The 138,425-nt window shown below is 60.4% G+C and overlaps 3 protein-coding genes across 3 annotated transcripts; 2 read left to right on the forward strand and 1 right to left on the reverse strand.

The window, feature by feature from the left end:
• The first annotated feature begins 31,525 nt into the window (after positions 1-31,525).
• LOC118640929 (cell migration inducing hyaluronidase 1) lies at positions 31,526-76,166 on the forward strand. Its single transcript, XM_036278007.1, has 28 exons — positions 31,526-31,616; positions 32,245-32,391; positions 32,799-32,937; positions 33,853-34,089; positions 36,000-36,179; positions 38,552-38,622; positions 39,604-39,699; positions 40,479-40,600; positions 43,684-43,816; positions 44,565-44,756; positions 52,330-52,505; positions 53,537-53,746; positions 55,591-55,796; positions 56,113-56,182; positions 56,808-56,936; positions 58,449-58,534; positions 59,382-59,513; positions 61,140-61,175; positions 61,254-61,409; positions 63,896-64,076; positions 65,220-65,435; positions 66,548-66,759; positions 67,490-67,675; positions 70,992-71,196; positions 71,372-71,458; positions 72,758-72,915; positions 74,747-74,847; positions 75,702-76,166. Exons 1-28 carry the CDS (start codon positions 31,526-31,528, stop codon positions 75,827-75,829), a joined length of 4,083 nt encoding a protein of 1,360 aa, XP_036133900.1. The 3' UTR covers positions 75,830-76,166.
• Positions 76,167-81,147: 4,981 nt separating this feature from the next.
• On the reverse strand, positions 81,148-87,148 carry MESD (mesoderm development LRP chaperone). The gene is made up of 3 exons (XM_036277958.1): positions 86,948-87,148; positions 83,525-83,757; positions 81,148-82,473 (listed from the first exon to the last, which is right to left on the reverse strand). The coding sequence occupies exons 1-3, from the start codon at positions 87,146-87,148 to the stop codon at positions 82,215-82,217; spliced, it is 693 nt and encodes a 230-aa protein (XP_036133851.1). The 3' UTR covers positions 81,148-82,214.
• An 8,189-nt stretch (positions 87,149-95,337) lies between these two features.
• Positions 95,338-97,203, forward strand: TLNRD1 (talin rod domain containing 1). Its single transcript, XM_036278005.1, has one exon. The coding sequence runs from the start codon at positions 95,487-95,489 to the stop codon at positions 96,567-96,569; it is 1,083 nt and encodes a 360-aa protein (XP_036133898.1). The 5' UTR covers positions 95,338-95,486; the 3' UTR covers positions 96,570-97,203.
• Positions 97,204-138,425: the final 41,222 nt, after the last annotated feature.

Genomic DNA, 138,425 nt, shown 5'->3' on the forward strand with positions numbered 1-138,425 from the left:
AGTCGGGGTTCAGAGGCAAGCGTGGACCCCCGGCCTGCTCCACGTGGCCTGAGCATGGGACGGAAGGCATCCCAGACTGCCCGGCGCGATGGGCGGGGAGAGGGAGGCTCCGGGAAGCCGTGTCCTGCGCCGTCAACCCCTGCCATGCGGAGCCCAGCACTCTGGAGCTGGGCAGAGGCCTGCCCTTCTTCCTCTCTCCCTGACTCCCCGTATTTCATCTGCAGTCTGTTGGGCAGCGGATTTCCAGACGGGTCAGAGAAAAGCAGGCAGCCTGTGCCTCATAAATACCATGAGCCACATGTCCACCCCGCTGCCAGCAATGTTGACGCAGAGCCCAGGTCCTTCCTTGGCCTGCGCGCGTTTTCACAGACAGACAGAACAGCGAGTCCTCTGTATGCAGAGTCCCAGGCCCTTGTGGGGCTTCCTGTCTTTGGAACCTGGTTTTTGATGAGTCAAGGTTCTTGCCTTAGCCCCCTGGAACCACGGTTTCGATCATCAGATAAAGGGAGAGGGGGACCAAGCGGCCTGGCGTCGGGAGGGCCGGCGAGGCCACCTGCCAGCTCTGTGGCCCTGAGCACCTCCCTGCATTTCCTGAGCCTCCGTTTCCACATCTGTGCGATGGGGTGGTGGCAGTCCCCCCAAGCACGGGCTGTAGAAGCCCATGTGCCTGGGTCTGTTCCCAGGGACTGGACCGCTAGGTGACTTTGGGCAAGGCCCCTTCTCTCTCGCTAACGCGGTCTCCTCGCCGCCAGAACGAGGTTGCAGTCGTCGCTAACCCCTTGGTGGCCGTGCACAGTGAAGGAATGAAAACGCAGGACCGCGTAAGGCGATCCGGGGCAGGTGCCGAGTGCTCAGTCAGTTCGGGTATTTCCATCACCGTGTTATTGTTGTCTCGCCCGCAAGGCTGCGTGAGGTCCAAACAAACGCGTAACGTGGATGTGTCTGGTGCGGGGTTTGCGGCAGCCTGGGCGCTTCGGATGGTTCCGCCGGGTCTTCAGCTCAGGGCGCAGCCCCTTCGGGGACACTGCCATTAGCGAGGAACGGTCACCGAAGAGTTCTGTTTGGCCGACACCTGCTGGACACCCAGCGTGCCCCAGGCTCTGCCGGTCTCAGAACTGGGAGCTGAACCAAATCCACCCCCCTCGGGGCCCCGCCCCCACCCTCAGAGCACACGCTCGCGGGGAAGCAGCCACCCCCGCTGCGACGTGAGGATGGAGATGGCTGAGGGCAACGGGGGAGCCTGGAGCACAGAAGACCCTGCCCTCTGGCTCATTGTGCTCAGAGAGTTTGCTTACCTACCGGCGCTGAGCGACAGGGAAGGTGAGCAGAGGCCCAGGTGTGCAGGCTCATGCCCAGGCCTGTGGCCCACAAGCCGCTGGGAGCCATGGGCAGAGTCTGAGTGGGAAAGGCGGGCACGTCTGCACCTCAGATGCTGCTGGCAGCCACGTGGGCTGGCGGAGCAGGTCGATAAGCGTCCGGAGACCCGCGGGGAGGTCTCCCTGTCACCCCAGTGACAATAGCAGGGACCACAGGGGACAGGTTCCAGAGGTCTGGAAGAGCTGAAGTAGACAGACTGGCAGGGCTGCCACCCAGTCCGGGGTGGCGTGGGGAGTGGGCGTGAAGACAGGTCTTCCAGCGAGAAGAGCTCCTACAGCCCCGGGTCTCCCCTCCCTGCGCGGTTTCTTATGGGCAGCCTGGACCTCCCACGCTCCCGGGCTGCCGTGGGGGCTGAGAGGAGACAGCGGACTTTCTCAGGGTGCAGCTGTGGGTGCAGGTCCTTGAAGGGGCCCTACGGGAAGCCCTCAGGTGTGCCTTCGTGACGCACATGGGATGAGAAGGGATGCAGATGGGAGCTCGTGGGGGCCGTTCTCGATGTTCCAGGCCACGCGCTGGAAGCTCAGTGCCGTTTGCCACTGAGCACGGGAAGAGCCACCGGCCAGTCCCCTCCCCTCTGGGTGTGGCCTCCTGAGACTCGGTGCAGTGCTCGGACGTGCCTGACCCCAGGCCGAGGCTACGTGAGAGCCTGCCGACTTGTCCGCATCTCACCTGTCCGACCTCTGGTGGGTGTGCGGGTCCCTGAGGAAGCGCTGGCGCAGCCAGGTGCCCCCAGGCAGGACTGAAACCTTGACACTCCCCATGACGCTCTCTGGCTGCAAGGGGGTCCCTCGTGCACGTGCCCCATCAGTCCGTCCCAGCGCGAACCCGGGGCTGGCTCCCTGCAAAAGCAAGTGTGGTTGCTGGCTGAGTGCAGGCGCCTTCCTGCTGCGGGCCCCTGGGGCCGCCACCTCCGAGGCCTTGCAGGAAGTAGGGGTGACTGATGTGAAGGCCTTTGCTGTGCGGGCACAGCTCTGTCCCTCTCCACGCCAAGCCCCACCTGTGCCAGGCATCAGGTCTCTGAGCAGGGAGCCAGGTCCCCCTTGGCATGGGGATGGAGAGCCCCCCTTTGAAGCTCCCGCCGCGGTTCTCGCGGGGAATGTTTGCACCAGCCTCTGTCTCCCTTCTCGGTTTTCCACGGGAAGGACAGAGGGGTGGTGGACCAGCCCGGAGCGGACAGCTCTGACCCGACATGAGTACCAGCGTCGACACCAGGGCAAAGCTTGCTCAGTGGTGACGGACGCTACAGGCTCAGTGTCTGTGAGAAGCAACTACAGCTGCTTGGCTAACTGTCTGGCTTTGTTTCCTCCTTCCTTGTTTGTGGCACAAAATGAGGGCACTCCAGTTTAGAGAGCCCCCCCGCCCCACCCCGCCGTTTGGTTTCACCGCCTTGATTGACTTCCATCTGCCACCACACAGGGCACCGCTCTCTCCAGCTTCGCAAACAGATGGTCAGCAGCGGGAGCCAAGCTAGGGAAGTCGTCCGACGCAGGGAGAGCGTGGCGCTGGGGGTCAGGGGCCAGAGTGCGGCCTTGTCCGAGCTGCGGCAGGGCTGTGTGTCTGGGCCAACGTCCCCCTCGCTGGGCCTCAGCTGCCTTGCACGTTGAAACAGCGGGCCGCGAGCCTTCTCCTGCGCAGGTTTGGATGCGCGAGCACGGGGTTTGGGAACTGTGGAGAGCAGTCTGAGGTCCCCGTTGAAGTGTGCCTGTGTTTACTCCCACCGGGAGTGGGCCGAGTGGTTTTCCAGATGTTTGTGGGTGTTCACTCTCGCTAAGGAGAAGTCATTCCATTGCTGGTGGACGGCTCAGACACACGTGGAGTCCCCAGAGGGTCGGCCAGGAGCAAAGCGTCCACCCGTGTGAGGGCCTGAGGAGAGGACAGCGTCACCCGGGTGACCAGGACTGGCACCCCAGGGCCAGAGTTACTCAGGATCCCACTGCCCCCCGCCCCCCGAGGCTCCTGACGTGGCCCCTGAAGGACTGACTCTCCACGGGGCCCCTTCCTCCCTGGGCCCTGGAGACTCACCCTGTCTCCTCTCTCAGCCTCGCACACCCACGCACCCCTCGGGCTCCCGTTCCGAGATGGAGATGGGAAGGAGCTATTTCGCCACCTCGGCGCTCACCGGATGGCCCTGCCAGGCCACGTCTCGTGAACCTTAGTGGCTGGCCGATGTTTCAGAGCGAGAGGGAGATAGGCAGCTCAGTGAGCTGTGTATTTGGACCGAGGTCAAGGTGAGGCGCCTCCAGAGGGTGAGATGATGGACGCAGACCCCTGACCTTCCTGAGCACCCCCATGCGCACAGCAGCAGGCCAGGTGCAGGGGTGCTCACGTTCACCATGGCTGCCCGGTCTCACCGACGGTCAGCTGCAGAGGTGACCCCCAGTGACCTGGGCTTATCAACTAAGGCAGGCGGATGGGGAAGGCACTTTTGGGGTCCCTGAGAAGGGAAGTGGGGGGTGTCGGCTTTCCCCTTGGCTGACTCTGCTCTCACGTCCCAGCAGCCCCGGCCACACCCCTGGCTCAGCCAGCCTCCCCCTGTGGTTTCTCCACGTGCCCCCCTTCACTTGCCCTCAGTCTTTTCTTGCTTGGGCCTCAGATCCCATTTCTTAGGCCTCCCGTCGAAACTGCCCCCAGGCAGGCCACCTCTGTCAGAGTCTCAGCTGCACCCCTGGGTCTGCCCTCCTGAATGCTGTCCTTTCCTCCTGTGACCCAAGTGGGGTCACAGCATCCTCTGCTCCAGACCCTCCGCCTCCCGCCCCGCCCATGGCCGCTCGGCGCTGCCTGCGTCGCTGGCCCCTGCACTGTGACCCGCCACGCCCGAAACGTCTGGCTCTGTTCTGTTGGGGGCGTAGAGGTGTCTGCACCCCACACCGACAGCAGAGGCCTGGCCCAGCTTCCTGGACGGGCCGCAGCCCCTCGTGCTGTCTCACTGCTGATCCGACTCGTTGAGACTTTGGAGGGGCATGAACACGTAGGAAGGACCCGCTGCCTTTTATCGTTGACCCTTCGACCTCTGAGCAGGGGAGGGGGCATTTCAACGCGTGCGGTAAGCAGGTCAGTAGGAGCAGATCCCATCAGCCTCATTAAAGAAGCGACCGGCCGCCTCGGCCCTGTGGAAGGCGCAGGCTGGTCTACCTGTGGGCTGCGCTGGCATCAGGCTGGGTTGGGACAACGGGTGTTCTGGGACATTCTTCCGCTAGCCGTTACCGGGCCGCCTGAGCACAGTGTGTTTCGTTCTCCACTTGGGTTTTCGTGAATAATTCCCCATCAGCAGAGGAGGCAGGAGGAGGAGCTGTCAGCTCCCCCAGACCGCTCCTATCTCATCCTTGGGCCGTCAGAGCAAACCTGGATACAGGCGCGAGCGAGCCCGGCCCCCCATTTATAGACGAGGACAGATGCTGAGCGCCCCCTGTGCACGAGGCAGGCAGTGTGTCCCATGGTGTGTGTGTGCCTGTGTGTGTGAGAGAGTGTGTGTGTGCATGGGTGTGTGGAGAGAGGTCTCATCCAGTGACTCTCACTCAAGCCTATGCTGTGCACGAGGCAGGCACTGTGTCCCATACCACGTGTGTGTGTGTGCGTGTGCATGTGTGTGCATGTGTGCGTGCGTGTGCGTGTGTGTGTGTGTGTGTGTGCGTGTGGAGAGAGGTCTCACCCAGTGACTCACGGGAGCCGATGCCGGCATTCCCTTCAGTTCACAGACGAGGAAACAGGCTCCCGGGTTTTAGCGACGTGTCCAAGGACCCCCTGGGGTAGCAGGAACCAGGGTCAGCACGTTGCACCCCACTCCAGGCCGTCTCCCCCGCCCCCCCGGCCCTCAGAAGCAGGCATCCCTTCCCCCCCTCTCTGGAGATGTCAGTGAGAAGTTCCAGGACGGGCTGGCGGGCGGCCTCTGTCTGACCGGCTCTTCCCCCTCTCCCGCGCTGGGAGGCGGCCAGGCTGCAGGACAACAGCCGGGTCTGCACCAGCCCCTTCACTGGGGCCAAGCCACGGGCACGGGTGGCCCGGCCCGGGTGTCTCAGGAGTCACTCAGGTTGGAGGAGCGGCTGGGCGCAGGGAAGACGCCTTGGGCTCTAAGAATGCTCCCCTCCCCCCAACTAAGGGCCTGCAGACGCCCCCCCCCAAGCTTCCCCTTCACTCGCGGGCCCATTCATTCGGGCCTGTCACTGTCCGGGCAGCTAAACTGAGAGAAAACGGTCACTGCCCCCTGGGCCTCTCCCGCTTGTGTGACACGCAGACCCCCCTCTGACTCTCCTGCCTCCATCATCTCCCCACCAGGGGCTGCACCCCGCACCTCCTCCCTGCTTCGCAGAGCGTCTTCCAGTCGCCCTCACTCCGCTATTGCCAACCGGGTGGTACCGGCGCTCGGCTGCCTGAGGCGCGGCTGGGAGTCCGGAGCGCACACAGCCCGCGGCCCAGGACCTGCACCCCGTGTGCTGTGCGCGTCCTGCACCCGCGGCCCGCGGCGCTTTAGTCTCCAGCTCGTCCTGCACCCGCGGCCTGCAGCGCTTTAGTCACCAGCTCGTCCTGCACCCGCGGCCTGCGGCGCTTTAGTCACCAGCTCGTTTGCTGTCAGGCTTTGGTTGGCCCCTGGACCGTCTCCTGGGGCGACCTCAGCGTGTGGCTCTGGGCTCTCCCCGCCCCATTCCTTCTGGTGCCTAGTTACCCGCAGTGGCCTGGATTCGGGGTGCTTCCAGGCCTTGGCTCAGCTTGAGCAGCGGGCCACTGAGCACCACTGAGCACCCCGTGGTGACCGCGAGGGCACTTGCAGCTGCTCTGTGGCCGGCTCACTGCCTGCTCGGCGCGGGGCTGGGCGAGGTCTAAGACTGACCCCGCGTGGTGGTCTCTCGGCTTCTGAAGGACGCAGGCCTCCTGTCAGAGCGCCCGCCTGTGCTAATCTTACGGAAGACGGTGCACGCCGTTCACAGGTACAGCTTGGCCCACAGAAGAGCTGCCCTGGGCCTCTGCTGTCGGGCGCGAACCTGTCCGCGTGGCCTTCCATCGGGGCCCGCGGGCCACAGGCTCCACCAGGCCGCATCGCTCCTCTCCCTTCTCGTTCTCGCCCACCCTCCCCACGTGGGCTTGCGTTGCCACCTCCTGTCAGCGTTCTCGCTGAACCTACGATGCCTCGACGGAGATCATCCTGCAGAGGAGGAACCGGGGCTCACCTGGAGGCCCTGTAACTTCCAGAGTCCCACGGGGAGGAGCAGGGCTGAGGGGGAGGGCCGAGTCTTCCAGTGCGCCCCACGTCCACACACCCCTGAGACACCTTGTTACTCTTGCTGTCGCGGGCCAGGTCTGACCTGGGCACGGGGAGGGGGGAGACATGGCCCCAGAGATGGCTGTTAGTGTCTGTCTGTGTGTCTGTGTGTGTGTGTCTGTGTGTGTGTCTGTGTATGTCTGTGTGTGTCTGTGTCTGTGTGTGTGTCTGTGTGTGTTTGTGTGTATATGTCTGTGTGTGTGTCTGTGTATGTCTGTGTGTGTGTCTGTGTGAGTGTGTCTGTGTGTATATCTGTGTCTGTGTGTGTTTGTGTGTATATGTCTGTGTGTGTGTGTCTGTGTATGTCTGTGTGTGTGTGTCTGTGTATGTCTGTGTGTGTGTGTGTCTGTGTGTGTCTGTGTGTGTTTGTGTGTATATGTCTGTCTGTGTGTGTGTGTGTCTGTGTATGTGTGTGTCTGTGTGTGTGTGCACATCCTTCCACTAGGCAGCCAGGCCCCGAGGTCCAGGCCATCCCTGACCGGTTAGAGTTCTCGGGTCTGGGCAGCTCTGCACAGGAGACTTGGCATTGCAGCCCCACACGGGCCGGGTTTTCTGGTTCGGGCTTGAGGCTGTTACACATGCCCATAAACTTTCTTTGTCCAGCATTCCTGCCTGCCACTCACTGAGCACTTGTGGTTTAGCTTCTTTCATGGTCATCTGCGGGCAGCAGGTCCCACTTCACCCTCCTGCCGCAGTTACTGTCGTGAGCCATGCAGGCTCCTGCAATAGCCGCTCTGTTTTCGTCCCTGGTCTTGTTGGACGGAGCCCAGCAGGGAGCAGGAGGCAGGCCTGGGACATCCCTGGCTGCCCTCCGGGGTCTGGAGCCGTAACTTCTCCGACCTCCTGTTCTGCCCACAGCCATAGCTGGTCCTGGGCCCTAGGGGATTCCCCACAGTTCACATCTTCTGTCTTTGGAGGTCTTGTAAACCGGAAACAAAAACACCTTTATTTTTTAGTGTTGTTATCTAATCGGGACTGATGGGCTGAGTCATATTACTGCAGAGCAAGGTGTGATGGATGCAGGTGACCTGGTCCCAGCCGTGGGCGTGTGACTAGGTTCTTCTGTCGTCTCTGAGGCTGAGTTTCCTCACCTTTACAACAGGGCCCTATGTCTGCCTTGGGCACAGTGCGTCATTCAACACGTGTGAGTGTTACACTTTCCTGTGCGAAGCCCGGGACTGGCCTCCCAGGACGTTCACGTCCACAGTCACAGCACAGGGCGACGGTGTGCAGTGTCCAGGTGCCAACAGAGCGTGGTGGGCTCGGTTGGCCACACCATTTCCCACACTGCAGTCCCACTGGGCTCCCGGGGGCACAGGTGTGTGGGTGAGGGCTCAGCGGGGGAGGATGTGTGGGGTGTGTGTTTGGTGTGTGTGTGTGTTTGTGTGGTGTGTGTTTGGTGTGTGTGTGTGTGGTGTGTGTGGTGTGTGTGGTGTGTGGTGTGTGTGTGGTGTGTGTGTGTGTTTGGTGTATGTGTGTGTGGTGTGTGTGGTGTGTGTGTGGCTTGTAGTAATAAAGTGTTGTTATTTTTCAAAATAAGGATCTCTCTGCATTTTGAAAGCTTACGTTTCTTGCACTGAGCAGAACTGGGGTCCTCACTGCAGTGAGGGGCAACCACCTCCCCAGCTTGAGGTCCCTGCACTGAGCAGGCGGCCCCGCCCTTCCCCCCCGCCCTCCCTGACCCCAGCTGTGTCTCCCTGTGGGAAGCTCCTCCGAGCCCCCCAGTTGGCCCTGCCTGTGCCCCGCTGTTCCCCCGGCCTGGAATGTCCTTTGCCCCGGCCACCGCTCGTACTTCGAGGCCCAGACCAAGTGCTGCTTGAGCTCCCGTCCCCTAGCGGGGTGTCTTCTCCTGTCCCCCGGCACTCTCGCACGTCATTGATCCCCGCATCTGTCTCTCTGTGTGGGGGTGGTCACGCTCGTCTGTCTCCTGCAGGAGAGTGTGGGGTGGGACCATGTCGACAGATCCGCTCACTCACTCGGTCATGCATTCACTCATCCGTCGTATCCGGGGGTCCCCGTAGCTGCCGGCCACCGTGCTGGATCCTGGGCTACAGGAAGACTGGACCGTGCACCCACCCCGAGAGCCCCAGACACGCACACAGCGCTGGACACGCACCCAGCTGCAGGCACAGGAGGGAGTGGAGAGGGCCACTGGACACTGGACTAGAGTGAGTGCCGGCCGGGCAGTACCGGGGAGGCCTTCCTGGAGGGTATGGCACCGGCGCAGAGTCCTGAAGGGTGAGGGAATGTCCAGGCAGAGAGGGGGTGCCCACCGTCCCCCTGTGCCGTGGCCATGCACGGACAGGACAGCGCTCAGTCATTTGCTCAGCAGTGACATTTGCAGTGTATGGGCCTGGGTGACGGGCCAGGGCCATGCATGACCACGCTTGCCCTCGCGGGGTAGCCGGCCACGCTTCCCTGGCCCACTGCAGAGCCCGCTTGTCCCGAGGCCGTGGACTCACCTGCCTCTCTCTGGGAGGTGAGCATCCGCAAGGTGTCTGCAACGTCTGGAAACAGCAGGTGGCTTTGTGTGTGCAGACTGGAGATGTCTTTGAGGGCTGTGCGTGTCCTCCTGTGTCCCTAGGATTTGTGGCTGTCCTGGATCTCTCGGGGTTCCCCTCTCCTTCGGGGCTTGGGGCATGAGGTGCACCATCACGGTCTCCCTTCTGCATGGCCTCCCCCCTGCCCACTGTGGCCACAGCTGGTCTAGACAGACCAGAGCTCGGCCTCAGCTGGAACCATGGAGTTTTTTTCACGAAAACATAATAAAATCTAGGCGAGAATGGAAATAGCCACATGTTTATTTTTAAGTGTCCTTTTAAAATGTTAAGTTCCTTTGTTGGTGGGGAAATGTCAAAACAGGTCATGTGGAACTTGGTTTGCTCATAAAAAGAGGCCTGTACTAGACGTATTTAGAGAGGAGACAGGCGCGATTTTTTGTGTTAAGTTTTTCTCTATTTTTCTCTTCAAACCAAAGAAAGCCTGGAAAATGTCTCCACCCTCTCCACTGCCGGTGTATTTTCCTGGCCTCATGATGCCGGGCAGCTTCTGTTCCCCACACCGAGGAGGTAAATACTCCGAGCCGTGTCTGACCTTGAGTTCTGCTTCTCTCTTTACGAGGGAGAGAGCGTCTTTCCGGGCTGGTGTTAGTAATGGGCAGCGGAGGGTAGTGCTGGGAAGAGCAGAAAAAGGCCTTTCTCTGTAGGAAATTAAAGCCCAGATGAAAAAAAAAAAATTGTTTTTGCCAACTTCCAGCTATGTCTGGGGTTGTCTCTGTTTTTCCTCCATTTGCACCAAGAGCATCCGTGAGCAGGGCAGAGGGCACACTGAAGGGGAAGGAGGATTTAATGACGCATACTTCATAAAAAAATACAACGCTTGGAAACCATCGTCAACATGTCTGTTCTGGGGCTCGGACTCCTCAGGGTCCGACCCGGACAGGTCTGGTCTCTCCTTCGCCCGCTGGTGTTCCGGCAGCCACCTCCCCCGTCACGTCAGAGGCCTCCCCGTACCTTTGTCTGGTGTCGACTTTCCTGTCCAGATTTCCATTTTCCAGCTGACAGGGTCTCCGGCTCAGGGCCGTTACCAGGACCGTGGCCGCAGGAAGTGCTAAGTCATCTTTTCCTAACGAGCCAGAGTAGGAGAGTGGTTTTATATGGACGAAGCAGAAACGTCCTAGAAGAGTTTCTGAGCCTCTGGCTGCACTGAGCCCTGTTCCAGAAAGGTTATTTCTAATTTCTCCCAACCCCCAGCGCCCCGCTCTGGGGCTGGCCCAGGAGTCCCTTCTCTCTGCAGTGCTCAGCTGAGCGTGGTCTCAGGGCGTGTGCGGCCTTGGCTGGGCCCCCGCCTGAGGACAGTGGGCTGCTGCCCTCCCACCAGCCCTCCAGACCACCGAGCTCCTGGGAGCCTATGTCCATCCTGCAGGCCTCGCCCCGTAGAAATAACAGAAGGTCGACCAGACACCCCGAGGTGCCGCGGACGGGGGGCCAGCCTGGCGGGGAGGCAGCTGGGTGAGCAAACGGGGGGACCGAGAGAAGGGAGGCCTGCAGAGAATGAGCCACGCAAGCAGAGGGCATCCCGGGCCCCTCTGGAAAAGGTATCAGAATGGCAAGACCTGAAAAATACAAGCACTTCTGTCTGCCAGCCTGGCCCAGAGCACTTGTCTAGGCTCCGCCTGGTGCCAGTCCTCACAGCCCCCGAGAGGCCGCAGGGACACTCAGGGCTGCCCCGGGCCATGCCGCTCACCCCGGAGGCACCCAGAGTCCAGCGGGAGCCCTCCTCCTGCCCATCTGCCTTCCGCCGGAGGACGTGCCCGCACGCTCCAGAGCCTCTAAACCAAGCATCCGTGCGTTTATTCTGGGACATTATTAGTGCTCATTCAATGTCATGCAAGATGCCAGCTGGCAGGAGCTAAGGTGCCCGCCCCGGAGGCTCCCCGCACCCAGGAGCTCCTCGGGGCTGCGGTCTCTCGGGCTGTGTGCGCTCACGCCTGGCATGCCAGCCTCTCTGCTACCGTCTGGGTGAGAGAGGCTTTCTCCCTCCCAGGGTGCTCATGGTCATGGTCCCGCAAGTGCTCTGTGGTTTGGCACCTCCAGGTCCCCTCTGCTGGTCCGAGCCTCGCCCTTGGGTCAAGGCCAGGGGTAGCTCCTCCTGCCCAGATGCGTTTGGGTGGAACGAACTCCCTGGCACGTCATCTGGTCCCTCTAAGAAGCCCTCTTCCTTCTGCCTTTCTCTGTGGTTCTCAGCCCCTCACTAGTGGGGAGGTCCGGGGGCAGAATCCCCAGTGACTCATCCTTGCATTCCTAGGACAGGTGCCACCGACACGGACCTGTAGTCGGAGGTAGCCCATGTCCACACAGCTCAGGCGTGCAGGGTAGCTCCTCTCTTGGACAGGAGGTGGAGTTCCCACTCTAGAGAGGACACCGAGGTTCCGACAGGTCGGGCAGCTTGCTTGCAATGAGTCATCCAGGAGGAGCAGAGCGAGGGGTGACCCTGGGCCTGCCTGGCTCCCGCCCCTGCCCCAGGCGCCCAGTCTCGTTGTTTGCTGCTGCGGTGACGAGGGCTCCAGGCAAGGGGTCCGGCGCTCAGGAGCTGGGTCTGAGCATCTCCATTTTGTAGCTGCACCATTGAGTGCGGAGGACGTGGAGGCAGTGGGGCTGGGGTGGGGCTGAGGCCTCAGGGTTCTGGACAGGAAGAGACGCCCCGACGGCAGTGGGGGTGAGGCGGCCACCTCGCCGAAGTAAGAAGCACCCGAGTGCTTTCTCCTCAGTCAGCAGAAGGACATCCCACAGCGCAGGAGCCCTCTGTTCACAGGAGGCTGGTCAGGGGCCAAGGCCGGGTGCATGTGAGCACACGTGTGTGCGTGTGCATGTGCGTGGCTCTCCTGCAGGCCAGAAAGAATCAAGCAAAGACGGGAATTTTGTCCCAGATGGGGGCGGGGTGGGCGTGGGCAGGAGGTGGGGAGTGTGTGAGGAAGTCAAGTGCAGAGTCAGAGAGGCCCTGTGCCCCTTTTCACCCCTGCCCCGGACCGGGCTGCAGAGTGGCCAGGCCTCCCTGGCAGCAGAAAGACGAGGCTGGAGAAGTCGCGGGTCCTGGGTGCCGCTGCTCAGGTCTCCTGCCTGCTGCCGACCAAGGGGATGCAGGACGAGAGGCCTCGCAGGGACGTCCTGGAGACTCCTGGAGAGGCCCCTCACAGGCAGGGCAGGCACAGGAGGGAACCGTTCCTTCCGTCACCCGTGCCCCTGGGCCGCAGGGGGCGCCGAGCTGGCCGTGTGGCATCTCGGCCCCTTGGGAACTTGTCCTGATGTTGGGGCTCCAGATCTGCCCGACACCTGTGCTGCCAGTTACGTCCCAGGCCTGGTGCTAAGCCCGTCACACGTCACCCTTACTCCTGTGCTGGGGAGGGACTCAACCCCATTACAGCCGGGGAAACACAACTGTCCCAAGAAAGGAAGTGGTCGCAGGTCACAAAGCTGGTGTGGGCGGGGTTGGGGCTGGAAGCCGAGTCCTTTTGTCCTTCCTCCTTCAAGGGAAGAGAAAGCCATGAACACCCAATTCTGGTAGGAGATGGAAAGCGGAAAAGGGGTCCAGAGGGGCTTCAGATGGGGTCAGAGCCCCCCTGAAAGGGGGTGGAAGTCTGTGTGGGATTCGGGGCCGTGATGGGGAAGGGGCTGCCAGGTACGGTGGGAGCAGTGGTGACCCCTGCACGCCATGCGCGGGGGGGACTGATTCCCAGGGGCTCGGGGTTCGGCCAGCCGGCCTGTCCCAACCCTCCTGGGCCTGCCCCCAACCGTCTCCTGTCTGTGTTCTCCTTGGCACTGCCTCCAGGACAGTGGCAACTAGGTCATTCTCAAATGTTTGTTTGGGTTTTCTGGAAGCTCCTTGAAGTTGCAATGAAACATCTGCCTGGCGGTTCTGAGAGACACCCCCCCCCACCCCCGGCCTGGCTCCTACAGTCCTGCCCGAGGGGAGCGGGCTGCTCAGGCCACACGCTCATTGTCCTGGGTTGTCAGGGCACCAGCCTGAGGCCGGGAGGCAGCCTGGGCCCTCAGCGCCCTGGTGTTTGCCCAGGTGCCCTGGACAGACCAGCCTGGGGGTGGGGCCGTGGCTGCCCACAGGGGTCCAGGCCAGGAAGCCAGAGGTGTTTTATGTTATACTGGAAACTCCAGCAGGCTTCCTGCAGTGGACGGAGGCCAGTGGTCAAGACATGAGCGGGCTTGAAGACCGTCTGGCTCCCCACTGTGCGGCCACCATGCCTGAACTCCATTAGCTGACAAAGCAGCTCTCTGTCCCTCGGCCCCAGGTGGAGGGAGACACCGCTCTTGGGGACACTCGGGCTGCTGTCCCAGGACACGGGGTCATGGCCAGGGCCACCTAGAGCCCTCCCTTCTCGCCTTGTCCTCCATGGGAGGAGACTGCCCAACGCGAAGGGGCGGCCGCGACTGTTTCCATGCGGGACTTTGGACCGGAGTGGCTAGGTTTTTAGATTTTCCAGCGAAGCTGTGATTCCACATATTTGTGTGAAATTTCTCAATTTTTGAAATGCTTAAAAATACTGTGCAGGCTGAGCCACACATCTGCAGGCCAGATGTGGCCCCTGGGCTGCCAGTTAGGGAAAGGCCACCAAAGCAGAGGGTCCCCTCGCCCGAGATGGCACGGAGGTGGGGTGGAGGGGAGGAGCGAGGAGGACCCCGAAGTCCACAGTTCTTGGTCCCACCCGCCATCTCGGCACAGACGAGGGGCAGGAGAGGGCTGCGGTCTCCAGAACCGGACCGTGTAGCCCTTGCAGGCCTGTCCGCCTCGCTGGCCTGGCCTCCTTCTGCAGGTTCAGCCCCAGAGGGCTCTCTGGCCCGCCCCTGTCCCGGTCGGCCGCAGCTGCCCCCCTCATAGGTCCCTGTGGCCCCCAGGGCCCGCCCCCAGGAGACTTTGGCCAATGACAAGGCTGGGTGGCCGGTGGCTGGCCAATCAGAGCCGTCGGCCAGATGGGTGGGAGTTCATGACAGCAGAGCCAGGGGAGAAAGCACAAGCTTTGGGGCCAGACAGGCTGGACTGGCTCATGGCTCGTGCGCAGCGCTGTGTCCTGGACACCGTCCCCCGCTGCTGCAGCAGCTCGGCTCCTTCCCTGCAGGGCGGGCTAGTAACTGCTTCCTGGGAGGGAATGACATCCGAGGCGGCACCTGCTCTGCGTTCAGAGCGACCTGCCCGGCGGTCGTGCTCCCACCAACTCTTCTTGCCCCGGCATTGCTCACCCAGCCGGGCGCAGGCACACACTCCGGGCCGAGGAGCGAGTGCACGGCCTCCGCACGTGTTCTCCAGGGCCGTTTCCATTCCGTCTTCTTCCTTCGCCTCCTTTGAACACAACCGTGGGGATGGTTCCGCCCCCCTCCTCCGTGGCCTGCGCCCTGGGCCCTTTGCTCTGGTCTGTGCTCACCAGTCATGGCTCAGCCAGCATTCACTGAGCGCAGAGCCGTGCCCCTCGCTGTGGAGGGGCCCACGGGGGTGGCAGGTGGACAGATGGCTGTAGCGCCGTGGATAAAGGGGAGACCACAGTGCTGGAGGCTTCGGCAGGGATGACGCCATGGTACCTGCGGAGAGGCTGGGGGCGTGGGCAGCAATGGAGAGCAGATGGAACAGGAGAGGGAGGTGGGGAGGGCACAGTGGGACCCCGCAGTCAGCAATGGGGCAAGCCAGTAGGAACCCCCGTTTTTGGCGATGGGGTGGGTGCCACCCACTGAGGGTAAGAGCCGCAGAGATAAAGGTTTTGCTAGTGAGAGGACTCAAGCCAGACTGCAAGGTGACCTCTGAGATGTTGGCAGGACATCAGGCAGAGAGCCATCCTGTACGTGGTCATAGTGAACCTACTGTGTGCTGGACACATCGGAAATGTTGCATCTGACCGACTCGGCACAATGGCCCTGTGAGGGTAGGCGCCATAATTATCCCCACTTTTCAAGTGAATGTCCGGGGGCTCAGGAATGTTAGGTAACTAACTGGTCCGAGGCCATGCACCTAGCAAGTACAGGCTGAGAGGAGAGCCCATCTTTTTAACCATTTGTTCATGCATTTCTTGAACTGTTTCTCAAGCATGCGCTACGGGGCGGGCACTGCGAAGGGCTTTGGTTCACTAGTCAAGAATACCCGCCCAGCCCTGGCCGGTTTGGCTCAGCGGTTAGAGCGTCGGCCTGCGGTACAGAAAGAATACCCGCCCATGTGCGGATCGAATTCACTGCGCACACTGTGTCCGCTTGCGGATGCTGAGCGTGCGGGTGATGGGTCTGGGCTGGCGGGCAGGGGGAGGGGAGAACTCGTGGGGTCTCTTCCCCTGAGTGCTGTCACCAGCTCCCAGCGAGGGCCGTGGAGACATGGCACCTGGGAGTATAGGACACCTCCCTTTGTTCCACAGAGACGGGGAGTGAGGCTAGGGGGGCCCTGGTCCAAGGCTCCCTGGGGGCTTCAGCGACAGGCCAGGTGGGAGCCGCCCCAGACCACCGACTCTGTGGGGCCTGCCCTTGGGGAGCCGGCCTCACAGACTGTCCTCCCGGAAGGTGGGCACAGAGGCCTCCACCAGTGACCCCTCAGGTGGTCCCCGCTGCCGGAGCAGCCTCCCCGGCGGCACACCCAGGCTCAGGAGCAGCTGGTCAGGAGGCGTGGACTTCCTGCCCCTTCCTGGGGAGGAGCCGCAGCTGCCTGAGCCCCCCACCCAGCCCGCTTGTGCCCCTTCCCTAAGGGCTCAGTGCATCCCGGGAAAGAGCTGCCACAGCTGGGCCAGAAGCAGAGGCCATCAGTGAGCAGAATGCGAGGATGGAGGGGCAGGAGGGGGTGGGAGCAGCTGCCAGCCCGCTTCCAGATTTAGCCAGGTGATGGCTTTGCCCGCTCCTTCCCCTCTGGGCCTTTTCGGGGCCACTGCCTCCTCTGTGGGGGTGTGATCCTGAACGCCACCCCCAGGCTGACTCACGAGCTGTGGCAGCCCCAACAGGAATGTCTACTTATTTCAGCTGAGGCCCTCTTAAGCCCGTTGAACCTGACCAGCTGCTGCACAGGGCCGGGCCGGGCCAAATGGGGCTGCACCCGCTTCCTGGGTCCCCACCTCCGCTTCAGGGATGAGCTGGGGACAGTGGAGAGCCAGGAATGTCCGAGACCTCCTACTCAGCTACTGCAGATCATCCCCACATGAGTGACTTGTGAAATGACTTTAAACGGACATATGGATCGAATTAAAACCTTTTGTGTAGCAATCAGTGCTTTGACAGACATTACAGGATGAAGCTAATATTTGGAGACGGACACATTTAAGAATTCTATTGAGCAGCTGGTAGGTAACCCTGGCGCTGAAGAGCCCTATCGGTGAGTGTGAGACTGCTGGTCGCCACCTCCCTCTCCATTCCGTGGTCTGGTCCCCTCCTCGCCTCCGCGCCCGGCTCTGTCAGGGAGGACGGGGGTTTCAGTGGGACGTTTCCACAAACCGACTTAGGTTTAGTGGGTCCAGGACAGCACAGAGCCCAGCCTTTCATCCAAGGTCCCTGGTGACTCTGGCGGTGGCCTGGGATGGGGCGTGCCAGCCATAATGGCAGAAAGTCCTGCTGGAGTCACGGGGCGGGGCTGGGTGAGACTCAGGAGATGGCTGAGGTCCTGGAGTCTGATGCAGGTGACCCTGAAACCAGGGGGCCCAGCAGGGCTGGCCCGTTCTGACTCCTCCATTCGATCTGGGTGAGCCCTCCCAACACACCCATCCAGCCCATCCGGCTACACGTCTGACCCTGTTCTGCTCAGGCACACCCTCTGCTAAAACCCACCCCACCCTGAAACCATGCCTGCAGGGTCAGGGAGAGGGCTCCCTCCACACCCCCCTCAGCCTGAGTCCCCGCGCAGACCTGTGCTTTGGGCCACACCAGCTGGAAGAGGTCTGGACAGACACTCGGGAAGCATGGTCCTGGAATAGAGTTCGCCTAACCTTTCTGTGGTATCAGCCCCGGAGAGTGTCCACTGTGGAGCGGGGCCCTTTCCACCTGCCCCATAAACTCAGGCTCACGGTCGGCGTGGGGCCTGCGTTCACCTGCTCACCTGGTCACTCCACCAGGAGCACAGACCGTCTCCCCCAGGGTGGGTTCTGTGGGCTGGCAGGTCCCAATGTCCCGGGAGGCTGTCCCCGCCCGCCCCCTCCCAGCCTCCCTCTGCTTCCCCTGCTGTGCTCTCCCACACTGCCCTGTACTTCCGCTTACTATGGCTCCCGACGTCTGTCCTTGCGCGTTCGGTTTGTGACTGCTGAATAAACGCTGGCCGCCCCCGTAGATTAAATGTCAAGAGGACGGGGACTCGGCTGTTGTGTTGAGTGTAGGTTCCCCCGTGCCTGGCCCAGTGCTGGACTGTTGAATGAACGAACAAATGAATGAACAAGCGATAGACTTCGGAGTGGGACCCATGGAGACTTCCGTCTAGACTCAGGCAGTTCCCAGATGTGGGGCCATGAGCACCTTGCGGCTCCCCTCCCTCCACACCTGCAAACCATGTAGGCAGCCTAGCTTCATAGCATGACCCTTGTCCAGCAGGGGCGCCCCTCCTGCAGGGACACGGGCGTCATCCCCAAGACGGCCCTGCAGGCCCTGCATGCACTGCACGTGGCAGGTGGCGCGGGGATGGCCTTCAGACCCTTGAGAAGGGGGTGGCCCAGATCAGACAGAATGTGGGTTGTTGATCAGAAAGTCGGGGGCGATGGAGACCGAGCCCTGCAGGGCCCTCCTGGTCGGGAGCATCAAGGGGTTCCTCTGGCTCTGGCCTCGTCACCTGCCCCCATGAGCCCTGTCCTGTCGGGGAGCCTCTTGCCCTGCGCCTTCTGGGAAAGGGGCCGAGGAGCCTGGGCTCCTGGACAGAAGGCCCCCAGCGCCCCTCCCCGCTCCGGCGCCCGGGGCTGGCCTCACACAGCCTGCTCCAAGCCGTGGCACGTTCACAGCCCTGAGCCTCCGTGGGCCACGGGCTAAGCCCTGGGCCTTCTCCTCGGCCTGGACTCAGGGAGCGACGGCGTTTCCAGGGGGAGCTGGGAGTCGTTGACATCTTGGGGTGAACGGAGGGAAACCGTGACCCGATGTCCCTGGGAGGGGGAGACCGCAGGGAGCCGACCAGCCTGGAGCCTGTGGGAGCAGAGGCCACGTCAGCAGCTGCTGGCGGCGGCAGAGGGGCACCTGACCGAGCAGGTGGTGGGCCTGGCTGGCAGCCAGGTGCCGGCGCTGGGCGGCTGCCCACAGGCTCCAGGCGGGGACTTCAAATGGTCTGACAGCTTGGCTGGCCCGGAGTGCGCGGCCTGCCCTCGATGGAGAGGGGCCCCTGGGCGGACGACGGGACAGGAGGCTGATCCCCAGACGCGGGTTCCCAGCCCCCGAGAGCTGGGTGCAGCCTCCTCAGAGGGCCTCGTGGGCTCACAGCCCCGCCACCCAGTCTGCTCTGGGCTCAGCCTCCTCCTGGTTCCCGCGTCCCCTGACGAGGGGGCCTCCTGACACTGTGACTGCAGCCCACCCCTCTCTGCTGACCCCCGACCCAACCACCCCCGACCCTACCGCCCGCGACGTTCACCCTCAGCCACCAGGGCGCCCCGGTGCAGCAGGCCTGCCAGCCGCTGGGAAAGTTGCCACCTTGTGCCCCAGCCACCGAGCCCTGCGTCACCCGGCTCCTCACGCTTGCTCACCCCCTCCACACACCCGATGGGTCACGGCCCCGCCGGGGACCCAGGAGACGGGGCAGGGCCCAGCCTCAGTGTCCACACCTGCTGGGTGAACAGGTGAGGAGAGCACCGTGGAGGACATGCAGGGTTTCTCCTCATTGGGATGATGTGTGTGGTTAGGTGGAGAGACCCGCCGAGAGACGGAAGGAGGGACAGAGAGAGAAAGGGCAGTTTGTCGGGAAGCAAGGGGTCAGGGTTATCGGGGAAATTCTCAAAAGTGAGGCAGGATAGAAATATTCAGAGGTAAGCAAACTCTGCGTGGTGGAGGGTCCTCCAGGCTGGGGGCTGAGCGAGGAAGGACAGGGGGCAGAGGTGGCCAGCAGCTGCCTGGCCGAGTGTGGCCCACAGTCAGTGGACAGCAAGTGCGGTGACACCCATTTCCTGACTGCCGGACCCTGGACCCGGGGACAGAGGCGAAGAAAACAAGGCTGCCTGCCCTCCGGGCTCCATTCTAGCACGGGACCCACGGGAATAAACTTCTGTAAGGACGATGATGATGATGATGATGATGATTGGCAAATGCCAGGGAGAGACGGAAGTGAGGAGGAAGCGGCGATGCCTCCTCTCGCGAATCCAGGAAGAGGTGAATTTCCCAGGCAGTGATGCTGACCGAGGCCCCAGGCGGAAGGAGACACCCGGGGGCAGGCGCAGTGCCTGGGACGCTGGAGGGGTCTCTCTGTGGTCTAGGGTAGGCAGCCAGGGCCACTTCCTGAGCCCACTTCAGATGACATGCAGAGGTTCGGAGAGGTAGGAGTAAGGTCTGCCCTGGAGGGAGAAGGGTCTGGAGATGGCGGCCCGGCCAGGACGGCACCGTGAGGGTCGGGAAGGCAGCGGAGAGGCACCAGCCACACTCGAGCTACGGTTGGAGAGATGGCAGCCGGGTGGAAGTCCCTGCTACTACCTCAGGTGGACAGGACGAGGTCACGAGCAAGGGAGGGAGGGGGCGAGTGTTGGGGGCAGGAAGGAACCTTTGTCTGAGTTCACAGTCTTCCGAAGGAACCGTCCTTCCTGAGGCTAGCAGAGCAGCCGGCATGAAGGTGGTGGCCAGAGGGCCGGCAGTGTGGACCCCAGAAGAGACGCATCCCGTACCGACTGTGGAATTGGACAGTTCAGTGACTCAGCCTCTGGGACATGGCGGGGGTTCAGCCAGTAGGAAGTAGCCCCGTGCCTGGCAGGTGGGAGGCACTCAGTGTGTGTCTCCTGAGCCAGGATCTGAACCTGGGGGACTCGCCGGCTGTGCTCAGCATGTATTTCTGGGAATCGGGGCGGTACAGATTGTGGCTGAAGCAGAGCGGGGACTCGTTCAGTGTCGAGGACAGTGGTTCGTTTCTGGGCCTGTAGGAAGCATTTCCCCTGGCATCTGTCTTTATACCGGGACGTGTTCCCGAAACTCCTGTCCCATTCAGACAAGGGCCTTCCTCCTGGGCTCTCACGCCGCAGCGCACTCAGGGAAGTCCGTGCCGCCCGAGCGTGTCTGCGCCAGGCCCTGGGGAACGGCCAGGCCAGGTGCTGCCCACGTCCGTGGGCCCCGAGGGACGGGGAGGGCAGAGCGTGGCCGTGCCGAGTGGGAGGAAGCTGGGTGCGATCTCTGGCTCGCCTCTGTCCCGACGTGACCTGAGTCGTAAACACACCAGAGTGGCTCCTACCAGGTGCCCCTCTCCGAGCGTCCTGCTCAACTGACCCCCGCTCGGCCCTGGGCCACGGAGTGAGCCGGGGGCATCGTGCTCTCTGTCCACAGAAAGTCCTGGCCACCAGACAGGGCTGTAGCCACCCAGGAGAGTCCCTGAGCACGGGGTGGAAACCACTCAGAAAAATGGGTTGTGTCTGCCAGATTCATAGTCATGTGAGATGGGACAGAGCAGTCAGATCACTCCTGGATGGACTGAAAACTAAGATTTTTTTTTTTTGGTTGCAAGTAATGGACACTAAATTGAGCTAAGCTTAGAAAAATGGAAAAGAAAAAAGAGAGAGAGAAAGAGCACGGGGTTGGTTTTGTTATGAGGACGTGGCTGTCTCCTGGAGTCAAAGGCAGGTGTGAAGCCAGAGGGACCGGAGCCAGCCTGGTTCGGGTCATTGGTCACTGCTGGTCCCCTCCTCTGGGCCAAGGAGCTGGGTCGCGGTGAACACATGGGGCTCCAGGAGGCCCCCCTGGAGAAAGGGTAGGTCGCTGAGCGTAGGAAGCATGGACCGAGGGCCGAGATTGGGGAACCTCGGCACCCAGGGGCCTTTGAAGCCCCAAGAAAGTCCGACGGCCTGGATCTCACAGGAGGGGCGTGACACCTCAGGAGAGAGATCGCCACGTAGCACGTAGATTCTGGACACCAGCCAGGTGTTGTCTCCTTATCTGTGTGCCCCTGCTGCCAGCTCTCAGACCCAGCGCCGCTGTGTACACATCTGGGGGTGGGTGAGTGTGCTGGTTGAAACATACGCAACCGCATCTTTGTAGATCAGACGGTCGAATACAAACAGCTTCGTGTTGTTCAACCCAACACAAGAGACCCGTACGTTGAAAGGGGACCCGCTTTGAATCTCTGCCATGGGCCTTGAGCAAGCCATGGGCTCCGTGGTGTTGAAGGTCCCTCCCTGCTCCAAGGTGCTGGAAGTTTCACATCCGGACTCGATACCGAGAGCCCGCTGGCAGCCCATGTCGGGAAAGAGCAAGCCAGGGAGCTGTGGGTTCAGGTCCAGCCAGGCTCCGTCCGGCAGGCCCCCGTGAGCCAGCAGGGTCTGCCCTGAGCTGACAGTGCCACCTCCTCTCCCCGCCAGCTCTGTCCCATTTCACGGTGAACAGCGAGGAGTAACTTTTTCCAGCTAAAGCCTCTGGAAGACCTCAGGCAGCTCGGCTGAGCCCGGGCCAACTTCCCGGCTCCGCGCAGCTCGGCATAGGAGGCCAGAGACGGGGGGGAGGGGGCTCCATGCTGGTCATGACCCGGGTGTGGGCTCAGCCGAGGCCCAGGGGCCGACCCCTGGAGTTCGTTTTGCGGTGGCCTCTGTGGGGCAGGAAGCCCAGGGCCGACCTCTGTGCCCGGCGAGCCGACTCTGCAGGCAGGAATCTCAGAAGCACCCTTCGACGTTCGCTGTTTTCTGCACATGTGCTTCAGTCTGTTCAGGGCAGGCTGCTTTCACAGAGCACTTGCTCACACCCACGCGGAGCACCGCCCACGCACTCGCCCTCCGCTCTCCCCAAAACCGCGCCGGCCAGGAGACACCCTCGCCCTGTGTGCCCGAGGAGTCTCGGCCCGAAACGTGGATGGAAGGAAATTTAACGAGCTGAGTGGCCAGCCACACGATGAGGCCGTAAAATATTTCAGAGCTGCCCCTCTGTTGGAAAGAAGGGACAGGAATTTCCCAGAACGGTGGGGCACTCAGAGGCTCCTGCCAGGCTTAAGCGCACACCCTGGTGGACCTCAGCTCCCCTTCCCTTCAGGACAGCTCTCGGCTGTGTGTGCCAGGCCCCGCCAGGTGCTCCGCGTGCCGCCCAGCTGCTCACAGAGGCCCCTGAGGGGCTCTTCCGGGGACCCAGGACGCTCTGCACAGCCGCCGCGTGGCAGGGCTGGGACACCTGCCCCAGAGCATCTGTTTGGGTTCGAGGCCAGTGGCAAACACGGCTTTGTCCGGCTGCGCTGTGGTAGCAAAGTCGCCCCTCCATTTCCCCCCGGACCCCACTTCGTCTGGCGTGGTAATCTGTACTACGGTGAGCTCGTGCAGTCGGGCGCCGCCGCAGTACCCGGATCACGCGGCCGAGCCACGCAGCCACGGGGCTGGATCGCGGAATCGCCCTGGAGAGAGAAGCCTCGCGTGGCTGACTGCACACCGGATAATCCCATTCACAGAAAGTTCCAGAACAGGCCAGATGCATCCGCGGCGTGGTGCTGCTGGGCTGTGACGTACAACAGTGCTGCCTGTTGCAAGAGGGAATGGGCAGGGAAGGGGTCAGGGCGGGGACAGTGTCCTGCACCTCGACGGGCTTGGGCTGCACAGGTGTACGCACGAGCCAAAGCGCAGCCGATGTGCGATTCATCACGTGAAAGTTTTGCCGCAGGAGATTTTTAAACATTAAGTGAATACTGAACTCTAGGCAATCACAGGCGTGCGAAGTATTTAGGGAGAGGTACACTGCTTCCTATAATCCCCTTCGAAATGCATCCAGAAGTTAAGGGGGCTCCTCTGAGTGGATGGAGGGATGGATGCATGGTAGAGACGTGACAGAGAAGATACGGCGAGATGCTCCTGGTGGCTCTAGGCTGAGGGTCGGTTGGCGTGCTCGGTGAAGTTCTTCCCACCTGGCTGTGAGTTTGACAGTGTTCGTGGTGAGATGTTGGGGGTGTGGGGACAGCAACTGTATAGAGCCCTGGGGTCCCCTAGTGGTGAAGCAGGGGTCCCAGAGCGCAGGGCTGGTAGGTGAGCTTCTCCGGGCGGGGGCGCCGTCCTCACCCGTCTCTGTCACAGTCCTGGTCTGGACCAGGCCCCGAGGCAGCAACAAAGTCGACGTTGCCCCAGGTCCCCCAGGACTCGAACCCGGGACTCCTCCCATCAGTCTATCAGAGCCCATTTTCTCCCACAGATCAGGGACTTTTGCTCCAAGGCCACGAGTCGCACCTGCCGCAGGAACACAGGTGACTGATCCCAGGCCAGGAGCCGGGGGCTCACAGGGCAGTAAAACAGGCCCTGGCGGGGCCCGTCTGCTGCCGCTTCCTGGAGGTGCATTTGAAGTAGTGGGAGCCAGAGCGGTTTCTACAAATAAATAACCCAGGGAAAGACAAGGCCTCAGATCAAAGGAGGGCTGTGGCCCAAACCTGAACCCAAGTCAGGCGCGGGCTTTCGACTCCAACCTGCTGGGCAGAGGGAGGAGCGCAGAGCCTCTGTCTGCTGCGCAAACACCCTCGTCTCTGCCCTGCCTGAGTTCGAGCCCGAGAGCCGGAGCCGGGAGGAGGCTGTGCTGTCGGAGCAGCTGCCAGCCCGGCCCCATGACATGCCCGCCCGGCGTCCAGGCCAGCAGACCGGCCTCCGGCCGCGTCCCAGCCCAGGGGCGGCCGCGTGGGCCGCAGCCTGCCTGTCTCGGGCTCTCGTGTCAGCCCTTCAGGGAGCTCCCCGTGGCCGGCCTCCCTGTTCTGAGTGCAGGGCCCTCCTGACTCTTATCAAGCCGCGCAGAAGCCCGTGGGCCTGACTGCTCCCGTGGCGGGAGGTTAGGTCAGCAGTGTCTCGGCAGAGGGAGGGCCCGAGCCGTGAGGCTGAGGAGCCGCAGCGAGCCCACGGGTCCCTGCGGTCTGCAGGCAGCGGCCTCGGCTGAGGCGCCCTCGGGGGCGCTGCTGCTCCCTGGACCTCACTCTGAGCAGCACCAGCAGTGGCCACGTCCCTCCCGTCACAGAGCTCACGGACAACAAGCAAACTCACAAGTACATAGGAGTGTAAGCGGTAGCAGGTGGAGAGAAAGCCACCAGGACCTTCCTCGGGTGATGAGCAGGTGTCAGGGGAAGCCTTGAGAATGGGTGGCGTGGGGGAAAGCGTTCCCGGCAGGCGGAACAGCACGTGAAAAGGTCCTGGGGCACAAAGGAGCTTGGCATCCTCAAGGAAACGACAGGGAGGCCAACACGGCAGGAACGGAGACCCTGAGGCGAGGTGGAGAGGGAGCCAGGCCAGCGGGGCCAGGCGAGGAGCTCTGACCCCACGGTGGGTGCCTTGGGAGGGTCCCAGCAGGTGGGCTGTGGTCCACGCTGGCCGGTCCGGGGACGCGGGCTGCGCTGGGGAGGAGCCTGGGAGCTGACTCTTGGGAATCTCGTAGGAGAGACTCAGACTGTGCTGGTGGCCCGACTTCCATTCTTCCTGATGGGGTCACCTTTCCTGAGGACATGGCTGCTTGGGGACACGCTGCAATGAGAGACAGGAGGTCTCTCTGGCCGGTAACGTGATACGAGGCCTTGCTGGTGAAAATAAACATCTGCGAGCAAATAGACTCGTAAGGAAAGTAACCTCCATCTCGTCTTTCCCTCTGGCTCCTTGTTCATCAGGACCGTTTCCATGATGAATATTAAAACACAGCTCGCACTGGCTCCCGCGGCCAAGGAGCTGCACTGGCTCGTGGAAGCGAAGGGTCAGGCGCAGGGCCAGTGTCAGGTGGAGCGGACCCGGCGCAGGGAGGTCTCTGCGCCCTCGGGCAGGCCCCCTTCTCGCCTTGGGTCTCACGACCACCCTTGAGCCGGTCGCAGCAGCAGGAGAGGGGGATGAAGTCCTTGGCCCGGCTGGGCCACAGGCCCACTTCCGGAGCCCAGGTGGGTGGCTGAGCCCCATCTGAGCCACAGGACTGAGGGGGAGGGAGACATGGTCCTCAAAGGAGGAGTGAGGGGCAGCCGGCGAGCAAAACCCGCCATGTCCACGCCAGCCCGAGGGTCCATGGCCGGGTTCTGCCCCGCCCCGCCCAGGTCTCCCTCTGTCTCCCACAGTCACTCAGACTGTGTCTCCCTGGGGGCAAAACTCAGACCTGTGAGGCCCTGCTGCTGCTGAAGACACAGGCCCTCCCTCGCCCTCCATTGGCAGGGGCCCCTTGCTACAGGCCACACGCCCCTGGGGCCCATCCTGGGGCTGCACATGGGTCTCAGCCCCTGCTGCGGAAGGGCAGGCCTGCATCAGGACCCCGAGGGTCAGGGCGCGCGTGTAGATGTGGCTGGGTCCTGCCCAGCCCCCACGGCGGCGGTGGAATCCTGGGTGCAGGCGGGGTGGGGTCTGCGTGCTCACCCAGCTCTGCAGAGGCCCCCTTTCTGCGTCCCTCTGCCGGTGGCTCTCTCCCCTCCGGACCTGCCCAGCTCAGGCAGCCTGCCCCTGCCTCAGGGCAGCCGCAGTGAGTCCTTGGTGCCCCCTCGCCCCCTCCCTCCCGTTAACTCTGGACGTGGCTGCCTGAGCACCGTGGCTCTAACCCCAGAGCAGCCTGAGCACAGAACAGTCACGTAGAACCCCCCATAGCAGCGCCCTCTTCCGTGACGCAGCGGCTCTGAGAACATCTCTTTCCCGGAGCCTAGGAGCAGCCACTCTGAGGAGTCGGCCGGTGTCCCCTCCCCTCTCTTCCTCGGGCACCACAGTCTCCACAGCCCCACCCGATGAGACAACCGAGGGCGCCCTGAGCCGGGGGACCCTTCTCTGCAGAGCGGCATCCCTTCCGTACACTCCCGCCACCACCACGGTGCACGCCCCACAACCCTTCTCCCCGCTGGGCCCTCTGCCCTCGCCTCAGCTCCAGCCCCGTCCGCTCCGCGGACACCGGCCTGCGGGCTCATCCTTACCCGCTGGCCCCTCTGCCTGGTGTTCGCGCGGCAGCCCTGCCCGGTGCCTTCCCTCGGGTCTCTGCTCACATGTCACCTTCTCAGTGACCCCTTCCCTGAGCCTGCAAAACAGTCCTTCCCCCCCTCATCTGCTGATCTTGCTCCGTAGCCCCTGAGCCAGACACTCCCAGGAGGCATTTATTTGTGCGTCTCAGCTCCCGGCCACTCAAACTAGACGGCAAACTCTCCCCTCGCCCAGGGCTGCTTTCCCGAGCTGCCTGCCGCTGCGCCCAGGCCTGGAGCCCGTGCAGCAGACACTCAGCACGTGTGCGTCGAATCCATTCCGCTCGGCAGAGGCATCGGGCTGCACCCCCGCCCATCCCTCCCGCTTCCTGCCCGCGGCGTCTTCTTAAAATACCCGTCAGGGTCAAGTCCAGCCTCCACTTCGCACCTAAGGTGCTTCAGGACGGACCTGTTCATCTCGGCCGCTGCCCGCACGTGGGCACCCTCGCTGTTACGTAGCGCCGACCCTGTGGGAAATCAAGCTGCTTGTGGGAACGAGGAGGAAGCCCTCAGTGTGCAGAGGGGATCACAGTAGCCATCAGGACCCCAGGGGCAGTGACAAGGGCCCACCCTGGACGGGGGGGACGGTGCCCAGAGGGCAGGAGGTGGGCCCCCACGCACAACTGCAGGCCGGGCCAGCTGCTGATGCTGAATGTGCAGTAGAAAACACAACAGAGGCGGAGTGTTTATTTCCACAGTCGCTGACCCGGCCGGAAGCCTGCACACCACCAGCTGGGAAGGTGCGCAGCCGGGTTTGACTCGGCGGGTCCAGGCTCTGACTCGGTCCTGGGAGAGGCTTCTCTTTGAGGTCGCTGAGCTCTGTGGCCGGGGCCCAGGGCCCAGGTGGCTGGGCCTCCCTGCATGAGCCCAGGGCAGGTGAGAGGGTGGAAAACCCGTAGCCGGGCCGCCTCCCTGTCCAGGGAGCGAGAGCCCGCCCACAGAGATGCGGGGTCTTCCGCAGGTGATGCCTGGTAGAGCCCGAGTGAGACCCAGGTCAGCTGGTCCTTGAAGTCAAGTAGTCATCCCCAGACACCCTAGCAGGCACTGCCCGGACCTGTGAGCCCGGCAGGAGCCTCTGTGCTGCCCTGGGAGCCGTCAGTGGCTGTGGGAGGGACAGACAGATGAGCCTCTCCCCCTCACCCAGGACGGGCAGCTTCACGGTGCAGCAGGACACAGCCTCGCCACGGGGCGAGGGGCCGGGCCCAGCGGGCAGGCACGCAGCCCCGCTCAGCCCCGGGCGGCAGACTCGGGCGACGGGGGCTGTGGCTGTGGCGCCCGGGGCCCTGGCCCCCGTGGGGACGCTCACACCTGCCTAGGGGGCTGGGGGACCATGCAAGGGGCCGGACTTCCCATGTGTCAAGTGTCTAACAACTGGGGACCAAGGGCGGAGGACACCGGGACACCGGTTCCTTTCTGAGTGGAATTTCTAGGGGGTACACGTGGCCGCTGGGAGGACGGTGGTGAAGAGAAGGCGCGTCCAAGCCTGGGACTCAGACCCTGCATGCCCATCGCCGGCAGGGGGACAGTGCACAGTGGGGCCGAGGGCCCATCGCCCTGCGCCCGGCCCGCCTTGTCCCTGCCTCCCTCTTCCCCCCAAGTAGCAGCTTAATCTCGGGCTGTGTGATACTCCACGCTGTGTAAATAATCATTTCCAATCTTGTTCTCTCCCTCTCCTCGTCTTCTGGGGGCTCTGATCGCTTGACCGGCAGGGGCAGGCGGAGCCCCCCGGGAAGGGCGAGGCCCCTGCCCCACTCCCGTCCTCTGGATGGTGGGGTCCCCGACCCGTCCGCTCTGTCCACGGAGAAGGCGGCTGCGCCTGCCCCGCTCCCACAATCCCGGCAGAACCCTGCCCGGGGCCTGGCGTGGGCTCCATGATGTCATGTTTGTGTATTTTCTCCTCTCCATAAACACGCTGCCCCGAGGGGGCGGGTTTCCTGCATCCAGTCCCCGATGTCCAGCTTCGGAGAAAGCGCCTGTTGTTCAGCGGCACCTCGTAAGCGCTGACACAGTTCTGCCCATCTATCTGTGGAAGGGCCGAAAACCCAGGGTGGTGCGTGGGCCAAGGGTCCGCTGCGTGAGGCGGCGGCCAGGAGGCAGACCGCTGATGGCGACGCACTGACACCGGCGGACGTGGCCCAGGCGCCGTGGCCCTGGTGCGCTGCCTCACACGTATGTGTGTCCTCTCCTCCCGCCCAGCATCCCCAAAGGCCACTGCAGCGGCCCCCCACTTCACAGGGGAAGAAACAGAGGCCTAGCTTATTCGGCAAGTGGCCCCGTGCACATGGGTCCCCGGGCGGGGGTGCCTCCCCGAGCGAGAGGCAGAGAAGAAATGGTGGTTGTGGATGGGCTGGGGCTGGGGGAGGGGTGGAACAGGGGGAGGGTTAAGAAGTGCGGATGCCAGTTATGAAAACAGCCCTGGGATGCGAAGCTGAGCACAGGGAACATCGTCAATGACATTGTAATAACGACGTGTAACGCCAGGTGGGCACTAGGCTGATCCGGGGATCACTTTGTAAGTGATATCAATGTCTAATCACTGTGTTGTGCACATGAGTGTCAACTGTGACTGAAAAAGAAGTGTAAAAAATAATCTATAAAAAGATTAAGAAAAAAGATTCCAGCGGCCCCTCTGGAGGCGGGAATAACACTGTTCCTCTTCCTGTGCAGGGGGCAAGCCGGACCCAGGGCAGCTGTGGCCGGGCCACCTGCCGGAAGAGGAGAGACCTGGGCGCCTGGTGTGACGGCAGCGGGAGAGGCAGAGACACAGTGGCCGGCAGCGTCCCTGGTTCCCGCTCTGCTCCTGCCTCGCCTCGTCCCTGTGAGGTCCGGCAGACACAGGGACCGAGCCACAGCTGGACGGGACACAGCTTCCAGAAAACATGCGCTTGTCCTTGTGAGGAGCCCGGGTGCTGCCCTTCCACAAAGTGGGTTCTTCCACACGAGCTCTGCTGAGGGGCCACTGCTCCCCTTGGGGAGTAGGCCAGCTCGGGGCCGTCGGGACCAGCCAGGGCAGCGGTCAGCCAGCCTCGGCCACCGGCTTCCTGCAGCGACCCCCTCACTGTTAGCCGACAACGCCCATCCCAGGCCTCCCGCGGCTGGGATTCATCTCCCAGGGGTGTCTCGCAGCCGGAGAAGGCGCACCCAGCCCCCTGCCAGAGAGCTTTCCGGGGCTGACCGAGAAAGCCCCCCCCTTGGGGTCGCCGCCCACGTGACGTTTGAGAACCAGCTGGGAGGCGCTCAGCAGACTGTTTCTGGGGCGGCTGTATACGCCCAGCAATGGAAGTGCTCAGGGCCAAGGAATCACGCCGACCACCCCAGCCACCGGGGGCTCCCATCTTCCGGCGGGGGACTCTGCCTCGCGGCTCCGGCAGGCCTGGCTCCGACGCAGCTGGAGAGGACAGCTCCTCAACGTCAGGGATCGGGGTTCGAGCACGGGCCCTCCCCGTAGAATCGTCTCTACATCCACCCAGAGAGCGATCTTTCTGGTCTTTGACGTGAGCTGTGACCTGATGGGACGGTGTCAGAGATCCCGCCTGGTCAGCCTCCCTCTCGGCACCAGGACGTGCAGGCTCAGAGGGACGCCCCCACCCCCAGCCTCAGGGCTGGTCGCTCTCCTTGACGAGCAGGGGGACCGGCTCTGGGGCCCAAGCCCAGCTCCCTGACGACTGCGGCTTCGCGGCAGCAGGTGGCAAACGACCTTGGTTTTCTAAACTGATGGAGACTTGAGAGCAGGCTCCGGCTTTCCCCTACGGACACAAAGCGCCCCTGTCCCCAGGGTCCCCCCCTTTCTCCTGCAGAGCATGAAATCGGACCCTCCTCTCCGGGCCGTGGGAACGGCGCCGTTCCCAGGAGCCACGATGCGTGGCCTCGGCCACTGGCGGAGGCACTAGAATGGGCCCCGTTGTTCTCTGCAGACCAGGCCTGGGCCAGCAGGGTGCCCATTACCAGGACACCGTGGGCATTGGTCTGGGAGGACCGTCCCTCCCGCCCACAGCTCCCCGCACACCTGTGCCGAGCGGCCCGGCAAAGGCCCCGTCGCTCCCTTTCAGACCCTCCTGGGTCCCAACACTGGACTCACACGGAGTGCTCACCTGGAGGGAAAGGTCAGGGCTGGTCAGATCCGCCCTCGCTCGTTCAAAGGGAGGCCCGAGACGGGTTCGAGCCGCTTTCTCCGTGTGGCAGAATGTCTTTTTGTTTCTGGGCACCACTGCGGTCAGGCTCAGGGGAAGAGCGGGGGACCCGGGCACTCCCCAAGCCCCGTCTAGGCCGTCTGTGAGCCACACAGGACGGAAGACAAAGATGTTCCTCCAAGAGGCATTGTCTTCTGAAAGGGCAGGGCGGCGTCTTCTCAGACAGTTCCTGTGCGGAGTTTACCGAGGCAGATTCCCATGTCACCTTCTGTATGAGCAAAAGGAACACAATAAGTGGCTTTGGGGGAAGCAAAGTGGAAGTGTAGTAAATCTCTCTCAAAATAAGTTTGCAGTCTAGGGCTGCTCAGTTCTGCACAAGGTCAGAGCCTGGGTTCTTTCTATCTGCTTTGCTCTCTCCGGCGTCCGGCTCCCCCTACCTGGCCAGAGGTGGCTGCTGAAGACCCAGCCGTCAGGTCTCGATTCCAGCCAGCACGAAGGAGGGAAGAAAGGCTTCCTGCCTTCCTTTAGGAGCATTTCCTGAAATTCACACACTCTGTGTCTGCTGTGTTGGCCAGAGCTTCACTCCAAGGCCACAGCTAATGAGAGAGAGGCTGGAGAAGTAGCCTTCAACCTAGGTGACAGTGTCCAGATAAAAATCAGTTCTTTTACCAAGAAAGGAAGGAAAATGCATGTTGGAGGACTTAGCTATCTCCGTCCCACCTTCTTGGATGGACCCTAGGAGGGTTTATAAACACGGGCATCACATTTAGGATTTCAGTGTTATTATCAAGACTTGCTTTAGAGGCATGGACCCATAACGGTGGGGTCAGCCTGTTCACGTCCTCCTGTTTCAGATGAGGAAACCGAGGCCCAGAGAGGTTAATCAAATCAGCAGAGGTCACACAGCAAGTTGGTGGCATCTGACTGCCAGCTCCTGTTCACTGGGAGTATTTTTGTTCTTCTCTGTTCTAAGAAAAAAAGCTTCATCATGGAGGGGAGGGAGCTTGGGCATCAGAGACGAAATTCCGTCCACCGCAGGGTCTCTGAAACGCAGGACCCAGGCGGGACGGTGACAGGCTTTGCGTGCCCTGATCTGCCCAGCGCTGAGTCATGGCGGCTGGAGCGTGCCCGCCCTGGCACTGCCTCTGCGCGTGCACGTGGCCCGCCGTGTGTGCCTGCCCGTGGAGGGTGCAGGTCTGACCGGGTGTGCTTCTGTTTCAGGGGAAACGCAGCCAGAATGGGATTGGCCGGGAGGCAGTACTGCTCCTTCAAGGCGATGCTGACAGTCAGTGCCCTCCTGGCCCACCTGCCCAGGGCCACGACCACAGGTGGGCCACGGCAGAGCGGTCGAAGCAAGCTGCTGGGCGGGGGCAGCAGAAGGAGCTGCTGGGCGGGGGCAGCAGAAGGAGCCGCAGGGTGGGGTCAGGGTGTCGGCTCTGACAGTTCCCGCTCACCCCTCGGTCCCAGACAAGCCACCCTGGGCCTCAGTCTCACCGTGCACAGAGTGACGAGGCCAGACTAGGCCGGTGTAGCCCTTGAGTAGCCCGCAGTGTGATGGAGGCCCCAGACCTCGTGCCCCCTCCTCCCATCCCATCGAGCTCCACCTCGCTGCCTTTGCTGTTCGACCCTGCTTGAGCCCCTCGGGGTTTACGAAGGCTGGAAGAGCTGTCTCAGGAACACAGAAAGCGTGAGCCCTCTTCTCAGTGAAGGGGTGGAAGGCCCGAGGCAGGGCCGGGGCTCCAGGGCAGGGACTCAGCCACCGCGCACAGACACGTGAGGAGCTGATGAGAGACGTGGCTGGACCCGGGCTCCTGGGTCAGGGGCTCCTGGAGGCCTTGCTTTCAGCTCTCTAGAGAGGAGGCAGGAGGAGCCGCAAGGATGCGCGAGAGCCCCCTCTGCTGTGGTCCGTGGTGAGGTTGGTGCGTGGTAGCCGTGACCTCTCTCTGTCCTTGACAGTGGTGGCCAAGTGCCCCGACCAGAGCCCTGAGCTGCAGCCCTGGAACCCTGGCCATGACCGGGACCAGCACGTTCACATCGGCCAGGGCAGAGCGCTCCTGCTGACCTCGTCTGCCACCGTCCACTCCATCCACATCTCAGACGGAGGTGAGCCAGCCTCTCCCGCCCCCTCTCCTCCCGGCCTCGGGGCCCCGCAGGTGGGCAGAGCCGAGGGCACGCGCTTCGGGTTCTTGTCCGAACACCTGGTTCCTTGAGGTGCCCATCAGCTCTGAGCCCTTAGGAATGGCTTGTCTGAGGTCCAGACATGGAGATTCATGGAGCAAACGCCCCTGGTGCCCCGAGCATGCCAGCTTAGCCGGCCCCCAGAGCCTTGTGCAGCGAGGGCCACACGTGCAGGGGCGGCAGACCAAGCAGGTGCTTTGGAGGCGGAGAGGGGAGCAAGCGCGGCGGGCACAGCGTGCTCAGCGGTGTTTGTCGGCGGCTGCTGGCTGGCCCTCGGCGCCGGCGTGACCTGCGGCTCGTCTCTCCAACCTCACCCGTTCCTGCCTCCGCAGGGAAGCTGGTCATTGAAGACCACGACAAGCCCATTGTTCTGCGTACCCGGCACATCCTGATCGACAGTGGAGGAGAGTTGCATGCTGGGAGTGCCCTCTGCCCTTTCCAGGGCAACTTCAGCATCGTCCTGTATGGCAGGTGGGTGGCCAGCGTCCGTGGGTCAGATGTCACCCTTGGATCTGATGGGAGGAGGACTTTTTAAAGGGAAGAGGGGGCCCTGGCCGGTTTGGCTCAGCGGTTAGAGCATCGGCCTGCGGTCCAGGGAGACCCGGGTTCGGTTCCCGCTAAGGGCGTGTACCTCGGTTGTAGTTTGTCCCCGGCCCTGGTTGGTCGTGCGGGTGGCAGCCACTCGATGTGTCCCTTTCATGTCGATGTTTCTCTCTCTCTCTCTCCCTCCCTCTCTATCTGAACAAAAAATGGAAAAATGTCCTCAGGTGAGGATAAAAAAAATTTTAAATAAATAAAGGAGAGAGGGGGACGAACAAGATGGCCAGGCTGTCCTGCAGGACGAGCTCTGCCGGGCTGGAATCGTGAACCGGTCAGACACCGTGATGGGGGGAGCTGGGCAGGTGCACGGGGCGTGTGACCGTTGTGTCCTGGGTCCGTGCTTGTTACCAGAGTTCGTGCCCGGCACCTCCGATCACCGGGCTCAGGGAGGCCCCGTGCTCACTTAGTTGGCTGTGTCGGACAAGACAAAGAAAAGTCTGCAGTGTTGCCTCCGGCTGCTCTCCCTCCAAGCAGAGGGGAGCTCTCAGCAGTAGCTGGGAAGACACAGGGCGGCGGTTCCTGCCCAGGTGTGTCAGGGACCAAACGCCAGACACTCAGCACCGAGAAGACAGCCGCCGACAGGCTAAAGCTGTGTCTTTCCGCTCGGCCCTCTGGCCTCGCTGTGGCCTCGCCTCGGAGATGTGGGTGTGAGGCTGACCATGTGCATCACCCCGCGGGCCTGGCTCTGCGGTGCCTCGGGGACTCAGGGGGCCCTGAAATCCCCCCGGGTCCAGCGTCCAGCGAAGAGAGGTGCCAGCTGACTCAGAGAGCTGTGTTCTCTTGCAGGGCGGACGAAGGTACCCCGCCGGACCCTTACTTCGGCCTGAAGTACATTGGCGTCGGCCAAGGAGGCACCCTGGAGCTGCACGGCCAGAAAAAGCTGTCTTGGACGTTTCTGAACAAGACCCTTCACCCGGGTGGCATGGAGGAAGGAGGCTACTATTTTGAAAGGAGCTGGGGTCACCGTGGAGTCATCGTTCATGAAATTGACCCCAAATCAGGGACAGTCATCCATTCTGACCGGTAAGGTTTGTCTTCGCTTAAACACAGGCCCCTCTGTTCAACGCTTGCGTACCGACCTCCTGCCCCAGCCAGACGCCGCTCCCGGTGCTGGGAGCAGAGCAGAGCAACGTCGCTCCCTCACCAGGCATTTACCCAGAGAAGCGGAATTTAGCAGGAACAAGCACACACACACACCCGTATGTACACGCAACAAAATTTCAGATTGTGCTAATTAGGGGGAAAGAGACAGAGCGAATGGCAGAGTCGCTGGGAAGGACTCTCCTGCATCCGGTGGTCAGGAAAGAGCCAGGAAGCAACGTGTGAGCTGGAAGCGGCGGGGTGAGGCCGCGTGTGGGGTGAGGCCGCGTGTGGGGCAAGGGGTTAAGACAGTGGCAGGTGCAAAGGGCCTGCGGAGAGGAAGGGCGTGATGTTCGCAAGCACGGAAAAGCCAGCAGAGGGCGATGGAAAGGGAGCAGGCAAACAGGCCCGTGTCACTGAACACTGGGGATGCATCGGTGGCGACTTTGTCCTTCTGGGAACATCACAGCTCCTCACACACACCTAGATGGCACCGCCTACCACACACCTGGGTTGGATGGTCTAGTCTACTGCGGCCGGGCTGCAACTCTGTACAGCATGTTACTGTGCTGAGTACTGTGGACACTGTCACACAACGGCAAGTATTTGTGTATCTCGACGTAGAGAAGCTACAGTAAAAATACAGTATCAAAGACTGTTACAATGTTGCACTAGTATAGGCCACTTATGAACGGAGCTCATGGGACTGGAAGTCGTCTAGCTGAGTCGTGAGTGCGCAGTGAGGGAATGTGGCGGTGGGACGTCACTGTACAGGACTGCAGACTTATAGACACTGCACTTAGACAACGCTGAGCCTACAACACCACACGAGATTAAACCGAGCACAAAGGAGACTGACATGATCACGAGACTGGAGATGCGCCCCTGCCGGTTTGGCTCAGCGGTGAGAGCGTTGGCCTGTGGACCGGAGTCCGGCCAAGGGCACGGACCTTGGTTGCGGTTCGTCCCCGGCCCTGGTTGGGGCGAGGCAACCGGTCAGTGTGGTTCCATCACATCGATGTTTCTCTCTGTCCCTCTCTCTCCCTCTCTCCCACTCTATCTGATGATGAATAGAAAAAATATCCTTAAGCGAGGAATTAAAAAAGATGAATTCCCTAGTGAAGCCCTGCAGACAGCCGCTGTGGAGGCAGCAGAGCTGGGACACCTGCCCCTCCACCTCTCTACTCGTGTGTCAGCAGCCTGGAGGGTCTGTCTGAGCAAAGGTGGTAACCACACTGAACACGACATAAATGCAGGCTGCAGCCACCTGAGGTTACCTGGAGGAATGATAACGTGGGTGTGTGCTCGAGAGGTAGTTGGCATCCAGTGAGGCAGCAAGAATGAGGGCGGGCAGGCAGGAGTGGGCGCGCGGTGCGGCCGCAAATGTGCTGAGACGGGACTTACTCCTGGGGAGGCACCTCGGCCGGTCGGGTCGGGTTATGCCAACAATGACTCAGGAGCACCTCCCCGCGAACCCACCCCGACCACTGTTTTTCTGGGCGATTCCCACTAGTTTATTTCTCTAGATTTATTTTAGAACGGGTTTGCCTGCTGAGTCCCAAGACGAATTCTCTGGAGTTTCCGTTGTGATTGCATACAGTCTTTATGCATCGTCGCACAGTTGTGTCTTTCCTTTGTACATTTGGTCGCCCGTGGTCTAGACCTTTTGAGACCCACTGCCATGGATGGGTCCAGGGAGGGTCATCAGGGGCGAGTTTGCTGTCATAAACTCTCCGGAAATCAGAGCCGTGGCGTCCCTGGGTGGCGCACTGGTTGTCGCAGGAAGAGTTGAGCTCCGCTGTTGCTCGGCTGCTGTCGGGACTGTGAGGATTCCCTCGCTCTGCCCTCCCTAGGTTCGACACCTACAGATTCAAGAAGGAGAGCGAGCGCCTGGTCCAGTATCTGAATGCGGTGCCCACCGGCAGGATCCTGTCCGTCGCTGTGAATGATGAAGGGTCTCGGAACCTGGACGACACTGCCAGGAAGGTGATGACCAAGCTGGGCAGCAAGCGCTTCCTGCGCCTCGGATTCAGGTGCCTGCGCCCGTCCCCTCCGCCCCCACCTCCACCGGGCTCCAGAACACGGCTGCAGCCCTGTCCCGGGCCGCACCACCCCCAGGGGACACAGGGAGACGCAGGCCCGTCTCCATCGGCAGAGGGCACGCCGGGCTTGTTCTGAGAGGGAGCCTGCAGGCTCTTACAAGCACACCTCACTCTGACAGTGCAGAAGGTCTGTGTTTCTGGGGACACGTCCGCTCAGTCACCCACCTGCAGATACTGAGGGAGCGTCTCCTGCGGGAGCCAGGCCTCCAGTGCACAGCAGGGTTCGCTCTGTCTTTCTTTGACAGAGGGGTTGCCGTGTGCACTGGGGACGGGCAGACACGTGTTTAGAGATCATATGGAGTGTCCCTGTCTAGCCCAGCCCCCCACGGGAAGGGCGCCCCGATGTCTTCCGCGGTGAGCTGTTTGTCAGACTGTACTGTAACTTCATGCCCGAGGTTGGCACACACACGCGTTGGCACCGAGAGAAAGCCGTTTGCGCCACAGTAGCCACACCTTTGTATCGTGTTGGATCAGATCTCGGCTCGGCGGGAAGCTGAGGCCTCCTGCCTGTGGCTGTCTGGGGACAGTGATGTCCTTCCCTTCAGCTCTGCAGATCGTGGGCAAAATGGGGGCCAGCCAGCACCCTTTCTGGGCTCAGAGCAAAGCCACCTCCCAGCTGGGCGGACAGCCCTGGGCGAGGGGGCCGCTCCAGGTGCCGGGTGCGTGCCCCCCGCCCAGGGGCTGCTCCTTCGGAAAGGGTTTGGGCAGGAAACGGGAGCAGCCAGGCGGACGGGGACACCGCGGCATCACCAGGCTCCTTCCTTAGCTTGTTTCCCGGCTGAAAGGCCAGTTCGTTCTGGGCCACAGGGCCCGACGACGTAGGACCTCAGCAGAGGTAACACGACGCCTCGAGGCCTGGCATCCGATTTGACCTGGTTTTGAGTCTGGGCTACACCTCCTATTAGCTGTGCCCGCAGGCAAGTGACTCACCCTCGCGGCGAGGTTCTGCGTCTGTGGAACGGGGCTGTCGGGAGCCATCTCAGGGGCTGCTGGGGGACGAGAGGGACTGATGTGAACACAGTAAGGGCTCAGCAGATGTCAGAAACGACTCTGCCGTATGACCAAGAGCCACGGGAAGGGTGGACACGTGCCGTGTCGGTCACGGCCGTTCCTGCGGATAAAGGCACTGCTTGTGCAGAAATGCTCAGCTCTCATTTGCACCAGACACACGTTGAGTGGCAAACTCAGTACCATAACCGAGACCCCGTCCCCTCATCTGTTCGTTCGTTCCAAGTGGTTATTGAGCAGACGTTGGCGTGAGGCCCCAGGCGCGACTCGGTGTCCTGAGCTCTCGCGGGAAGGCGAACACGAAGGAATAGGGTCACGAGGCATCTGAGAGCCAGAGAGACAGCAGGAGGCAGAACCCGCAGGGGAGGGGGAGGGCGGATTCCCTGGGAAAGACCAGTAGGTCCAGAGTCCCAGGCGCACGTGGCTTTCCTGGAGACCAGGGGACGTACAGGCAGCAGCAGGGATGCGGCGGAGGGCGGAGGAGGGTGAGGCTGCCAGTGGGCACAGGCGGGCCTCTGCCCTGCCAGGGAGCTTGGTCTTTATCCAGCAGGCCATGGGGAGCCATGGAAGGGTTACAGCCAGAGAGCGACACAGTCCACCCCCGACCTCAGTCACACTTACTCTGCAAGCTCAGAGGTCAAAACTAAAGTCATCAAAGCTGTTGAGGACCAAAAGCTCCTGTAGCTCCTAGCAAGAGAGAGGGCGTATCCTAGGTACCCGGGTGCCGAGCAGATGGGGAGAAGGCCTCCTGCCCTCGCCCTCCCGTGGAGGCAAGGAGGCTGGACAGCTTTTCAAAGTATCACACCTGCTGTTTTTCCTTTGCTCCCGTCGGGAAGAAGAGGCATCTCTGTCCTTCCCAAAGCCTGTTGCCGACCCCAGGCTGTCCATCCTGCGGCCTCGGGCTTTTCCCTCGAGGCTGCCTTGAGGACCCCGGGGTGGGAGGACCGGCCTCTCCTGGGACACGCTCCTTGCCTCCCGAAAGGAGTCTGAGCACTCGCTTCAGGACCGGAGGGAGCCTGGCGGGTGCGGGCAGGTCTGCGGCTTGTTTGTTTGTGATTCACGCCCGTGTGTAGCCAAGAGGGCCAGAGGCTCCCAGATTGAAAACAGCAGGTGAGCCAGGCGGGTCGGAAGCCCAGTGCTTGCGAGAAAGGCCCTGTTCTCCGGAGAGAGGGAGCCCGTGCCCGGGACTCGCCTCCCCAGGTGCCTGGCGGCTGCTCTCCGAGTGGCGCCGAGTCCTGTCCGCCTGCCCACAGGCTCGGGCGTGTGAGGAGCTTCACCTCTGCTGTTGTTTCCAGACACCCTTGGAGTTTCATCACCGTGAAGGGAAATCCGGCTTCGTCTGTGGAGGACCACATCGAGTATCACGGTAATGAGTGGGTAGCGAGAGGCTGAACCCCGCCCCGCCCCCCGCCCCCCGCGTCTGACAGAATGCGCAGGGCTCCCCCCGAGCACGGCCGACCCGCTTCCCACACCTCGTGGGCTGGCCAGCCCCTCCCCGGCCGCGTGCCCGCCCAGTGCACAAGTCAGCACTGCTGAGTGTGCATCAGGGAGAGTGTACATTTTCGGAGAACTCGTCACTGACATTGCTAACCCAAAACGAGGCCTTTCGAAGGGAGAGGCAGTGTGTGCGTGTGAGGTCAGCAAGGACAGCTCTTTGGGAATCGGTCCGGGCAGAAGCCCCCGCGAGGGGCGCTGGCGAGCAAGGGAAGGGGAGCGGCTCTGTGGCAGGAAGGCCTGGCTGTCGGTGCAGAAAACGCAACCGGGGCGCGACCTCAAACCGCGTCTTCATGCTCAGTCTGGTGGCCGTTAGACAGTCCTCTGGGACCGAGGAGGCTTCAGACCCCACCCAGAGGTCCATCCGCCCTGTTTTGAGGTGTGAGCCGGGCCAGGCCGTGGCCTGAGGGGGCAGCTCCAGCTCGTCTCCGAGCGGCCTCGTTTATTCCTGCTCTTACCCTCGTGTCCCAGCCGGCGGGCAGGGAAGACGGGCACCGGGACAGAGCCAGCGGGGGCAGCACATGGGCCGAAAGGACACTTGGGACAGGCCTTCCCCGCACCGACTCCTCTGCCCAGAGGAGCGTGTGGGAGCACGGCCGTGTCCAACCGCACAGAGGAGTTTGCAGGAGAAAGGACGGGCGCCAAACTGCAGACCTGGGGGCACCGCCCAGCGGTCAGAGCCAAAGGAAGGGGCAGCAGGCTGCTCCCCAAGTGGAACATGGCCTGGGCTGTTCTTTTAAAGCAGTGGCTCAAGATCCCTGCATGCGGGGGAGGGGGGCAGCTTTCTCTGCCTTAGATGAACCCCCTCTGGATTTGGGGGTCTGTCTGTGGCTGATCACCTGGTCTGTGACAGGTCACCGAGGCTCCGCCGCCGCCCGGGTGTTCAAACTGTTCCGGACGGAGCACGGCGAGTACTTCAACGTCTCTTCATCCAGCGAGTGGGTTCAAGGTGAGCGTTTGGGGTGCCTGGTAACGCCCAGTGTTTGGGCCAAAGGCCAGGATGTGCAGTCAGCCGAAGTTGCCACTGAAATCTGTCTCTTTAATTCATCAAGTCACGCCCTGGCCAGTTTGGCTCAGCGGTTGGAGTGTCGGCCTGCGGTCCAGAGAGACCCGGGTTCGGTTCCCACTAAGGGCGCGTACCTCGGTTGCAGTTTGTCCCCGGCCCTGGTTGGGTCGTGTGGGTGGCAGCCACTCGATGTATCCCTTTCACATCAATGTTTCTTTCTCTCTCTTCCTCTCTCTCCCTCCCGCTCTATCTGAACAAAAAGTGGAAAAATGTCCTCGGGTGAGGATAACAACAACAACAACAAAATTCATCAAGTCACTGTGGCCAGTAGCCCAGAGAGATGCTATTTTTTTCACGGAATATGTTTTCCGGGCCAGGAGTGCACAGAACAGGAGATACGAGCAGGACCACTAGGTCCTGGCCTTCATGTGTCCACCCATGGGGACCGGGGCGGAAGACAGTGACCCTTGGGTGGTGGGCTCACAGGACCACTAGGTCCTGGCCCTCATGTATCCACCCATGGGGACCGGGGGCGGAAGACAGTGATCCTTGGGTGGTGGGCTCACAGGTGGAGATTTCCTCCTCCTCCTCTTTGCAATAATGAAGAATATCTACCGCGTTTGTAAAAGCACAGCTGGGTGTGGGGGGTGTTTGGGGCCCCGCTGAGCCTGACTTGCCCCCCGGGCCTTGCTGTCCGGCCCGGCTCTTTGCTTTCTGCCCAGACGTGGAGTGGACGGAATGGTTCATCCACGACAAAGTGCCACACGCCAAAGGCGGCGAGAAGATTTCAGACCTCTGGGCAGCTCACCCGGGAAAAATCTGCGTTCGTCCACTGGATATACAGGTACCAACTCAAGACAGTCACGGGTGATTTGGGGCAGGTTGTAGCTCTCCGACGTTGTCGCCCTGTGAGTGCTGTTTCTCGTGGCCCCAGGACACACAGGTGAGCCAGGGACCAGCGTCCGCTGTGGTAGGCCCAGGATGTGCTGCAGCCTCCCGGGTGGCGAGTTCCAGAGCCAGGGCTCAGGTTCCTTCCTCCGTCCTCCTCCCCTGCTGCTGCCGCGCAGGGGTGGCCCGGGCCCTCGTCCGCTCCTCGGCCACCTCTGGACCTGGGTGCACAGGCCCCGCTGGGGCTGGGGGCCGGCCGCGCCGTAGCCTGGCTCCCCTGGGTGGGAGGCAGCACTCGCAGACGGCTGTGTTTGCTTGGGGTCTAACCTGCAGGGCCTGGGCTTTCTCACCACCGACGTGTGAAGTAAACACAGCCCAACAGCTCACCAGCTCAGTTGCAGAGCCTGGACTCAGCGGCCAACAGCCGAGACACGGGCAGAGTCGATGGTGTTTATTTTCTTATGCCTGGTCTTGTCCCAACACAAGAGTCAGGCCGCTTACATGCCTGATACAGACTCAGGGGCCATTGGAGAAGACCATCCCTGCCCGTTACCCTCTTCCAGCCAGTAAAACACCTTCACCCAGGTGATCTGACCGAAGGTCCCAAGGTCACCTGCTGCTTTTCACGTCCTTGCTCTGTGGGGGGACTGGGGACAGGGGCCACTTTTCCAAGGGTGGACACTCAGTCCAGCAGTCGGGAAAGTCCGAGGAGACCTTGCTGCTTGTTTGGCAAAGCTGTTTGCTCACACAGCTCCAACGTTACGAGAGGGATTCACCCAGATTAAGTTGCAAGTTGTAGACTCTTCTTGGGTCCAACAGTATCAAAAAGTCCTGACACCCCCCATCACCAAAGCACATACTTAGTTTCAGTTTTCTCTTGCGACCCTCAACGTCCCACATCCAACTCTGAGGCAGCCGCAGTCTTATTCCTCCAGCTCCCTTGGCTGCAGGGAGCCCAGCCCTTCCGTGGGCATGCCCCTCCTCCAGCTACGTCCTCGCGGGGACTCGCCTCTGCCTGCCATCGGAGCACAGCTCGTCCCAGGCCCCAAACTTCACCGCGGGCTGGAGAGAGCGAGGAGACTGGCGACCGGCACACGGGTTTCCTCTGGTGCCCCGCCCTGCACGCCCCGGGACCGCGTGCCACCTAGTGTCTTGCGCCCTGGGCGCCCCACACTCCGTCCCGGCCAGAGGCATCACTCCAGTGACTTAACTTGGTGTCTCGATGTCCTCCTATGGAAAAATGGGGGAAATGATATATTTGTCTATTGATTTTTTTAGAGACAGTGGAAGGGAGGGAGGGAGAGAGAGAGAGTAACATTGATGTGTCTTCACATTCACTGGTTGCCTCCCCTACAACCCACACAGGGGCCGGGGATCGAACCTGCAACCCAGGTCCGTGCCCTCGACTGGAATCGAACCTGGGACTCTGGTCTTTGGGCCGATGCTCTAACCGCGGAGCCAAACGGGCCAGGGTTATTTTGCGGTTTTAATGCAACAGTAGGTGAAGAACCTAACCCACAGTGAATGCCCATCAGCTTCTGTTACAGTTGTTATGATGGCGGCGATGCCGCTCGTTACTTTATCATTCACCGTCCCGAATCCCGACCAAGTGGCACCTACTTAAAGTGAACGAAGGCCGGTGCCACGGTGCAGGGACAGAGCCCGTTGACCTCAGCCAGACCGAGGTCTTCAGGTTCACAAAAGGAAAGGGAGAGAAGGGAGCAGCAGAACCGAGTAGCTGTTCTGTTGAAACTGTTGGATTTCGTACCTTGAGAAAGGTGCGGCTCCGTCTGCTTGCAGTGGGCGGGGAGGTGCCCGGTCCGACGGGGTCTCCTGCCGAAGAGCCCGCTGGCCTCAGGGGTCAGGTGCTGGGTGTGGCGGTCCGGTGGCCCTGGGTTTCCAGACCCCTCTGCGCCTCCCTGTTGCGGGGAGAGCCCAGCTGCAGCCCTGCCTTGGGGGGCTGCACAGACCCCCGGAGAGCGGCGTGTGGCAGGAAAAGGCGCAGCCAGTGTTGGCTGGATTCACTGCGCGGCCGTCCCCTCAGTGTCGGCCGGGTTCAGAGCAGTGTTTGCTGACAGGCCCCGCCCTCTCAGGCTGGCTGTCCTTGGTCCCTGCGGCTCAGCCCTGTGCCTCTGGTCTCTGTGCCCGGAGGGCAGCAGCGGTGGCCATGCATGTCTGCGATGGCAGCCCGTCGCCGCGCACCAGGCCCGGGGCAGCCCTCCTTGGGCCCGCGGCCCACGCTCTCCACCTGGCCCTGCAGCTGTGCCGTCAGCCTCACCCTCCGAGACCCCCTCAGACCAGGCCCTGGGCTGGGGGCTGGGGCAGGAGACAGGAAAAACCTGCTCTTTGCCCTCCCCAGAGCCCACGGTCGTGGGAGGAGGCAGACTCTAGGCTAGGCTGTGCGGGTGGACAAGGGCTGGACTCTGCTGGCTCTGTGGTCCTGGGCAAGTTCCTCAGCCCTCTGAGCCTCTGCTTCCTGATCTGTAGTTTCGCCCGCGAAGACCCAGTGCAATGATGTGCGTGAACACTGAGCCCCGCAGCTGCGAGGTGGGGTTCTTGGACTTCATGCCCCTGGGAGTCACGGGGCAGCTTTTCAATCGGAGCTGAGACTCGAGGGTGGGGCCGGGCGTATCTTCAGAGTCCTCACGTGATGTGGGCCCACCAGCGGCTCGAACCCGGAGCCTGCATGTCGGCCCTGCTCCCAGGGCTGGTGGGGGTGGTGCAGCCTCGTCGCCAGCCCAGCTCTGAGAGGGCACCTACGTGGAGCAGGCTCCCTAAGACGCCGCCCAGTGATGCACAGTAGACCCTGGTCTGGATCCCAGTTCCGTAGGGCCCCCGGCAGGGCATTGATTTGTCCTGTGACTTCCCAACCAAACCAGGGCCATCGAGGGAATACTAGTCTCAGGTTATTGTGCATACTTTGCTCTTCAGGGACGATTTTAGACTTGTGAGTATATGTTTACAGCATTAATCATCACCTTTCTTCTTTACAAAAAAAAAAAAATTGACTTCGATCTATAATTTCCCTGCCGTTCCCAGGCCACGACAGTGGACGGAGCCAACCTCACCACTGAGGTCGTCTACAAAAGAGGCCAGGATTATAGGTTTGTGTGCTACGCCCAGGGCCACGCCTGCCAGAGATACCGTGTGCGGTTCCTGTGTGGGAGGCCCGGTAAGCAGCTCCCTGTCGGGACGGCCGCCCCTCGAGCCGGCAGCCTTCCGTTGTGAGTTCGGATGGCCAGGCCTGCTGCCTCGCAGCATCTCAGGGACACAGAGCTCCTGCCAGGCTCTTCGCGACACGGGAGAAGTGGGAGGGTGCTCCGAGTTGGCAGGAGTCAGCGGGCCCCACCCTGCCCATTTGTCTGTCAGGAAGGGCCTGGTCCAAGAAAGCCAGGGTGCAGTGGACAGAGCCGACCTTCCTGCCGCCCCGCCCCACGCAGACACGCTGCCCCTGGACTCTGGGTGCTGCTATTCTAAACCCAGGTCCCGAGATGCTCATTACCAGGGGTTGGAAATGGCCGGTTTACGCGAGGAGGCGCTTGGCCACCCCCAGAAGGCAGTCATTAGGGACGGGAGGGCTTTGGGCAACCGGCTCCCGGCTACTGTAAATAACAGTGGAGAGGAACTATATTTGTTTTACGTCTTGAGCGAAGTGGGTGTGGTGAGGCAACCACATGGAACTCCAGCTGAGGCCTTAGTGGAAAATCCCTCTGCCCAGAGCTAATGAATGGCTCTTTTCTGGTCGGGCTTTTGTTGACTTCAAAAACCTGCAGCAAGGCTGACAAGGAGCCAGCCCGGCGATGCGGGTTTCGGATCGGCAAACCTGGCGTTTACTTACTGAGGGGGGGGGAGGGGCAGGCAGGCAACAGTTTGCCAAGGGCAAAGGCCTAGATCTCAACCCCTCTTGCTCTGGGTCGCAGTGAGGCCCAAACTCACCGTCGCCATCGACACCAACGTCAACAGCACCCTGCTGACCCTGGAGGACAACGTGCGGTCGTGGAGGCCTGGGGACACTGTGGTCGTCGCCAGCACCGATTACTCCATGTACCAGGCGGAAGAGTTCGAGGTGCTTCCCTGCAGAGCCTGCGCCCCCAACCAGGTCAGAGTAGCAGGTAAGCTTTCACGCACCCCACCCCAGGCTGGCGGGATCTGGAGACTGTTAGGCTTAAAGTGGACTGAAATCACAGACGATGTGTATCAGTCAGCTATCGCCATGACGACACTGCGTAACAACAACAACAGCGAAAACACCCTCGACGTCTCACGGCAAGCGTGGGTCTCCTGCTCATGCTTCTGCAGGTCGTCTGGGGCTCTCCAGGCTGACAGATCGGTCCAGGTTGGCTCCACGGGACTCTCCTTCTCCCCGGGGACATTCTTCTCCCGGGGCAGCTCGAACACGCCCAGGGGGTGTGCGGAAGCGCGAGAGGAGGCTGAAGGCCTGGGCTCGGAACGAGCAGCCCCCTCCCACACTCCATTGGCCGAAGCACATCGGGTGGTCGCCGCGCGTGGCGGGGGGGCTATGTCTCCCGTCGGGAGTGAACGTTTGCCGGGCAGGAGCGCAGTCTCCGGACTTTAACTCTCTCCTTCCTGGAGCTTCTGGGTTTTGTCTCTCCTTCTCCTAAACTTGGACTTTGATGCTGTCACTTACGATAGGCGAGGTTACTGGAAGCGTAGATTGTTCGTGGCGGAAAGAAACCTCAGATGTCATCAGGTTGATTACTCTTAGCGGACAGAGTTGTGTATCCATTAGGGTTGCGTGGTTGTAAGCAACAGAATCCGACTTGACTGTCTTTAACCAAATGGACCTCGTGGACACGGAATGGCCAGGCTGAGAGGGGACGAGACGGGGCAGCTTCAGGGGTCTGGGTGGAACCGGCGAGCAGCTTCCTCGAGGCCTGTGTCTGCAGGCACCTGCGCAGTCCTGGGCCAGGCTTCCTTGACAGTCCTAAGACCGCTTCACACGCAGAAACGGTCGCATCCCCAGGGAAAACCGGGGTGTATTCCGAGAAGAAAGAACACGACACTGGGCATGGCAAATACCAGCTCCAGTGGGGAAGGGTTAGAATTTGGGGGTAGGGGGGGACTGCAGAGCGAGAAAGCAGAGCATCACTCTGTTCAGAATATCTACCGTTTTGGAAGTAAAACTACAGAAAGTAAAATTCAGCGCAATCTGTTTGGCTGATGGGGATGTCCTGAGAAAGAATTTGGGGGAGCAAAGGTTTAAAAAAAGGTGAGAAACAGTGTTGGAGGTCAATGCCCTTATTTGGTTTGTGGGGGAGTGGACCCTGGGGGTCAGGTGGCCGAGGCGGTCGGCAGACACTGCCCTGGGGTCCCAGGGCTCAGAACCACAAGGGAGTCTGTCCGGCTGCCGGGGTGGCATTTGGTGGGGGTCCTAGAGGGACACGGGAGGGGGCAGCAGCTGGTGGGCAGAGGCTGAGGTGGCCAAACGTTCGTCCCTGGACAACGTAACAGAGCCTGGCACGTTCATGCCAGGCCGTGCTCCGGGCTTTGGGGTGGCACGGTGAGCCAGATACCCATGGCTCTGCCCCTGCCCCCAGGGCGCGAGAGAGGGTGACGAGGAGAGAGGAGGCCCTCAGAGGGCCGGCCGAGGCAGAGCCTGCGGGGAGGGTCATGTGGGCTGCAGCAGTGAGGACAGGAGAGCCGCGTGGGCGGAGGGAAGGCGCCCCTGGGAACAGCGTGGGGCTGGCTCCGCGGGCAGTGGCCTGTTGGATTCCGGAGAGAAAAGACTTCCTGTGTCCCCAGCCACGGACGCCCCACGAGGAGTGAGTCCGTGGAGTTAGGCACTGAGTTGGACGGCTTCTGTGTCCCCACGTGCACAGGCCCCGTCCTCCTGGACTCGGCAGGAGTGGCAGTCAGGCCACGGGAGCTGATGCCACTGCTCATTTACGAGCCCTGGTCTAGGCGGCGTTTGTGGCTTCTGGCGGGTGACAAGCCTGCCCCGAGGCCCCTCCTGTCCACGTGGAGGGGGAGGAGCCTCCGGGAGGGGCCCTGGTCTCTTCACACCGGCCCTCACGTGCACCCCGTGCTGGGCACCCCGAGGCCTGGAGCAGCCCGGCCGTGAAGCTGTGGTGCCGCGTGGCTGAGAGAGGGACCCGGTGATGTCGAGGCCTGCATGCCCCTCACAGTGTGGTCTGGGCGCCTGCTGGGGCCGCTCCTCTTGGCAACGGCCGAGCACAGGCCCAGCTGCGGCCGTGCTTCCTGAGGCCTTGGGCTGGTTGGAGGGGGGCCGGGCGGTTCTGGGTCCGAGTGCGAGGGGGGAGGCTGCGTGGAGAAGCCGCTGCACCTCTTAGGACCTCCGGCCTCCCTCGGCTTAGCGAGGCCTGTGCCTGTGTCTGCAGCACCCCACACCAGCTGACCCCACGCCCTAAGTTAGACTCAGAGTGGACGTCCACTTCTCTGCTCGCCATTGCCTCCTGGTGGCCAGTGTCGGAAAAGCCCCAGGTAGAGGGGGGTGTGTGTGTGTGTGTGTGTGTGTGTGTGCCCAGGGGCAGCTCACATCTCCCCTGCTAAGCCCCAGCCCCTGGCTCTGGCTCCCCATCTCCCCCGACAGAGCAGGGGCTCCTCCTGCCTTCTCCTTCTGTGAAGCCGCCCACCCCCATCGCTTAGGTTTCACCCCCAGGCTGGCTGCAGAGGGACCAGCCCTCCTGGGTCTTTCTTCACCGCCCCGTTCCAGTAAACAGGCGTTTAAGGGTTTTCTGATGGGAAACAGATGAGGGTAACAAAGTCATGAAAATGTGTGAATCATCTAAAAAAAAATATTTCCGCGTTTCGCCAACCACAATATAATTCCCAACACCTCCTGACACGGCAATTAGAGAGCGCCTCGGTTTTCTGCCCTCTTCTCACCCCGCTTCTGCTTTGCCCGTGACCGCCCTCCCCCCCTCGGAGCAGCCGCCGTTGGCCGGGTGGACGTCCCCGCGGTGTCCTGTGACCTGCCCCGCACGATCTGTCCCGCTCTGTTTCCTCTGGCTGCTGTTTCCTCCAGGACACAGACGAGGACACCGAGGTCGCGGGAATCAAATGTCCGGACTCGCACTTTCGGACACGGCAGCCCCCAGCCACATGTGGCCGTTCGAATATAATTGCAACTAAATGAAATTAGAAAGTCCGTTCCTTGGCCACACGAGCCAGATTCAGGTGTGCAGTGGCCACCCTGTGACAGCAAGGACAGAGCCTGACGTCACCTCAAAGCTGTAGTGGGGGTGCCCGTGTAGGCCAGGAAGTCTTGTGTTTTTTTTCTCTCTTTAATTATTTTTTATTGATTGGTTTATAGAGAGAGGGAGAGAGAGAGACTTGTTGCTTCACCTCTTTGTGCCCTTCACTGGCTGATGCTGGTGTGTGCCCTGACCTGGGACTGAACCCGCCGCCGTGGCCTATTGGGATGACGCGCCAACCAACTGAGCCACCCAGCCCGGGCCAGCAAGGCTCCTCGAGTGCCTGTGCCGAGCAGGATTCAAACTCAGAGCTGTGTGGTGCCAGGGCCGTGTGCCTGCTCGTCCTTCTCCGCGAAGGCCGGTTCCAGCCGCCCGAGGCTGCACGGTGGGAGGAGACTGCAGCTGTGCTTCAGTCTGCCTGCCTGGGACCTGCCAGCCCAGCCCCCGGGCGTGTCCTCCGCGGCTGAGGCAGTCCCTGTGCCCACGCGGCTGAGCCACAGGACGCGCCTGTTTCTCCCACTGGGGGGGCCCTGATGTTTACTCTTCTCCTGACTGGGGAGGAAGGGGTGCTCCCAGCCACCCCTCCCCTTGCCGTGCACGTGGCCCTTCTGCATTGTTTGGGCAAGTGTGCCACGTCTGCTGACCCTGCTCAGCTTTCGGTGTCACAGCTGTGAGGAGGAGGGACGAGGTGGAGGCCGGGAAGCCGGGCCACAGCTTCCGTGGGACAGCAGCTGGGGGTGGCCTGTGACCAGAGCAGCAGGGCAGATAAACTGCCGTAAGGTTTCGTACGCGTCCTGACAGGGGCCCCGCTGCGGGGGGAGGAGGCCGTGATGGAAACACGCTCACCGCTCTGTCTGACTCGCCTGCTCATGGGGGTGATCCACACAGTCCCCATCGACCTGGCAGCCCCCCTACACCCTGCCGCCCCCCGGGGAACAGGAAAGCTGTCTGACCTGCAGTCACTGCAGGTGTGCAGCCCGCTGTGGGAGAGCCGGTGCCAGCCTGCGCCGCTGTCCTTGTTCCCACTGAGCAGATGGACACCTGAGGTTCAGGGGCTCAAGTAGCTCCCAGGGACTCGGGTACGATCTGAGCTTGGGTCTGCCCGGAGAGCCAGGCTCAGCGTTACAGTGCTCAGACCCACCGCCCTGTCTGTCCAGGCGTGTTGGAGACCATCCCCTCCATGAGAAGCCTCTGGTCATGTCCTGCTCGGACATTATATTTTAAGGGGGACACTGACAAATTGAGAGAAGCCCTCAAGCCCAAAAATGCATGTGCTATGAGGGCTGGTGGGAAGTCTTGGGGGGGTGTTTGCTGGCTCTGCTGAGCTCTGTGGGCACATGGGGACCACGGGCTGATGCTGAGGCTGCTTAGGGAAGCCTTCAGGGAGAAGGATCCATCGGAGCCGGAGCCGGACAGACGAGGGCCTGCTGCGTGGACAAGGCGGAGAAGGCTGTCCCGCCGGAGGAGCAGCCAAAGAGAAGTGTTGAGGAATAGAATAGCTGAAGCTTACCCAGGGGCAGGTGGTCTGCTGACCCGGAGGCCATCTGCTAGCAGCACCCCGCAGGGGGACCCTGCTGCTGGGCCTTAAAACTGCAAAGACGTGGCCCTGTGATCCAGAAGGAGGGCCACGGGCTGGCTGGAGGCAGGCAGGGCCCCGCCTGCTGCAGAACTGTCTCGGGCTCTCTGCTGCCTCAGAACCGGAGACCTGCCAGCCCCGCCCACAGCCTCCCCTCGGCCCCTCCCTGCGCCAGGGGCACAGACCGTGGGCTCAGAGCTCGGATGAGAGCACATGCCAGTGACGGACTCTGTCGAGTTAATTTTTCTTTCTTTTTTTAAAGAAAGTTTTGCTTTTATCTTCAGATAGAGTGAGAGGGGGAGAGAGAGAGAGAGAAACATCGACGTGAAAGGGACACATCGAGTGGCTGCCACCTGCACGACCAACCAGGGCCGGGGACAAACTGCAATCGAGGTACGTGCCCTTAGCGGGAACCGAACCTGGGTCTCTCTGGACCGCAGGCCGATGCTCTAACCGCTGAGCCAAACCGGCCAGGGCAAGTTAATTTTTCAAATACCTAGGCCTTTTTGTTTGTTTGTTTTTTGAGAAGAAGTCCACCGGTCAGCTAAATGATGGCCCCAAAGATGTCCACATCCTGTTTGCCAGGACCCAGGAGTGTTGTCTTTCTCGGCCAAGGGGCTTTGAGGTTCGAGGAAGGCAGGGCTGTGAGGCCCCTGCATTGTCTGCCGGGCCAGTGGTCGCCGAGGTCCTCATGAGAGGGACAGGAGGGTCAGCGTCAGAGGGGACGGGTGTGGGGACAGGCGACGGGAGCGACGCACTGAAGGTGGAGGAGGGGCCGCCAGCCGGGAGCTCAGGTCACTGGGCTCTGAAACCCGACAGCCTCCCAGGGACCCCGCCTGCCTGCAGCTCGGCCGCTGGCCCCTGACTCCTCTTGGCTTCTGACCTCCGGCCTGAGGGACGGGTGACGGCTGTGCTAAGCCACGGTCTGTGGCAATTTCTCCAGCAGCCTGGGAAGCTGGTACTGGTTCCAAAGGGGATACTTTTGTGGCTTTGCTGTGAGTCAGGTTCACTTCTTTGAACCAAGGTGCTTCAAAGAAACCACCGCCTCCCTGCGTCTGCAGAGCCCGAAGCAGTCCTCTTCCTCAGCAGTACTGCAGGCCCAGCTCGGGGAGCCGGTGCAGGGCGCGAGGGAGCAGGGTGGGCTCAGCCTGTGGGCGCCGCCCTGCACGCGGTCCCTGTCGGGCCTGAGCGAGGTGTGTGCTCTGTGGCTCAAGTCGAGGTCACAGCGGAAGCGAGTGGCGTCTGTGGTGTGCGTCAGGCTGCGAGTCCCTGGAGAGAGGCTGCTCCTGTAGCGCTGTCCTCACCGGAGGGGAGGCGCCTGCCAGCGAGGGCCGATGTCGGGGAGGCTCGGCCCGCTCCCCTCCAGAGGGGCAGTCGGGGTGCTGTGGGGGCCGATGTCGGGGAGGCTCGGCCCGCTCCCCTCCAGAGGGGCAGTCGGGGTGCTGTGGGGGCGGATGTCGGGGAGGCTCGGCCCGCTCCCCTCCAGAGGGGGACTCGGGGTGCTGTGGGGGCCGATGTCGGGGAGGCTCGGCCCGCTCCCCTCCAGAGGGGGACTCGGGGTGCTGTGGGGGCCGATGTCGGGGAGGCTCGGCCCGCTCCCCTCCAGAGGGGGACTCGGGGTGCTGTGGGGGCCGATGTCGGGGAGGCTCGGCCCGCTCCCCTCCAGAGGGGGACTCGGGGTGCTGTGGGGGCAGATGTCGGGGAGGCTCGGCCCGCTCCCCTCCAGAGGGGGACTCGGGGTGCTGTGGGGGCGGATGTCGGGGAGGCTCGGCCCGCTCCCCTCCAGAGGGGGACTCGGGGTGCTGTGGGGGCGGATGTCGGGGAGGCTCGGCCCGCTCCCCTCCAGAGGGGGACTCGGGGTGCTGTGGGGGCCGATGTCGGGGAGGCTCGGCCCGCTCCCCTCCAGAGGGGGACTCGGGGTGCTGTGGGGGCGGATGTCGGGGAGGCTCGGCCCGCTCCCCTCCAGAGGGGGACTCGGGGTGCTGTGGGGGCGGATGTCGGGGAGGCTCGGCCCGCTCCCCTCCAGAGGGGCAGTCGGGGTGCTGTGGGGGCCGATGTCGGGGAGGCTCGGCCCGCTCCCCTCCAGAGGGGCAGTCGGGGTGCTGTGGGGGCCAATGTCGGGGAGGCTCGGCCCGCTCCCCTCCAGAGGGGCAGTCGGGGTGCTGTGGGGGCCGATGTCGGGGAGGCTCGGCCCGCTCCCCTCCAGAGGGGCAGTCGGGGTGCTGTGGGGGCCGATGTCGGGGAGGCTCGGCCCGCTCCCCTCCAGAGGGGCAGTCGGGGTGCTGTGGGGGCCAATGTCGGGGAGGCTCGGCCCGCTCCCCTCCAGAGGGGCAGTCGGGGTGCTGTGGGGGCCAATGTCGGGGAGGCTCGGCCCGCTCCCCTCCAGAGGGGCAGTCGGGGTGCTGTGGGGGCCGATGTTGGGGAGGCTCAGCCCGCTCCCCTCCAGAGGGGGAGTCGGGGTGCTGTGGGGGCCGATGTCGGGGAGGCTCGGCTCGCTCCCTTCCAGAGGAGGACTCGGGGTGCTGTGGGGGTCGATGTCGGGGAGGCTCGGCCCGCTCCCCTCCAGAGGGGGACTCGGGGTGCTGTGGGGGTCGATGTCGGGGAGGCTCAGCCCGCTCCACTCCAGAGGAGGACTCGGGGTGCTGTGGGGGCAGAACTTGGGGCCGGCAATCCGAGGCAGTTCCAGAGTTCCAACCTCTTGCACCCTGGGGCGGGGCGGGGGTCCCTGGTACAAGAGACGAGCGTCGTCCGCTCTAGAAGGAGGGCGGGCGGGTGTGGTGAGGTCAGCACGACGGGTGAATCCGTTTCTGTGCGGGCCCCGTGGTCCTGTGGACGCACCAGGGCGCGGCCGCAGTGCTGGACGCAGAAGCTTCCAGAAAATGTGCTTGTGGATTCACGGGGTTGAGGCCAGTGGTTTGCTCACCTCCTGCCCAGGGAAACCGCTGTACCTGCACACCGGGGAGGAGGTGGACGGCGTGGACATGCGGGCCGAGGTGGGGCTCCTGACCCGGAACATCGTGATCATGGGGGAGATGGAGGACGGGTGCTACCCTTACACCAACCACACCTGCAGCTTCTTTGACTTCGACACCTTCGGGGGCCACATCAAGGTAGGGCTGGAGTTCCACCAGGGGAATTCCACGATGCCAGCCCGCGGCGGGATTTGGGGCAGGGAAGGGGCCGGAGGGGCCGGCAAGGGGCCCGAGGCAGGAGGACCTTCCGGAATTCGGAGCAGTCCTGTGTACTGCCCACTGGCGTGCGGCCCTTGTGTCAGGACGTGGGAGCAGGAGAAGTGGCGGAGCAGCCCGGGGATGGCTCCTGCCCCGGTCACACCTCCCTCCAGTGGAGGCTCTCATTCCCGCTTCTTTGTGGGGCCCTCCCTTCCCGAAAGAGACGGGGGCAGGGTGCTCCCCAGGAGCCGCGGGCACAGCAGACCCATCCAAACGAGAGGGAAGGTGAGCCCTGTGGCCGGAGGAGCCTGCGAGGCTCCAGGCAGCGTCGGGTGGGCGAGAGGCGCTGCAGCCCTGTCCGTGCACGGGGTGCCCTCCTGGCCGCGGGCTGCAGAGCGCGTCCCCGCCTCTGCTGGGCACACTGCAGAGCACCGGCCGCCCGGTGTCCTTGCTCCCAGCGGTTGGGGTGAAAGTTGACAGAACAAGGGTCTCCTGCAGTTTTGTGAGGACGGTTCCCTTGGAGCTAAAATCTTGGTCTTCAGGACCGATGACCCTGGGGGTGCACAGCAGGGACCCCCCTGGCCTCGGGTGACAGCTCCTCGTGCAGGCCTGTGTCACAGGGTGTCCGGCATCTGGCCCGGTCAGCGCTTCGTCGCCTGCAGAAGCTCCCACGTGGTCTCGCCCTCGTCACACGCAGATGCTCGGAGGAGAAGGGGCGGGAGGGCGCCCGGTCCCTCCACACCCTCGTTCCCCGTCACGGCCTTGCCACGGCCGTGCCACACGTAGGGCCTCGTCCCCCTGGGGCAGGAAGGGCCAGGCACCTTAGCACCTTAGCAGAGAGCATCTGAGACTCGCCCGAGGGGGCAGGAGGAACAGAGCACTTTGAGGGTGACACCTGTGCGTTCTCCGAGCATGGGCACCACGAGGGGTCCGGGCGCCCCCGGACCCTCCCGACTCTCGTCTCCCCCCAGTTCGCGCTGGGCTTCAAGGCCGCACACCTGGAGGGCGTGGAGCTGGTGCACATGGGGCAGCAGCTGGTGGGCCAGTACCCCATCCACTTCCACCTGGCGGGGGACCTGGACCAACAGGGCGGCTACGACCCGCCCACCTACGTCCGGGACCTGTCCATCCACCACACCTTCTCCCGCTGCGTCACCGTCCACGGCTCCAACGGCCTGTTGGTAAGCACCTTCTTCCCGGGAAGACAGGACCCAGAGGGCCCCCCCCCCCCCCCGCCCCGCGCAGGCCAGCTCCTGGGGCCCGGGCTCAGTGCCGGAAGGAGTTGGGTCCAGTCGCTCACTCCAGGGCGGCGGCTGATCCGTCCCCACCTTGGGTCTCAGAGTGATCTCTCCTGACAGGCTGCCAGCCCAGGAGAAGGGAGAAAACCGGGGTGTCTCCTTGCCAGAGGAGCTGGGTCTGACGGGGCTCCCCCTCCCGGGGCGGATGAACCCGAGGCTTGTGTCCCTTCTCTGGGCGTCGGTGAGGTGAGGGCATGTGGGCTGGCCCTCGGTGTCCCTGCAGCCTGAGAGCCGGTTCCCTCCCGCTCCCTCCTGCTGCCTTCCTGGGCTCAGCCAGCAGCCTCGCCCGCTCACCAGGAGGCCGGACGCCCTGCTGGTGCCCGGCCTGAGCCGTGGCCACTGCCCTCTGAGGGGCTGAGGGGTCGGGCACACCCCGATTGCGAGAACAGAGCTGCGGGCGTGTTCAGACTCCTTCTGGGCTGAGCTGGGTCCTAGCCCTGGCTCGCCAGGGGTGCGACCTTGGGAAGTCCTTCACTCTCCGAGCCTCATTTCCCTGTCTCTAAACACACATGACCAAGGGTCGTGCAGGACTGGAGCAGGACTGGAAGGTGTAGGGGCCCAGTCGGTGCTGGGACGGGAAGGGTCCTGGTCCCAGTGCCCCGAGCCCGACCCCCCGGGGCTGGGGAGCGGGCAGCTCTGTCGTCTGAACGACTCTGGAGGGAATCGGGGCGTTTGCCTTAGGTCAGCGCGCTCGGTCGGGACAGTCTGTCACCCTCCCCAGTGGGACCTTTGTCAGTGCGTGTCTGCAGACGTGTTTGCTGTCACGGCTGAGGAGGCCGTGGGGGATCAGGTGCTGCCTAACAGCCCACAGCGTCCGGGACGGGCCTGGCCCCTCGGTCAGCGTCGTAGGTGTGGGCTCAGTGAGCTCGCGGAGGAGCAGCAGCTGCCCCGTCGGGCGGTGCCCCGGGACAGCAGCACCAGGCGGCTGGGCTCGGAGACCCCAGCAGGAGAGTGAGGTGCGTCCCACTGGGACGGGCGCCTGAGGGCTCGTGGGCGTCCCGCCCTGAGGTGTTAGCAAAAGCAGGGCGCCATGTGTCGGGGTGCGCAGGGACGATCCCCATGTCAGGTGCCACGTGTCAGGGGTGCGCAGGGACGATCCCCGCGTCAGGTGCCACGTGTCAGGGGTGCACAGGGACAGATCCCCGCGTCAGGTGCCACGTGTCGGGGTGCGCAGGGACGGATCCCCGCATCGGGTGCCACGTGTCAGGGGTGCGCAGGGACGATCCCCGTGTCAGGTGCCACGTGTCAGGGGTGCGCAGGGACGATCCCCGCGTCAGGTGCCACGTGTCAGGGGTGCGCAGGGACAGATCCCTGCGTCGGGTGCCACGTGTCAGGGGTGCGCAGAAACGATCCCCGCGTCAGGTGCCACGTGTCGGGTGCGCAGGGACAGATCCCCGCGTCAGGTGCCACGTGTCGGGGTGCGCAGGGACGGATCCCCGCGTCGGATGGGAGGTAGGGCTCCGCGCGAGGCCCTCTGAGCCCTGCCGTGGACCTGCTTCCAACACTGTCCCCCTTCCCCCACCCCCGCAGCCGCAGCGGAACACCTCCCGCCAGCAAGGACTCAGAGTCCCCTGTCAGCCCCGCCAGGCCCCCCAGGCCCGGCCCCCGTGTTTGCCCGTCTGCAACCCCCTGCTCCTCCCAGGGCCTGCGGTGCGGCTGGCGCTGTTCCGTGTGTGGAGTGAATGGACGAATCCGTGAACACGGGTGCCCTCTCTCGACCCCTGCAGGTCAAGGACGTCGTGGGCTACGACTCTCTGGGCCACTGCTTCTTCACGGAGGACGGGCCAGAGGAGCGCAACACCTTTGACCACTGCCTCGGCCTCCTCGTCAAGCCGGGCACCCTGCTGCCCTCCGACCGCGACAGCAGGATGTGCAGGGTGATCACAGAGGACTCGTACCCAGGGTACATCCCCAAGCCCAGGCAGGACTGCAAGTGAGTACCCCCATGCCCGTGCCCCCATGCCTGCACCCCCCTGCCTGCGCCCCCATGCCCGCACCCCCCATGCCTGCACCCCCATGCCCGCGCCCCCCATGCCCGTACCCCCCGTGCCAGCACCCCCATGCCCGCGCCCCCCATGCCCGCACCCCCCATGCCCGGGTCCCCCGGGCCCTCGCCCCCCATGCCCGCGCTCAGGGCGACTCCCACATGGGCTGCTGAGCCACTGCTGCTCAGAGACGGAAGCGTCTACTTCTCAGCCGCCCGTGGGCCAGTGTTAGGGCGCCTGACGCTCTCCCTCCCCCTCCTGCAGCGGCGTGTCCACCTTCTGGATGGCCAACCCCAACAACAACCTCATAAACTGCGCTGCCGCAGGGTCCGAGGTGAGCAGGGCTGTCTTCTCTGGAGGGAGTTAGGGGTGGGGGCCGGGGTTCAGGGTGGCCAGGGCCAGCACCCCAGGTCAGAGTGGGGGCTGGGTGTCGCTGGGCTGTGCCTTCGCCGCCCTTGACGGTGCTCACTCACTGCTCCGACGACCGCCTCTTAGGGCAGTGAGCACGTGAGTGGTCTGGGGGCAGAGCAGTCGTCCGCACGCCGCCCGCGAGGAAGTGCTGCCGCCGACCACTGACCACCGGGTGGGTGAGGGAGCGGACGCCGGGGGCGCAGGCCCGGGGCACAGACACGCCTCGCTCTCGCCCCTCCACCGCTCACCCCAGGGACCCTGGGCAGGGCAGGTGCGATCCCGGGGCCCAGCTCCGTTCTGTGGAATGGAAGAGGGGAGCCGAGAACACTCGCGAAATCCCCCCGTCATGTGCCCGGAGATGACGCTGAAGCCCAGCCTGGGCCGTGGCCGACAGCGGCCTGCGGGGCGTTGTTGACGTCAGGTGGACGCACAGCGCGGCGGCCTCAGGCTTCTCGCTGCTGCCAGAGCTGGGCTTGGGGGCCACGCGGCACCCCAGTGCGAAGCTGGCGGGTGCTGAGTCCTGTGCTCCCCTGCTTCCTCCCCAACAGGAAACCGGATTTTGGTTCATTTTCCACCACGTGCCGACAGGCCCCTCGGAAGGGAAGTACTCCCCCGGCTACTCGGAGCACATCCCCCTGGGGAGGTTCCACAACAACCGGGCACACTCCAACTACCGAGTGAGTCTCCGCAGATGCAGGCCGGGCTGGGCCGGGGCTGGGACGCGGGGCTGGGCCGGGGGCTGGGCCGCGGGGCCAGCGTGCGCGCCTGGAGCCCCGATGTCAGGGCCGGGCCTCTGGCCCAGTTCCTACTGGTGCGGACGAGGCCCCTGAGGCCCCGGAGGACTGACAGGTCCAGGGTCGAAACAAAACAAGGATCAACAAGGGAGCAGACCGAAAAGGAGAGAGAGATCCTGAGTGACCCCACTTACACGAGGGGTTGGCCCGTGCAGCGGGCGGGGCAGGGTGGGCAGAGAGGGGACGCGGGCGGGGCGATGTCCTGGAAGCTAAGAAGGGAGCTCATGGGGCAGAGGACAGCGGCCAGGAGGCCCCTGACCTGGAGAATGAGCACAGGTCCCCGGGGCTGTGGGGAGCTGTCTCCGTGCAGAGCAGAACCAGCCATACGGCTGGGGGTGGGCGGGGAGGGAATGTCCTGGCTGCTCGTGAGACCCCTTGAGGACCTTCCCGTGAAGGGGGTGGTGACCCGTGTGGGACCTGCATGTCTGGAGAGGTTGGAACAGGTGAGGATACGTGGGGACCGGGTTTCCCGCAGGAGTAGGCGGGGCCAGGGCACAGGTGGAGGGTGGTCCCCGAGGAAGGCAGCAGGTGGCATAGGGAGGGGGAGCCTGCAGTGGGTGGGTGGGGTGTCTGAGCAGAGGAGGCCCCGTGCCTGGGGTTCACACTCGGCGGGCCCAGCTCCGCACGCACTGCGTAGGGTCCGGTGTGGGGCTGCTCGCCCGGGCCCCCACAGCCATGGCTCTCGGCAGTCTGGGCACTAGGTGCCGTCGGCCCCCCTCTCCGAGCTCCCAGAGGCCTGAGCCGGGCAGAGACTAAAGGCAGCTCCTGAGAGAGGGGCCAGGGCCCAGCCAGGGCCCAGCCCACATCCGCTCACACCTCCAGGCTCCGCAGGAGTCGGCTCCTTAGGGATGCAGTGGCCAGATGACCTCCAGGGGTCTAAGTAAGAACCCCGAGTCTGGCCTTCCTAAGAGGCCGAGCAAACCCAGAAGGAAGGGGCGGCCTCCCTGGGCTGCAGCACTCAGCTGCCCTGACTCCCACTCCCTGGCTGACAGAGGGCCCCTTTGGAGCCAGAAGGGGGAGGTTGTCTCCCCAGGCAGGCGGGATCGAGACAGGACTGGGAGGGCCACAGACTCTGCCCCAGGTCCAGGCGAGGCTTGTGTTCAGGACACGTTTTCCGGAAAGAACAGTCATCATCCTTGACTCGGGTCCGAGGGCAGAGTGAGTGCGGGGCGTGCACGTAGCTGAGGGGCCCGGACAAGATCTGACCTGAGCAGGGAGGTCACCTCCCTCCCCGCAGACCTGCTCCCGCGCGCGTCCCGGGGCAGAGCTGGGCAGGAGGTCACCTCCCTCCCCGCAGACCTGCTCCCACGCGTCCCGGGGCAGAGCTGGGCAGGAGGCTGGGTGTGAGGGGGCGCAGCTGCACTGCAAGCCAGCACTCCCTGTCTGCGCCCACAGGCCGGCATGATCATAGACAATGGCGTCAAAACCACGGAGGCCTCCGCCAAGGACAAGCGGCCCTTCCTCGCTATCATCTCTGCCAGGTAATCAGCCCGGGGCCCTCAAGTAAGCCCCCTTCCACTCGTTCGTTCGTTCATTCGTTCGTTCGTTGGGTGTCTGTTGAGCGCTTTCTCTGTCCTGCACGCTGAGCTACTTGCTGGGAGCCGGGGAGAAACTCTGGACAGGGCCCAGTGTGGGTTCCGCGTCAGGCGGGAGTCAGGGTTCAGCAAGGCCCGTACCTGGTAAGTCCACAAGGCCGTCCAGGGCCACCGCCGGCTGGCTGGGCTGGGAACGTGGAAGGAAGAGGAGGGAGCTGCGCCGTCCGCCTGAAGGCGGGAACGGGCAGGCCGCATGAGCCGGGCGCTCAGCCACGGCCGGTCACTGCTCACCCTGCGGGTCATCAGGGGAGCTGGGCCTTTGAGGAGGCCAAGCCGCCTGGTCTCCGTGTGAGGCCACAGTGACGAGATGCTGTCTCAGGAGGCAGTGCTGGCGGGCACACCAGTGAGCATCGGGGCTCCACGCCCTCTTCACGGCCGAGAAGCCAAGGCCGGATGAGGCCCTGGGTCAAGGCACCCCCGTCGGCGGAGAGCGGCACCTCCTTCCTCGCCCTGTGCCTGTATCGCGTGCCGGGTTGGGGCTGTCTGACCGTCCCGAGCTCTGACCAGCCTGGGGCGGGGTGTCCCTCAGAGCTGCTGGTGGACAAGAGAAGGGACGCAGCAGTCAGCTGCGTGGGGCCGGGCCCGGGCCCTTCAACAGTTCGTTCCTGAGCCCAGCCGATGGGAGTGAGAGGCTGTTCCGTCAGAGTCTGTGGGCAGCGTGGGCAAGGAGACACACAGCCGAGGAGGGGTCCATTCAGGAGCCCTCACGGCCGCTGGGCCCGCTGCGTTGCAGGTACAGCCCTCACCAGGATGCCGACCCGCTGAAGCCCCGCGTGCCGGCCGTCATCAGACACTTCACCGCCTACAAGAACCAGGAGCACGGGGCCTGGCTGCGCGGCGGCGACGTGTGGCTGGACCACTGCCGGTGAGTGGCCGTGGCGGCGGCGCACGGTGCGGACGGCGCTCCTGCCCTGGCAGACCGAGCAGCGCGTGGCGGAGAGGTCCCCGGCCAGGCACGGGCACAGAAGGGCCGCAGGCAGGGACCCGGCACCCGGCAAGCAGTCTCAGCCGCGGGGCTGCGGGTCACGACTTACCTGCAGGAGGGGTGAGCTGCGGCGTCGGGTCCCCTGCAGAGCCACCGGCCCGGGCAGGAGCACCTGCAGGGACAGGCGGCTGAGCTGGGACGAGCCCTGCAGCAGTGCCCCGGGAAGTCTGCCGGGAAAGGAGGTGCTTCCGCGTTTGATCGTGACCGCTCAGGAGAACAGGGCAAAGGGAGCGAGAGGAAGTGAGCGCGTCCGAGGAGGGAGAAGGCACAGGATCCAGACAGAAAGGCTGCTCGGAACAGCAGAGCCCGGGAGAGACAGACGGCCAGGCACTGACTCGGGGACAGGCAGATGCCAGGAGAAGCCTCCTGGGGCAGGAAGCCGAGGCCTTGAGGCGAGGGCCGGCTCCGGGTTCCGAGGGGCATCTGTGGGAGCGGAGGCAGGCGTGTCCCGATGGGCCCTGGAGGGCGGGGGCACGGGCACGGGGCCTGTTCAGCTCCGTGGCAGGAAGACTTCCCTGCAGTTCCACACGTGGTGGGATGAGCTGCTTACCCCTGGAACAGGCCCACGGACACTTGAGAGATGACTATGCTCGAGGTGTCCGTGCTAAAATTCCCCGCGGTGTCCCAGGTCCAGGGCTGACCTCGGCCTGGTGTGCTGCCAGTCCGGGTCCCCAGAGACGCACCGCGAACCCCCTGCCAGTGGGGGGCCTGCTAGCTCCCCTGGACTCCGGCCTAGGGTGGCCCAGGCTCCCCCGGACTCCGGCCTAGGGTGGCCCAGAGTCCGGAGGCACCGAGGCCGCTGCCCCACGAGGCACAGTGTTGGCACAGTGTTGGCAGCAGACGGGCTCCTGCAAGAGCTTCGAGCATGTGGCCTGTGTCCCTCGCAGACAGATCACAGCAGCGACCGCTGGGCACGCGCAGGGAGAGGGGCCCGTGTGGGAGGGACACCTTGGAGCCACTACAGTGTCCAGTGTCCAGTGGGAGCTGGCTGAGACCCAGCTTCGGGCGGTGCCAGGCTCAGATGGCGAGAAGTGTCTGGTTTTGTTCAGCTCAAGGGCCTGAGGCGCGATGATGTGAGGTTGCCCCGTGGAAACAGCCCAGAGGCTGGAAAGCAGACCCGTGGGGCTGGGAGCTGGGGTGTCTGAGGCCCCGGGACACAGGGGAGTGAGAGGCCTGGGTGGGGCACGGCGGGGTGTCAGTGATGGGAGTGGGGAGAGCTGGCCGAGTAGCGAGCCCCCCCACGGAGCCCCGGCATCCCCAGGGAGGGTGGCTGGGGCGGAGGCCGGGGAGCCCAGTCTTCACCGTGCTGACGCAGGGGACAGGAGACACCAAGACACGGCGGTCCCCTTCCTCTCTGGAGTCGGACTGTCCCGGCTCCCGCAGCGAACCCTGTGCTCAGGAGAGACTCCCCCCGACACCGGCCAGCCAGCAGGGCTGGGGCGCCAAGGGCCTTCCCGACCCTGCCCTGCGGGAGAGCCCGCTCTGACTGTCTGCCCTCGTCCCCAGGTTTGCTGACAACGGCATCGGCCTGACGCTGGCCAGGTAAGAGTCCCCGTCCCCGTGCGGCCCTCTGTGGGCGGCGGTCTCTGCCCTCTCACCCCCGACCTCCTCTCCCGACAGTGGTGGGACCTTCCCCTACGACGACGGCTCCAAGCAGGAGGTGAAGAACAGCCTGTTTGTGGGCGAGAGCGGCAACGTGGGGACCGAGATGACCGACAACAGGAGCTGGGGCCCTGGCGGCCTGGACCACAGCGGAAGGACCCTCCCCATGGGCCAGTAGGTTTGCGGCCATGCAGCCTCCTTGTTCTGTGGGACGTAGCCTGAGTGCTGGCCGGGGAGGGGCAGTGCCCGGCTGTGGTTCCTGCCTGTCGGCGGGGCCCCCCTCTGCCCACGGAGACAGTGGGGGTGGGGGGGCAGCAGCAGGGTGGACTCCAGAGCGGGGGAGGTCAGAGCTGCTGGCCACCAGTGTGCGGTGTGGCTCTGCCTACGTCGGCAGGATTTCACGGCAGGGTCTCTGAGACACCCCATGGGAGCAGTTCACGCCTCCCCAGGAGGTGGAGAGTCAGGCCCCAGACACACGTGGGAGACCTGGGGGTCACCGGCCCAAGCGTGTCACAGGCAGATCCAGACCTGCACCAGCAGTGATCCCACTTGGGGAGATGCCTCAGGGCCGCCGCGCACACAAGACGCACTGGGGGCCTGAGGGGCCCTTCCAGCAGTCGGACTGGCTCACGGCAGAGCAGCAGGGCGGCCTGAAGAGGTCACAGCCCGAGGCCACCCGGCGGGGTGGGGGCGGGGGGACCAGAGAGCTGACCGGCTAACAGAGCAGTGGCCCGGGTCAGTGGTGAGGAAGTCTGTGCCCTCGAGGGGCTTCCGCGTTGACGTGAACCGGCCCTCAGCACGTGGCCCTGCCCTCTGAGACCAGCCCTTCCTGCCCCTGAGCTGTCTTCTCTTTAGAAGAGGGTCCTTCCTGCCCTGGCTGGTGCGGCTCAGGCCTGACCTCACCCCGAGCGCACGTCTTCCAGAGGCTGCAGACAGGACCACGGTCTCGGTGTGCTGCGGAGGGCCCGGCTCTGTGCTCCCAGCGGGGCGAGGTCCCTGCGCCGCTCCCACGAGCAGCCTGTCGGCCAGGCTCTCTTTGCGGGGGGGGGGGGGGGGTGGCCGCCCCCCAGGCCGAGTGCTCTGAGGATTTCCAGAGGTGCGTTTGTTCACTCGGCCACGCTCGGGCCAGGCCCTCGGCTGCCCTCGCGAGCCAGAGCCGGGCCCGCGGGCTGAGGCCTGAAGTCTGGCTGCAGGGCCGGGAGAACGTGCCGTCCTGGAAGGGCCGTGGACAGAGGGCACGTGGGCCCCACAGCAGTCAGGGTCAAGGCCCTGAGGTCCGCGGCGGCCAACAGAGCAGCGCAGGAGTGCTGGAGGACCCGGTGGCCCTGGAGACGCCGCCCAGGCTGGAGGCCCAGTGTGACGGCTGGGCGGGGCCGGGGTGCGGCTTCTCCGCACAGACAGACGTTTCTGCATTCTCGTCTTTCCGCCCTTTCTCCTGTTCGCTGGGGAAGGAGAGGGCCCGCCCAGAGGCAGAGGTACCAGGAAGACCAGGAAGACTGGGCTTGGAGAACTGGGAGTTGAGCAAGCCCAGATTCGGGACCGGGACCGGGACCAGGACCAGGACCAGGAAGTCCTTCTCAGGCCCTTGCCTCCCACACCCTGCTCAGAAGCCCCAGGCAGATGGAGGAGGGTCGCCCTGGCCGGTTTTCTCAGTGGTTAGAGCGCCGGCCTGTGGACCAATGAGTTGTGGGTTCAGTTCCAGTCAAGGGCACGCACCTCGGTTGCGGTTCGTCCCCAGCCTTGGTTGGGGTTGTGCAGGAGGCAGCCCGTTGATGTGTCCCTCTCATGTCGATGTTTCTCTCTCTCCCCCTCTCTCTCCCTCCCTCCCTCCCTATCTGAAGATAAATAGAAAAATATCCTCGGTAAGGAATAAAAAAAAAAAAATTCCAAGTCAGGGTCCTACTTCAGTCCCCTCCCTCCATACCAAGCTGTGCCTCTCCTGCCTCCGGGGTGCGGGCCTCCTGGGGGTGCCCCAGCAGTCCACGGTCCTGCTCCCTTCCCCCTGTTCCCAAGTCCAGCAAGCTCCCGGTCGAAAGGCTTACTCACAGGCAGGATACTCACTCGAGTCTTGATCTGAATAAATTGTTACAGCAACTACGACGAAGATGATAATGACTAACGACTCCCTTCCCAAGGGACACAGTGTTGGCACTCGCCAGCAGAAGTCATGGCATTTACCCAGTGACTCTTCATGGGACGGAAAAATTGGGGAATTGGTTTGCAATAGATTCCCAAAACCCTAACCCAGCAACTAGACAGATATTCATCTCTCCACCCATCCACCCATCCATCTCTATCCATCCATCATCCAATCATTGTCCATACATCCATCCATTCATTCATCCATCCATCATCCATCCATCCTTCATCCATCCATCCATCATCCATCCATCATCTATCCATCCTTCATCCATCATCCATCATCTATCTGTCCATCCGTCCATCCATCCATCCATCCATCCATCCATCCATCGTCCAGCCACCATTTATTGACATTTACTATGTTCATTAATGCTTTCCCCGCGAACTGGTGAGTCAACAGTGTTGTGTGGAGGGTGAGTTGCTGAGGGCAGGAATCGTTCGCCCAGGAGGTTTCTGTCGCCGTCCACCTCGGGGGGCACACTGAGCGGCTCGCTGACCCTCGACTTCCCTGGCTGCAGGAACTTCCCGGTCCGGGGCATTCAGATCTACGATGGCCCCATCAACATCCAGAGCTGCACGTTCCGCAAGTTCGTGGCCCTGGAGGGCCGGCACACCAGCGCCCTGGCCTTCCGTCTGAACAACGCCTGGCAGAGCTGCCCCCACAACAACGTGTCCGACATTGCCTTTGAGGACGTCCCGGTGAGTGAGACCGGCCGGCTCCCGCCAGCCCAGATCCAGGCAGTGAGTCACGGGTCCCTGGGGCCGGCCTTGAGCTGTTGCCACCACCACAGGGTTTGCACAGCCTCCTCCGAGCACACTGGGCCACCTCCCAGCTCTGTCCGCATCCAGACTGGAAAAGTACGAGCTGGGTGCCCGCAGGTCAGGCTGCACCGGGTGCCCCTTGCCCTCACCCTGCGCCAAGCCCGCCCGGGCCTCAGGGAGCCGTACGCGGGGCTCCAGGGTCCGAGGCTGTTCCTCCCGTGCTCGAGCTCTGGACCTCTGAGTCTCGTGACTGGGCCACCTGAGCTGGCACAATTAATTGAAGAAGCTGCAGTGTGTGAGGGAATCTTTGCTGAAGATGCTTGTCCGCCTCTCCCTGGGAGCAGCACACAGACCGCGGCAGGCAGGGCTGGGGTGGGAGAGCAGGGCCGCTGCCCGGAGACTGGGCAGGGCCAGGCCCCTGGTGTGTTTCCGTCCTGGGTTACAGATTTCCAGGCCTTTCCTCCTCCTCCCTCTGCCCCGCCCTCTGTCTGCCCAGTTCCCGGGGAGAAGATGTGAACTTGAAGTTACCTAATTTCCTTGCTCAGGCCACAGGGCTTGAAAAAGGCCAGTCACGGACATCTCCAGGCCCGTGTGGAAAGACTCTTCCTGTAACACACACACTCACCATACCCCTCCCCACGTGTGTGCACACGCCCTCACGCGGACCTGCACCAACACCTGTGTCATTCACACACACACACTCACCATGCCCCTCCCGTGTGTGCACACGCCCTCACGCGGACCTGCACCAACCCCTGTGTCACACACACACACACACACACGCTCACTGCCGTGTGCCCTGCGCACCTCTGCAGCCTGGCAAGCCTGAGGCCAGGTCACCCACAGCAGCCGACCCTCCCATGAGCAGAGGCCAAAATACCCCACAGGGTGTGGGAGCTGGTGCGCAGGGAGGGGCTGGCATTTCTCGGGCCTCGTCTGCAAGGTCAGCTGTGGTTTCCCCGGCGCCCACGAGCATCTCTGCTTCGGCTGGGGTGTCATGTCCCCGGAATCTGAAACTGCCCCGGCCTGATGATGGCCGTAGTCTCCCTTCACCTCCTGACTTTCCCGGGCTGTGTTTAGATTACTTCCAGGGTGTTCTTCGGGGAGCCCGGGCCCTGGTTCAACCAGTTGGACATGGATGGGGACAAGACGTCGGTGTTCCACGATGTGGACGGCTCCGTGTCCGAGTACCCTGGCTCCTACCTCACCAAGGCTGACAACTGGCTGGTCCGGCACCCTGACTGCATCGACGTCCCCGACTGGAGAGGGGCCATCTGCAGTGGACGCTACGCACAGGTGGGGGCAAAGCACACCTTCCTGGTCGCCTCTGGTTGCTCCCTCGGGGGTGAGCATTGAGTGAGGGCCTGCTGCAGGCCAGGCCCTGTGCTCTGTGCTCTGTGCTCTGTGCCAGCCCCGAAGGACCCTCCCTCCCTCCCTCCCTCCCTCCCTCCCTCCCTCCCTCCCTCCCTCCCTCCCTCCTTTCCTTCTTTCTACTTCTCCTCCTCACCCAGGAGAATTTTTTAAAATCTCAGTGGTCCTGGCCGGTGTTGCTCAGTGGTTAGAGACTGAAGGGTCATGGGCTCAATTCTAGTCAAGGGCAGGAACCTGGGCTGCAGGTTTGATCTCCGGCCCCGGTTAGGGTCATGTGGGAGGCAACCGGTCAATGTGTCTCTCACACTGATGTTTTTCTCCCTCCCTCCCTCCCTTCCTCCCTCCCTCCCTTCCATTCTACCTAAAAAATCAATGGGAAATTATCCCCGGGTGAGGATTGACAAACAAAACAAATCAAAACAACAAAACCTCAGCGTGGAAAAGCTTTGTAGGCAGAATGCGCGCGAAGAGCGCTCCGGGGGCCGGGGGCCGGGGCCGGCTCCAGCCCTCCTCACAGCATGGCCTTGGGCGAGTCACTCCGGTTCTGGAGCCTCGGTTTCCTCATCTGTAGAGTCGGGGTGATGGTTGAGTCCCCTGAATGAGATTGCGGGGGTTCACATACGGCGTGTGAAACGTGTCGCCGGCCCGGTCCCCCGAAGGTGCAGCGCGAGCCGTGCCCCTGAGAAAGGGGGGCGGGAAACCGGTCTCAGCGACGCGGTTCTTCTAGCTCAGTGCACTCGAAGCACCTCAGCTAAACCTGCAGGTGTCTCTGCGTCCCTGCTCCCTGCTCTCAGCCTGTGAAACCCACCACCCGCCCTCCCCCGGGGTCTCCGGGACTCCGCTTTCCGAGGGAGCGCAGGGCGCCGCGGGGCGCGCTGAGCAGAGCCGCGCCCTGTTGGGCCTTCCGGCTGTGCCCTCAGAAGGCCCCTTCAGAGGACGTGCCCTTGACAGTGGGTCTGAGCCGCATGCTAACCAGACGCTCCTGGAATCTTTCCTTGTAACTGCCCCGCTGTGTGCTTCCTTTTTGGGTTTTGAAGATGTACATCCAGGCCTACAAGACCAGTAACCTGCGGATGAAGATCATCAAGAACGACTTCCCCAGCCACCCTCTGTTCCTGGAGGGGGCGCTGACCAGGAGCACCCACTACCAGCAGTACCAGCCAGTCATCACCCTGCACAAGGGCTACACCATCCACTGGAACCACACGGCCCCCCCCGAGCTCGCCATCTGGCTCATCAACTTCAACAAGTGAGTGGGGCCCGGAGCTCTGAGCGCTGGTGAGGCCGCGGCACCTCAGGCTGGTGAGTCCCCCTTGCAGGAGGAGCACCTGCAGGGGGGACTCACCCAGTGCTTCAGACCCTGAAGACCCGACTGAGCCCCGCTTGGGTGCGGGTGACCCCTTGGAGCCTCGGTCCCTTCGTCTAGGAGAGGGGGATAGTGACACCACACCGGGGTGCAGTGCGGTCACTTAGGCAGGCACCTCGCCCAGGACCCGGCCTTCCACTGTGCTCAATACAAGGCCCAAAAGTATCTGCGACAATGTTACCATTTTTCAAGAGGGGAGGAGCTTCTGTGGGGTTGAGATTGACCTGGATAGAGCTTCACATGTGTCTTGGCGGTTGAGTATTTTCTATGCCCAGTATTCCTGTGAGGCAGATGTTTATCAGATGGGAAAACATGACGCAGAAGGCGTGACACGGGCCTGCAGTCAGCGGCCAGGAAGGGGCTGACCCGGGTCCTGCAGACTGAGCTGACATCCAGGAAAGAAGATCTCTTTCCAGCCAGAGTTCCGAGGGGAGCTCCCCACGCAGACCCTGCAGAAGCCCAAGGGGCCCCGGCAGTGTCCTGCCCTCTCCTCGAACACTTTGCACCACCAGCGGCAAGTGTTCTTGGAGCATCCCCGGCACAGGCAGGGCCGAGCCCGCCGGGGGTCCTGGTCCCTCCCCCGGCTTGTGACCCACTGTGCCCTGGCTTCTAGGGGCGACTGGATCCGCGTGGGGCTCTGCTACCCGCGAGGCACCAGCTTCTCCATCCTCTCGGATGTCCACAACCGTCTGCTGAAGCAGACGTCCAAGACGGGCACCTTCGTGAGGACCCTGCAGATGGACAAGGTGCAGCAGAGCGTCCCTGGCCGGAGCCACTACTACTGGGACGAGGCCTCAGGGTAGGAGCCGCGTGGCCGCGTCCTCACTTCCTCCCGCGGCCTGTGCAGCACCCCGAGAGCCGCCTGCCGTGGGGGCCGGTCAGTGCAGGGCCTGTCGGGCGGGGTGTGCGGAGGCTGCTGGTGCTGTGTGTGGAGCGAGACATCTGTGTTCGAGGCCCTCACCCTGTGCTGAGCGGCACGGGGTGCGATCAAGAGAGAGATGAGGGGGAGACGGGGGAGCTGTTCGGGCCCCTCCCCTGCAGAGGGCCTAACATCTTCTTTTTCTTTAACCCTCACCCTTGGATATTCCTCCATTTACCTTCAGACAGAGTGGGAGGGAGAAGGGAGGGGAGAGAGGGAGAGAGACATCCACGTGAGAGAGACACCTTGACCGGCTGCCTCCTGCACGACCCTGACCAGCCAGGGACAAAATGCAACCAAGGTACATGCCCTTGACCAGAGTCTAACCCGGACTGTTTGGACCACGGGCCTTCCTCTGACCACTGAGCCAGACCAGCCAGGGCGAGAGCCTGACATCTAAGGACAGCAGCGCCTCCCCACGGTGATGGCGATGGCACTGTGGACGGCCGCCCCTGGGAGTGCGGGGGTCACCGCGTGGCCGTTTTCCACCCTTGCAATGTCCTCAGGAGGAGGAAGTGCTCTCTTCCTGTTATGAGATATCAGTTTGATGACAGGAGATTAGAATTTAAGAATGAGAAGCTGGGGTCGGGGGCCCTAGAGAGCACCCCTTTCCCACACGTTGTAAACCAGCCCGCAGGTGAAGCGGGGCCACAGTCTCCCCACCGACAGGGCTGTGGGGGGACAGAGCTCCCTCACTGCCCCCCTGTGCCCGCCCAGGGGCATGGAACCTACACAGGCTCCCTCGCTGTCCCCGTGTGCCCCCGCCCAGGGGCACGGAACCTACACAGGCTCCCTCGCTGCCCCCGTGTGCCCCCGCCCAGGGGCACGGAACCTACACAGGCTCCCACACGGAGTCCCACCCCACGACGTAGGTGCAGAGGAGCAGACAGTGCCCCCCATGAGTGGGCCTGTTGACACCCACACCCACCTGCCAAGTGGGGCGCCCCTCCCCCGGGGAGAAGTGCGGGGACGGGCCTGGAGCGTGAAGGAAAGTCCTCGGAGATGAAGGAGGAATTCAGTGTCCCTCCTACCCAGTGGAAGGTGTTAGGACTAAAGAACATCAGCCGAGCAGTCGCGTTCCCCTGGCGCCGTCGGTCACATTTTCTCTTCTTGTAAAATCATGTCCCAGAGATGCAGACTTTCCGGACGCAAAGCGGCACCGCACAGGCAGGCCCTCTGATCAGAACATGGAACCGGCAAGGGGTCCCGGTACCTCGAAGCAGATTTTGTTGAACAATTCAGCCTTTTTGTTGGTGGCTTAACTTATATGCTGCCTGACGATTATGCTGTGCTTTTCAAATACATTTTTTCCATTACAGTTGACATTAAGTATTATATTAGTTTCTGGCGTACAACATAGAGATTGGACATTTATGTACCTTATGAAGCGATCACTCTGGTAACTCTAGTAACCGTCTGTCCCGGTGCAGGTATCGCGATGTTATTGATTATGTTCCCTGTGCTGCACTCCACAGCCCGAAGGCTGTTCTGTAACTGCCAGTCGATGCGTCTCCGTCCCTGGACCTTCCTCACCCAGTCCCCCAAACCCCTCCCCTCTGGCAACCATCAATTTGTTCCTGTATGTCTAAGTCTGTTTCTGTTTTATTTATTCATTTCTTTCGTTTTTTAGGTTCCACACATGAGTGAGATCATAGGGTGTCTCTGACTTATCTCAGTTCACATACTGCCTTCCAGGTCCATCCAGGTCACAAGTGGCAAGATTCCCTTCCTTCTCATGGCCGAGTCACATTCCCTCGCACACACAATCCGCATCTTCCCTGCACAGGCTGCTTCCAGGTCTTGGCTACTGTGCACAGCGCCACCGTGAGCCCGGGGGTGCCTCTCTCTTCCCACATCAGTGCCGGGCTTCTTCCGGTCCGTACCCACAAGAGGATTGCGCGTCACACGCGGCTCCATCCTCCGTTGTTTGCGGAACCGCCATACTGTCTTCCACAGTGGCTGCCCGTCTGCATTCCCACCACCGGTGCACGAGGGTCCCTTTTCCCCACCCTCCACACTTGCTGTGTGTTGACTTATTGACAGGTGTGGGGCAGGCTCTCATCGTGGCTTTAACTTCCATCTCTGACGATTAGTGATGTTGAGCATTTTTTCACGTCTATTGGCCATCTGTCTGTCCTCTTTGAAGAAGTGTTTACTCAGGTCCTCTGCCCATTTGGCAGTCAGCGTGTTTGTTTCTTTGGTATTAAGTTGTAGGAGTCCTTTATGTATTTTAGGTGTTAGCCCTTGTGGCAAGTGTCACTGGTGAATAGCTTCTCCCATTCAGGGTTTCTTTTCATTTTTTGGGGTTTCTTTCACTGTGCAAAAAAACTTTTCTGTTTGATGTCGTCCCGTGGGTTTATGATTTTTGTTTCCCTTGCACAAGACGACATACCCCAAAGCAGCTCTGCTAAGAGCAACGCCAGAGCGCTCGCCGCCTCTGTTCTCTGTGTGGTGGCGTCAGGTGCTGCGTGTCAAGTGCTGAGTCTGTTCTGGGTTTATTCTCGTGAGTGGTGCGAGGTGGTCCCGTTTCCCAGCGCCGTCCCGGAGGAGACTACCCCTGCCCCGTGCCTTCCCCGGCCACTGAGCACGTCCTGCGGGCTCATCTCCAGCCCGGCTGTGCTGGGCTCTACCCAGCGGTGCCCTCCGGCTGCGGCTGGGGCACAGACTCGGGGCCTTCTTAACCCTTGGGCTCTTCGTAACTGTCTCTGTGGCTTATCAGTCCGTGGTTCTCTCTCAGGTTCAGGGCACCTGCCTTCTCTGCTGCTGTCAGCCGGGACACTGGGTAACCCAGTCACACGCCTGGGGGCAGAGGAAAAGTAAATAGGCCGACACGGAGGGTCCACACACGTTTCACACTCTGAACGTGCCTGTTGTCCCAGGTTACTAGGCGCTGGAGTGTTTTCGTGTGTTCTGGGTGAGGGTTTGCAGGGGCCCCAGAGCGAGCGGTGCTGACTCATAAACCAGTGTCCTGTTCAGGTGCGGGGCATCAGGTGCAGGGCCATCAGGTGCAGGGCGTCAGGAGCGGGGCATCAGGTGCAGGGCCATCAGGTGCAGGGCGTCAGGAGCGGGGCCATCAGGAGCGGGGCCATCAGGAGCGGGGCCATCAGGAGCGGGGTGCCAGGTGCGGGGCGTCAGGAGCGGGGCGCCAGGAGCGCGGCCCTGAGGTGGTGCTGACCGCGCCCTCTGCCCCCCGCAGGCTGCTGTTCCTGAGGCTGAAGGCCCAGAATGAGAGGGAGAAGTTCGCCTTCTGCTCCGTGAGGGGCTGTGAGAGAATCAGGATTAAAGCTCTGATCCCCAAGAACGCGGGCGTCAGCGACTGCACCGCCACCGCCTACCCCAGGTTTGCGGAGAGGGCCACCGTGGATGTGCCGATGCCCCGGAAGCTGGTTGGCGCTCAGCTGGTGAGTGCAGGCGGCAAGCCCGCCCCTGTGCCTTCAGTGGGGCCCAGACACCACCAGGGTCTTCTGGGGACACCTGCTGAGCTCCCCGGCACCTTCCTGTGGGGGGCAGAGGACGTCCCGGCCACTCGCTGGGCTGTAACTGGAGCTAACAACCACGCGACTGCTTGTTCCCCAGAAGACAAAGGACCACTTCCTGGAGGTGAAGATGGAAAGCTCCAAGCAGCGCTTCTTCCACCTTCTCAACGACCTGGCTTACATCGAGGTGAGGGCCAGCGTCTCCTCGGGGTGTCCTCACAGGCTGGGTGGTAAGGGACCAGGCCCTGCAGTGAGATGGGGCCCCAAGAGGGGGCGGTGTCTCCTCGGGGTGTCGTCACAGGCTGGGTGGTAAGGAACCAGGCCCTGCAGTGAGCTGGGGCCCCGGCAGGGCCGGCGTCTCCTCGGGGTGTCCTCACAGGCTGGGTGATAAGGGACCAGGCCCTGCAGTGAGCTGGGGCCCCGGCAGGGGCAGTGTCTCCTCGGGGTGTCCTCACAGGCTGGGTGATAAGGAACCAGGCCCTGCAGTGAGCTGGGGCCCCTGCAGGGGGCGGTGTGTCTCCTCGGGGTGTCCTCACAGGCTGGGTGGTAAGGGACCGGCCTGCAGTCAGCTGGGGCCCCTGCAGGGGGCGGTGTCTCCTCGGGGTGTCGTCACAGGCTGGGTGATAAGGGACCAGGCCCTGCAGTGAGCTGGGGCCCCGGCAGGGGCAGTGTCTCCTCGGGGTGTCCTCACAGGCTGGGTGATAAGGGACCAGGCCCTGCAGTGAGCTGGGGCCCCGGCAGGGGCAGTGTCTCCTCGGGGTGTCGTCACAGGCTGGGTGATAAGGGACCAGGCCCTGCAGTGAGCTGGGGCCCCTGCAGGGGGCGGTGTGTCTCCTCGGGGTGTCCTCACAGGCTGGGTGGTAAGGGACCAGGCCCTGCAGTGAGCTGGGGCCCCGGCAGGGGCAGTGTCTCCTCGGGGTGTCCTCACAGGCTGGGTGGTAAGGGACCGGCCTGCAGTGAGCTGGGGCCCCGGCAGGGGCAGTGTCTCCTCGGGGTGTCCTCACAGGCTGGGTGGGTGAAAACAGCAGACGTGTGTCCTCTCGGTTCTGGAGGTGGGACGTCCACAGCAGGTGCTGGCAAGGTGGTCCCTCCGGGAGGCTGCGGGGGAGGCGGTTCGCCTGCGCTCGCTCCTGGGGCGGCCGCCGTCCATGGTGCCCCTGCAGCCTCTGCCTGTCTTCACCTGGCCCTCTCCCCTGGGCCCAGTCTCACACGACCCCCGCCTCTCATAAGGACAGTAGTCACTGGATGTGGGCTCACCCTAAATCCTGGACGATCTCGCCTCGGGATCCTGATCACGTCTGCAAAGACCTGTGCCACCTCAGTCCCCCACAGGCGCCGGGCGGACGTACCTTCGGGGGTGCAGTCGGCCCACAGCAGGAGGCTAAGCAGCTGGTTCCCGTGGGTCCTGTTCTGAGCTGTGTGGGCAGCCTGAGTGCAGGCTGCAGGGGACCCGCCCGCCTCACTCCCCTGTGGCTCTGGTCGGCAGGTGGACGGCAAGAGGTACCCCAGCTCGGAGGACGGCGTCCAGGTGGTGGTGATTGACGGCAGCCGGGGGCGGGTGCTGAGCCACGCGAGCTTCCGGAGCGCCATCCTGCAGGGCATCCCGTGGCAGCTCTTCAACCACGTGGCGGCCATCCCTGACGGGTGGGTCCGGGCCGCCTTCCTCCCGGTGCCGCCTGGGGGGGCCACGGTGGGGGCTGGGAGCCCCTGCTGGGGCCAGGGCCTGTGAATGTAGGTCAGGCCCAGGCAGCCGCTACCCGGTTACCAGTGGGAAGCCTGCCCTGGCCCTCGCCCCCGGCATGGCAGCCTCCCGGCGTGACCTCATCCCTCCCACTCGGCTAATTCCATCCAGATGCCAGCGGTCTCAGCGCCTCCAGCCCAGAGCTCTCCTGAAGGCAGGCCCCCCAATGGCTGCCTGGAGACGCCACCTAGAGGTCTCCTGTGGAACTGGTTTTTCGTTTATTTTTTATTTTTAAATATGTTTTTATTGATTTTTTAGAGAGGAAGGGAAACAGAAACATCAGTGTGAGAGAGAAATCAATTGACGCCTCCTGCACGCCCCCTCCTGGGGATCGAGCCCACAACCCGGGCATGTGCCCCGACGGGATCGAACCGGGCCCTCTCGGTCCCTGGGCCGCCACTCAGTCCAGGAGCCACACGCCAGGCGTTTTTGTGTGCTCCCCCAAAGCGGCAGTCTTCCTGGCCTCCCTGTGTCGGTGACATCGTCACTGCCACCCACACAGCTGGCACCTCCTCTGTCTCTTTCCCCTCTTGCCACACTCCCCCCGTGCTGTCAGCCGCTGCTGCTCCTGGTAGTCCTGGCCCGGGCCTGCCCTGCCCGCCCCGTCCAGGGGCCACCACGGCACCAGGGCCCCGGGGAAGGAGAGGCAGCTGCTCGGACCTTGCTTCTCGGGGCTGCCGCCCGGAGGGCGACTCCCTGCTGCGGGCAGGGGCCAGGGGCCAGGGGCCCGGGCAGGAGTGTGCCGCCCTCAGGGGCTGACCAGCCCTGTCCTGCTGTCCTGCGGCCAGGAGCTAACCCGGATCCCTGCCCGCAGGCAGACCCTTCCTGTTAGTCCTCCCCAGCAGGAAGGCTTAGCCCAGCCAAGGGGACTTCAGCTCCTCTGAATGGGAGTGACGGGGACAGAGCCTGGGTCCGAAGTCGAGGATGTGTTCCCGATGCTCCCGGCCTCGTCTGTCCTGAGCCTTTGCCTGTTAACAGGGTGCCTCCTGCTCCCAGGGGGGCACGGGAGGAGTGGAAAAACAGATCCAGGATCCCAGTTTCCAGTCTGGCCTGTGGTCTGTGGTCCGTGAGCTTCCTTTGAGATGGGAACTGGAGGCCCCATGGGGCTTCTGCCGTTTCCATTCCTGGGGGACAGCATGCTCTCTGCCATCACAGAGGCTGTTTCTATAGCACTGTGGCCTGAACACCACCAGGGCAGGCGAGTGGACACTCCCTGCGCCCACGTGGGTTTCTGGAGTTGGGACCTTCTGCTGGGCACACCCACTGCTCCAGCCTCTACCCCCCCAAGGGCCCCCTGCTGGCAGGTCCTCTCAGATCCTTAGTAACTTTGCCTCAGTTTCCCCATTTGCAAACCAGGGCAGTAGCGCTGTCCTACCTGACCAGGAAGGGAAGCGACAGGCACACGACAGGCTAACTCTCCTTGAGCCGTAGTTGCCCAGGCCCTCTCCGCGCTCCCAGCAGGACAGGATGCCCGCCCCACAGGGCCTGCCCGGCAGGGTGCTCGGTCCCTGCTCTGCCTCTCTGGGGACAGAGGCAAGCACACCGAGCAGGGTGCAGCGAGGTGTGGGAGGCGTGCTCAGGACGTGGCCACCACGTGGAAGAGCCGGTCAGCACAGCACGCAGGGGAAGCCGCTGGCCGGGCCCCTGGCGCTGCTAGCCCGCCCCCCCGTGGACGGCCCTCCCCAGGCCCTCGCCCACTTTGCTCTCATCCTGGAACCGCCCCTCTCTCACCAGCTCCATCGTTCTCGTGGCTTCGAAGGGAAGGTACGTCTCCAGAGGCCCATGGACTCGCGTGCTGGAGAAGCTCGGGGCGGACAGGGGGCTCAAGCTGAGAGGTGAGTGCAGCTGCCGGGTGGGCGAGGTGCCGCCCAGACCTCCCCTGTGCGTGGGCTCAGACAGTGACCAGAGCTGTGCGCCGTCTGCTCAGCAAGAGGCCCTTCTTCCCCAACAAAATATCAGCAGACAGCGGCCTGGTCTGACGGCCCCAGTTCCACCGCTCCCTGGGCTGGCCAGGCCCCGCGCCGCCTCAGCTCCGCAGCCAATGGCCAGCGTGCGCAGCCTGCGGCCTCTGCCCCAGGCGCCCGGAGAGCTGTGGCCTGGCCAGGGCCACCCGTTCTTCTGAGGCCTGGACTAGACTGGACCCCAGGGAAGCAGCGGGGGGACAGAAACGCCAGGGTGGCGTCAGCAGCAGACTGTCCAGAGGGTCCCTAGGAGGCTGAGGGAGACGGACAAACCGCAGACAGTAATGAGCGCGCCCGCCAGAGCCCCTGTCGCGTTCCGCCCAGCACCTTGCTGAGCCGCTTCCGTCGTCCTGAGCAGCCCGTGGGCAGGCGTGTTGTTTGCACAGAGACGAGGAAAAGGACGCGCTAGGTGACTCGGACCCTGGCTCTCCTAGTCGAGGCAGGGACCTCAGCTCCCGCCCCAGGGTCACTGCGCTCCAGAGAGGGAGGGAAGGCACTCCCCAGTGGCCACGGGGTCATCTGCACAGGTGGCGCTGAGGCCCAGCGGAGACCTGTCCCCACACAATCGTCAGGCACTGTCAGCAGCTGGGCACAGAGTGCTTCCCAGGGGACAGTGCAGAGCAGCTGGGGAGCGGTAGCTGGGGTGGGGGCGGGGCGGTGAGCGCCTTGGGGGGGTGTGGAACCGCTGTCTCAGGTGTTTGCTCATGCAGCTCATCCCTGCCTTTCAGAGAAAATGGTATTCGTTGGCTTCAAAGGCAGCTTCCGGCCCACCTGGGTGACTCTGGACACCGACGACCACAAGGCCAAAATCTTCCAGGTGGTGCCCGTGCCTGTGCTGAGGAAGAAGAGGCTGTGAGGACGGCTGTCCCCAGCCCCCACCTGGACTGCGGGGGTGGACTCTTGGCAGCAGACCAGGGCAGGGGGCTGTCCCCCCCAGCCCCCGCCCAGCAGCTGCCTGGGGCCCCTGGTGCCTCCTGCCCCTCCACGTGTCTACCTGCAGCCCGGGCGGCTTGGCCGGTGCTGGAGGCCTGGTCTCCCTGCAGCCTCCTGGGCGCTCCTCTCCCATCCGGTCTCTTTGGTGGGGGGTGGAGGGGCCACGCTGGCAGCAGGGTCCACTCGGCAGGGATGCGGACTGGGTGCTGGGCCCCTCACAGACCCATGTTCCCAGCACACGTTAGGGGTAGAAGGAAAAGGAGCCCTGGTGTCCTGGGCATCTTTGTCCTGGGCAAGGACCAGCCTCCGCGGGACTGCAGGGTGTTCAGAGCTTGTCCTGGGCGAGGACCAGCCTCCGCGCGACTGCAGGGTGTTCAGAGCTTGTCCTGGGCAAAGACCAGCCTCCGCGGGACGGCAGGGTGTTCAGAGCTTGTGGAGATGGACCAGCTGCCCTTTCAATTCGGAGATCCCAGAAGTCTGTGGCTTTTCGGTGTCAGAGGAGTAGACGAGAACACCCAGGGAGGCGGGGTGCCCAGTGAGGGCTGGCAGTCCGTAGGACAGGCAGTCAGGGATGTGTGCCCGCAGGCCAGCAGGGAAATCGGAATGTAAAATGGGAACGAAGGCCAGTCCAGAGGAAAGAGCACGCCTGCCGGGGGGGAGGAAGGCTTCCCGTAGGAGACGGCGATGGGGCTTGCAGAAGACAGGCGGGCGGCTCCACTCGCTCAGACCACCTGCCGGCCCGCCCGCGGGCACATGCTGCAGCCACCCCGCCGGTGCTGCCTGTCCTGCAGGAGGGTCTGCGTGGGGCTTGCCCGCCCGGGCATTCTCTGGGGTCCACCCCAGGCCCTGTGGCTACTGCTTAGGCCTCTCTCCCCCTTGCCCTCGGGAGAGCTGAGAGCTCCCCGAAGAGGGGAGACTACCTGTGGTTCCACCCTAGTGAGCACAGGGCTCTGGCCTCCTGTCGAGCTGGCCGGCCCGTCCTCCCCACCACAGCCCTTCTGCTCAAGGGCCTTCCTGGCTCCCTCTGCCCAGCGGCACCTGTGGTCGGTCAGCAAGTCCACTCCCCAGGCCGAGCCGACTGCCAGAGAGGCTTCCCCAGCACACAGGGCCCCGTGCCTCTAAGACACGGCGGCCGCGAAGGACCTTCCCTGGCAGAGCAGTGAAGGGGAGGTGCGTTAGTGACCTCATGTTCTTGTCCATAGTGGAGTTTTCCAAACTCTTCTTGTGCGAGGGTCTCACACTGTGAACCACTTGGGATGCGCTCACTTCCGGTGGCCGGGAATAGTCTTCGGTTCAGTTCACTTCAGTGTCTGTCGAGGATCCCGGGTTGTACATAGTCCTGCGCAGAACCTGTCCGTTCGCCAGGAGCCGCCGTCGGCGTGTTCTCGGCAGCAGCGCGCTTCCCACTGCTCAGAACGCCCGTCCTTCCGTGCGCGAGCGTCCAGCGGGGCCGGGCTTCGAGGAGACGCACGCCTCTGGAATGCTCGTCTTCTTCCTGTTGCCGAAATAGCTGGTCCTTTTTCGGGAATTAAGCTGTATAGTGTGTTTCGTATGTAAACATTTCTTGTAGGTGTCACCATGAAAATAGATATATTTTCTATTTATTTATTACATATGCCCTTGGAGAAGTCCTTGCCAGGTAAATGAACTGTCTCAAATGTCACGTTTGGGGAGTCAGTCCTTCGGCCAGCTCGCAAGTGTCCCAGGGCCTCCGCTGGCGCCAGAGTGCACGGCGCCGCTGCGGGACCCGCTGCATCACGTGAACGCGCCGCGGAGGCCACCTGTCTGCCCGCCCTGTCTCCTTCGAAGTGGGTCTCTGAGAAACGTCGGGTTGATGAAATGCCCTGTTGGTCTGCTTCTTTCTCTTCCAAGAACTAATGCAGTGATTTTCAACCTTCTCATCTCATGGAACACAAACTAATTATTGAAATTTTGACGCACACCAAAAATTATATTTTTTGCTGATCTGACAAAAATAAATGGCTATAATTGGATTCCTTCACACCAGACGGCTATTGTTGTGTGTCCGCGTTCAGATCCGGGCTGTCCCTTCCTGGCGATGTGGCCTTGCAGAAAACGCACCTCATTCCCTTGTGTGGAGGTGGGCATAGGACAGTGCCTACTGCTTTCGGTTGCCATGACAATGCAATAAACGATACACGGAGGGCGCCAGCACACAGAGACCAGAAAGTCAGAGAGGAGGCGTCTGCGTATTTCCAGACATCTGGCAAGCACAGCTCGAGCGATCTATTAATTCAAACAGTAGCTGAAGAATTCTCCCTGGAGGATGGGTGGCAAGTCAGAGCAGCAGGTGGTGAGGCCTGAGGCAGGGCCTGTCTCTGCTGCCCCCTAGTGGACACATCCCTCCATTTTAAACCGACTTCCACATGGGGATACAGTGATCACGTTAGAGGGTTTTAGCTGAACGACTGCCCCCGCTGTGCCTTGGTTTTCTGGACTGGAAGGTGGAGACCAGTTGCACTTCACTCGACAGGGGTCTTGCGGAAGAGGTGGTTCTGCAATCAGGGCTGGTCACCTGTACCCGGAGCTGCCCACACCTCCGGGCAGGGCAGGTGTGAGGCTCACAGGTGGATAACTGGGAGGTGTGTGTAAATTCCAAAAAGCTCAGTGAGATAAGGAATAGAACAAAAAATTTTAAATTTAAACTCATGCCCTGGCTGGTTTGGCTCAGTGGTTAGAGCGTCAGCCCTCAGACTGAAGGGTTGCGAGTTCAATCCCGGCCATGGTCAGGGTCTTGTGGGAGGCAACCAATTGATGTGTCTCTCTCACATGGATGTTTCTCTCTCCCCCTTCCTTCCACTCTATTTAAAAAATCAGTGGAAAAATATCCTCAGGTGAGGATTAACAAAAAAAAAATTTTTTTTAATTGTAACTCATTTCAGAGCTAAGAAAAAACTAGCACCCCAAACTCCAACACAAAACCAAGAATAACTTAACAATGGAAGATACATTTTCCAAAAGAATAAAAAAAAAGCGAATCTGCAATTGAAAATGACACAGCAGGTTCTAGGGGTATATAAAAAAAATGATCCCTGAAAACCAACGCTAATGACTTTTTCTAGCAAAATGACTGACGTTCGGAGTGAGGAACAATCCGCAGGAAGCCGGCGGAAAACGGGACGAGGGGCTGGCTGCTGCAGGGGAGCGGTCACCCTGCGCCTTGTCGGTGTGCAGGCAGCACTTCAACCAGGGTCGGGAGGGAGTCTGCGGAATCCCTCAACCTGGCTCAGGTTCACATACTAAGTTGGTTGAATTAAAGAAGGAAAAGGTTTACTAGTCAAAGAAACCAGCAGAAGAACCGAAACGTCAGCATGACCAGACACCAGAGGGCGTGAGGATGAGGGTGGGGGGTTGAAACTCGTTTCACAGCCCAGAGACGCCATGCACGTGTTAGACGGGACCCGAAAACCCCTGTGCAAAGAACACACCTGCCCAGGCATCTGTCCTTCCCACCCTGAGCACACTTCTGTCCGTGAGTCTGTGCTCGCTGGGCGGCGCCTGGCCGCTCCGTGTCCCTGGGGGGCGTCTTGAAGCTGGGTGGGTGGGGGGCTGGGCGGGGAGCACTTGAAGGCTGGCTCCCCACACGCATCTGCCCTGGCGCTGGGGCAGGGGGGCTGCCAGTCACCGGTGTCTCCTCTGGTGTGGTGGCTTCAGGGGCACCACTGCGGGTCACACCCATGAACCTGGCAAGCGAATGCCCGGGCGGGGCTGGCGAGGGTCCGAGGCCAGTGCTGGGAAAGGCCGTTGACAAACTGCGGGGACAGCAATCTGACAACTGCATCAAAACGTTAAACTGTGTTTGTTCTAGCAATCTGCCCTTCAGATACAAACCTGTTTGCCCAAGTATTTTGTAATATTTAAACGTCCGCCACAGCATTGTGTACTGCAAACCACTGAAACCCAAGTGCTGGTGACTGCAGGCCAACTGTGGGTCAGCCCTCACGCCAACCTGCTGACCAGGGCCGCCTTCACCCACAGGCTGCTCCGGAAACACCCTCCCGATCGCCATCTCTTGCCTCTCCAGCCCGGTCCTCACGGACCTCCTGCCGCCCTCCCTCTCCGGACCCCCCCACAGGGCTCTGCAGCTCTAGTCCTGTTTGGGTTACTCCTCCTTCCTCGCCTCCTCCAGCCCCTCCTGGCACTGTGCACTTCTCTCCTACAACAGCTGCAGTTTTGATTTATCTGTGATTCTCATTCGTCTCCACCGAATCCCCAAGTTTCACAATGAGGGCGCATCTGCATCCTCGGCAGAAACAGGCCGCGGCGGCTGCAGAGGGGGCGCTGCCGCGGGAAGACGGCCAGGCGGACACACGGACGGGGCGCTGCAGGCTGCTCCCTCGTCTCCCGAGAAGCGAGTGATCGGGAGAGCCGCTCTAGACCATCGTGCCCACCGACGACAGAAACGCAACAAATGACTGTAAAACAAGCACCCAGCCCTGCCGGTTTGGCTCAGCAGTTAGGGCGTCGGCCTGCGGACGAAGAGTCTTGACTCCGGCCAAGGGCACATACCTCAGTTGCAGTTTGGTCCTCAGCCCTGGTCAGGGTAGTGCAGGAGGCAACCAGTCGATGTGTCTCTCTCACGTCGATGTTTCTCCGCCCCTCACTCTATCTGAAGATAAAAGTTGAAAAAAGTATCCTCGGATGAGGATTAAAAAATAGAAAGTAGAAAAAGCCCTGAACACCAGGCACAGGGCGTGCTGCAGACGCGGCTGGACTCAGGCGTGGACCAGGGTCTCAAACCAGGGGGCTGCAAGAATTTCTAAGACACACAATGCCTGCTTCGTCAGGGTCACGGACCTCTCTTCCCTCAGACCGTCAAATAAAAAATGACACCGGCCAACACAACAATAACTGTTCGGAGTGAATGAAATAAAACCACCCTTGTTTTTGGTCAGCTAGGCAAAGATCGGGTATCTCTGCGTGCGGCAGAATTTCCGGGGTCAGCTCTGCGCCGAGGACAGGGTGAGTGCTGGCTCCCGGGCGCGCCTGCACGGCCCCCTCGGAGGCTCTGGACGGCCACGGCCTGCAGCAGCCCCTCACCTCGGGGTTCAGGCTGCCCGAGACCACAGCTACCTTAGCCGGGCTGGCTCTTCATCCCTGCAGTGGGGTGGCCTGGAAGCTGGGGGCCGGCAGGGCAGACAGCCCACCCCGAGCAGAACGGGGAGCGGAGGGGCCCGACCAGGGGAGACCGGTGTGGGAGGCCCACGCCGCTGTGAGCTGGGACACACGTTCTTGGAAACATGAACGGGGCCTCCGCAGGGACGGGAGTGGCAGCGGTGACCAGGCAGACGTCTACTCGATACCGTTTTTGAACAAACGCCTTTTCTAACCACGTACCTGTGCTGCTTTGTTAAAATCACAATGGAAAGTTTTTACAAACAATTTTAGTTCTTAAAAATGATACCGGCATACAAATCCCAGACTCTCACCATGAACGGCGAAATCAGACGCGAGCAGGTGGGCCTCGTGTGCGCCACACAGACACAGCAACCCCAGGCACTTGGTCAAAGACTCGTGTTTACGAATGGAGGCGGCTCCGGAGCCTGCGCCACACCCGCAGGGGACTGCCGGCTCCCGACTGCTGCCTTCCATTAAACCCATCAACGAACACGCGAACCTGCACACCAGCATCGCCGGTTCCTGGGGGAGGACCCGGAACGAACCCCCGAACTCCACAGACCACCGAACAGCTGACAGACGCCAGAGTTCTCTGTGAGTGACAAGGATTCAAGTCCACAGACGGAAGGAGATACTCGGGCCCCCCGAGTGGCAGGGTCTCTGTCCTCGGCAGTGTCTGCAGGGCTGGGGTCACATCGGAGCGCCGGCTGCGTATCTGGAGCTCCGTGCTTCAACCTCACACAATGAAGATGATGCTTCTGTGGCGGGAAGAGCCTGATTCAATCAAATCGAGTCTTAGCGTTCGTCTGATTAGAACCTGGTACCTTCCAGTTAACGAGATACAAGCACAGACACCGAGCATAGGAGACCAGAGCAGGTGTCGAGGGGACTTCGACAGCAGCCAGCAGCTCCCCCCGATTCAGTGGGGAAAAGCAACGGTCAGGCTTCCGGCTGCAGTGGCTTCGGAGTGAACCGGGATTTGGCAGTGTCCAATGTTAGCACAGAAACAACTTCTTACTTGAAGGCTTTTCAAGGGTGATTCCTCCTCTGACCACGAGCTAGTCACGTGGCAGAAGAAACTGGACCTCCGTCTGGTGTGCGGTCTCCCACGCCCGCCCCGCCCCAGGCCCTGGCTGGCGGCCCCGCGTGCCGGGGAGGTGGCTGCCCCGTCACAGGTCTTCTCGTTTGTTCCCAGCTCGACTGCCTTCCTTCGCGGCCCGAGATTTCGGGTCTCCTTCCTTCTTCTTCTTGCCCTTCTCTTGCTTTGTTTTGTTTTTCTCTTTGCCGCCGCCTCCTTTGCCAGGGTACACCTGTCCCTCCAGAGTGACATCAGCACAGCGGTCCTGACTCACCAAGAAGTCCTTGATCTCCCAGGCGTAGCTCCCATCACGCAGCATGAAGATGGCGCGGTCTGAGCCCACGATGAACCTTGACAGGGAGAAGGGTCACAGTCACTCATGCCAGCAAAGGGTGAACCAGGAAAACAATTCTACATGAGTACAGAGCACAAAACTTGACATGTTGAGGCCCAGGAACTTCTGAAATTTAACGTCTGGAAATCCTAGCTGACTGCACACTTAGCCCTCGGCTCAGATCAGAGCAGCAGCAGGACCTGGGCCTTGGGTGGGACAGGTGGACGGCAGGCCGGGGACAGGAGGAGCAGCTCCGAGGCGGCTGCAGAGGGCCTGGGCTGTGCTGGGGGGCCAGGCTGCTGCTGGAAGGTCTCACATTCTCAGGGGCCCAGTTAGGTGTCCGTGGCCAGAAGCTTCTGCTGACGGAGGCTGAAAGCCCCTGGCTCCAACTGGCTCATGGTCAGAGGTCCGCGGGGCTGGGTCATGGTCAGAGGTCCACGGGGCTGGACAGAAACCCTGACCCGGAGGCCGTGACGGCAAGCAGCCCACGTGCACCCGCCCCACGCTCCACAGGTCCCAGGGAGCACGGAGGAGAAGGGGTCTGGGTGGACCACGCGCTGCCGACGCACCACCTGTCCGAGGGCGCCTGGGCCAGCGGTAGCGGGCTGCCCCCTCCTCCCTCTGCGCTCCTTCACGTCTTTCTTTACCTTCCTGAACCGAGACCCGTGAGGACCCCGAATTTTAGAGCTGTTACTGAGGAGGAAAAGAGAGCTCCTTAAAATTCGCGTTCGGGCCGCACTGAGCTGTGGAAACCAGACCCGTTGGCCGCAGTCCAGGTAACGTCTGGCCCAGGCGAAGTGCGCAGCTGCAGCGGAGCGTTCTCCAGCCCCAGGAACTGCTGCGGGAGCACACTGCCAAACCGGGGTGGAGACCGCCCCAAGGAGGCTAAGTGAGACCACTTTTTACTCAGATAAAATAGGTTAAACATACAAAGATAATGAGTTACTAAAAAAATAAACCAACTTACTGGCTCTGACCACTGATGAATATGCTTCAAAGAACACCCCGCTAGACAGAGCCTCAGGAGAGCCCCGCACAGCCCAGCCCCCGCACACGGGCGGGCTTACCTCTGGACGTCGTAGTTGGCGTTGAAGAGGCTGCCCTGCCAGAGGCTGGTGATCTCCTCGGTCTCCTTCTCCGTGGGGTTTCCGGACACGGTGGCAAACATCATGAGGGTCTTCCCCTTCTTCGTCATCCTCAGTATGCTCTCCGGCTTGCCTGGGTCTATCTTCGAGAAGTCGACAGGCGCTGAGGGCCTTTTGTGCTCCGGGAGGTCTCCTTCTTCTATGTCGTCATCTTTCTGTGAGGGTGGGAGGGGGAGCGACAGTCGTCAGAAATGTGCTCTGCGACTGGCAGAGGCAAGGACACCCCAAGGACGTCAGCAGGTGCAGGTCTAGGACATGACAGAAAATAGGAAAACGCGGCAGCTTCCCTCCTCTACTGGGCGTACTGCAGTCCCTCCAGGCCACCCCACAGAGCCCCACACGACGGCTCCCACAGCTCTTTCACCCCCAAGAAGCTACCCACTGGGACAGACTGCAGACACGGCCACATTCTGGCATGGTGATACAACAAAGTGCTGCACAGCAAGGAACAAACACCAACACATACCAATCTCAAAAGATGCTACGCTGATACGGTTCAGACTGACAAACCTCAGAGCAGGGGGGCGGGTGAGGGACAAACCAAAGAACTGATATGTATGTGCACGTGACCAATGGACACAGACAACAATGCTGTGAGGGGCTGGGGCGGGACCGGGAGGGGTGTCTGGGGGGGGGGGGAGAAACATCTATAACAAAAATAAATTAATTAAAAAAAAAATGTTATGCTGAGTCACAGAAGAAATAGCAGGGAAACAGCAGGGCTGGTTTTGGGCACTGCTGCCACGGGAGAAAGTACTGTTTCCTACAAAAAAGCGCCATGGAAATGGATATGCTTCCCCACAGAAAGAACAACCCACTGATGCTGGGGAGGCCTCCCATCCGCAGTGCCTGCAAACACCAGCCCCTCAGTCTGCGTGCTCCCTGCAGGGGGACGTGCCCTGGCTCTAGGGAGAAGGGAAAGGAGGACCACAGGTACCAAGGGGTGCAGCTGGGATCGGAACTGTCCTTTCACTTCATGTGGCTGTCACCTGCAGGCACACGATCAACCAGCCACCAAGTCCTGTTAAGAGAATCTCTCCCATTCTCCCTTCCACTCCATCCTGCAGCCTCCAGCTCCGTCAGCTCGTCCTCACGACCTCCCACTTGCACATCTGTTCCCCAGGGTGTATGGCTGTGCAGCAAATGGTTAGAACAGGCTTTAAAGGGATGGATTTGGAAAGTCAACCAACTTGCTATGCTACCTTGAGCAAGTTACTTTACTAACTATTAAGTTGTCTTTGCCTTCAGATGCTCTCCCTGCCTATTCCTAAACTTTACTAATCAATTAACTTTGCTCAAGTTGATCTCTAACCGTGACATTCCACTATTTAAGAACCGTCAACAGCTGAAACATCAACTCCAAGGCATATTCTGAAGCCTTTTAAAAGTATTATGGAACAAAAAAACCAGCAGAAAACATACTGATGCTACGCTTTTCACTGTAGTTACAACTGTCTGCATACAGAAGGGGGCTTCAAAGAGATGTTTTGGGATGAAATTATGGACGATTAAATACAAACATTCCAGTATTGTAAAATTTGAGCAATACAACTTTTCTAACTCATAAGGGACTGATATTTCCTTCTATGCTGTGATATTTCCACAGCATTCAAGCCTGGCCTGACCTGGGCCCACCATCTTTACTTCTCATACTTTGCTTCAGTCTATTCCAACCAACCAAACCAATTTATACCGAGTGACAGATTTTTATTATCAAAGCTAATGATCAGTTACTATATTCTGGGTCCTTGCCATGCTTTCTCAGTTGGTCCTCAGAACTGCCTACTTGGAGACTATTAACACGTCTATTTTGCAGGAGAGGAAACGAAAGTTCTTTACAGTCCAAACCACCAGTTAGTGGTTTGAACCCAGGGGGTCTAACTGCAGAGCACAGGCTCTTAGTACTGCACCGCTCTGCCCAGGTCCCCCGCGTCCCATCCTCTGCTCCTGTTGCTTGTAGGGAGGCCCTTCCCCCTCAGCCCCCCGGCCCATCTAAAATGCCCTTTCCTTCCAGAAACCCTCTGACATTCCCACAGCACTTTCTTTGTCCCGCATTCAGCAATCCCTACTTTGTTTATGGTTATTTGTATTGTTATCTACTGTTACCAGGACCCCCTGTTCATCACTGCAGCACCCCTTTTGTCCAGCTCAGGCTCTGAGTGTTTCCGGGGCAGGACTTCCTCACGAGGCGGTGTTCTCACTTGGGCAGATAAACGCTCTCTGCTGGGGCGCAGACTAGCAGATTGCACGGGAGATGGCAAATGGGGAAGGAAGTTCAACATGCAGTTAGTTCTCTTCGCTGGTGGTCTCTGCCCCCTCCACTCTACCCCAATCTTTCTATCAGCTGCAAGTTGACATGAAAACACAGTCTGCTTTCTGCTGGTCAAGTGCATCAGATGTACCTTAAACTCAGGCCTGAGAGGCTCTATCAAACACACACACTAAGAGATAACCACAAAACAATGAAACATTAGTTGGAAGGCATCGTCCAGTAAAATCTCGCCTTGGAGGGAAGGAGCCTGAGGCCTAGAGCGGAGACCTGACTTGCCCAAGGTTACTCAACGAGTAGAACCCTGGATTCTGACTCTAAATTAATCAGGACAACACAACCACCTTTGGACGTGAAAAACGCAGCAAAGTGGTTTGGGCCAGTGACCTTTATCCAACGAGCTCTTTACAAACTCCCTGCAGTCGCGGTCTCCAGCGCGCTCAGACGGCGTCCTCTCACTAAAAGAAGTCATTGCTCTTTTAAATGGGAAAAAATAAATAAAAAAGTTGAGTTCCAGGAGAGAGATTGGCTAGCCTTGGATTTACCCCAAATTACGAAACTCTCACCAGGGAAATGCACCCGAAGGGTCAACCGATCTGAAACCCTACCGATCTGGAAGACGGGAGACCTGTTAAACCTGGGCTGACCCTCTGGAAGAGTGACCCCGGCCGTAGCCCGCCCCACCCACGCCCCCCATCCTTCAGGAAGACAGAGGAAAGGTCTCCGTGCCGGAGTCGGGGCTCACTGACCACGGGGGGCAATGCGGGGGCGACCAGGGCTCTGAAGGTCAACTGCAGCTCCGTGCGGGAGGCTGACCCGTGACTGCAGAGGCCGCAGAAGCGGTGGACGAGGGCAAGGGATGGAGCCCGGTCGGGGGCGGCGGGGCGAGGGGACGGGGGGGCGGCGGGGCGAGGGGACGGGGGGCCCGGGGGGTCAGCGTGGGCTCGAGAGGGCCAGTGAGGCCTCGTGGCACGAGCAGAGGTCAGGGGGTCGGGAGGCAGCGACCCGGAGGGGGAGGGCGGCAGGGGGAGCGGGGCCGAGACGGAGCCAAGGCCGAGGGTGCGCGCGCCGCGGACCTCCCACTGTTCCAGGAGACGCGCCATGTCCGCATCATTGTAATCGCGAATGTCCTTCTTCTTCTTCGGCGGAGGCGCGGCGGCCTCGCCGGGCTTCCCGGCCGGGCCGTCGGCCGCGCAGGCCCGGGGCGGCAGCAGCAGCAGCAGATCCGAGGCACAGAGCAGGACCACGGCCGCCCGGACCCAGCTGGACGTCGCCATCTTCGCGCCGCCGCCACGCGAGCACGCCTGCGCACGCCGCCGGCCCCGCCCCCGGACGCGCTTTTCCGGCAGCCGCCCTGGGCACGCCCCTCGGCCCCGCCTCCCCGCGGGCGCGCGCGCCAGGCCCCGCCCCGTCCGCTCCGGAAGCCCGCCCTTCCGCCATCTTGTCCCGCCCCAGGCTCCTCCCCTGCTCCCGCGGAGGCTGCCGGCGCGGCGGGGCGGACCCGGCCTGCGCTCCCGCTCGGCTTCCGCCAGAGGACGACGTTTCTCTCTCCGGCGCGGGCCGGGCCGAGAGCCCCTCAGGGCCTCGCGAGGCCGCGTCCCGGGCGGCGAGGTGAGTCGGCGCTGCGTCGGCCGCAGGCGCCGGGCCCAGGCGCTTCCCGCGGCCCCGCCGTCTCGGCGGCGTTGGACAACTTGCCGCAACTTTCTCGGGGGTCCCGCCAGCTCTCGGACCCGACACGGCTCTAAAAAACTTTCTTTTTTAAACAATGTTGAAAACCGCTGCAGCGTGTGCTCCGACGCCAACCCCGTCTGCAGGCTGCGTCGTGCGCTGCGTTTCTACGGAGACGAGGACGCGGGGCCGGTGCGCATCCCGGCCGCGCAGCCCTCCGCCTGCCGCTGTCACTCGCGTCCGTGTGTCCCGCATCCACACGCCCTGCTGGTCGTTAGTCCTCGCCCCCGGCGGTCCCACTGAGGTCTAGCGAGTGGGAGGGGCTCGTGGATGGGTCGCCGCCCCATGAACCCCCACCGGGCCGGGATGGAACCTGCACCCCAGGGACGCGCCCTCCTCGGGGAACCTCGTGGCCCCCTGGGTCCAAGGGCCACTGCTCTAACCGCTGATCTGCACCAGCCAGGGCTCGACGTGGTGTTGTATTTACACGTGTCCACACGCTGCACACTGGCACCCAGTGTTTCCCACGGCGCGTAACGCGCTCCTGTTTACTTATTTATCTGTCCATCTATCCTCACCCAGGACATTTTGTTCAGATAGAGCCGGAGGGAGGGAGAGGGAGAAACATCGACGTGAAGGGACACATCGAGTGGCTGCCACCCACACGACCAACCAGGGCCGGGGACAAACTGCAACCGAGGTACGTGCCCTTAGTGGAACCGAACCCGGGTCTCTCGGGACCGCAGGCCGACGCTCTAACCGCTGAGCCAAACCGGCCAGGGCCATAACGCGCTAACCTCCTGTGTCACAGCCCTGACTCCCCAGGACCTCAGATTGTGACTGTATTGGGGGGCTGGGTTTTTAAAGAGGTAAAGTCAAAATAGTTGGGATGGGGCTCTAACCGGAGATGACTAGTGTCTTTATAAGAAGAGGACATCCGGCCAGTGTCGTGTAGAGGGCGGGGAGACCTGAGAAGACAGTATGTACAAGCCAAGGAGAGAGGCCTGAGAAGAAACCAGCCCAGCCCACACCTGGATCTGCAGCTTCAGCCTCCAAACAGGGATAAATACATTTTCGTTGCTTAAGCCACCAGATCTGTCGCACTTTCTTAGGGCGGCCCTAGCAAACGAGCCACCTTGCTTGGACAGGTTGTCTATAACAGAAAACAAGTAAAACAAACAAACATTTTTAACAAGAAAGAGGGCTTTATTGTTATTGTTTGGTTTTTCTTTCACAGATGGAAACTAAGCATCTAGGGCTGGTATTGTGGCCTCCGGCCTTTTTGTCATCCTGCTCCAGCATACTGGCCTGTGGCTTCCATCCTCAAGGTCGCCACAAGGTCCAAGATGGCCGTTGGGGCTCCAGCCATCAAGCTGACTTTCATCCAGAGGAAGAGGGAAGGAAGTCCAAAGGGAACACACTTTTCAGTGGAGTCAGCGTCAGGAGCAGCCTGCCGGGACACTCCTCACAGCACTTCTGCTTACATCTCGCTGGCTTAGATCCTAGTCCTCCAAGGTAGGCTGGGAAGCTGTTTTCTAGTTGGTACATTGTCACCTCAAATAAAACTGGGATTCTGTTGTCAAGGATAGAGAGGAAGTGGAGGTTGACAAGGCAACTAGCTAACAATATTTGCCTCACCTTGGCTCTTAAGCCCATTGTAGTTTAAATTCTCTCCCTGGAGTGGTGGCTGATAGTGTACATTGTCATGCATATATCTGTATACACACACTATGACGTTTTCTATTGACATTGAGCAGAAACAATTCATAAGAAAAAGAGTTTTTTCTCTTCTTTTCTTTTTTGAAATCATAGGGGAAATGTCATAAGCTTTCTCCCCAGGGCGTATTGCTCCACCCAGTGGCTCAGAGCCCTGTCCTGGTGCAGTCATGCTAAAAAACAGGCACAGCTGTGGCCGATCATGTGCTCTGCTGGGAGGGGTCGCCCTGTGCATTCATCTCACCAGCTGCCAAGCCAAGGTGCAGAAGTGCTGGGAATCCTGACCCACAGTATCGAGTTATACAGGGAAGAAGGTCATTTAGGGTTTTAAAGAAATTGTCAGGATTATGTAAAAAATTCCAGGGCTGCTGACTTTTATCTAAGGAGGAAATTCATTTTATAACCCACTGATGTGAAAACATCTGGACTGATTGCATTTTCACCATTTTGGCAATTTGGAACTTGATTTAGTTCAACTCTTTGGGAATTTGTTTGGTAAGGGCCTACTGTCAACCAAGAACCAAGTGAGGCATTGACGGGAAGGTTAGTGTAACAGGGCCCCTGCCCTAAGGAGCTTGCAGAGCAGCAGAGGTGACAAACAACACAGAGTATAGGAGGTCAGGGCCGGAAGGGATACTGTGATGATGTCCCTGTTTTAAGTAAGAGGAAACCTTGAGCAGTGGTATTTCAAATCAGTTATATTTTAAAAGGAGAGGCACAAAAACACACTGATGCTTCCAAAATATTGATTGATACTGTTCTCTTCACCAAAAGAAAATAGTCTAATTTCACCAGAACTTCTGAGATTGATACACATAATACTGCAATTGCCTTGAAAATGTTCTTCCTTATAGGGTTCTCCAAAATGGGAAATACATCCAAAGCTCATTAACCAGTAGGGAAATGAGACGGAGAATTTACCTGTGAAAGCCAGCTTCACCTCCATGCAGGGCTCTCTAGTAAAGTCGATTGGAGGAATTTTAGATTTCACAGATCTTGGGGCCTGAATGATCAGTGGTGCCCGCCATGGTGTGGCTGGTCCTGCATGCAGACCTCCCTCACCCACTAGGCTTCAGGTGAACAGAGAGAGCATGGGGGCGGGGATGGAAGTGATGGATGAGATCCTGCCCACATCTCCTTACTGTATGGAAACAGCACACTGAAGCAGGAGGACATGCTGGGTAAGGAGTGACCTGTCGCGCAGTGACCCTGCTCCCTGATGAGCCCCGGCCCCACGAATCACAGACCCTCCTCCACCCCCTATGGGGACGACTGCGTCAGGGAAAAGGGAGGGGATGTTAATTTTCCAGACACTGAAAGAAGATGGTAAAGGGTGATGTGTGGCCGTGGGAAAGATCGCCTGAGACTGAATTGGCCCATCTGTGAGCACAAAAACAAAACGGACACTGCTCCAAACTGTCCGCTCGGGCAGAAAATGTCCTGAACTGACCAGCAGGTGGCACTGTAGGCCAGACACAGCTTGGTTGTTGGTCTATAAAGTTTGGAGTGCATTGTGAAAGTTGGGTATCAGAACCCAGCTGTACACATATGATGGGATGTTTCTTTTTTATCCTCACCCAAGGATATTTCTCCATTTATCTTCAGATAGAGTGGGAGGGGGAGAGAGAAAGAGAAACATGATGTCAGAGAGGCACATCAGTTGGTTGCGTCCCGCACATCTCCTCACCAGGGCCAGGGACATACCCTTGATTGGAATGGAACCCTTGACTCATTGGTCCCTGGACAGATGCTCTAACCGCTGAGCCCAAACGGCCAGGGCTGAATGTTTCATTCTTAAAGGGAAGGAAATTCTGACACATGCTACAATGTCAATGAACCGTGAAGATACTAAATCAAATAAGCCAGACACAGGACACATACTATATGAGTCCAGTTATGTCCAGTACCCAGAATAGTCAGATCTATAGAGACAGGAAGGAGAATGGTGGTTTCCATGGCTGGGGAGAGGGAAAGGAGGAGTTTTGTTTAATGGGTACAGAACTTGAGTTCAGGGAGATGAAAGATTTTGGAGATGGGTGGTAGTGATGGATGCACAGCAATGAGACGTACCCAATACCACAGAATGGATAAGATGGTAAACTTTATAAATATTTTACCACAATAAAATAAATACATGCTCACACTGTTGTCTGACACCTGCTTGAAGTCCAGGTGGTGGCTGCACCATCTAGAACAGGCAAAGGAGAGAAAGGGTCTCCCCACCAGCCTGCCCCGCTGGCAGCTCCGCCGTCCTGGTCCTCGCCAAACCCTGTTAGCTCTGTTTGCTTCTTGTTGAAGTCCTACTGAGCGGTGGCCGTGAGCCAGACAATGCATTCCCCGGTGGCCAGGCTCTTCCCTGCGTGGCCCAGCTTCCTCCCGTCTGCTCCGTGCACCTCCCAGCCAGTCCTTCAGTCCACATGTTTCAGTTTTCTTCTCACGCTCGTTTTCCATTTTAGTGAAAAATACTTTGCACGATACTTTTGGCTCACTTGTAATTTAAAAGGGGTAGAATGGGTCAGTGCTGCTTTCTGAAGAGCGCGCCCTAACTGCAGCGACTCGGGGCGGACGGCCCTGTTAGTCAGCTTAGACTGAGCTCTGCCGCAGCCACAACTTGGGTCTCGGTGGCCTCGCACTGAGTTTACCTTTTGCTCACGTTTTACGTCCAGCACAGGCCGGTAGAGGGACCACTCCACAGCCACGTAGACTCGTGGACATCCCACCGCCGTTTATTCGAGCCTCTAGAACAAGGCTCCGCGGCAGTTACAGCAAAGGGGGAGAGCCGAGAAGCGCGGCCGGCCTTCCCTGCCTCGGCCCCCGCGTCACTCCCCTGTTTCTGGTCAGAACTCCTCACGAGACCCTGCCGAGCTGCAGCCCTACTGCTTGGTCAGCAGTCTTACTGTGCTACAGCTTCTTCGCTCTGCTCTCACCGCCCAGGAGTGAGATTGTACTCCTCCTTGGTGTGACTCTTGGACTCTTGCTCTCTCTGAGCTGGACTTTGCAGAAGGGGTAGAGCCCTCGTGTTGCTTATATGCCCATCACGGGGCCTGGCACGTGGTAGGTGCCCGTCTGTGGAGTGACGGGAAGGAAGGCAGGAGTGGAGCCTGAAGGACCAGCTCAGGAGCTGCCCTATCTGAGAAGTGAGGCGGGGGACTGAGAGGACAGTCTCACTGAACAGCACTGGACACGGGACAGCCCGGGTCACACAGCTCACTGCCAGGGTACATGCTCCAGCAGCAGCAGCAAGGCTGCACACAGAGGGAAAGGAAAATGGGACCCCTGGGCACCGAGTGGCTTTGGGGGGAAAACACCCCGATTCGAAGGCCATTTCATGAATAAACCTGGCATAGAGGGATGGGTTTGACTTCTTATGTTTTTAGAGCCAAGTCAGACTAGGGTGCTGCTCCTGCAGAGCCGTGGAGAGAACTCGACTGTCCAGCTGCTTCTCCCTTGCACAGAACAGCCGCCTGTTAAAAATGTTTCATTGGCCTTTTTTCACAGAACAGGAAGGCTCGTCCAGATTCCAGAAGGCGTCTGAGCACACTTACTGGTTTTGAGAGAGAGAGCTAAGGAGAGGGATGGAAACATCGATGAGAGAGAACATCGACTGGCCGCCTCCTGCACGCCCCCACTGGGGATCGGGCCCACAACCTGGGCATGTGTCCTGACCGGGAATTGAACTGGCGACCTCTTGGTGCAGGGTCGACGCTCAACCGCTGAGCCACACCAGCCGGGCTAAGCAAACTTTTTAAGTGGGGTGATTACTCATTCAGGTTTCTATCTACTGTTCAGGTTACTTTATTAGTGGCGTGTCTCAAGGTGTTTCCGTGTGGACAGTAAATTGCAGAGTCACCCTAGTTATATGTAATGATGACAACTGGCTGAAAAAGGTGACTTCAGGTCCCAGAAGGGGACAGAGGAGCAAACAAGTCTGTTGGCGGTACACACCCAGCCTGTGGCGGGCTGGGCACCTAGAGGGCCTGTTTCAGGACTAAGGTGGGGCACTTGCTGGGAGGAGGCCCAGGTGCTTCAACCACTTCCTGGAAAATAAGGTCTGGGTGAAATGAAACGAGGTTGGGGTGGGCTCCTCGCCTGGCCGTGCCATCTTCCTGCCCCTAGGAAGGCACTTGAGGCATTGGCGCATCAGATTTCTTATGAGAAGCCGCAGTAATGATGTCTCCCTCCAAAGGCTTGGCCACAGTTACCCCATTATGTAGCAGGAGCCCCAGAGGTTATGGGAGGGCACACTGCCAATCAAGGTTCGTTCTGACAGCTACGATTGATGAGCTAAGTGCTCAAGCAGGCAGTGCAGAATATCTGATTTCAAGATGCAAGAAGGGGTACTTGGAGAGAGAACTTTCACTAGCTCACGACTGATAACGGCTGGGGAGAGCGTGACCCCAGGAAGTCTGGTGCAGAGCCCACGCTCTGACTGCATGCGGCTGGAGTTAGGGAGGAGGCGGCAGCATCCAGCTGCGCTTCTGGGGCTCCAGGTCCAGTGCGCCTTCCTCAGGGCTCAGCCCCTCGGACCCTCCGCGGGAGACCACACAAAGGGCAGGGGGGTGCTTGGAAAACCGGACGTGCACCCCAGCGAGTCATCAGGGGAGGGAACCCAGTGTCCTCCTCCCTCTAGTCCAGAAAACAGGTCACCTTTGTGACCTGCTCTCTGGGCGGGGAGCCGCCCGGAGCCCCTGCCTGGCTGAGAGCTTACGTAAGGCAGACTGGCGGCTTCGCCCCAACTCCCCAGAGCGCGCGCAGAGCCCTGGCCCAGGGCCTCCATCTCGTCCTCCCTTCCTGTCTCCCCGAGGGCCGCGGGGAGACCCGGAACCGCCGGCCTGGCCCCGACGGCCGCGGTGGGCGGTGGCGTCCTCCCGAAGCCGCCCGCTTCCCGGGGGAGGAGCAGCGCATCGCGCAAGCATCCGGCAGCGGCGAGGGGGCGGAGGAAGGCGAGAGGAGGAAGCGGGATTTAAACGAAAGGCGGTGACGCCACACAAAAGATTTCTATAGGCTCCGGGGAGGCTGCGGCCGCGGCGGCGGCGAGCGGGGGCGAGGCCGGCCGGGACCCGGAGAGTCTCCAGCAGCCCCGCGGGCGGGCGGCGCGCCCACGGCCGCGCTCCGAGGTGCAGCGCGGGGAGGAGGTGGCGTCTCCCTCTGCCTCGCGGCCCCCGCCCTTCCTTTCAGTTTCTCCGGCTCGCTCGGAAGTTGGAGGTTGACAAAAAATGGCAGGAGCCGGGGCCCGGGCGGGTGGCCGCAGCGCCGCGGGCACCTTCTGAGTTGGCCCGGCCGCCGGGGATCCGCGCGCAGGACGTCCGATGCGCAGGGCCCGGGGCCCCGGGGGAGCGGAGCCGCTGCGGGCCCGAGGTGAGGAGGCGCCGGGCATGGACTCGCGCCGACAGCCGGCTGCGGGCCGCGGGGCGCGCGGGGCCGGAGGGCGTGCCGCCCGGGCGCCGGGCCGCGCACTGTGAGTCGCGAGGCGGGAAGGGCCGCCGGGCGTGGCGGGCAGGCGGCGTACAGACCCGAGCGGCCGCCTCCGTGCGCAATCCTCGCAGCTCCCGCCCGACTGACTCGGCGCGGCCGCGCCAGCACTAGCCACACCCTCGGCCCGCCGCCGCCGGGCCGCTTCCCGAGAGCCGCGGGCCGGAGATGCGCCCGGGGGGCCGCGCGACCCCCAGCGCCAGCCCCGGCCGCCGTCGCGGGCCCGTGCCGCCGCGCGGGGTCCCGGCGCCCGAAGCCCACGTGCGCCCGCCGCCGAGCCGAGGAGGCTGACAGCAGCGCCCGCGGGGCCGCCGCACGCGCTCCTCCCCGAGGAAGGGGTTTGATTTCAAAGAAAGGAAGGAAGGAAGGACAACTCCCAGCTGCCCTCCCGCCCTCGCGCCCCGGCGGCCGGCCGGGCCGGGCCATGCCCAGGAAGGCGGCAGCGGCAGCCCGGCAGCAGGGGCTTTCCTGGCGGCTCGGCCCCGAGGAGCGCGCGCTGTGAGTTCGCCGTGCCCGGTTCATGGTTCCTGCACGCCCTCCCGGAGGCCGGAGGCCGAACCCCGCAGCGCCCTCCTGCTCCGCCGAGAGCCCCCCGCGCCCCCCGCGCCGCCGCCGCCCCGCGCCCTCCGCCCGCGGCGGTGGATGGCATGATGGTGCGGGGAAGGCGCCACGGCCCCGGCCAGCTGAGTCGCGACGGCCACGGAGGCGGCGGCGGCGGTAGCGGGCTCCCCAGCGGCATGCCAGTGCCCCCCGGGCGCGATGGCTAGCGGCAGCGCGGGGCAGCCCACCGGCGAGGCGGCTTCTCCGGCTCCCACGAGCGCCGTCGGCGGGGCCGGCGCGCAGCCGCGGAAGAGGCTGGTGTCCGTGTGCGACCAGTGCAAGGGCAGGATGCAGCTGGTGGCCGACCTGCTGCTGCTGTCGAGCGAGGCCCGGCCCGTGCTCCCCGAGGGCCCCGCCGGCGCCGGCGCCGAGTCCTTCGAGCAGTGCCGGGACACCATCATCGCGCGCACCAAGGGGCTCTCCATCCTCACGCACGACGTGCAGAGCCAGCTCAACATGGGCCGCTTTGCCGAGGCCGGGGACAGCCTGCTGGAGCTGGGCGACCTGGTGGTGGCGCTGACCGAGTGCTCCGCCCACGCGGCCTACCTGGCGGCCGTGGCCACGCCGGGCGCGCAGCCGGCGCAGCCCGGGCTGGTGGACCGCTACCGGGTGACTCGCTGCCGGCACGAGGTGGAGCAGGGCTGCGCCGTGCTGCGCGCCACCGCGCTGGCCGACATGACGCCGCAGCTGCTGCTGGAGGTGTCGCAGGGCCTGTCGCGCAACCTCAAGTTCCTGACCGACGCGTGCGCCCTGGCCAGCGACCGGTCGCGGGACCGCTTCGCGCGCGAGCAGTTCAAGCTGGGCGTCAAGTGCATGAGCACGAGCGCGTCGGCGCTGCTGGCCTGCGTGCGCGAGGTCAAGGCGGCGCCCAGCGAGCTGGCCCGCGGCCGCTGCGCGCTCTTCAGCGGGCCGCTGGTGCAGGCGGTGAGCGCGCTGGTGGGCTTCGCCACCGAGCCGCAGTTCCTGGGCCGCGCGGCCGCCCTGAGCGCCGAGGGCAAGGCGGTGCAGACGGCCATCCTCGGCGGCGCCATGAGCGTGGTGTCGGCCTGCGTGCTCCTGACCCAGTGCCTCAGGGATCTGGCGCTGCACCCCGACGGGGGCGCCAAGATGTCGGACCACAGGGAGAGGCTGAGGCACTCGGCCTGCGCCGTGTCTGAAGGCTGCACCCTGCTATCTCAGGCTTTAAGGGAGAGGTCTTCGCCCAGGACTTTACCGCCAGTGAATTCCAATTCTGTGAATTAGCCCCCCGCCCCGGCCCCTCTTCCTCTCCCAGACTGCAGGAAGATGCTGACTGTCGCCCTCTCCATGTATACCAAAGAATCATAGGTGAAGCACCCCCCGCCCCCCAGCTCCATGCTCCAGAGGAATCTTCCAGAAGGCAGGGCCCTGCATCCAGCTGACACCCACACTCGGACCCTGCGCCCAGGAGCCCGTGCACAGGAGGAGCCTGGAGATGGGGAGTGTGGGACCTGCTGTTGCGGGTTACCGCCACCCCACTTCCTCTTCGGGAATTCCTCACCTAAACCTTAGTACTTGGGCAGGAAGGAGGTGTCATGGGTTCATTTCTCTTTTGGTCTTTTTTTTTTTTTCTGATTAAAAGAAAGGTTACCTCAGTTTTCACTTCTTAGACATGGATGTAGCTACCTTTTGTTTTTGTATGTTGTTATTTTTTTTAAGTTGGATTAAGCGTATACTTGGTGCAGAAAGAGTCTGACCTTGCCATGTGATTTGCAAATGGGGGGAAAGCTACTGTGAGTGTGTGTTTTATTTTCTAATTTACACTAGAGTGATTCCCCCCCCCCTCCCCAATGTCAAGTTTTTACCTTGCATGTACTGGAGTATTTATTTCATCTATTAAAATGTTATGTTTCTCAGATGGCTTTTTATACTTACTGTGCCATTTCACTAACTAGGATGTTGGATGCTGTGTGTCCTCTATGGAAAGGCACCCTGGGGCGTGTGCTTTATTCAGCAGCAGCGAGGTGGGGTCCCGGTCCTGAGCCCTGCCTATGACGTCATCCAGCGACTTCTTTGAGCAGCCCAGGGTTCGGGAAGGGGGGCAGTCTGCTCCGGACTCGGCCTGACTTGTTCAGCTCAGTCCTGTGGGGCGTGCCGGCCTGCCCAGGTCAGAGGATCTCCGGATGGAACTGCCTGGGTTCCGTGCAGTCGACTGGATGTCAAACGGCAGTGTGTCACCTCGCAGACCACATCCGGTTATGCACGAGTTTAGAGGGTTCTAGAACTTTTCACGGAGGGGCGGGTATTCTGGAAAGTGTTAAGCCAAGGGTTTATTTTTTTTTTTGTGAACTTGATTTTGTAAGATAAGCCCTGGTTGATGTGAGGTTGGACGAATGCTTCGTTAATTGAAATTTGGAGCTATTTAAAGGTAGTTTTCCTTGCCGTGGCTGGTTTGGCTCAGCGGTCAGAGCATCGGCCTGCAGACTGAAGGGTCTCGGGTTTGATTCCAGTCAAGGGCACGTACCTGGGTTGCAGGTTTGACCCCCAGCCCCAGTTGGGGTCGTGCAGGAGGGCAACCCATTGATGTGTCTCTTTCATATTGACGTTTCTCTTCTTTTTTCTCTCCCTCCTTTCCATTCTTTCTAAAAATCAATTGAGAAATATCCTCAGGTGAGGATGAATAACAACAACAAAGTAGTTTTCCGCAAACATTTTAAGAAACAACACAGGAAGAGGAGGGTAGCGTTCTGCTTAACCTCGTTAAAGTTTGGACATTTTCTCACCGAAGACAACGAGTTTATCTGCAGTTCTTGCCCTGGGAGAGCCCCATGGATAAAAACTCCTGTGTGCTCTACATGTCCTCAGTGTACCTGTCTCTTGTGGTTGGTTGTGCCTGAACCTTTGCAGTTCCCACAGATCTGGAAAGAAAGACATTTCCCCCGATGTATTAGGAAGGAACGTGAGCCTTAGTGACGGTTACGTGAATAGCTGTCTTGATTCTGAGAACAAATTCAACACGTGAAACGTCTTTAAACCTGTGTCCAGTAAAACTGAGACTATTTAGTTCTCTGAATTCGAAGTCTGAAAAGTCTTAAAGTGGTGGGATGTATGTACATTGAAAAAATCGGTCAAGGGATTTGGCACTTTCCTCTCTCAGTTCCTGGTCGATTTAAAAGCTTAAAGGTCATTAAAAGACGCGTGTTCGATCCTCTCCCCCTCCCGGCCTTTCAGCCCTGGACCGGACCGGACCGGTCCAGGAATATCCGGGGAGTGAGCTAACCATGTGCTGGTGACAGTCCTGTCTGCCTGCAGGGATTCTATCAGCAATGCCGCAGTTTGTAATTTTACAGTTCATTTAGCCTACGCAGATCACAAAGGATAAACTGAAAGGAACGAAGAAAAAAAGATAAAAGATAAAATGAAGGCCAGACATTCTGTAACTGTGATGATGAAAAAACAAAAACAAAAATGGTGATTGTCCATTGGACTTATTTCTCGAAGAAGCAATTTTCAGAAAAAGGCAAACTCCCTCCCAAAACCACTTTGCCTCTGTACTGTGATGGTGCCGACTAGCTAGTCACCTGATTAACTGAGGGACTTTTTTCCTCTCGGTTAAGCAGTAGCTGCTGTTACATTTCCATGTAGTCACGGTCTTGACTTGCTGTCCCTGGGGTCAAGGTTAGGGGTTTTCTTCCAGCAGGTGGCTCAGAATGATTCTGCTGGTATTTTTTTTTTCAGCTGGGTTCAGGGAACCAGCATGAGGGATGTGTAGTGTCTCCGTGTTGCTTATCTGGGCTCAGGCCGCTGGTATTTTAACTCTCTTCCTATGTGCCAGTTGCTGAACTTGTTTTTAAAATAGCCCTCGTTTCTATAAAGGAGCACCTCAGACCTATTTCACTGGTTTAATAAGGTCAGCAGAGATAACTAGTTCCAGGGATAAAGTCACACTGACCTGGTTTTTTTTTTTTTTTTTTAATTAAGCCACACTAGAATTAATTTAAGACATCGGTTCTCGGACTTTTCTGACTTCCCAGGGCAAGTTTTCTTACACAGGCCTGGTGGGCACCACCCCGACCGGGAATGTTGAAAACCTTCCTTTGAATGGCCGAGAGAAAGAAGTCATCGCGGCTGAGTTCTCGGAACAAAAGCCATTATTTACGCAGTCACCCCAAGTCAAGGGGACCAAAGCTTCCGAACACCACACGTACCTAGTAATAAGCAGACCAGTCTTCCCTTGGCTGTTGTAAGCTGAACCTTGTTCTGTTCATTCCGGGTTGATGCTAGAAAATACAGAAATTCCGTGCGCGGGTGTGTATTTTTCTCCCTACCCGTATCTTCATCGCCCCAGGTTTTTCCTAATTCGCGGTCACGTTCCCCAGAAACGACTTACTTTTATAATTCTGGAGGCACCAGCCACGTCTGATTGGTTGTTTCACAAACACTTTTTTTTAAAAAAAAAAAGCTGGCACAGGGATTGAAATATTCGGCAGTTCGAAAGAGCTAGTTGTAACAGAAACACCTGTTTTTCGGAAGGAAGGTGCCTCCGGGACCATGCAGTTCAGGCCCAGGATTTGAAACAGGACCGCCCGGGGAGGGTGGAAGGACTCGGAGAGGGAACTGTCCGAGCCGAGGGCCGCTCCCAGGTGGACACAGACACTGGTGTTCTCTTCCCGGCGGATTTTTTGTTTTTAGAGGGTGGGGCAGGGGAACATGAGTGTGTGTGATAAATGGGCCTGTTTTACCCAAGTGGACTGTTTCCTTCAGGGTCATTCGGACAGGCGAGTTGTCAGCGTCACTGGCAGAAGGCCGTCGGCAGCTCGAACGTCCCCACAGCAGCAGGAAGGCTGGTGCTAATTCTCCGAGGGGTGGATGTAACAGGGAGGCCGCGGTGCGGGGGCTACAGGGCCGGGCGCACGTGCAGTTTGCCAGTGAACGTGTACAAGGCGCCCTGGCAAGTATGCCTAAGCAAGTCATAAAGCTGTTTCAAATGACAGTTTTAATGGGCACGCATGGGGCAAATATTTACCGGGAGCCAATATACACAGCACTGGGCTGGGCACTGGGGCACCGTGAGTGGCACGTGGTTTCTCCCTGCGCAGACATGTGTGGCGTCAGGTGTGGTCCGTGGACACGCTGCGTCCCGGGCCCTCCCTCCGGACGGCTGGGAGAAACTAGGGGTGGGTCAGTCTGCATCGTCTGGCCTCCCCTGGCGATGCTGATGCACAGAACCCACGCTGCAGGGCCCGCGGGCCTCTCTGTCCCCACCGCCTCCGCAAGTCCCCAGGCTGTGTGTCAGGAGGCGGCGTTTCTGCACGTCCCTTGTTTGCTCAGGTGCTGGGTCCCCTGGATGTGTGAACCACTTTCTTCAGACAGAGGAGATCATTTCGTCTCCCCGTCAGTTGGGATTGGCAGGTTCTGTGTGTGCGTGCGCGCGTGCCTGCGTGTACGTGTGTACGAGTACAGGGTTCACCCCTCCCCCTGCCACCTCCCCCTGTGATGAGCTAAAGTCATAGTAAACTGGCGAATTAACTTGCTCTGTTTTTGCCCGTTGACTTCTGTCCTAGAGAACCGGAGCTGGCAGACAACCTCGTAAAAAATCTACCCTTTCGCTCTTTGGCTGCCCAAGAAAGAGCATTTTGCTATTAAGTTTGTAAGGTACTCTTCAAAACCAAGTGACGCATGCAGACTTACGCCAAAGCTCATGTAGGGATGACCAGCGTCTGCGTTACATTCAGGGGATGGGCCCTTCCAGGCCAGGCGTGCAGAAGCATCCGGATGGTTGCTCAGAGTGCCTCCCTGCCCAGGGCGGTCCCGGGAGCTGGCACGGGCCTGGCCAAGGAACCCGGTGGGCAGCAGGATCGGGCCCCACCCCAGACCTGCCCAATCAGAATCTGCTCTGTGGCAAGATCTCCAGGTCACTTTGGGGCACATTAACCGCGAGAAGCACTGTTTTGGGAGATAAATGTCCTGGCTGTGACCGAGCCATGGCTCTGTCTTCTCCTGTGGGAACGTAGGCATTTATCAGGTCTGTTTAGGTCTCAGTGGATCAAGTACACTCACGCACACTATGTAGTCGGGTCCTAAGAGCAGTTGTGTGAGGTCAGCCCGTGTTCGTCACTGTGCCTATTATTAAACATCCGCATGCCCGTTTTCCTGCTGTGAAGGTTAAATTAAATATTTGTGATGAGTCCCCCCGAGGTGTAAGGCCTTGGGATGAGTACCAGAGACAAGCTCTAGCTGCTTCATAAAGTCGTCAGGAGGATGATCTACAACATTTTGTGTGAAAGCCGGTTTCCCTGGATAATTCTGCCTGTGCCCTTCCAGGGACAGATGTATCGTGGGAGCCCCACAGATGGTCCAACTAAAGGTCAGAACCGTGTCTTCTGAGTCTGCCTCGGTTCCGCGCGGCGGACTATCCAGGTTCTCCGAAATACTGCATGTCCTCAGTTCCTAAAAGCACAGTGTCCCCGGACATTTCAGACTTCGGGGAGGGGTTGGAAAGCTGATTTAGATTTGTTAGCGTGATTTTAAGATCCACATACTGGTTTCAAACTTCATCTACTCATAACACGCCTGTATCCAGATTTTGCTGAAGTCGGACACGGGGAGCTTAACACGCCTGTATCCAGATTTTGCGGAGGTCGGACACGGGGAGCTTCTTCAACCCTGTGTTTTGAGGGGGGAGCTCTGTATGAGCAGCCCTCCGCCCACACTGCGGGGTGTCGCCTACGGGCTGATAGTTTCGGACTCTGTGCCAAGCTGCCTGAATTTCAGATGCCACTCAAGAAACTGGTCAAGTGCGAGGTCACTAGTTAGTTGCCTTGGTTGTGCTGTCAGCCTCTGAGGGGCCAAGGTGGACGTCCGACCTTGGACGTGGAGATCCGCTTCCGGAAGCCTGGGTGGATGCGGCGTGCTCCGATGGGTGCCCAGTAGGCGTCAGCTGTCCTCTGTGCTGACCACCAGCTTCCTGTCCTACGGTAATTGGCAAGTCATTCCAGCACCTTCCCTCACATACAGTTTTGGTAAAACGATCTTCCTCAGTGTTTCCTTCGGTTAGGTTTTACTTAAACTTTCCTTTTCCCGGGAGTTCCGTGATGGAGATGTTTCTAAAAACATAAACAGGACTCTAGTTTTATTATCACTTGAAATTTAATTTTTTTAATTAATTGATTTGAGAGGGAGAGAAAGGGAGAGGGGGAGAGAGAGAAACATTGATTTGTTGTTCCGCTTCCTGACGCATTCATTCACGGGTTGATTCTTGCGTGTGCCCTGACCAGGGATTAGACCCGCAGCCTTGGCGTGTCAGGGACCGTGCTCTAACCAACCGAGCTCCCCGGCCAGGGCTGGAATTTAATTTTTTAAACGGTTGGTAATGCTGTGAAAAGTTGTGTGAAGATCCGACGGAAAGCAGTCATCTGGTTTTTTTTCAGCTGTCTTAGCAGTTGCCGTGATACCGTTTCGTTACGTGGAGTCTGCTCCGTGGGCTTGGATAGCTGTGGCTTGTGCCCAAAGGAAGTCCCCTGAAGGTGGCCTCACATCCAGTTTGCCTCAGCCACAGTGACTCGGGCAACTCAGGACAAAATCGGACTTTTCCGCCCTGGCCGGGGGTTCAGTTGGTTGGAGCATCGTCCGGATGTGCCAGGGTTGTGGGTTTGCTCCCTGGTAGGGACACACGCAAGAGTCAACCAGTGAATGTGTGGATGGGTTGATGATTCTCTCTCTCTCTCCAATCAATACTTTTTTAAAAAAATAAGAATTTTGCCCTGGCCGGTTTGGCTCAGCGGTTGGAGCGTCAGCCTGCGGTCCAGAGAGACCCGGGTTCGGTTCCCGCTAAGGGCATGTACCTCGGTTGCAGTTTGGCCCCGGCCCTGGTTGGTCGTGCGGGTGGCAGCCACTCGATGTGTCCCTTTCACATCGATGTTTCTCTCTCTCTCTCCCTCCCACTCTATCTGAACAAAAAATGGAAAAATGTCCTCGGGTGAGGATAAAAAAACAAAACAAAACAAAACAAAAAGAATTTTCCCACCTAGATTACCCATAGAACTAAAGCAGAACTATCAACTGAATGGATATTAAATGATTTTCATGACTCCGTTCCTTCATCCCTCTGCAGCCCAACCCAAAGCTCCTTGCTCACTAAGGTTCCTAGAAACAGCACCGGTTCTTGGCTTCACTGGGACATTCTGCTTCACAGGCAACCACAAAACTCCTAATAAGAAAGAGATGAGGGTGTGAGACCACTGTCACGTTTTGCCAACGACCCGACAGTGGTATGACTCTGACTGTGTCATTAGGCTAGCACGGTGTCGGCTTTAGCAAGTCCGATGGCAAAACGTTTCTGATTTAGCAAACACTGGGCGTCTGGACAGTGTCAGGCACGTTCTGTCTGTTACCTTATTTAAGAGCAATGACTCAAAGCCACACGCCGGTGACTGTCGGGAGCAGTCCCAGAGCCCAATCCTTGGTTGTCCTCAGTAACACCAGTGACAGACGCTGCTTCTCCGCCAATAAGGTGCCTTCCAATGACTGCAGCAGTCACGGCCCGTGCGAGGGGGCTTCCCGAGCCTCCCTGTGTGGAGCCCTGATTCCGCGGAACACCTTCCCCTGACATGTGATAGCGGCTGTTAGTGTCGTGGGGGCTGATTCCTGCTGACACGTGAGGATTATTCACTTGAAAAGCTATCAGGAATGGCCCTGGCCAGTTTGGCTCAGCAGTTAGAGCGTCGGCCTGCAGTCCAGAGAGATCCGGGTTCGGTTCCCGCTAAGGGCATGTACCTCGGTTGCAGTTTGTCCCCGGCCCTGGTTGGTGGGTGGCAGGCACTCGATGTGTCCCTTTCACATCGATGTTCTCTCTCTCTCTCTCTCTCTCTCTTTCTCTCTCTCTCCCTCCCTCCCTCCCACTCTCTGAACAAAAAAATGGAAAAAGGTCCTCATGTCCTCGGGTGAGTATTAAAAAAAAGCTATAAGGAATGCCCGGCTGGTGTGGCTCAGTGGTTGAGCATCGACCCTGCACCAAGAGGTCGCCTGTTCGATTCCAGGTCAGGGCACATGCCCAGGTTGTGGGCCTGATCCCCAGTGGGGGGCATGCAGGAGGCGGCCTGTCCATGTTCTCTCTCATCGGTGTTTCTCTCTCTCTCTCCCTCTCCCTTCCTCTCTAAAATCAATAAAGAAAAATAAATACATAAATAGAAATAAATGCTACAAGGGAAAGGTTTTAAATATATAATACAATGTATATTATAGCATATAATATATAATACATATATATGATATATGATATGAGGAATGTTATATTAAAACTCGTGAGCCCGTCTGATGGTTGTCCCCTGTAAACGTGTCCGTGAAGCTCCGTGGAGCGTGAGGCCCAGACGGTCAGGACGCAGGCCAAGGCACGTGGGCCGGTGTGCCGTCTCCGTGGTTCGGGAAGTGAACCCTGCAGTGCCCGCTGGGAGCTCAGGGTGTTTGAAGGACTCCCTAATTGCCTAACCTACATTGTTTCTCTGCGTTGTTTTGGCCCATTTTTTTTCTGGATGAGAAGAAAACGCCTCTCCAACTCCACGCAGGGCACGGGGCATTCACCGGCGCCTCTGGGGTGTGATATTCGGAGCCTCACCCCGAAGTTTTCAGGGGTCTCCAGTAGACATTTCTTAAGACCGAGTCCGACAAGGAGTCGGAAGTCGGAGATGAGCCCAGAGCGGAGCGCCGGGGGGACGGGGAGAAGGAGTTGCGAGGGCAGGACAAGCACCGTCCATGTTCACGAGGCTCCGGCAGTCTGGTCCTTGGCTGCTTCGGACCTCTGGTCCTTCGAGCTGTTCGACGTGGACCCGCTCCTGGCGACTAGGAGGAAGGGTGTCGGCGTCAGAGCCGGCCACCCCTGCGCTCAGGTGGCCACGTGCAGGGGAAGTGGGGCTGTCGTCAAGCTTCTCTGCGCTGGACGGTCGCTTCGAGCTGCAGACTGCAGGCTCCTACGGCGTGGGCTCTCGTCCAGTGCCCAGGGGTCATCGGCTTCTCTGCTCGTTAATTTTGAGCAGCGCTGGTGCAGCGTGTAGGGCTGTTCCTGGACCGGTTTGCTCTGCAGGAAGCAAAACAGGTTCCCCCACCTCCAACCCCCCCTCCCCCATCCAAGCAGCTGTCCTCACCTTGGATCCGCGGCCCTGGGTGGGGCCGGTGGGACTCGGCCCTGGGCCTGGCTGCCCGCCGTCTTTGCAGAACACCGAGAGCCCAGCTGGGGCAGCTGGACGTGCATCTGGTCAGGAGTGGGCGGGCTGACACTGGGAACCTTCCCAGGCCAGAACCGCCTCTTTAATTCTGCTTTCTCTGCACCCCCAGCAGGTGGCCGGCGTGCTCAGACGTTTGTGTAGGGCAAGAAGAGGGACAGGCAGCAGGTTATGTCGGCAGGACCCTCACCTTCTGTCTTCCTAGCCTCAGAGCAGCCTTTTGAGCTGCGACGTCTCATCCTCAGGTTACAGACGAGAGTGCTGGCCCGAAACCACCTGCCCGGGGTCACACCGTGGGGGTGGGACAAGGACCGAGGTCTGCCTGGCAGAGCCCAGCATTCTTCCCCCGGGGCTGCAGTGAGTGAGTGAACCTCTAGGGTGGAGTCCGCCGGCCTGTTCGGCTGCAGTGCTCCCGACCCCGTCACTGTCTCACCTGGCCGATGGCCATCTTTTATTTTTGTGGTTTTCCTCCTGGGCCTTTGGCCTCAGTCCATTTACAGAGGGCCCGACGCCCACAGCCTCCTCAGCAAGTCGCAGGCGCAGCCGATCGCGTGGACACGCGGTCAAGTGCCCTGGAGGAGGCAGGAGGAAGACCGGCCCTGGTCCGTCCAGCAACCTCCACTTGGATTTCCGAAACGCGTCCGTCTTTGTTAGTTGCTCATTGCAACGCTCCTCGTTGACTGCAGGAGACGGACAAACCCCGAGGCGTCGGCAGCTGGTGTGGTTCCTCCCAGCTCCTCGCCGGCCACCTTCCCCCATGACAGCCTGTGCAGAGCACGGCATGGTCTGCCCTCCCCACGAGCCCCCTACACGCCGTCTCTGCCGGGAGAGCCCTCTGCTCCCTCGTCTCCCCTTCCCACCCCGACTCCAGTCTGGGTGCCAGCCTGTCCCTGTACCAGCGCCTCATCAAGTTACGATAGCTCAGTTCACCTCTCTGGCCCCAGCCTGGACATCACCCGGTGGCAGAGTCATCTTCTTATCTCCAGGGCCGACACGCAGGAGGCCCAGCAAACACCCCTGCGTGGGTGAACCTGTCCACGAGTCCTGTCGAAGCCGGCAGTGCGGCCCCGTTGGCTGACACTGTCCCATGCACCAAGAGGAGGCAGACTTTTTAAAAAAATTTTTTAAGAAAGAGAGAGAGAAGCATCAATGTGTGTGTGAGAGAGAGAAACATCTATTGGCTGCCCCCTGCACGCCCCGTACTGGGGCTCAAGCCCAAAACCCAGGTATGTGCCTGACTGGGAATCGAACCCGGACCTCTCAGTCCATGAGGCAACACTCAACCCACTGACCCACACTGGCCCGGGCCCGGTTAGATTCCCAGGCAGGGCCCATGCCCAGATTGCAGGCTGGATCCCCAGTAGGGGGTGTGCAGGAGGCAGCCCATCATCGATTCTCACACTCTCCCTCTCCCTTCCTCGCTCTATAAAATCAATGAAAACGTATTTTAAAAACTGCTTCAATACCCTTTCCCCGTCTGGGCTGTCCATGGTCCGTTACCAGGGTCTTTCACGTGCTCCTTTCTGGACCCTCAACATCTGCTCCCAGCCCAGCAGCACTGCCGGTGGCTCAGGTCCGCCTTGGCCGTGGCCTTGGCCTTGGCCTGGACAGCTGTGTGCCGAGTCTCCGCTGCACCTCGGGTCAGGCAGCCCCCCAGGCCCTGCCTTTGCCACCCTCTCCGTCCCCTCACGTGCGCTTTGGTGCCGCACATTCAGAGCAGAAGCTGCAGCTTCAGGAAGTCAGTGGAGCACCGATAGTGTGCAGCTGGACTGTGGACGCAGTGGATAGACCGGCCCCGGTCAGGCTGTGGCCCCCATCTCCCGCCACCCCAGCCCACCTGATTTCAGTCCCTGAGCTGCCGTCCCATCCCTCCGGGCCATGCTGCCGGCCCAGGCGGCTTCCAGCGCGGGGACAGGGCTGCCTGGCGTGCCTGGTCCTCTGCAGCCTTCTGGGGTCCGCGTGGGTTCCGAGGGAAGGCGTGGGCGGCCCTGGACGGACCCGACTCTCTTCCCTCCGCGGGGCCAGGCCGTGACCTGCGGGAGTCCGTGCTGACGGGTGAGGGTCCCTGTCGGCATCCTCAGGGTGGTGCGGCTGGGCCCGCGGGGACGCGGACACCACGTGCCCCCGGGAAGGGCATCGTTTTCCCACACACGGACTTGGAACTCGTCCCCTGGGGGGCCTTTGAAGCCGGCTTGAGAACTGGCCACGGGAATGAGCCCTGGCTCTCAATGCCGTAATTGTTACAACACAAAACCCCTCATGCTTTTCCATCATCAGGTTTGGGCTGCAATCGTGAACTTAAGGAGGGCTCTGGGGCGAGCGGTGCCCCCCAGCCTCCCTGCGCTGTGAAGGGGGAGAAGCAGCTGAAGCCGGAGGGAAGGGAAGCCGGGGGGTGGGGGGGGCGCACTGCCTGGGCCTCGGACGCCCTAATCAGCGAGCACAGACAAGGAAGACCTGTCCGCAGCCACTGGGCTCATGCCCGCCGTTCAAAGGGTTCCGTTCTACGCGGGCTTTTCTTTTTCCTTTGATAGTTGACACTCCGTAACGCGTAAGGTTGTGGCGGTCTCGTTGAAATGGGAGCGATGATTGAAAACAAAGGCGTCACATCGACTTAATTATCTCACTTTTCCTTCCATCACTGACATTCTGGTTTCCACGAGGAATGAGGAGGTGGAGTTCCCCGCCAGGACAATTTTTACAGAAGCGGGTGAGTTGCTCGTGTCCCCTTTCTGGCCACGGGACACAGATGAAGGAGCCCCGGAAAGGGCTGGGGAGCTGGGGCTCGGCGGGGAGCCTGCTGTCCTTGGCTGAGCACCTGGAGGGTGATCTGTGCTGTGATATCAGCGAGTGATCCAGCTTCTCTCGGGCTGTGTATATCAACTTGGGGGGAAAAAACAAACAAACTGAACACTAAATGAAAAGAATAATGATCTTGCTGGTCCTGTTTTTAAACACGCCCCAAAACTCACCACCGGGCTCAAGACACAGGCGAGGGTCCTGTTCTCGGAGCACAAGGAGGAGTCACGATATGGAGGGCGGTCACAGGAGGGACGTCTGTGCTCCCTGTTTCCGCACTTCCCTCCCCACTCCCCAGATGTCTCCCGTCCTGGGAGTCCTGGGATGCCCACATCCCGACCCTTGGCCATGAGCTCGCCAAGTAACCCGCCCGTAACCCCTCCGACGGGAGCACCTTCTGGGCTCACCGCCTCATTTCCTAGCAGAGCAGGTCCTTCTGACTGTGCCGGGGGGCTGCGCGGCCAGCCTGGGTCTGCTGGAGCCGGAATTGCAGCTGGCAGGTCCCTGAAACCTCCTCGGGGGTCAGACATCGGCCATTGGCAAGGAAGACCCACTCCCGACCCTTGGAGAGGAGTGAACACTCGGGCCCTTGGAGAAGAGTGAATGCTCGGGCCCTTGGAGAACAGTGAGCGCTCGGGCCCTTGGAGAACAGTGAGCGCTCGGCCCTTGGAGAACAGTGAACGCTCAGGCCCTTGGAGAACAGTGAACACTCGGGCCCTTGGAGAACAGTGAGCGCTCGGGCCCTTGGAGAAGAGTGAACACTCGGGCCCTTGGAGAACAGTGAGCGCTCGGGCCCTTGGAGAACAGTGAACGCTCGGGCCCTTGGAGAACAGTGAACACTCGGCCCTTGGAGAACAGTGAACGCTCGGGCCCTTGGAGAAGAGTGAACACTCGGGCCCTTGGAGAACAGTGAGCGCTCGGGCCCTTGCAGAACAGTGAACACTCGGCCCTTGGAGAACAGTGAACGCTCGGGCCCTTGGAGAAGAGTGAACACTCGGGCCCTTGGAGAACAGTGAGCGCTCGGGCCCTTGGAGAACAGTGAGCGCTCGGGCCCTTGGAGAAGAGTGAACGCTCGGGCCCTTGGAGAACAGTGAGCGCTCGGGCCCTTGGAGAAGAGTGAACACTCGGGCCCTTGGAGAACAGTGAACGCTCGGGCCCTTGGAGAAGAGTGAACACTCGGGCCCTTGGAGAACAGTGAGCGCTCGGGCCCTTGGAGAAGAGTGAACACTCGGGCCCTTGGAGAACAGTGAGCGCTCGGGCCCTTGGAGAAGAGTGAACACTCAGGCCCTTGGAGAACAGTGAGCGCTCGGCCCTTGGAGAACAGTGAACGCTCAGGCCGTCACTTCGTTTCCCCAGCGACCACTGCAGCCCCCAGTCCTCCAAGGCTCAGGAATAAATCCAAGGCCGTGTTTCTGGTGCAAAACACATGCACAAGAGTGTGGACTCGTTGCCCCTTGTACCACCTCCCTGGCCGCTCTGCCCGCCCTCTGCCCGCATCAGCAAGCGTCGGTTCCAGGCCTTCCCTCCTGCCCCACCATCAGCAGAAGAGAGGGTGCCCACTGGGTTCCCAGACAGTTCACAACTGAACGTGACAGAAGCATTATTGAGATTGGACGTGGTGACTCCTCCCCTAGGAGCAATGCGGGGGGTTCCTTCAGGGTGGGGTGGGCCGTGCTGGGGGGAGGACGGGGCCTTGCGTACGGACATTCTTAGCAATGTGCTGTGGCCTGGCAGTGTTTTCAGTGCAGAAGATCGGGGAATCGTGTGAATCATGCTGCAGACACAGAGCAGCCAAGCCTTGCGGCCGCTGGGGCACGGGGAGCAGTGGAGAGTCTGTGAGCTGTGACATTCGGGCCGAAGGTCACAGCAGAGCAAGTTGCAGCTTCTGGTGCGATCTGGAAGGCCCTGGGTCTGCTTACACAACGTCCCGGGGAGAGAGCGTTGGCCCCAGTGGTCACTTCGATCAGAGGTTCCTAAGTGCCGGCTGAGGGCCAGGGCCCGGCTGCAACAACCTGCTGGTTACACATTTAACCTTTTCCCATTTTGATACAATTAAGTTAATTAAAATACAATTTCGCCCTGGCCAGTTTGACTTAGCAGGTAGAGCATCGGCCCATGGACCAAAGAGTCATGAGTTCGATTCCGGTCAAGGGTGTGAACCTTGGTTGTTGTTCAGTTCTTGGTCCCGGTCAGGGTCGTACAGGAGACAGTCAGCCAATGTGTCTCTCTCATGTTGATTTTTTTTTTTCTCTCTCTCTCCCTCCCTCCCACTCTGACAATAAATGGAAAAATATCCTTGGGTAAGGATTTAAAAAGAATACAATCTCACCACCGTTGCATGGGTATACTGCAGTACAGTCGGTCATTCCCTCACAGTCAGATGTCAGTTATGTTTTGCCAGTGACTCACTATGTCAAGGACTACCTGCCTGGACATCTTTACGAAAGACCTTTTTTTCTTTTGCTCCATATTTCTGATGACTGACTTGGACAGATTTCTAGACCCAGGTGAACAACTTTAGGGCATTGGTCACTGTACAGAAACTGTCTCTGCACTTGGCATTGTACACGCAGCGGGTACACAACATGGGTGCAGAGCTGATGGGACCTGGGTCCTGTGCACAGTAGCTGAGAGTCCGGGGCGGGGGTTGGGGGGATAAGACAGAAACACAAAACACCATCATACTGTCATCTCAGAGAAAGAGATCTGCCGTCGCCTGTGTAAGTGGTTTCAGAAAACTTCCTTCTCGGGGACCCCAAGATGGAGTACTCAGCGCTCCGGGGAGTCGGAGGCAAGGGTTCTCCTCAGCTCATCTCACGCACTACGTGACGCTGGGCGTGCTGTCCTCTCTGGGCCTTGGTGTTCTCATCTTGAAATGAGGTCACTGGCCGAGGTCGCTTCTCCTGGTGCCAGGTTGTGCCCCTTCCATCGCTGAAGGGTGTGGGGAGCATGGGCATGTACTTCCCTCCTCCAGGTGTCTGGTTACGTCTAACAGCCTGGGGCAGTGTCTGTGGGACGTGCCGGCCGGCACCGGCACCGGGGTGGCCCAAACTCTGCTCCAGAATGACACCTTCGTACGAGCCCAGTTGTGGAAGGAGCAGGGTCCAGGTGTTCAGGAAAGAGGAGCTTTGCCCGGTTTGGCTCAGCGGTTAGAGCGTTGGCCTGCGGTCCGGAGAGACCCGGGTTCGGTTCCCGCTAAGGGCATGTACCTCGGTTGCAGTTTGTCCCCGGCCCTGGTTGGGTCGTGCGGGTGGCAGCCAGTCGATGTGTCCCTTTCACGTCGACATTTCTCTCTCTCTCTCCCCCACCACACTCTATCTGCACACAAAAAATGAAAAAATGTCCTCAGGTGAGGCTTAAAAAATTAATTAATTAATTAATTAAAAAGAGGAGCTTTTCAACGAGGACCAATTCCAATTCATCTGACACTGAAAATGAAAATGAATGGTGCTGGTGTAACTCTCACCAGCTACGCGTGCGGTGTCTCCACACTCATTGCGTACATGATGTCATCGAGACCTTCCAAAGCTCTGGTCGGGGAGTGTCTTCACCCCTATTTTATAAGCCGGTGACGCTTGAAGAGGAGGCAGGGACTGCTTTGGGTTGTTGCCCCAGGGCAAGTGAGGTCATGGCCAAATGCAAGGAAAAGCAGAATAAGCTAGTTTTGTCTTTTGCACCCCAAGGCTGAGGTCAAGGTGTGGTCATGGCCTCGCGTGAACTGGCTTTTAGAAGGGTGATGGGGATAAACAGCTTCGGTCTTAGGTGCCGTGTTTACGTCACAGTCCTTGCCCCCAACCGCAGTGTGTTTTTTTCTGGTTACCCACTTGCCTTTCTCCTCCTGTAGTTTTGTTTTCACGGGGATCCTTTAGGACAAGCTAGACACAGCCTCGATCCACAGACACACTGGCAGAGCGAGTGGCTTGCAGCCTTGCGGGAAATCCGCCGGCGGAATGTGTACTGCGCTGCCCGGGGTGCTCCCCCATGCTCGTTCCCCCCGATGTGGCTGGGCTGTCATGGGGAAGCCCTTCCCTGTGTTGGCAGCAAAGACTATGGACCTGGGAGTGGTTGGGCTGCAGGGGGACAGGGACCCTGGCCGGGCCCTGGGTTTGGAAACGGGACACACTTGTCTTAGGCGTCATCTTCGTCGGACGCACCTTTGCCTCAGCTTCCCCAGTTTCTCCGTAACTAACACCCGTGTGACACCGTGTTCCAGGCTCCGTTCCAAGCACTGATACATAATAACCCGTTCAGTCTTCACGACAACCCTATGCTCATCACCCCCATTTTACCGTTGGGGAAACTGAGGCCCGGGGCGGTTCATTAGCTTTCCCAATGGGGTTGAGACCTGGGCATTGTGGTTTCAGAATCCAGTCTTAAGGGGGCTGCTGCTCACAGCCTCTCGGGGAGGCTCTGCCTGGCCCAGGCCCGCCCCCCGCATGGTCTGGGCTCCCCGATTAACTTCATCCTCCGACTCCCACCCGAAACCCCGAGTCTCCGCGTCGTGGACTGCTAGTGTGCCGCTGGTATGTGAGACCCCATCTGCCCAGAGGGCCTCCTATTTAAAAAGAAGGTCTGGGTCCCCAGTCGGGTGGAAGGATTTCAGATAGATCGCGTCCAGGGAGGGACGTTTAGGGACACACTCATCTGGTGTCCGAGTCTGCCCCCGGGCCAGTCATGCTAGTCTAGTCTGATGTTGGATGACATCTCAGTTCCCCCTCCCAGTCGTCACGGGGTACCTTGTTTGCGAGGTCACAGCACAAGGGAAGCCAAGAATGGGTGTGGGAGGGGGCTTGGCACCTAGAGGGTTAATCTGAAGACAGGCACTTCCCGCGCACCCGCTCACAGGCGCGGAGTCAGGGGCCAAGGTCACACCGCCAGGCCTCGGGCCCATGGGAGGCGTCTTGACTCCGCATCTGCACTGGCGTTTCCCCCGCCTGTGGACGGCCGCTGGCGAGGGTCAGCCACGCAGGCTCCCGAATGCCCGCACGTGAGGGCAGCTTGTCCCCGCGGCCGGCGTCCCCTGAGCTCCGCGGCAGTGCGCCCAGGCCAGGGTTCCGCTGGCTCCCCGGGCAGCTGCCGGGCCGCGTTGCCTCATCCTATCTCGTCCTGCCGCCTGACTGGGGAAGAGCCAAGAAGTGCCCAGCCCAGGCCCCCGGCCGGGAACTCTGGCCCTAACTGCCTGAAAGAGCAGGGTTTTCTCAGAAAGGTTTGACCTCGAGGGAGGGGAACATGGCCCTGGGGTGTCAGCTGCCCCGAGGCCCTGTGACCTTAGTCCCTGCCATCAGAAGCTCCCCGGGACCCAGCGGCTCCCCGTGCAGCTGGAGGAGCCCCGCTGTGTCACCTCGGGTGGTGGGTGGCAGTTTCTCCGCGCCCAGTTCACTCGGTGTGTGTTTTGAAGTGTCCGGAGCAGACGGGGTGGGTGCCTGGGTGCAAAACCGTTCAGAAACTCTGTTTCTGACCCGCTCCTTTCAAGGGCTATGTTACCGGCCGAGAGTTCACTGACCGGTGCAGAGACGCCAAAACGGTGGCCCTGGCTTTTGAGGAAAGCAGTAGAGTTTAGTTTAACGCTGGGCTGGCTGGCAGACACCGGAGGCACCAGTCCACTCTCTCCACCCAGGGCTCAGGGGGAGAGCAGGTACGCAGAAGCACTGGGGGGCAGGTTTTACGTGGAGGACCCCGGAGCTCGGCCATCTATAGTGCAGGGGCTTCAGCACCCCATCTTCCCGCGCAGTGGACCCTCCGCTCCTGAAAGCGTCCTGGTGTTCAGGCTCCGGTCCCATCCCGTCCTTGGGTTCTGGGGTGGAGGCAGGGCGAGACTTTTGGTCTGTTTCTGCAGAGCAACTCAGTGTCTGGTTCGGACCCTTGGAGCTGGTCCTGTGGCTACTGGTAGCCCCTGACGGCTGACCGATGCCTCGGGAGAGAGGGACCGTCTGAGGCTCAGGTCGGGTCTCCTCGGTCAGGCTAACGAAATCCAAGTGCCCCCTTCCGGGAAGAAGGCATCAGACTGAGAGGACCTGGACTTTCTCTCCTGCACGGGGTGCAGGCTGCAAACCCAGGAGGGGCAATGACCGTGAGGGGACCCTTTGGCTGGAGAGCTGGTTCATTAGGGGGCACAGTGGATAGGGTTGGAAGGGACCTCCGGGCCTGATTCTGTAAAGGGACCGGAGCACCGTGCAGAGGAATTGGGCTTTATCCCGGACTCCGTGGTGGTGGTGGTGGTGGTGTGGGCCTTGCAGGCTTGAGAAGGACGGTCCCAGTGAAAGTGGGGGCCTGGAAAAGTCACTTCGCTGCGGGAGGGAGACAGGAAGCGGGAGCCCGGCGAGGAGACGTCTGAGGGCCGTCCTGTTCCCGCAGGTCCGGGAGCCGTGGTCCTGGTGGAGGAGCAGCCGTCGGGCAGGGAGGAGACTACGTCAGGCCCACAGAGGACCTGGTGCAGGTGGGGAGCGGTGCCCACACCTTCCAGGTGCTGCTTTGGAATCATTCGGAGAAGACATTTTCACCCAGAGGGGAGTGTCCCGCTTTCTCTTCTTCTAATGTAAACTTTAAAATTCAAGTATAACACACGTACACAAAAAGGGCCCAAATAGTGAGTTTGCATCTTGACAGATCTTCAAGCGGGGAACACAGTGGTTTCCATGGGCCACGTGGACACAGCCCACGCGTGATGGGTTCCATGGACCACGTGGACACTGCCCACATGTGCTGGGTTTCGTGGGCCACGTGGACACTGCCCACATGTGCTGGGTTTCCATGGGCCACGTGGACACTGCCCACACACGCTGGGTTCCATGGGCCACGTGGACACGGCCCACACATGCTGGGTTTCCGTGGACACTGCCCACGTGTGCTGGGTTCCATGGGCCATGTGGACACAGCCCACGCACACTGAGTTCCCGTGGGTGACTGTAGCGGCAGCTACCAGACAAGCTGGGTGATGGGGTTGAGGCAGCAGCTCTTGACAGATGAGCGATGAGCTCACGTCGGGGAGGAAGGCTGTGGTGGCACCTCATTGGCGTCGGAGAGGCAGCTCAGAGCCACGCTTGTGTGTGAGCAGTGCACTGGGCTGTCACGAGAGGGGACCACACCCCCCCCAGCATGGAGCCACCAGCCAGCGCCACTCAGGGTTCCCTAGACTCTCAGCGGAAGGGTCCCTGGGCCAAGTTTCTTTGCCCCCCCTCCCCCTTCTGGAATTTGTGCAAAAAATTTTTCTTTTCTTGTTCGGATTTTTGTTTTTCCTGAAAAGTTGGACTTCCCCCGGGTGTGTGACGTGAGCTCCATTGTACTCATCCCTCCTCACAGTTCCACCTCTCACAGCAGTTTGCAGAATCGCTGTGATTTTAGCATTTTGGAAAGCACGTGGGGGAGGTGGGGGGGAGACCAGGCAGCCCCGCGACAGCTCAGCTAGCTGACTGCCTCGCTGCTGCCCACCGACGGCCGGGCAACTCGAGGAGCCGGCGCTGCGGAACACCCCGAAGGAGCAGGGTCCCGCATGAGCCGTCTCTCTCCTCCGGGGAAGCTTCTGCTTGCAGAACAAAAGGGAATTTTCAAACTCCTTTGCATGTTAGGAAAAAAACAAAAAAAGAGCTGTGTTCTGTACAGCTAAATACTTATGTAGCCCAGATGTTAGCTGGAGGCCCCTGCCCCGCAGGAGCTACGTAAAATTAGCTCCGACCTCCACCAGCTCCGCGGTCCACAAAAATCAGACCCCTTCCCAAGGTTGCTCTAATTCTCAGGGAACGTAGGCTCTCGGGCCCGTGGCTGCCCGAGGTCCTGTTTTCGACGCGGGTGACAGTCAGGTTCAGCCTCACCCCGGAGCGTGCCCTGAAGTCCAGTCCTGCTGAATCGGAAGCTGTGTTTCCACTGGGTCCCGGGGGTCTGTGTGCGTGGCTTTGGGGGAAGTAGGGGGCTCCAGAGTGTGAAGGATCTGGGTTCAAACCCCACCTCTGACATTACCACCCGGCGGTTCCGAGCCTGACCCGAGCTCCGCTTCCTCCTCCGAGTGCCGCAGCACAGGTGAGCCAGCCGCGTCTCCGGCTGAGGTAACGCAGGGGAACTGGACGCAGATTCTCCGAAAGCATTCTGTCCCTTCCCGGCCCGCTCAGCCCAGAAGCGATGACGTGCGTCCGTGCACCCTCCCACCTCACAAGGCTTCCCGGGCGGGATTTTAGAACCAGACCCCAGAGGCGTCCCTTCGCTGCCTTCAGCAGAGCGTGTGTTTACATTGTTCCAGAGATGGTGACGGACACGGTTACACGTTCCTGCTTCCCCCGTTAGCTGGCCTGGGAACAGGGCGTTTCGGCCCTGGCCCCAGAGATGGGTCAGTCCCATTACCGGCCTCGTAACGTGGGTGCAAGTAGCCGCACCTCCTGCTCTGCTGAGCGCAGCGCGTTCCGGCTGACAACATGTGATCACGCGCCGGGCCGGTCCACAGAGGGGGCCTGGGCAGGGAGCGGCCAGGCCTCGGAGCATCCAGCCTCTTGGTCCAGGCAGCAGAAACCTGGCCTGAACTCGCTCGTGAAACAGGGAGTTGACTCGCGGCCTCTACGGCCGAGTCGAAAAGCAGGGGGCCAGCCCGGCCTCGGGAGGGTCGAACCTTGGAGCCTTACTGCTCAGCGGGCTCGCTGTCCATGTCGCTGCATCTTTTGGTGGGTCGGTGTCCTTCTCACCGAGCCCTGGACTGTTCTATATCAGTGCGTGGATAAACGAGCAGGTGTCTATAGGTCTGTAGTTACATATCTGTCTGTCTGTCTCTGTCTGTCTGTCTGATGACGTCCAGTCATGCTTCAGACCAAGAGCGAAACAACCCTGCACGTCTGACGTACAGGGAACAGCTCCTCCTCGGGGTGCAATCAGTTTGCCTCTCGCCTTTCCCTTGGGCCGTGTCCCCCAAGTTCCCAAAGCTCAGCTGCCTCCCTCGGGTGCCGCCGGAAAGTGACCAGAACGGTCTGTAAACGCGGGGCGGTTACTTCTTTAAATGGAGAAGGGGCCACGGAGACAGGGCCTCTGTGCCGCCTGGAGGAGGCCTGGTGGTGGGCCAGGGAGAAGCGAGGGAATTGGGAGCCACAGAGCCAAGCGTGCCCTCAGTCCGGGCGGGCACGACGCGGCCGACCCCGGCTGTGGGGTCCACGCTTAGGGACACGCGCGCAGGTGGGCCAAGCGCGCGGCAGAGTCTCGGAGCTTCCGTCTAACATCTGCGGCTTCATCGACATGGAACAGCGGACGAGGAGTCTGTGGGTAACACTGAGCACACCTCCTAGTAGCGGGGGGGGGTACCACAAGCAGTTCTCCTTCGCTGTGCGGTACTGGGGGGAGCTTGGCAGCACCCCTTTCCGTTCCGGTTTCACACACGCTCCTGAGCTCACTTGCTGCTGGAAGTCCGCGTGTAGCCCCAGCAGCCGGTGCAGCCTCCGCGCCCGTGTGTGTGACTGTCGGTGCCTCTGCTTCCCGGCTCGGGCAGCTGCATTCGGGCCGCCGGGACTCGCTTCCAGTCCCCTCCGCCCAGGCGCCCCGAAGTGCTGGGGTGCAGGGCTTTCAGAGGGACCTGGGTAACGTGCAGAGTCTGAGTCGCTGTGGGACCGAGAGCCAGGCGGCGGGGGCGGCAAGGCAGGGGCCCCTCTTTGAGCCTGTAGGCGAGGCTCTTGGGGTGGGGGGGACCCTTCCCGTCCGTCGACTGTCTGTCCCCGCCCGTCGGCAGAAGCCTGCTCTCCTTTGCCATCCGGCTCACGTCTCTCCTGCGCCCACGGTCCTGTGTTCCGATGGTCCCCAGCAGGGCTGCGGTGCTCAGATCGCCCCGCCTGGGGTGGCTCAGCAAGCGTGTTCGGGAACCAAGTCAGAACGACGCATTTCCCACCGCGAGGACAAGGGGTGGAGAGGAGAGAGGCCGGGAGCAACTGGACAGCTCAGCTTTTAGAAGAGGAGAGTCAGCCAGAAAGAGGTGTGGCCCTGGGTCGCAGGACCTCGCGGGGTCCGGGCTGTGTCAGACCTGAGGGGGTCTGTGAACTGAACCGCAGTCCTCGCGTGACCGAGACTCAGCCTGTGCCGGGAACTTGGGCTCCCCGAACCCTCTCCTCTCCTTCCTGAACTCACTTCCTCACCCCCTCGCCCCGCGATGGAGCCACGTGGCCAGTGCTGGCCCCATCCGGGGAGGGGCAGAGGCCCGCGTCCCTCCGCTGCGGCACAGCCTCGGTCAGCCTGCTGGGCCGAGCCACCCCGGGTGCGTGAGCGGGAAGGCAGACACGGGTGGTGCTCGTTACTGCAGCCCAACACTGGCTGATCCCGACGGACCCCCTTCCCGGAGAGGCCTGTGAGGGGACCAGCGGGGCTCATTCCAGGCAGGAGCTCGGTCATCCAAGAAAACGGGCTGTGTGCAGACAGACCCGGGAGGAGCAGAGGCTTGTGGGAAATGCTAACTCATCAGGAGAAGGAGAACCAGACCAGGGACGGCCCATCGCTGGAGGAAATGAACTAAAATTACCAGGGGCCTGAGAGGAAGCGAAACCGCTCAGCACCGGCTTTCATTCCATTTTTCGCAGCAAAGGGAAACGTCGCCTTTCATCTAAGGATGACACGTGGCGTGCAAAGGGGACTGATGGTTAAGACATTAAGACGTCGGTCTTGCCAGCGGCCGACTCGCCCTGCCTGGCACAGAGCGGCTGCTCAGGAATGTTTGGGGAATGAACGGACAAAGGTGTGGACAAAGGTGTGCGTGGGGAAGGCAGAGGGTGTCTCACCACTTGAACCGGAGTCAAGGCTCTGAGCTCAGACGGAGTGGATTCCAGCAGCCCACCCTCGAGGACACGCAGCTGCGGAAGCAGCGCATTAGAATCTCCCAGGACGGAGGGCAGCGGGGCTGGGAGGGGCCACGCTGGAATGGGGAACGGTCAACGTCGCTCTGACCCCTGCCAAGACAGGGAGAAGAGCGGGGGGGGTTTAGGAACTCCCCGGCAGTGAACTGATGTCAACGCCTGGCACGTTCTGTGGACGAGTCTCTAAGGCAATGGCTGTGGACGACTGGGAAATAGAATAGAAATTATTGGGCGTCTCCATGGACTTGGAAATTAGCTTCCTTTTATGGAGGGCATGCCAAGTGCCAGTCAGGGGGTGCGTGGGTGGTTCTGGTCAGTGCTCATCAGGATCTAATGAGGAGGGCGCCCTTGGGAACCGGGTGTTACAGCTGAGGGCGTGGACCATAGGGTCAGGGTCCGCACCTGCTGCGTCTCACTCTGCACAGGGTGCTGTTCACCACGACACGGTCCCTCCTCATCTGTGCAAACTCACCTCACTTCCTGGGGCTCCCCACCCAGCAGAGGAGCCGCTGGAGGGGGGAAGGCGGGCAGAGGGTAGGAGTGAGTTGTCTCTCCATGCGCGGCCTCGGGACCACTGGGGGCTGCCCCGGACATCCCGAACCGGAATGGCCTGCGACCCCCCTCGGCCAGGAGGGGCAGCAGGACAAGGCAGGCTGGCTGGCGTGGGGGGAGACAGGCTGTCCCCCAGGCTGGAAGGACACTAGTGATGTCAGCTGTAAATAGCCAGTTTCCCTCTTGATCACTGTCTGTTTTTCTTCCCCGTAGCCTTCTCCCGTGAAGGTAAAACCTGAGGCTTTTAGCCCACAGGAAGGAGAGGACGGATACCGCACAGGCAGGAAGGAAGAGCGGGAAATTACTATCAAGCAGAAGGGGGGTGTAGAAAGCCCTCCGATGCTCAGAAAGATGGGCAGAGGGGTGAAATCAGGGTGTCCTGCCGGAGCCTCCGCCGCCCCTCCCCGCCCCAAACCACCACCACCAGGTCCGCCCCTCGACCGGGCGAAGGAGGGGGGCAGGCTAACACAGGCAGACCGGAGCCTGACCTGGGAAAACGGGGTTCGAAGTGCCTTCAGACGCACCCTCTTCGTTCCCCAAAGCCGGTAACATGCTAGTATCTGATCACGTAAGATGTGCGGCGTCGTGTGCAAGGAGCCTTAGTGCAGTCCGAAGCTTCAGTATGGCAGCGTAGTCTAACAAGAGATTATTGTAAAATGTAATTCTAGGGGGGACTGGGTGAAAGAAGGGGGAGGGATTAGCCAAAGATCATGTATGCTTGACCCGCAGACAGGCTGCGGTGTGGTGTGGCAGCGGCCGGAGGGGAGGGAGGGCAGGGGTTGGGTGGCGGTGGGCAAGGAGGCGGCAGTGGGGACATCTGTCATAGGGTCAACAATAAAAGTAAAGTTTAAAAAATCTATTTCTAGAAATTTCATTTACACTTACTAAATTTGTGAATTTCGAACAATATTTTTTAAAATAAGGAAACATTTTTATTTATTTTTAAATATGTTTTTATTGTTTTTTTTTTTGTTTTTTTTAGAGAGAGAGAAACATCCAAGTGAGAGAAACATCAATGAGCTGCCTCCTGCACGCCCCCTACTGGAGATTGAGCCTGACACCTGGGCATGTGCCCCAACTGGGAATCAAGCTGGTGACGTTTCGGTGCCTGGGACAACGCTCAACCCACCGAGCCACACCAGCGGGGATGAACAATGTATTTTTTTAATTAGAAATGTTTTAAAAAGATGGGCTCCTTTGGCCGACGGTTAGCACAGACTGAAAACACAAGATTAAACCTGTAGGGTTTCAAATTCACAAAACTAAAAAAGGTTAAAAAGGAGCCTGAATAATGGACAACTCCAGTGCTTTTGGGGGGTGCATCTGCACGTCTGATATGATTAAAGGTCACAAACGGTGCGAGGACTTCGGGAACTCAGTGTTCGAGACTTTTCTCATCCCCCATCCTGAAGTCATGCTCCTGGCTGCCCAGAGACGGCCAGCTACAGGACTGGCTGCTTATCACGGCATTGAACTTTAAAATTCAAGGCCTCGGTGTTGGGCTTTTTGTTTCTTTGGCTTTGTCCTCCCCCCCCCCCCCCTTTTTTTTAGTTTATGAATCTTGGTTAGTTTTGTAACTTTTATAAGAACACTGAGTACTTAGGTAAGCCTCCTCCCATACTGAGGTGAAGGATCTGTTGGGTTGTTCATTTACTTATCATGGAACCTCTTATTTTATAATTACTTTTTCCCCATCCCCCCTACCCCTTCTCCTTGGCATCCATTGGCTTGTCTGTACCTTTTGTTTGGTTTGTTCATTTATTTTGGTTTTTAGATTCCACATTTAAGTGAAATCATATAGTATTTGCCTTTCTCTGACTTATTTCACGTAGCATAATGCCCTCTCCTCTAGGGCCATCCATGTTGTCACAAATAGTAAGATTAAGATTTTATTCTTTTTTTAATTCTCACCTGAGGACATTTTTCCATTTTTTTGTTCAGATTGAGTGGGAGGGAGAGAGAAGAAGAAGAAGAGAGAGAGAGAAACATTGATGTGAAAGGGACACATGGAGTGGCTGCCACCCGCACGACCAACCAGGGCCGGGGACAAACTGCAACCAAAGTACGTGCCCTTAGCGGGAACCAAACCCGGGTCTCTCTGGACCGCAGGCCAATGCTCTAACTGCTGAGCCAAACCGGCGAGGGCTATTCTTTTTTTTTAATGGCTAAGTGATATTCCATTGTATATACATACATTTCCCTCATCCACTTGTCTACTGATGGGCACTTCGGTAAATGGGGCGCATCTATCTCTCGAACCGGTGCTTTGGATTTCTTGGGATAAATACCCAGGAGTGGAATTGATGGGTCATACAGTAGTTCGGTTTTTAATCATTTGGGAAACCTCGTTATTGTTTTCCACAGTTGGCGGTACCAATCTGCAACCCCACCAACAGTGCACAATGTTTCCCTTCACCCATCCTTGCCAGTACTTGTTTGCTGATTTACTTACGGTAGCCATCCTGAGGGGTGAGGTGATATCTCCCTGTGGTTTTAGTCTGCATTTCCCTGGTGATTAGTGATGTTAGTGAACCTCTTTTCATAGGTCTGTGGGTCATGTGTATGTCCTCTTTGGAGAAATGCCTATTCAGGTCATTTTCCTGATTTTTTAAATCAGATTGCTTGTTCTTTTGGTGTTCGGTGGTATGAGTTCCTTATGTGTTCTGGATATATCAGGTGTATCATTTGAGACGATCTTCTCCCATTCAGTATAATCATTTCGTCGATGCTTGGCTCTTTATTATACTTTCTTCCTGCTGAAGGTCCCCCTAAGTTCCTGTATTCCACTCCCACATCTGATGAGCAGCATGATGACTATCTGCTTGAATTCTCCACCAGGAAAACCACTGAGTTCCGTTCCCTTGCCCAGTCCCCAACCCTCCAGGCTTTGTGCTGTTCCTTCATTTGAGAGATGTTCTTCTTTTCATTCTGGCTCTGTCTGTTGTTTATATGAATTACACAAAATAGCTGTTTCTCCCGGTGTTGGCAGCGCGCCCTGACTGGAAGGGACTCTGTGTAGACTAGGTGCGGGTGCTTTGGGGAGCTGGCAGGGGCAGACCGGGGCCCTAGGCACCCGGCCCGGCCCACAGGGGCGGTGTGGCCCCAGCCCAGAGGCCTGCACGCCCTGTTGACTCCACTTGCTGCCTTCGTTCAGGGCCCAGTGGGCTCGGGTGAGGTTCGCAGAAACCTACTGCAGGAGCTGGCAGGCCAGGGCCCTGCACAGAGCACTGCCCGACCTACGGAGATGGACAGGGCGTAAATAGGGGTGCTCAGCACCTCTTCTCTGTGGCTGCTCTCTCTGGTTTGGCCGATGGAAAGCGGTCACGCGCGAGCGACCTCTGAGCGGCTCCCTGTGCCGGGTGGTGTAGGGGAGCCGCATGGGGCCGAGCATGCGCTCTGGGCGCTGGGCACGCACTGGGCGCCGGGCGCCGGGCGCACGGGGCCTTGACACCTGGACGTGCGCTCTGACGCCAGGCGCACGGGGCCTTGACACCTGGACGTGCGCTCTGACGCCGGGCGCACGGGGCCTTGACACCTGGACGTGCGCTCTGACGCCGGGCGCACGGGGCCTTGACACCTGGACGTGCGCTCTGACGCCGGGCGCACGGGGCCTTGACACCTGGACGTGCGCTCTGACGCCGGGCGCACGGGGCCTTGACACCTGGACGTGCGCTCTGACGCCGGGCGCACGGGGCCTTGACACCTGGACGTGCGCTCTGACGCCGGGCGCACGGGGCCTTGACATTCCGGCCTGAGCCCGCCCACGGGGAGCAGCTGTCAGCTGCAGGCGGTGCACCTGGGACCATGCTGCCCCTGCAGGTAGGCCCGGCCCCAGGGAGCCCCACCGCCCTGTGGAGGGGGAGACAAACCCCCGTTGGCCCTGTCCTGGCTCCTTCTCCGGTCTACTGGGAGCAGGTCGTCCAGCCCCGTTGCCCGCAGGAGCCCCTGCGCTCTGCCCGCATCATTGGGTTTGTCACCAGAGGGGCGAGGCCCGGGTCCTCTTGACCCCCTCACAGAAGTTTTAAAAAAAAAATCCAAAAAGTGCGTTCACGAACCGGGTAGCCTGCCTTCCCTCACTGTACCTGCCTCCTTCCCCCTCTCTCCTGGCGAAGGGTTTCAGGCGAGTGTGGCCAGGTGCGGTGTCAGGGGCTCCAGGACCCCGCCATGGCCCCTGGGACTGGCGGGGGGGGGGGGACACGCCCCGCAGTGGCCTCTCCTGCGCGGCTCCTCTGCCCCAGTCCGCGACCCACCGGGAGAGCGGGCCCTCCGAGGTTTCGGGGAGGCCGCCCTGGGGCACGTGCTCCTGCTCCCTCCGCCTGACCGCCCGGTGCTCCGGCCTCGGTGCGTCCTGCGGGCGCCGGGGGCTTCCTTCTTCTTGCACGGAAGGAACGTGACTCTGGGTCCTGGAGCGCAGCCATTTCTCCTCTGCCAGCGAGGCTTGGACTGGGGAGGGGGGCGGGGGGGGGGGAGCGGGGCTGGTCCTCCCTGGGGACACCTCATCCCGACAGCATTTCCCAAGTCGATCGTTCTACCCCCGTCTGGATTCTGAGTAAGGAAACGAGGGTCTCCGCAAATAAAGGGCCTCGAATTAGTTCTGGGCGCAATGGTTGCCATAAATATTCGCCTGTTCAAAAGTCAGCGATGATTTACCACCACCATAGCCCTATTTAACTTTGCCTTGTCCACTGTAACAGTGGAACTTTTTTCTTTTTTAAGCCATCTATTACTATCTCATGGCGCACTGATAGTTTATCAAACCCAGTTTGAGGAATGCTGTCCTAAAAGTACATTCCTTCCCGTCTGGAACCACAGGATGGCATGAACCCCCCGCCCAGCTTGCTGGGGGGCTGCTCTCATTCCGTCTGCAGGGCTGGAGCTGGTGGAGAGCAGATGCCAGGGTCGTGGCGCTGAAGGGAGGTGGGCCTGGTTGTCAGGGGAACAACCGGGCGGGCCAGCTCTCACACGGCAGGAGGTAGGGGTTCCCCGATCTGGGGGCCGCTCTCCAGCTCTTGTGTGGCCCTTTAGAAACCTGAGATGGGACCCAGGGAGGCCACTGCTCTGGTGGCTCAGGGCAGGCTTCCCGGCCAGGGTGACGCCTGACATGGTCCTGGAAACAGATGGCCCAAGAGCATGTTTGTTCTTCACGAGGAATGCAAAGGTGATCAACTTCAGGGAGTGCATGTTGGCCCAGGAGTGAGCGAGCAAAGGGAAGACAATGCAATACATACGTGTGGCATCGTTACTTTTACAACACGCACCGCGTCTTTGAAGAGTTACGCTGTTCCACTTGCAAAATGTTTTTAAAGTCAGTCCGTCGCGAAAGACAACTCAATGTTTAAGTGATTTCATTGCTCACTTGTAATACTCTCAAGCCCTGTGTTCCCCAGTCCTGAGATTCTAATTTTGATTCATCCTCAGAATGTCGTCAATGCCACGCTCTGTCTGTTTGGCATTTAGCGTTGTGGAAGGCCAGCTTGACTTCCGTTCTTCTCTGCATAATGTGTTTTCTTTTAAAAGCCTAGATTCTTATAGAAAATTTTAAGACACTTTAAAGCCCTTCTAAGTTTTTTTATTTGGAAGTAATTACAGAGTCACAGGAAGCTGCTAAAATAATACCTAGTGTCCCCCAGTAGAGACGTCAGACATGGCTATGGTACAATATTAAAACCAGGACCTCACATTGGCACGATGCTGTTTACTGGACTACAGAGTCATTCATTTTTCACCAGTGTTTACATACACGAGTCTCTGTGTGCGCAGTTCTTTGCAGTTTTGGTTAGATCCCGACATCTATTTTACATGTTCTTTCCTTCCTTTGAGCCCTGTAACCGTTGCTTTAGTTCAGGTCTCAGAGTTGTCACCCGGAAGATTTCAGTAACCTCCCAGCATCGTCCACACTTTCCTCTCTTCTTTCTCCCACCCATCATGCACTCCCCTGGCTGAGTTCTCTTTCCAAACCATGACCCCTCTTTCTCTTCCTGCTTGAAAGCTTCGAGGACTCCTCCATTGCTCCAAAGATAAAGTCCAAACTGATGGCTGATTTACCATCGATGAGAGGGCAACATCAGCATCGATCGGCTGCCTCCTGCACGACCCCTACTGGGGATCAAGCCTGAAACCCACGCATGTGCCCTGACTAGGAATCGAACCAGTGACCTGATGTCTTGGTGCGTAGGGCAATGCCCAACCCACTGAGCCACACTGGCCAGGGTGTTGTTGTTGATGTGAGAGAGACATCGATTGGTTGCCTCCCGCAGGACCCTGACCGGGGCCAGGGATTGAACTTGCAACCTAGATACATGCTCTTGACTGGGAATCAAACCTGCGACCCTTCATTTGGGGGGGGCGGGGGGCAAAGCTCTAACCACTGCACCAAACCTGCCAGGGCTCTCTGTCACTCTTAATCTGTGCTCACACTCTCGGGAAGTTCTCTCGCCGTGTCTTCCCAGGTCTGTGCCTTGGCACATGCTGTCCCTCCTGCATCGAGCGCACTTCCTGCCTTTTTGTGCACCTGCAGAATTCCTGTTGCTCCATCAAGATGTTCTCTGGGAGAAAGTCTGCTGCCTCTTCCTGGGAGAATTCCTCTTTTGTGCCCCCAGTGCTTGTTTTCTGACCTCTTAGCACAGCACTTCGTGCACAGCTGCTATGACTCTTGTAGGTATATGTTAAGAATGTCTTAAAGAAATAGAGTTTCGCCTACAGACAGTGGGATTCTTTTTTCGCCATAAAATATGCAAAAGCAGGCAGCTCATGGCTGGGAAAGGCACTCAGCAGCGGCGTCAGGAGCACAGGGACCTCTGTGCTGCTCCCCCTCCGCTCTGCCTGGCTTGTCACCTCATCAGCCCAAGGTGGCTGCGTCGTGTGTGGATTCCAGACAGGAAGCAGAGTGTCCTGTCTGCATCTGTCCTTCTCTGCGTGTGACAGCAAAGGCTTTTCCAGAGCACCTTTCAACAGGCTTTTATTTATGTCACATCGACCTGGACCATAGACATGGCCATTTCTAGCTGGAGGGGCGGGCAGATGAACAAGTGCTTAGCTCCCTGATCTCTCTAACAGAGGAGGTGAAGGCAGAGGAGGGGTTGGGATGAGGTGTTGAGTGAGTGAGACTACCTGTCAGCTTCAGGCAGGGCTCCCATCAGCCGAGAACCATCTCCTGGAAGACTGCAGTAGTTCATTCATGTTGGTCTCGAATCCCTCGTGCCCGGAACGGCAGTTGGCCCTTGGTCGGCACTTACTTGAAACCTCATAAATGTTTGAATGGACACATGCATGCAGTATACTGGGGCTGACGAAGAACATTTGAGAGTTGTCATTTCTTTGATCGGACAGAGAAGCTGTCCCCTCGGCCATGCAGGGCAGCGCACAGGTGGACAGGCACCGGCAGGCAAGGGTTTGTGCAGAGAGAGGACAGCGGCCGTCACCCTCGAGCCTCAGGCCCGCCCTCTGCCCTCTCTCCAGGTCCGTGAGTCTTGCTGGTAGGACAAACGACAGCTGTGTGGGGCAGCACGAGGACTAGAAGCATGAAGGGCAAGATTAGTAAACTCAGAGAGGGGAGCAAGCCTAAGAACTGGGGTGTGCCTACACAACATCGCCCCAGTGGGTTTAATCTTCCTGGGAGAGATCATTCTCGTCTGAATGGTGGGAACATTTCTCTCTTGTGAGCCACCAAAACTTTCTTCTACATTTTAATTCCCTTTAATTACTCAAACTGTTCAATAAAATGAGCCTCCCTGAGGCAGCTTTATGAGGTGGCACGGCGGGGGGGCCTCTGGGCTGGGGCTTGGGGGAGACTTTTCTCTCCTACATCACCCCCCCAGAGGCCACCGTGGCAGTGACAGCATGGTGTGAGCACAGACAGCCCTGCACCTGTGGGCCAGCGGTGAACACAGCGCTGTCAGGAGGGCGGCCCAGGACATCCGGGGTCCGTGTCAAGCCCATCACCGTCAAATGCACTGAAGGAGGCGTCCAGAGTGCAGGCAGGGGTGGGAGGAGGGACTGGAACCCAGCTCTGCCACTTACCAGCTGTGCCTTCAGTGAGTCCTTCTCTCCAAACCTCAGAGGACCCAAATGACAGGGTTGTTGTGAGGACTTGATGAGAAGGTGCTTGGAAAACACTTAGAACGTAATTTGTGTCCAGTAGTTGTTACTCCTCTCCTGGAAATGTCTTGGGAAGTTCAACTCCGTGTCTATATTCTCAAAAACAAGGGAGACCAAGCCCAAAAGGTGTGAAGATTGCTCCGAGGTACAGCTGCAGATGGCCGTGGCTTTCTAAGCATACATACACGCTAGTCTATCATATTATTCAAAAATTATTTTTGTGTCAGCTTCTACCACTAAGACTGCTATTGGGAAGGAGAGGCCCGCCTCAGCCATCTGGTATACCCAGCACATAGCACAGTGCTCTGTGGACAGAATTGCACAGCCAGTGCTGTGGATGTACAGCTGACCCTCAGACATCTGGTATACCCAGCACATAGCACAGTGCCCTGCGGACAGAATTGCACAGCCAGTGCTGTGGATCTACAGCTGACCCTCAGCCATCTGGTATACCCAGCGCATAGCACAGTGCCCTGCGGACAGGATTGCACAGCCAGTGCTGTGGATCTACAGCTGACCCTCAGCCATCTGGTATACCCAGCGCATAGCACCGTGCCCTGTGGACAGGATTGCACAGCCAGTGCTGTGGATCTACAGCTGACCCTCAGCCATCTGGTATACCCAGCGCATAGCACAGTGCCCTGCGGACAGGATTGCACAGCCAGTGCTGTGGATCTACAGCTGACCCTCAGCCATCTGGTATACCCAGCGCATAGCACAGTGCCCTGCGGACAGGATTGCACAGCCAGTGCTGTGGATCTACAGCTGACCCTCAGCCATCTGGTATACCCAGCGCATAGCACCGTGCCCTGTGGACAGGATTGCACAGCCAGTGCTGTGGATCTACAGCTGACCCTCAGCCATCTGGTATACCCAGCGCATAGCACCGTGCCCTGCGGACAGGATTGCACAGCCAGTGCTGTGGATCTACAGCTGACCCTCAGCCATCTGGTATACCCAGCGCATAGCACAGTGCCCTGCGGACAGGATTGCACAGCCAGTGCTGTGGATCTACAGCTGACCCTCAGACAGCCTCCCGTACAAACCTGACCTCTCCCAACCTCCTTTCTGGCCCTTTGGAGTGTCCTGGAAACCCTCAAGCTGGCATTTTAATTAAACAAGGACTTCCAAGGGACAACCACCCTTTCCTTTCCTGTTCATTTTTGGGCAGGCCAGAAATTCTCAGTTCACAACAGGAAACCAATAGCTTTGTGCTATCAGAAGACATTTCCTTCACAGCACAAAACGTCTGAGTAATAATTCTGAGCTGGGCTTCACCCATTTCCTGCCAAAGGAGGCAGATTCGCCCGTCCGGGCCCTGCAGAGCCCTTGCTTGGCCGCGGCGGTGATGCAACGCGTCCTGCCCCAGGGCCCTGAGCCCGGCTTCCCGCTGTCACACCAGGCCCCGCACCCTGGGGAGCAGACTCGCCTGGAGAGCGGCCTCCCCGCATGAACGCAGAGCACGGAGTCGCTGTTTCGTACCCTCGTTTGAATATATTTCATAGGCAGTTTTGAGAGTGAAAATTCGTGGGGTAAAGAGTCACGGCCTTCTCTGAACGTCAACCAGGAATTGAGCAATCCCAGCCAGAGAGACTCAGGCGTGTCACTCAGGGAGTGTCAACGAGGTGCCGGTCCGCACCGGGCTACCGGGGAGAAGGCAGCCCTGTCAGAACGGAGTGCAGCCCCTCCTGCCCCTGCGGTATCACGCCGTCCGTTCGTTTGTTGAGAGGTCGGCATTCACGTTAGGAAGTGTAGACGCAAGGCTGCATGACCCTGTGAAGCCGACAGACTCAGACACACTGAGCAGCACAGGGCCAAGGCTGAGAGCCCACGGGAGGCCTCCTGGAGCCAGAGGGGGTGTCGCAGCTCTCCTGGGACAGGGACGCCGCGGGCCACACGCGCATCGTGGATGCGTGGCTTCGACAGAATCACTCCTCTTCCCGTGTGGCTACAGGTCTCGTCACCCCTGTGTGGGGGAAGCGTGCGTGGAGGTTTGATGAAGTGAGGCACATGGACATTTTCCATGGTTTTCAGTTCGTAGAGTGGCTCTTACCATTTCCAACACGTAGCCTTCGCCATTTACACGTACAGTCCAGAGGTAAACACGCTTCCAGGTATTTTTATAAATGCTCTACCAAGCAGACTCCCCAAAGGAAATAAACGGCACACTCAGATTGGGCTGATAAGAGCAGGATCCAATCAGGAGTACATATGAGGTGGACGAGTACAGTGTCTGGGGCTGGACTGCGCGGACAAGGGGAGGTTCCGGACAGGGGTCCTGAGGGAGCGTCTTGCAGAGAAGAGGCTTTGAGAGGAGCAGTGACTTCTGATCAGGAGGCAGAGTCACCTACAGGCCTGCTTACAGAGGGTCCTGGAGAGCAAACCCCTGGCTTCATTCTCTTCCCGCCCTCCAAGTCCAACAGGAAGCCAGGGGCCAAGGCGCAGGGCCGTGCCGACGGGGCGGCCGGGAGAAAGATCCTCGCCTCGAGTTGGGTCGGAGGCTCTGTGGTCACAGCGGAAGGTCCGTCCTGCCCAAGGCGCCCCCAGTGCGGGGCTGGCGGAAGGCAGGCCAAGGGGGTACCTGCCAGCTGAGTGTCTTTGCTTTGCACACGGGAAGGGAGAGCAATCCCTTGTCAAGCGACGGCTCAGTGAATAGCACAGCAGGTCAGCTGTGAGCAGTTTAACACAGCGTCAGAGTGTGGGAAAGCATCTTCCTGCTGAAGGCAACGAGGAGAACCACGGCACACGTTCAGGGAGGCCAAGGGGAGTGTGGGGGGTGGAGGGCTGCCCGGCCGGTCTGGCTCGGCGGTCAGAGCACCGGCCCACAGACCGAAAGGCTGCCGGTTTGGTTCCCAGTCGAGGGCACGACCTGGGTTGCAGGTTCAGTCCAGGCCAATTGATGTGTCTCTCACATCGATGTCCCCCCCTGCCCCCCGCTCTATCCAAAAATCAATGGAAAGATATCCTCGGGTGAGGAGTCACAAAAAAAGTAAGTAAAAGTTTAAAAAAATGGTTGAAGGCTCATTGAGACCGAGACTGGAAAATGGCGACAGAAGACGTTCCTCCAGGAACTGCCTGTGTGTGTGACGTGTAGTCCAGGGAGCTGGCACCTGCCGTGAGCTTCTGCCAGGGACGAAGATGGTGAAATGGGACTCAGGGAGGACACAGCCGTGGTCACCAGAAAGGCGGGCGCCCCGGTGCGATGACACGGTTGAAGGGGAGCGGGATACACACCGGGATGATGCTCACACTTTTCTTTCTCCGTCCCTCGCCCTGGGGCTGGGATCCTCCAGGCCGGGGCAGGAACTGGTCATGGGCCTTCTCTGTCCTGCTGTAGGACCAGGAAGGCGCCCTGTCTATGGGCAGGGAGGAGCAGTGCCTTGGGGGACCCGTCTCCCACTCTTCCCCAGACTGGTCAGTGTCATTCGTTGACTAATTCATTTATTTATTCGTGTTTGTGTGCCAGGCCTCGTGCTGGGGACGTAGCGGAGACGTGGTGTTCTGACACCCTGGCAGGAGCTGTGTGCAGGGCAGGCAGCGTAAGGTTCCCTGTCCCTTCGGGGAGAGAGCACAGGTGACCGGAGGTGTGGCCAGGTGAGGGAGGCCCCAAGGAGGCCCCGACTGCTAACGCACACACATTTCCCACGGGGGACAACCGAGTTGCTGAGGACACACAATGGCAAGTCTCAGGAACAGGACCAGTCACTGGCAGTTACAAGTCAAACCCAAGCTAGTGCGCAGCAGTTACGACCCACGGCCTGCTTGTCACTGCGTTTCCAGAACGGACATAGGGGGTCCCAGCCCATGAAGTCGCAGGATGGACATAGAGGACCCCAGCCCATGAGGTCGAGGATGGACATAGAGGACCCCAACCCATGAGGTCGAGGATGGACATAGAGGAGCCCAACCCATGAGGTCGAGGATGGACATAGAGGACCCCAGCCCATGAGGTCGAGGATGGACATAGAGGACCCCAGCCCATGAGGTCGAGGATGGACATAGAGGACCCCAGCCCATGAGGTCGAGGATGGACATAGAGGACCCCAGCCCATGAGGTCAAGGATGGACATAGAGGACCCCAGCCCATGAGGTCGAGGATGGACATAGAGGACCCCAGCCCATGAGGTCGAGGATGGACATAGAGGACCCCAACCCATGAGGTCGCAGGATGGACATAGAGGACCCCAGCCCATGAGGTCGAGGATGGACATAGAGGACCCCAGCCCATGAGGTCGAGGATGGACATAGAGGACCCCAGCCCATGAGGTCGAGGATGGACATAGAGGACCCCAGCCCATGAGGTCGAGGATGGACATAGAGGACCCCAACCCATGAGGTCGCAGGATGGACATAGAGGACCCCAACCCATGAGGTCGCAGGATGGACATAGAGGACCCCAACCCATGAGGTCGAGGATGGACATAGAGGCTCCCAGCCCATGAGGTCGAGGATGGACATAGAGGCTCCCAGCCCATGAGGTCGAGGATGGACATAGAGGACCCCAACCCATGAGGTCGCAGGATGGACATAGAGGACCCCAGCCCATGAGGTCGAGGATGGACATAGAGGACCCCAGCCCATGAGGTCGAGGATGGACATAGAGGACCCCAGCCCATGAGGTCGCAGGATGGACATAGAGGACCCCAACCCATGAGGTCGCAGGATGGACATAGAGGACCCCAACCCATGAGGTCGCAGGATGGACATAGAGGACCCCAACCCATGAGGTCGAGGATGGACATAGAGGCTCCCAGCCCATGAGGTCGAGGATGGACATAGAGGCTCCCAGCCCATGAGGTCGAGGATGGACATAGAGGACCCCAGCCCATGAGGTCGAGGATGGACATAGAGGAGCCCAACCCATGAGGTCGAGGATGGACATAGAGGACCCCAGCCCAGTGAGGTCGAGGATGGACATAGAGGACCCCAACCCATGAGGTCGAGGATGGACATAGAGGACCCCAACCCATGAGGTCGAGGATGGACATAGAGGAGCCCAACCCATGAGGTCGAGGATGGACATAGAGGACCCCAACCCATGAGGTCGAGGATGGACATAGAGGACCCCAGCCCATGAGGTCGAGGATGGACATAGAGGAGCCCAACCCATGAGGTCGCAGGATGGACATAGAGGACCCCAGCCCATGAGGTCGAGGATGGACATAGAGGAGCCCAACCCATGAGGTCGAGGATGGACATAGAGGACCCCAGCCCATGAGATCGAGGATGGACATAGAGGACCCCAGCCCATGAGGTCGAGGATGGACATAGAGGCTCCCAGCCCATGAGGTCGAGGATGGACATAGAGGCTCCCAGCCCATGAGGTCGAGGATGGACATAGAGGCTCCCAGCCCATGAGGTCGCAGGATGGACATAGAGGACCCCAGCCCATGAGGTCGCAGGATGGACATAGAGGACCCCAGCCCATGAGGTCGCAGGATGGACATAGAGGCTCCCAGCCCAGTGAGGTCGAGGATGGACATAGAGGCTCCCAGCCCATGAGGTCGAGGATGGACATAGAGGACCCCAGCCCATGAGGTCGAGGATGGACATAGAGGACCCCAGCCCATGAGGTCGAGGATGGACATAGAGGCTCCCAGCCCATGAGGTCGAGGATGGACATAGAGGACCCCAGCCCATGAGGTCGAGGATGGACATAGAGGCTCCCAGCCCATGAGGTCGAGGATGGACATAGAGGACCCCAGCCCATGAGGTCGAGGATGGACATAGAGGACCCCAGCCCATGAGGTCGAGGATGGACATAGAGGACCCCAACCCATGAGGTCGCAGGATGGACATAGAGGCTCCCAGCCCATGAGGTCGAGGATGGACATAGAGGACCCCAGCCCATGAGGTCGAGGATGGACATAGAGGACCCCAACCCATGAGGTCGAGGATGGACATAGAGGCTCCCAGCCCATGAGGTCGAGGATGGACATAGAGGCTCCCAACCCATGAGGTCGAGGATGGACATAGAGGACCCCAGCCCATGAGGTCGAGGATGGACATAGAGGACCCCAACCCATGAGGTCGAGGATGGACATAGAGGCTCCCAGCCCATGAGGTCGAGGATGGACATAGAGGCTCCCAGCCCATGAGGTCGAGGATGGACATAGAGGACCCCAGCCCATGAGGTCGAGGATGGACATAGAGGCTCCCAGCCCATGAGGTCGAGGATGGACATAGAGGACCCCAGCCCATGAGGTCGAGGATGGACATAGAGGACCCCAACCCATGAGGTCGAGGATGGACATAGAGGCTCCCAGCCCATGAGGTCGAGGATGGACATAGAGGCTCCCAACCCATGAGGTCGAGGATGGACATAGAGGACCCCAACCCATGAGGTCGAGGATGGACATAGAGGCTCCCAACCCATGAGGTCGAGGATGGACATAGAGGACCCCAACCCATGAGGTCGAGGATGGACATAGAGGCTCCAAGCCCATGAGGTCGAGGATGGACATAGAGGACCCCAACCCATGAGGTCGAGGATGGACATAGAGGCTCCCAGCCCATGAGGTCGAGGATGGACATAGAGGCTCCCAACCCATGAGGTCGAGGATGGACATAGAGGCTCCCAGCCCATGAGGTCGAGGATGGACATAGAGGACCCCAGCCCATGAGGTCGAGGATGGACATAGAGGCTCCCAACCCATGAGGTCGAGGATGGACATAGAGGACCCCAGCCCATGAGGTCGAGGATGGACATAGAGGCTCCCAGCCCATGAGGTCGAGGATGGACATAGAGGACCCCAGCCCATGAGGTCGCAGGATGGACATAGAGGACCCCAGCCCATGAGGTCGAGGATGGACATAGAGGGTCCCAGCCCATGAGGTCAAGGATGGACATAGAGGACCCCAGCCCATGAGGTCGCAGGATGGACATAGAGGACCCCAGCCCATGAGGTCGAGGATGGACATAGAGGACCCCAGCCCATGAGGTCGAGGATGGACATAGAGGCTCCCAGCCCAGTGAGGTCGAGGATGGACATAGAGGCTCCCAGCCCAGTGGAGGTCGCAGGATGGACATAGAGTCTCCAAGCCCATGAGGTCGAGGATGGACATAGAGGACCCCAGCCCATGAGGTCGAGGATGGACATAGAGGCTCCCAACCCATGAGGTCGAGGATGGACATAGAGGCTCCCAGCCCAGTGAGGTCGCAGGATGGACATAGAGGCTCCCAGCCCATGAGGTCGCAGGATGGACATAGAGGCTCCAAGCCCATGAGGTCGAGGATGGACATAGAGGACCCCAGCCCATGAGGTCGAGGATGGACATAGAGGCTCCCAACCCATGAGGTCGAGGATGGACATAGAGGACCCCAGCCCATGAGGTCGAGGATGGACATAGAGGACCCCAGCCCATGAGGTCGAGGATGGACATAGAGGACCCCAGCCCATGAGGTCGAGGATGGACATAGAGGCTCCCAGCCCAGTGAGGTCGAGGATGGACATAGAGGCTCCCAGCCCAGTGAGGTCGCAGGATGGACATAGAGGCTCCCAGCCCATGAGGTCGCAGGATGGACATAGAGGCTCCAAGCCCATGAGGTCGAGGATGGACATAGAGGACCCCAGCCCATGAGGTCGAGGATGGACATAGAGGCTCCCAACCCATGAGGTCGAGGATGGACATAGAGGCTCCCAGCCCAGTGAGGTCGCAGGATGGACATAGAGGCTCCCAGCCCATGAGGTCGCAGGATGGACATAGAGGCTCCAAGCCCATGAGGTCGAGGATGACATAGAGGACCCCAGCCCATGAGGTCGAGGATGGACATAGAGGCTCCCAACCCATGAGGTCGAGGATGGACATAGAGGACCCCAGCCCATGAGGTCGAGGATGGAATTAGGGGCTTTCTCAGGGAGTTACGGTGCTGTTTCTCAACAGCTTCGCTGGGGAGAAAGCATGGAGAAATGGGCTTGTGCTCTGATGAAAAAGCACCCATGGTAATTGGAGGATGGAGAGTCGTCACCGAGTGATGGAAAGGACTGGAGATGTTGTCCCAGGAGGTCCTGAAGGATGCAGTCGGAACCCTCGGGGTGCAGGCCTCGATGGTGGCAGTGAACCGGACTGCGCGCCCCGAAACCTGACAGTGGAACAGGGATCGCTGGGGACCTGTTTGTCCGTGGGCTCGGGATGGAGACACAGGGCCCAGCAAGAGGGGCCTCGGACAGAGAGATGCCCCTGTATCACCCAGTGAAGGGCCAGCGCGAAGCGGACGGTCAGGACTGTCCGACTCCAAACCCCAGGATTCCCTGTTGAAGCCAAGGACCAGCCAAGCTAATCCAAGACGACAGAAATCAGAGCTGCCGTTGCCTGTGGTGTGGACTGGGAACTGACCAGAGGGGGCCTCAAAGGAATGTTCCAGGGGGATGAAGGGGCCCTTATCTTGATGGGGTGCGCACGCTTTTCAGAATTCAGCAGAGTATACACTTGAGATAGGTGCATTTCAGTGTATGTAAATTTTAAAATGTGGAATTGAAAACGTGGAAATAGTCGGGAAACTTATTTAGACGTGTTCCTGTACGGCCCACACTTCAAAGGGGAGGAGGACATCCTCAGGCTGCACCCCTAACCTCGGAGGGCGGCAGCATGGGAAACGCGGAGACTCGGGGCTCGGACCTGGCTCTGCGGGCCGTTCCGGGGGGGACTGTCTCCCGCTCCCCCCACGCCCCGGCTAAGCTCGCACGGCCCGAGACTCCCCGTCCCCAGCTTCTGAGACGTGGGCCGGCCGGAGGAGCTAAGGGTGTGACCCGATTTGGTGATTCCTGTCATCTGAATCTCTTCCACATGTCTGGTGTCCGCCCAGTGCAGAGCGGGAGGGGGAGCCTGCAATCTGATCCCTCCAGGAAGTCAGTGCTCCATTGTTGCTAAAATTAGAGCCAGGCTGCAGCCAGATCAAGGCCGTTCCTCTCCCGGCCTGTGAGCTCAGGCCTGCCTCACCCTGCCCGCAGATGCACTGAGTTACAGCACCGTCACGTGAGCTCCAGATGACCCCGCCGGGGGGAGCAGGAAGGGAGGTCTAGTCTCCCCAGACCCTGCCGCTTTTAGACAGACAGACGCAGGGGAGGAAGGAGGAGAGAAAGGAAGCAAGAAGGGAGACAGAGACCAGTGAAGACAGCAACCCGAGCGCAAGGTGCAGTTAGTGTACCCCCATCCCTGTGCTGCTCCCCAAAGACAGCCACGCACCCTCGTTCTAGGGCAAACTCCGAAAAGCGACACTGCGACCTCTCCTCGTCATGTCCAGGCAGACCTCGCTCAACCGGTGGCGCGCCATGGATTCTGCGTCCCCGGCAACCCGGGGCCCGGTCTTCCGCCAGCAAACGGGTGGTGACTGGGTGCAGGCTCAGCGGCTGGGTAGCGCGTTTTAGCAGTGCAGTCCTGTGCTTTACGTATGGACGTGGTTTTAGGCACGGTGCTAGCGCACACGGGGGCAGGCCACGGGACAGTGTGAAGGTAGCTTGTGTGTGTCCTGAGAAACCGAAAAATGCGCAGGACTGGCTCTTTCGCCGTGCTCACTTCGTCGCGGCGTTCCAGAACAGCCCACAGACCCTCCAGAACAGCCCACAGACCCTCCAGAACAGCCCACAGACCCTCCAGAACAGCCCACAGACCCTCAGAACAGCTCACAGACCCTCCGAGGCGTGTGCTTCGGGAGCTCGCTCTCGACCTGAACCCTGGCTGTGCCTCACACAGGTTAACCAGTATCCTCAGCAGTTCACTGTTCATTTCTGCCTCGTTTGCTCTGTCGGCGGCACGGGGAGGTCTATCGGGAATGGTGTGGGAGGACGAAGTGAGGTGAGCCATGTGAGAGCCCCTTCGGGGTGCCCTGCAGGCTGGTGCAGTCCAGCCAGACACGGGAGGCGATGGTGTGGTCTGGGTGTCGGTCGAGTCCACCTCTGGGGACGTTACTTCCCGTGGCTCGCTATGTCTGAGGCTGCTCTGAGGGTGGCATTTTCCCGTGGTTTCCAGCCGTGCTCCGGGTTTGCACGTGGAGGGGACAGGTGGACCTGGCTCTCGCTTCCTGACCGGTGGACCGTGCATGGGCGGCCGGTTCCCCGGGCCCTGTGGCACGCGAGCCTTCGTGCCCCTTGTCCGCTGCGGGGGGCAGACCCCTGCAGGGCTCAGCACATCAAGCGCAGCATCAGATGCGTGGCGCCCGGTACCGCGGTACACCCGGTATAGCAGGATGGCTCATTAGGGTTTTTAAAAAGCCACCGAACCAATCATTCACTTAATTGGATGCTTTGGACTTTTCAGCTGAAGAAAACATCTCTTTTCTGACCAGTCGCACCCATAATGCCTCTCTTGTCATTGTCGCTGGCAGCAGTAGTAACAATGTAACGACAAGGTGAGGTGGAGGTCGCACTGGGCTCCCTGCGCTTCCTGGCGGATGGGAGGGACATGGGGTTTGCATCCTCACGGACATGGGGTTTGCATCCTCGCGGACATGGGGTTTGCATCCTCGCGGACATGGGGTTTGCATCCTCGCGGACATGGGGTTTGCATCCTCGCGGACATGGGGTTTGCATCCTCGCGGCCGCCCAGCGACTCACGCCCCCACTTCAGGCTCGGCTTGCACTGACGCTTGGAGGTTCAGTCTCCCCAGCTGGGTGCTGTCGGACAGAACGCGGGGGCAGTGCCTCACTGCTCCCCGGGGTGGCTGCCGATGTCCA

This window comes from Molossus molossus, unplaced genomic scaffold (genome assembly GCF_014108415.1).
Source record: "Molossus molossus isolate mMolMol1 unplaced genomic scaffold, mMolMol1.p scaffold_m16_p_24, whole genome shotgun sequence".
NCBI lineage: Eukaryota > Metazoa > Chordata > Mammalia > Chiroptera > Molossidae > Molossus > Molossus molossus.

Excerpts from the sequence above, each read along its gene's own strand:
- TLNRD1 (XM_036278005.1), top strand. The coding sequence starts at position 95,487 with ATGGCTAGCGGCAGCGCGGGGCAGCCCACCGGCGAGGCGGCTTCTCCG.
- MESD (XM_036277958.1), bottom strand. The coding sequence starts at position 87,148 with ATGGCGACGTCCAGCTGGGTCCGGGCGGCCGTGGTCCTGCTCTGTGCC. Across the intron at positions 83,758-86,947 it reads GTCTCCTGGAACAGTGGGAG|AAAGATGACGACATAGAAGA; the intron begins GTCCGCGGCGCG and ends CCACCCTCACAG. Across the intron at positions 82,474-83,524 it reads GCCAACTACGACGTCCAGAG|GTTCATCGTGGGCTCAGACC; the intron begins GTAAGCCCGCCC and ends CTCCCTGTCAAG.
- LOC118640929 (XM_036278007.1), top strand. The coding sequence starts at position 31,526 with ATGGGATTGGCCGGGAGGCAGTACTGCTCCTTCAAGGCGATGCTGACA. Across the intron at positions 40,601-43,683 it reads TTCGTCCACTGGATATACAG|GCCACGACAGTGGACGGAGC; the intron begins GTACCAACTCAA and ends TGCCGTTCCCAG. Across the intron at positions 55,797-56,112 it reads AAGCCCAGGCAGGACTGCAA|CGGCGTGTCCACCTTCTGGA; the intron begins GTGAGTACCCCC and ends CCCCTCCTGCAG.